Source organism: Panicum hallii, chromosome 4 (genome assembly GCF_002211085.1).
Source record: "Panicum hallii strain FIL2 chromosome 4, PHallii_v3.1, whole genome shotgun sequence".
In the NCBI taxonomy this organism is placed as follows: Eukaryota; Viridiplantae; Streptophyta; class Magnoliopsida; order Poales; family Poaceae; genus Panicum; species Panicum hallii.
In genome coordinates, this window is record NC_038045.1 from 3,063,532 (window position 1) to 3,178,362 (window position 114,831).

General features: G+C 46.8%; 9 protein-coding genes and 1 pseudogene across 16 annotated transcripts; 5 read left to right on the forward strand and 5 right to left on the reverse strand.

The window, feature by feature from the left end:
* Positions 1–16,239: 16,239 nt before the first annotated feature.
* Positions 16,240–18,342, reverse strand: LOC112889986. Its single transcript, XM_025956803.1, has 4 exons — positions 17,320–18,342; positions 17,081–17,186; positions 16,822–16,985; positions 16,240–16,709 (listed from the first exon to the last, which is right to left on the reverse strand). The coding sequence occupies exons 1-4, from the start codon at positions 17,956–17,958 to the stop codon at positions 16,455–16,457; spliced, it is 1,164 nt and encodes a 387-aa protein (XP_025812588.1). The 5' UTR covers positions 17,959–18,342; the 3' UTR covers positions 16,240–16,454.
* A 1,457-nt stretch (positions 18,343–19,799) lies between these two features.
* On the reverse strand, positions 19,800–20,981 carry LOC112888405. Its single transcript, XM_025954613.1, has 3 exons — positions 20,534–20,981; positions 20,297–20,451; positions 19,800–20,169 (listed from the first exon to the last, which is right to left on the reverse strand). The coding sequence occupies exons 1-3, from the start codon at positions 20,640–20,642 to the stop codon at positions 20,005–20,007; spliced, it is 429 nt and encodes a 142-aa protein (XP_025810398.1). The 5' UTR covers positions 20,643–20,981; the 3' UTR covers positions 19,800–20,004.
* Positions 20,982–40,589: 19,608 nt separating this feature from the next.
* LOC112889197 lies at positions 40,590–47,556 on the forward strand. Of its 4 annotated transcripts, none has more exons than XR_003228040.1 (6): positions 40,591–40,897; positions 43,615–43,798; positions 44,274–45,380; positions 45,750–45,823; positions 45,931–46,029; positions 47,073–47,556. XR_003228040.1 is itself a non-coding variant. In XM_025955701.1 (3 exons), the coding sequence occupies exons 2-3, from the start codon at positions 45,940–45,942 to the stop codon at positions 47,292–47,294; spliced, it is 312 nt and encodes a 103-aa protein (XP_025811486.1). In that variant the 5' UTR covers positions 45,447–45,823; positions 45,931–45,939; the 3' UTR covers positions 47,295–47,556. The 4 variants fall into 4 exon arrangements, 1 of the variants encoding a protein (XP_025811486.1); XR_003228039.1 differs by having other exon boundaries at positions 40,592–40,897; positions 43,615–43,813; XR_003228041.1 differs by having other exon boundaries at positions 40,590–40,897; positions 43,615–45,380; positions 47,079–47,556.
* On the forward strand, positions 40,908–42,418 carry LOC112889196. Its single transcript, XM_025955700.1, has one exon. The coding sequence runs from the start codon at positions 41,801–41,803 to the stop codon at positions 42,164–42,166; it is 366 nt and encodes a 121-aa protein (XP_025811485.1). The 5' UTR covers positions 40,908–41,800; the 3' UTR covers positions 42,167–42,418.
* Positions 47,557–50,013: 2,457 nt separating the features above from the next.
* LOC112889195 lies at positions 50,014–53,130 on the reverse strand. 4 transcript variants are annotated; one of them, XR_003228036.1, is made up of 4 exons: positions 53,041–53,127; positions 51,074–51,192; positions 50,866–50,988; positions 50,014–50,299 (listed from the first exon to the last, which is right to left on the reverse strand). XR_003228036.1 is itself a non-coding variant. In XM_025955698.1 (4 exons), the coding sequence occupies exons 1-4, from the start codon at positions 53,074–53,076 to the stop codon at positions 50,205–50,207; spliced, it is 369 nt and encodes a 122-aa protein (XP_025811483.1). In that variant the 5' UTR covers positions 53,077–53,130; the 3' UTR covers positions 50,014–50,204. The 4 variants fall into 4 exon arrangements, 1 of the variants encoding a protein (XP_025811483.1); XM_025955698.1 differs by having other exon boundaries at positions 53,045–53,130; XR_003228037.1 differs by lacking the exons at positions 50,866–50,988; positions 51,074–51,192 and having other exon boundaries at positions 53,041–53,129.
* A 160-nt stretch (positions 53,131–53,290) lies between these two features.
* On the forward strand, positions 53,291–73,778 carry LOC112889115 (annotated as a pseudogene).
* A 727-nt stretch (positions 73,779–74,505) lies between these two features.
* On the forward strand, positions 74,506–76,238 carry LOC112889711 (protein transport protein Sec61 subunit beta-like). Its single transcript, XM_025956466.1, has 2 exons — positions 74,506–74,661; positions 75,818–76,238. Exon 2 carries the CDS (start codon positions 75,833–75,835, stop codon positions 76,076–76,078), a length of 246 nt encoding a protein of 81 aa, XP_025812251.1. The 5' UTR covers positions 74,506–74,661; positions 75,818–75,832; the 3' UTR covers positions 76,079–76,238.
* Positions 76,239–81,735: 5,497 nt separating this feature from the next.
* LOC112889116 lies at positions 81,736–83,284 on the reverse strand. Its single transcript, XM_025955606.1, has 3 exons — positions 83,201–83,284; positions 82,614–83,098; positions 81,736–82,571 (listed from the first exon to the last, which is right to left on the reverse strand). Exons 1-3 carry the CDS (start codon positions 83,282–83,284, stop codon positions 81,944–81,946), a joined length of 1,197 nt encoding a protein of 398 aa, XP_025811391.1. The 3' UTR covers positions 81,736–81,943.
* A 6,262-nt stretch (positions 83,285–89,546) lies between these two features.
* LOC112889750 (transcription factor TFIIIB component B''-like) lies at positions 89,547–92,937 on the reverse strand. The gene is given in 10 exon segments (XM_025956522.1): positions 89,547–89,867; positions 89,978–90,061; positions 90,169–90,211; positions 90,214–90,313; positions 90,449–90,501; positions 90,504–90,622; positions 91,441–91,478; positions 91,558–91,658; positions 91,739–91,910; positions 92,750–92,937. Coding segments are annotated over 9 exon segments (657 nt in total). The 5' UTR covers positions 92,753–92,937; the 3' UTR covers positions 89,547–89,867; positions 89,978–90,033.
* A 3,797-nt stretch (positions 92,938–96,734) lies between these two features.
* On the forward strand, positions 96,735–98,874 carry LOC112889596 (protein G1-like1). Of its 2 annotated transcripts, none has more exons than XM_025956315.1 (2): positions 96,735–97,030; positions 97,530–98,874. In XM_025956315.1, the coding sequence occupies exon 2, from the start codon at positions 97,574–97,576 to the stop codon at positions 98,405–98,407; it is 834 nt and encodes a 277-aa protein (XP_025812100.1). In that variant the 5' UTR covers positions 96,735–97,030; positions 97,530–97,573; the 3' UTR covers positions 98,408–98,874. The 2 variants fall into 2 exon arrangements, with proteins under 2 accessions (XP_025812100.1, XP_025812101.1); XM_025956316.1 differs by lacking the exon at positions 96,735–97,030 and adding an exon at positions 97,040–97,426.
* Positions 98,875–114,831: the final 15,957 nt, after the last annotated feature.

The window sequence follows — 114,831 nt, forward strand, 5'->3', positions numbered from 1 at the left end:
CATCAATTGTGTTGATTCGGCTTGGATAGCCGATAAACCGCTCATGCTAATCAAGATGCTGAAAAGTGGCTTCATGGCCAATACACCATTATTGCTACTAGTGTTAGGATCACATCAGCGTGATCGGCTGATCGCCTCTTCAAAAGGATTATCTTCACCTTGTAAGTTGAATGGTCAAACTGACTGACACGCTCCGAACCTCAAGAAACTATTTGGAGCTTGTGCCGGAGCAAAGTAAATCTCCGAGGTCCTGGTGTGGGGTCACGTAGAAAACCAACTGCCAGTTTTTTGCATCATGTACATCGATTCCTATCATGTTTTGTAAGGCTGCATCGGTTGACTTCTTGCTAGATTTGATAGAGTCACAATTTTATCTTGCCTTGAATAAAATCTACCGGCTAGCTTATCTTAAAGAATTCAACAGAGTGTGGTTTATTAGCCGATATTTTCTTATTCTTGACCTTTGATGATATTTTATTGAACTCTTATCTCGTTGCATCTAGATTCATCGGCTAATGATTTTTAAGTCTACCGCCCGTTGCTAGCGCTGTCTCGGTTAGATCCGATCCGACTAGTGGCGACGCTAGATTAATTGTCATAAGTTTGATGATTTTTATTTATAATGATTTATTTGTTCGGCGATTGTTCAGTTTGTTGATTTTACTTACCAGCCAATACATGCTTGAATAATTATTTCTAGTATTGGTGGTCGGCTCTGTGTACTTTAATTCTATCATCTAGCCGATGGATCTTCATAGTCCAAGTTTTGATGTCAACACTGGTATATAGAATCTGTGTTGCCGTATGTCTCCGCATCTAGACAAAAAATTTACAATGACATACAGATGATCTACTCATATCTTTTCTTTTTGTTGCCCATGCAATTTTGCGAGTACAAAGGTGCATTGTGTGCGAAAGGGTTGTAGCCTAATAGTTAGGAGAGTCTCAATAGCACCTCAGGTTCCGAGTTCTTGTTGGAGCGAATTTTTTAGGATTTAACGGTGTTGTGCTTTCAGTGGTAGGCGATGTTCCCGTCGACAGCAAGGTGCCCATGGTAACTTAATCAATCTCGAGAATTTGATGGGTCAGTCTTCAAAGATACTCATAGAGGTATGGTTTGCGTATGTATGTTGATAGGGGGAGAATGTACGTACGTTGTGAGTGTCTGAGTTGTACTGTGTAATTAAAAAAGTGCACTACTATGTGCAAGTGGGCATAGATGGCAAGCGGAGAGCCGGCCGTGGCCCCTTGTGCAATCTCAGGGAAAAATGTATGGTTTATGTACATGTGTTCGAAGAACGAGAGTGTGCCGTGCGTCGTGAATATTTGAGTTGTATTGTGTAATTAAAAAGGATGCACTGCTGTGCGCAAGTGGGCATAGATGGCAAGCGGAGAGCCGGCCGTGGCCCTTTGTGCAATCTCAGGGAAAAAGGTATGGTTTATGTACATGTGTTCGAAGAACGAGAGTGTGCCGTGCGTCGTGAATATTTGAGTTGTATTGTGTAATTAAAAAGGATGCACTGCTGTGCGCAAGTGGGCATAGATGGCATGCGGAGAGCCGGCCGTGGCCCCTTGTGCAATCTCGGGGAAAAAAGGTGCTTGCATCCACGTAACTACTCGACCGATATTGGTTTTAGAAAGAGGTAACTAGAGGTTTTGACGTGGCAACCACCCAATTAGTGACAGGTTGCAGCTAGCTCTACAGAAATTCTGAAGCAAGAGCTCATGTGGTGCACGAGAGGCGGCAAAGCGAGGGTAGAACCTTAAAATTGTTTGACTGATCCGATCTCACATTGAGATGACGCCATCGCCGACTTCAAACGTGAAAAGTACAGTCTGAGAAACCGAAGCGATTGCAAGAGTGACAGAAACAAAGCTGATCGGCAGACCACTACAAGACAAGAGATCCTGTAAAAGTGGCCGAATCCTTCCCCCGAAACGCCACCCAGCCATCGATCCTTTCCAGTGTTCCACTGCTCCGGGCCGGGAGCAAAAGGAGCCTGTAAAAGTTTTTATTTCTCATAACCTTACATAATTAAAAACGTAAGTTTTTTTATCACAGATTTAAGAAGATCTCTCGAAACATATTACGCATAACATAAAAGTTGAGGTAACATAACAATACTGCAAAAGTGTCTTATCTAATAATCCAAACAAACATGCAAATATTGAAGTAATTACTGGTTTACCATAAAATTGTAACTGGTTCGCCACAAAACCAGCTAGTATGAACGGTTTGCATCTGCTCAATTGCACGACCAATCTTTAAGCTGAATCGCACCGATAAGATGGTTTTTTCTTGGTTCAATCGTCGAATCATAAAGAAGGGAACTTCTGGCAGATGGGGTGCACATCTTGTGCAAATGTACTAGATTCGAAAATAGTAAAAATTCATCTAAATACGTACTTTGAAGTTTATGAAAGAGCCAAGATTGACATATCCATGGTTCATGTTATGATATAATTTATTGCTGCTCAAAGTCACTAGAGTTTAATCAATAGAAAATGATGAATTTTAGATGAATATTCAGTGGAGGATAATTTTTGTCATCTAGTGCATATTTATCTCTAATCTGTCACTTTCGTGTAAAATAAATTAGAACGCGTTGGAACCTCAGCTTCCGCAAATGCCAAGTTTATTTTTTTAAAAAAGCTTCAAAGTATGCTTTTCGATATTTTTTCATTGTTTTTTGAAAACTGATGCATGTGCACGGCAGATAGGATATTCCGATCTGGCAATTCCCATCTCGACTTTCCAGAGTCATCGCAACACCGGAACCCACATCGCAATGGAAAAAAATTGGCTGGAACACGGTTCTAAACTTACAGCCATGGCACGTTCCTGCCAGCGGGTAGCGGCTGATAGGAACGTGTGATATCCCTGTGTGATGTCCCTGGTAGGGACACGTCCCACGTCCCACGGGCTGATAGGGACTGACAGAGAATGTCCGTGAAATCCCTCCCTGCTGATAGGCCGAGCCCGCTGATAGGGGTGCCATTAGGAACGTGCCCGCTGATAGGGACGTGCCATCGTTGTAAGTTTAGAACTATGCACCAACGATGGAACCCGATAGGGACTGTACCAACGATGGAACCCGATAGGGACGTGCCATTGCTGTAAGTTTAGAACCTGTCCCAGCTAATCTTTTTCCCATCGCAATCGCCTGTCAGCAAAGTTGCGCGCACCAAAGTTGCTTTCACCGCACCAAAGTTCAAACAATAGCTTTTCCAGGACCATTTCGCTTCGCCTTTCAGCAAAACACTCATCGGCATACCGGCTCCACACGAGCTTCTATAAGTAGCGCGCCTTCAGGATTGTTGATCACACCGCTAAACCCCCAAGCACTTTGCTGATTGCATAGCTGCAACCCTCAGCTCTCAGCTCCACAACTCCAATGGCAATGATGGCATCTTTCGCCATCTTCTGCCGGGCTCTGCTCGCTCTGAACGCGGCAGCTCTTCCCCACCGCCGCCTCGCCCTCCCCCTCCGCCGCCGGCTCCTCCGCGACTCTGCGATCCTCATCGTCCTAGGGGCCTCCGCTCTCTTCCACGCCGTCGCCGTTCCCAACACCGATGCCAGTCACGCCCTCGCTGCCGCCGCCGGCCTCCTGATGTGGGTGGCCGGAGTGGCGCTGCTGCCGCTCGCTCTCACGGCCGGCCGCTTCCCAGCGGCGGCACGTCTGGCGGCTCAGCTCGTGGAAGCAGCGGTTCAGGCCTTGTTCTAGCCGTGGAAGCAGCGGTGCCGATAAATCACTTGAACTTGTCACCGTGTATGCTTGCTCAGGACCTGTGGACGTACGCTTTTACATGCTTTTCCTAGTCAACTAAGGATTTTTAGTCTCTTCTTTCTCTGTTGCTCTGTCACACGCAGCCTTTCCGTTCTTGCTCTGTTCCTGCCGATGTACTGCTGCCGTGTACTTGTGCAGTGAATTGAACTTGTAAACTCGTCTCGCACTTCAATTTGTTGTCAGCATCTCAGAGGACAGTGGTAACTCGTTAGAACACATGCACTCGCAGCTTTAGATGCCCTGTTCCGAAAAAGTAGATCCATGGACAGATATTAAACTACAAAATGACTCAAAGGGGTGGAATTAATCCTAGTAACAGGTTTGACGAGAAACAGCTAAGCTCTCACTGAATTTACGGGAATACGTCTTGGAGAAGAAATCAAGAGATTGATATACAATGCGTGCGTGGTGCAAAAGAAACTTCAGCCGCTAGTCTTGTATCGTCGGCAACTCGTTTTGCCCGGATGTGGACGGAGGCGCTTATTGACCTTGGACCTCCTCCTCCTCTGTGTACCACTTTAGTGTGCTGCTTGACGCCCATCAATCGGACACGTACGTCAAATCACCACTTTAACAAACGCATAATCGTCTAATTAACAAGCATTTGACAGGTTTTTGTTGTCGACTACTGCCAGAACCTGGGCCCGAAACCTCCGTCTTGCTTGTCTTTGGCAGAGGCTCTGATGAGCTAGGCTGTTGGGATAACCTCAGGCTAGGGGTCCCAGCGGTCATGCCTAGCGCTTGGCGACACATGTCCATTGGTACTCTCCATCTCCACCAAAACCATCTCCATGACCGCATTTCCTTTTCGTAGGGATGCAATGGAGCTCCCAGAGCAGAGGGGGCGCCGGGGGGCCCGCCGGAGCAGGGGCCCGCCGGAGTGGGGGGGCGCCAGGCGCGGGGCGGCGGGGGCCGCCGGGCAGGGGGGGGGGCGGCCTGGCGGGTGGCGGCTGGGCGGTGGGCAAGAGGGCAGCTGCGAGTGCGAAGGGGTCAGGGGGCAGGGGTAGGGAGCAGGGAGTTAGAGTTTGTGAAGGTTTGTTGGGCTGGGCCAAAACATGTAATGAGCTGAATTTCGGGCGCCCGATGGGCATCCATGGGTCTCATTTAAAATCCAAATCCACGTCCGAAATTAAACGGGTCGGATTCGTCGGATTCGGGCAGACCCATGGGTGTAAAACAGCACCCAAACCCACCCCCAACCCGACGGGCACCCCAACACGTGGACCCGATTGCCATCCCCACCTTTCCGATGTGTCCAGTCCAGTCTCCCTCGCGCCTTCCTTCCCACTTTCTCCGCCTTCATGACAGTAGGCAGGTTGGTGGAGCGTTATCTGAATCTGATCTGATACAACGAAAGCAGCCAAGACAAGAAGGAAAAGTAGAAGATCTGCGGTTCCTGACATATAAAAATTGCTGCCAGGGGGCATTTGCGTCAGATTTGGAGTGTGTAGCAGATGGAAACGACCGCCACGATTCGATTCGGAACGGATCAGACGTACCGAGTGTCCCTGTAGCAACTGCTGTGCCAGAAGACTCCTTTTATGTTTGCCTCGACGCATGAGCACTACGACTCCATAACACCTCGTGTTTCTGAAACAGTGTAAAATAAAACTAAAAAACAAAACGCAATCTGCTTCATCTGCCATGGTTTTGTTATACGCTCCTCGTTCTCGTTTAGGGAAACCAGAAAAACAAGCAGCCAAGCCTACGACGAAGCCACCTGCTCATTTCCCATTTGACCGGGCAGGCGGGTACTACTTAAATCTGCGGTTTTGCTCGTCTTCTCGAACGCAGCGCAGCGCAAGCGCAGGCAGAGCAGCCAACCTGCCATGGCTTACGTGCCCCAGGCCGACGAGCCGGAGGAGGTGATCGGGGCAGGAGCCCGCGCGGCCCCCGTTGGAGCTGGAGCCGCCCTGAACCACCCCCAGCGCCGCCGCTTCCTCCGCGCCGGCGGCATCCTCGCGGCCGCTGGCTGGCTCGTCCTCACCTACACCACCACTGGCAGCGACCGCGACGCGAACGCCGAGCACGTGCTCGCCGGCCTCGCGCTCCTCCTCCTCGGCGCCTTTCTGATCATGCTGTCGCCGGTGGCCAGCCGGTTCCCAGGAGCTGCACGGGCCGGCGCCGCCGTGGCCGACGCCGTCCTCTCCTACCTCTTCGCGCCGGCAGGGAACTAGCATATGGCAGCACATACAGGTTCCATGATCTGTCGTCGGGGTGTGGCAACAAAAACAATTCAGCGCCATTGGTAAGGTCTGAGCTCTGTTATTAGAATGGGTTGCTCTGCTTTCTTGCTGCTTTGGTGCCTGCCTGCGAGCGTCGTGTGGTTTTGGCTCTATCGTGCTGTACCGTACCTTTCCCTTAATCTTAGCTCTATTATTATAGGGTTGATATTTGTGAGAATATTGTCATCTTGTCTTGGCCATCGAATTTCTTCATTTTTTTCCAGTTTCAAGCTACGGTTCCATTTCATCACGCTGCTACAGTCTCTGCTCATTCAGTCATCCGTCTTGCCCTGCTCTGAAACTGGCTCCGGTGTGAGGAAAGCCACGTGGAAGGCAGAAACCTTTTTGGAGTTTGACATAGCGTCCGTTCGTTCCCTATCTAACGGGGCCAAACATCTAAATTTTAAATAACTGGCAACGAACGGGTCTCTATTAGGACGGGTATCGATCGTTTAGAGGGCTCCAATCTTTAGAGGCAGGGAGCACTCTAATGGGACTCGCGACTCGCGATTCCCAGCGCCGCCCCCTCTCTCCCCACCACCCCGCGCGCCGCCTGCCCCCGGTCCTCCCCGCCCCGCGCCGCCGCCCCCGGTCCTCCCCTCCCCGCGCCGCCGCCCCGCCGTCCTCTCTCTCCCCCCCACCGCGCCGCGCCGCCGGCCCCTGCTCCTCCCCGCGCCGCGCCGCCGCCCCCTCTCTCCCCCCCAGCCCCCGCGCCGCCGCCCCCTCTCTCCCCCCCAGCCCCCGCGCGCCGCCGCCCCCTGCTCCTCCCCGCGCCGCGCCGCCGCCCCCTCTCTCCCCCCCAGCCCCCCGCGCCGCCGGCCCCTGCTCCTCCCCGTGCCGCGCCGCTGCCCCCTGGTCCTCCCGTGCGCCGCGGCGGAGGCCGCCGAGGCCGCGGCCGCCGCCCCCTGTCGAGCGCCACCGAGAAGCAGAGGAGTCAGTTGAGGGCAGAGAGAGAAGTTGAGAAGGAGTCGGATCAAAGCTTTATTAGAGGGCTGTAACGAACAGCTCTCTAAATATTAGAGCTCTTAAATGTTTAGACCTCTAATCTATGGGGCTGTTTTTTAGACCCCTCTAAGGGGAAACGAACACACCTATAGTAAAGTTGAGCTAATTATATCGAACCCCGCACTAAAATTCTTGTCCAGAGTGCCGTTTCCGAATATAGGGCGGGTACGGCAGCAGGGGTCGTGTGGAAGTGGGCGGCGGAGACCCGCAACCCGTTGTACGATTCGTGATGACGTTGTTCGTCGCTGGTGTGTCGCATTTGAGCTTTGTGCAGCTGTTTGGTTTCAAGATTTGATAACTCTGTTACTTTCTTCGTTATTTTCTATTTGCAAACCAATTGTTGAATAGAGATCGTTGACGTCACAAGCAGCTAATTTCCGGTCTAGAGATCTCTAATCGGATTATCCAGATTTCTGTTGGGGCAGAGAGGCCTCAATGTTGATGCCATTATACAACTAGGTCAAGGACAAGAGTTTGCGGGTCTGTTTGGAGGAGCTAAAATTAAGTGCTAAACTTTAGCATATATTAGCACTCATACTCATGCTAAAAGTTTTAAATTTTAACTAAATTTTAACATATTTTATTAGCACCTCTGTTTGAATGGACCAGTGCTGAAGTTTAGCACTTTCACCTACTACTACTTGGATCCGAACAGAGTCTCAAACCGCATGCATGGCATGGCATGGGTAATACTATAAAAATATAAGATAACCAGTTTGCAGAAATAGCCAAGGTCGTACTTCATAATAATACCGAGAACTGCCCTGGTCTCGTCCAGTCCGAAGCTACCAAGCAGCGTTTAGCAGACAGTGTGCTTTCATGAAGGGTCAGATTTAACCACTTGTGAGCGCTTCGAACGCCTAATGAAATTTCAAAATTAGCGGGGAAATTAGGTTGTGATTTGCTAGATTCGATTGGAACGTGAGAGTGAGACATGGAGCTACGCTGCCCCCGCGCTCCCCGCCACGCGCGGATCGCCCAGCCTCGCCTCGCTCGACGCCACGCGGAGGCATTCCCGCTGCGCGCGGATCGACAGATTGACAGACCGCCGCGCATCGACGCCGCACGGATCGATGACAGCCCTGCTGCTCGGTGGAGCCTCAGTCGGCCCTGCGTCCCGTTCCCCAACTTCCCCTCCCAACGGCTCCCCTCCTCCACCGCGCCTCCCTCCCCCTGTGGAAGTGACTGCGGCTCCGCGACGGACATGGCGGGGTAGGATCTCGTGCCTCTCGTTGAAGACGCTGGCGGCGCCAGGATTCGGGTGGCCAGTCGCGAAGCGCGAGTGCGTTGGCCACGTCGCTGCCACAGGTGATCTGGATCACCTGGGGCCGCATCGCGGCGACCGCCTCCGCCCTCCAGCTTCCGCGTGATCAGCAGGGGACGGCTTCAGCTTGTTCTTGGAACCTGAGGGGCGGTCCCTCCACTTCTCGGACACCTCGATGCTTGCCGCGTCGACGCAGCGGACACCACCAGTACCCCACCACTTGCGGGCTCCTTCAGCTCGGCGCTCCCGCGGCTGTCCGCCTCATCTGAGAAGCAGTCCAGGTGGTGGTGCTCACCACGGCAGCCATGGGGATGTGGCTACGGCAGCGTGGTGAAGTGGAGGGTATCGTACTCTCTCCCTACCACCGTCGCGAGTTATCGCGGTGGCTCTCTCCCTACATGCTACCGTCCAGTGGCGGAGCAGGACTTTAATCTAACCTATAGCGAGTGTGGAGAGCGTTGGACGGCAGAGCAGCCGAGGGAGCGTTGGGCGGCGGCGCATACCTACTGTGAGTCACCAGCGGCAGGTACAGCGGCCGCCGTACCTTACCAGCCTGGTGGCTCCGCCACTGCTGTCATCTCATATTGTCGCGGTCCAATTGAAAAATGTTTCAAATGAAGTTATCACAGCAACGGAGCAAGAAAAAGAAAACAGTAATTAAATTTCTCTTTTACTTTTCGCAATATACGAAGTGAGGAAAAAGCTGTGGCAATAGGATTCGATAGCATGGTCCGCTAGCTCATGCCCCCAAGGAAAATGGGCCCGATATGATCACAGCTCGTTACTGCTCCGCTCTCCAACTAGAGTGGTTACCATCGTACTTTATTTCACGAATCTATCCAAAGTAACACTTTATATAATTTTTCATGAAGTATTAATTTGATTTAGCGTCGACTGTGAATTGTTATTGTCATTTGTAAATGTGCCATTCACAAATATCTTTCATTTTGCTAAACCGCATAAATTGGTAACACAATACTCACTATACATGCATGACCTACACGGTGGCAAACATCATGCACGTATACTTTGGGGTTTTTCCATATATTTATAACTACAATGGCGGATTATTTTAGATAAACATCTAGAAGAATATTTATAATTCTAATAATAATCATAAATGTTAGTAATTTAGATACTTTACATGATTATATACAGGATGGTTTGTTTAGTGTTTTAGATGCATATTTAATGGTTAGTTTCATAAATACATATGTGGGTAAACGTGTCTGCAAATTAAATCTAATGGATGCTATTGCAAACAATAATTAATTCTACAAATTTAATTTGGTGGTCGGTCGGATGTTTTCCTTTAAAAAAATTTGCAAGATTTCTCTCATTTCGCGAAGTGAGCGTAGCTCAACTGGTAAAATTTCTTATGGTGGAGCCTGTCCATCCGGGTTTGAGTCCTCGACTCGGCATGGGTGCTCGCATTTTTTTCAAAATTTATTCATGGATTTAACCAATGCTATTCTTTCAGTGGTATGCGACGTGCCTTGTCGAGACATGTGTTGTGACTTCTGTCAATCTTGAGGATCAGCTGACTCAGTCTCTCGGAGGTACTCATATGGGTAGGATTGTATACGTATAGTTATAGGCGTGAGTGTATATGCATGTTTGTAAGTGTCTACGTCTATACCGTGTTTTTCCGAAAAAAGAAATCTCTCATTTCCAGTAATCACAATGCGGATCCACTGAGCAGATCGAGAAACCTACCTGAGTTCAAAAAGGTAATATTTCCTATTTTAGTAGAAACACAAAAACCAAGAACCGGAGCTAGGCCACTTCATCATTTTTTAATTTTTAGTTTTTTAAAAGTTATTTTAAGTCTAACTTGGTACAAAACTTATTTACACGTGGTAGCCTGTCGGCCGCACCGGTCTAGACAGCGTGACAGGCAACCTCTATCACATCCCTGCATGTGGCGCAACAAGGCTGCCACGCTGGCCCTTCGAGCCGGTGCGGGGCCAGCACGAAGCATACGGGGCGAGGCCTGTCACACCAAATGCAATGGCGCGATAGGCCTATCGCGCCATGCAGTTTGGCGCGACAAGGGCCATATTCAGCCTTGCTCAGTTCCTTCCTCCTTAATTCTCCTCACTCTTCTTTTTCACCTCCGCGTAAGAACTTGATGCCCTTGCCGCTGCCAGCCCCCAATCCTTCTCAAGTTGGTCGCCTTGGTGCAGGATAAGTAGGTGAAATTGATCCCCGCCTTTCAAGGAAAGCATTGTCCATGAAAACCCCCTCATTAACCGCTGGATTCATAGGTTTTTAGCATGAGTTGGTGATTTAGGATTTGAGGAGAAAATATAAAAATGTTGAAGTAGATATTACTTTACTTGGATTTACATGGATTAGATGGTAGATTGTGACGTACTCCCTCCATCCCATAAATAAAATGCAATTTTAGTTTTGTTCTAGATCAAACTAACTACTATAAATTTGACCAAATAAGCTGCACCCGCACGTCCACACCATTAATAAGCCGCACGGCAGTAAGTCCCAATTCCAAAACGTCCACGAGGAAACTTCAGCTCCTGCTTCTCGGCTCCCTTTTCACCATGCAACAGGCGTCCCACGGTTATATCCACCGCCAGCTCAGATTCCGAGCGGCGCCTCCTCCTTCTATACTCCAATACGCGCCGCGCCCGTGGGCAAACAAAACAAGCAAGACGATGCCTTACATGCATCAGCTCGACGAGCCGGCGGAGGTGATCGGCGCCCCTGCGGGGCCTCCTGGAGGCGCCCTCAACTACCTCCAGCGCCGCTTCCTCCGTGCAGGCCGCATGCTCGTCGCCGGTGGCTTCGTCGTCGTCACCCACGCCACCGTCGGCGGTCAAGCCGCCGCCAACGCCGCGCACGCCCTCGTCGGCTTCGCGCTGCTGCTTCTTGGGGTGTCCCTGATCATGCTGTCGCCCGTGGCCACCAAGTTCCGGCCGGGAGCAGCACAGGTCGGCGCCGCCATTGCCGACTCCGCGCTCCTCTATCTCTTCCCGCCGGCGGGGAACTAGCTAGGCTTCTCATGGGAGAACAGAGCAGTCGGTATGCATCGTTATCGCACACCTTGTGAGTTGTGATTGATCGTTGTATGATTGTATCAAGAAAAGTACTTAATTAGGGACCATTAGAATGCCTGTGGGTAATAATCGAGTGTCTGTGGGATTTGGGAACGTAACGTCGCCTGCTCATGCCTTGTATCCTGTTGGTTACCGTATTACATGTTTCGTAGTATTTGTAAAACAATTTGCAATGATCTTGTGACATGTTATGTTGTTATCGCCCCTTGTGTATTGAATTTCTGGGATTCATCAAGGAGGAGGTGGCCCTCAATCCCTCCGGTTTTCGCATAATAATCACTGTATTGTAGTAAAGCCTCCTCCAGAAAGCGATGTGTTTTGATCCTAGTCAGATGTATTTTTTGATTAGTCACTTTGTGAGGAATGTTGAGTACTCTATCCTGCCTGTGATGAGTGAATTGTCAACCGTGCGGTGTGATCGTGCGCTTGGTCTTTGGATTGTAGGTACACGGGCGTCGAGTGTCGACGTAGAGTTGCCGTGGAGGGGCTCGGGCTGGGCGGCAGCTGTGGCGTCCACTCCTGGATCGAGGACGTAAGCGGCGATGGAAGGCGGGTTTCTTGGTTTGCGCCACAAAACCAAGGAGGTGGACGGCGGTTAAAGACGCCAAGTCGTGGAGGCACGGGCGTCGGTCTTGGGACTGACGGAGGCGACGGGCGTCGACGGTGTCTAGGGCCTCGCTGCGGGCGAGGAAGTGACGGGCGTCGGGCGGTGTCTAGGGCCGTCAGAAGGTCGAGGCAGGAACGGCGTCTAGGGCCACGGCGTGGAGGCGGGAATCTTCCCGCGCGTGAAGTTTTGGCGGTTTTCTCAAAACCGGCCACCTACCCGGGTTTTGCGGACCCTCCAAAACTGCGGACCGGATCTTCGTCCACACGGCGGCATCGCGGAGAAGACTTCGACTCGAAGAAAGAACCACGGCCGTCGGATGAGTCCAATGTATCTTTTCCAGTTTTGCCCCTACGGGCTTTCTGGTGTCTAGTTAAGTCTGAGGGTATTTTAGTCTTTAGTCTAGAGAGTTAGTGGGGTTAAAAGAAAGAGGAGGACAACCAGCTCAGTGAGTCCAGGTGTTCCCGTCGCCCCTCTTCTGTTTTTCTTTTGTTCTTCTGGTTCCTTCTCCCCTCCTGTTTTCCTTCCTCTAGGGTTAGGATTTGGTGATGAAATTTTAAGAGTTTGGACCACAGATTCATGGGAAAGGAGGCCCTTCCCTCCTAGTGCCCTCCGGGTTTTTGGATTGATTCAATTCGTGTTGTTTTTCTCGCTGTAGTTTGGATTCCCGTTCTTGTTTTGCATCTGCGCAGGCACCAGGGGGAGCGCTTGGTGCGCTGGGGAGCTTGCAGCAGTGGCTGCTATGCAGTGTGCCAGGAGAACAGGCAGCCTGCAGCGCTAGTTCTTTGGCCTTGTGCGCAGAGACAGCAAGCAGCAGGGAGGTGAGCAGCGGTGGGGGGTGTTTCCGCAGAAGTAGCTTGCACGGCAGCAGCAGCAATTTAATTGTTTTAGTTGATATGCAAATTCCTGTGACTCCAGGCGACAGTAGAGGTAGCAGTTCAGGATGCATGTTTGACGCACAGCAGCTGTTTGATGAATTGCCTAATTAGTTTTTCTTTCTTCACTAATTTTGCTAGATTTGTTTTAGGTTGCAGATAAGGAGTTAATTCTTGTTCTAGGGTTGTTTTCTAGCTGTAGTTTGTTTGTCCCCTCACTAGATTTATTTGCTCGCTCTAAGTTATTTAATTTCCTGCTTAGTTATATCCTGAAAAAGCAAAATACAAACTAGTTGTTTAGTGCTCTTGCTAATTAGTTTTAATTCTATTTCTACTAGTGTTTGTTTTATCAGTGCACTAACTGTGTCTTGTTAAGTTCTTGACGAGTTGAGCTTCCGATATTTTCTCTCTGATCAGCTTCCGTTCGGTTGCGCGTGTGTGCGTGTTTGAGAGATTTTTCACCGCTTTGCTTCTGAGAGTGTGTTTTGGCTCCATTTGGGTGCTTTAGGTATCGGATCATCTGCGTGGTTGAACTTGTGAGATTTTGTTTGGACTTTTCTCGATCGAGCTTCCGATTGTAAGTCAAGAGTATTCCTAGTGCTGATAGTCGTTCTGAGCTGTGCGGTACTGATACTCTTCGTCCGAGGTGTGTTGGGTGTAATCGGAACTTTTCTCTTCAATTTTTCAAATCGAATTTTAGGCTACCATTCATCCCCCCTCCGGTCGTCTATCTGGTCCTTCACTTTGGGTTCCTGCAGCCGCTCCCGAAAGCGATGTGTTTTGAGATTGTTCGGTAAGGTAAGCGATGTGTGCTTGTATATCGATGCGTTCGTCAGGCCGTGTCATGGAAAGCGATGTGTTGTTCGGCCACCTCATGTCGCGGCCGGAGAGCGATGTGTACGTCCAGTTGATCTATCTGCGGACATTCAACGGGAAATTAAAAAAAAATGGCTCGGTTGCTAGCTCTCAACAGAATGAAATGCGTCGGTAAGCCATGCGTTCAGTTGCCTTGCACACATGCGAGGGGAAAGCGACGCGTTCAGTTACTAGGGCATCTCTAACAGCCTACTAGGTATTATGTTTGCTAAATTTGGAGATTATACCTCTTTGTAAAAATAGAAAACCACCTAATTCTATGGGGTAATCCAAGAGACTAGATATATCTTAACTTTCCATATTCAAAACCTCCCAACCTTCGTATCTTTTCTCTCCTCCGAGAAAACACCGATTGGTCTCCTCCGCCGATCCATCGCCGCCCCCTCCATCCATTGCTGCACCCATCCATCGCAGCCCCAAAGCTGGATCAGAATCATTCGCTGCCTGCTGCAGTCCTCGAGTGTGGGCTGTATGGTCCTGCCGTGCTCAAGCCTGCCCGTGCAGTCGATCAGAATTATCCATAGCACCACCTAACATAGTGAATTAAACAAAACATTTTATTCCACATTATGAGTACATAATTTAATGAAAAGGTAACAGGCAAACAGCATTAAGCAAGGAAAATAAAATCAGGATTACTTCCATCTGGATCAGGCAGCAGCTAGCAAAACATATACACCTGAACCTTGACTGGCAGTAATGCTCTTGTTATCAAACATGCTAATAGGGCTCTAGTGGATCAGGCAACCAAACTTGCTAATAGGAATCTAAAAACAAAATGTTACAGTAATCAAGTGTTACTTCTAGTGGATCAAGTGTTACACATCATAGAACAAAATATTGCAGTAATGCTCTTGTTATCAAACATGCTAACAAACTTGACTGGATCAGGCAGCAGCAAAACAAAGGTAACATCTGAACCTTAGCTGAAAGACTTAAAAAACATTCATACTTAAGTATAAAACAAAAACCATTCATACTTGCAATGGAGGTCTCCAAGTTAGTGAGCCACAATATGCTGTTATCTATTTTCAATCATTTAACCTAGAAGATAGTAAGTAATAGCAAAACCTCTCTTAATTACGAAATGAAAACAGACTCTGAAAGACAGTAACTGAATGAGCAGCAGGGACTCTAAAAACTGAAAGAGACTCTGAAAGTAACACCTGATCCACTAACTGAAATACTGTACAAACTAAATCAGACTGAATGAGCAGCGGGACTCTGAAAGACACTAACTGAATAAGCAGCAGGGACAGGGATTACTTCAATCATGTCAAAATAGCACACATCCTCTTGCTCATGTTCGATTCTATCAAATTGGTCTCAACTAATTTGGACAACTCTTGAAATATCTCACCAGTGCATGCCTCCTCCACGCCCTCTTGCTCATATTCGAACAAATCATCTGCCAACCAGCCATGGCTGCTTGTCAGAGGAAGCACTCGACACCGCATCAATCCGACACCGGACTGATCAACTTATCCATTCGAGCAATGGGCCTCCGGATCGAAACATCCTTGCGCGTACTGAGGAAAGAAAGAGTGGCGGCGGAAGGATTCCACATCTTATTATTGTCATACTCGACTAGTCTTCTTATTTACTAGTCTGCCATTGCTTTTTTTTTCTTTTCTTACTTATTGTCTTGTCCTCGTCGAGTATGACTCGGTTTCTATGTCTGAGCCTGTTGTGTATATAGGCTATGATGTATAATTTAGATTGGATTTTTGTTTTTCTTCAAAATTTACTCAATTTGGCCCACGTTTATTGTCCACTCATCTAGGTTCTTATTTTACTATTTTATTTTTCACTCAACCTTAATTCCTATTTCTTATTTATTCTTACACTAAGATTGTGCTATGTTGACAGCATTCATATGACTATAATTTTAATGATTATTATGTGTTATTTATATTTATTTATCCTATCATTGTATTATTATTTGAATATGTTATTTAAATTTATAATCCGAATTTCAATATAAATGTTATAGTAATATTTAGTTATCATGACATCAATCAGATGACTGTCATTGTTTACTTACATTTTGAACTTGTAGTAAAATTTACAGTTCAAATATGTTAAATTTCAAGTCCAGACTGTCCTGTAAAATCCACAAGTAAATTTCTATGTTTTCTAATCCATAATATTTTTTGCGTTTTTTGAAATTCTGTTTAGTCTGCTTTTTGGGCTTTGCATTATGCATTTGTGGGATTTCAAATGCATAACCTATTTTCTGTGTGCATTTGTGGGATTTCAAATGCATAACCTACTTTCTGTGTTTTGTAATCCATAAAAATATTTTGTTTTTTAAACTCTGTTAAGTTTGCGTTTGGACCTAAAGGATTCTCAAAGGTTCCAGCGTCATTCTTTGTATTTTTCAGTTTTCTTCCTACTTTAATTGTGGTTCGTTTGGTTTTGATCGGATGGTTAAACAAATCGGGTGTTGGTTGCCTCTGTTTCACTTTTTTTTTCTTATTGTATTTTTGAGTGATTTGATTGCCCGAATCACTTGAGTGAGTTGATACTTCAAATCACTCGAATGAGCGATAGACGGATCCTTCACCTGTCTTGTTGATGTGACACTGCCAGCTCGAGCAAACCTGGCGGATTATCCCTTAGTACACAGTAACACAGGTGTTGTTCATCAGTACCCAGCCCTACTAGCTAGGATATTTCGGGGCTACAGCTAGAATTGTTTGGTTCATGACAGCGCATTCGGTCGGTACATGAAGCACAGCTAGCCTGTGCGGCCGAACGGGCCGTAGAACCCCGGTGGCGGCGGGCACTTGGTGCCACGGGGTCTCGGTGTCGAGGACGACGACTTCCCGCGGGCGTCTCCGGCACCAGCTGCCTGGGCGCCGGCGGCACTAGTTCCCGCGGCGGAGCGAGACGGCGGCGTCCATCTCCCTGGCGCCCGAGGCTGGTCGCCGCAGCACTTCTTGATCTCCTCGTCCATCATGGCCAGCATCTCGTCCATGGTGAGGTTGGGCTCCTGCATATACGTGGATCACATCAAAGATGCCCGGCCGGCGTCAAAAAAAGGGGCACCGCTCGCTCCACGAGATGGGCAAGGACGACGAGGAAGCAGGCAACGAATATGTCACCTGTTTAATCCTGCTCAGAAACTGTTTCATGCTTTCCACCAGCCCGTCCATCTCGTCGAGCAGGTCGTCCATGGCCTGGAAAGTTTTCGCTAGATCGGACTCGGACGGGAAGACGACGACGACGTCCCTGTCGTACGCCGCCTTCTTGGAGGCGTCCGACAGCACTGCCACGAATCAAACTCTCTCCATCAGCAAATGCACATCCATCGAATTCAGTTCACGCAGACACATATATAGGAAATCAAAAGGCACCAGCTACCTTCGTACGCCTCCTGCAGCTGCTGGAACCTGGCCTTGGCTTCCTCCCTCGCCCAACGACGGTCGTCGTCGTCCCCCTGCAGCTGCAGCTTGTCCGGGTGCCACTTCTGCAAGCAGTTCCCACATGTAAAGCACACCGGCCGACGTAAAGGCGCGCTCCGCCGTGCGTCGCGTGCGTTCGGAAGCCGAACAGAAGGGAGAAGGCGGCGTGGGGGTGGGGGTACGCAGTTACGAACTCACCAGGGCCTGCCGGCGGTAGGCGGCGCGGATGTCGGCGGCGGACGTGTCCCGGGACACGCCCAGCACCGCGTAGTAGCACGGCCTCCCGGAGCCTCCGCCCATCGCCGCTCTCCGTCTGCCCTGCTCTCGCTGAAGGCCACTCGCCGGAGATTGGAATGCCTGGACCGGCCCCCCAACCCGCCTGTCTTGTAGCACGCCGAACACGAGGGACGCGAGGGCACCAGCGCGACCCGTTCGAAAAAGTCTTGTGGGCACCACGCCGCGCGCGCGGAACCTCGGGGCGTGCGACAGTCGTCGAGGAGCGCGAGGCTCCGGGCTGCAACGGCCGCGCGCGGGGGAGCGGCCCCGCCCCGGAAAGGCGGAAACGGCCGGCGTGCCAGCGCCAGCCTGTGGCCGGCCGCGACACCTGTACGCCGCAGCGAGATGAGCATCGCATGCCGGGCGCGGCGAGCACTGCCGACCGCGACGCTTGTACGCCGCGGACCGCGCGGTGAGCGGAGCCACTCCTATGCAAGCCGAGTCGACCGGCGGTGAACGCAGGCTGGCTAAATGACATCCATATCCAATAGTACCCAGAATCACGAATCGAGGACCCTCGCCTCTCCTATTTTTCTTTCTCTTTTTCTGACAAGAAGTCATATTCTATCTAGGTATTTCTCCAATAGCTCATACCTTTCTCTCTTTTGCCCATCTTCGCGCTAGCTGCGAAGAGATCTTTCATCGTCTTCTCCATCGCCGATGACATCGGATTTGAAAACTACGTTAAGGTCATCCATATAAAACTAGAATTGAGGTTTGAGATTCATGATTCTGGGTACTTTTGGATGTAGAGATCAGGCCAAGCAAGGAAGGTTGGTGCGCACCAAGATTGGATACCTCCGACTAGGGTGATAGACTGGCGGTAGGTTGAGAGGATCAGGGTAGGGGTCAGGTTAATATGATGGATAGAGGTAGCAGATCTGATGGCTAAAGCTATTGTAAACAAGAGGCGACCTATGCAAGAGGAGATTTAGAGAAGGAAGAAGACTGATGAAAGAAGAAAGCTAGTGGAAGAATATATAGCGTTGGAGAGGCTCTGATGTGGGGTCGGATGGGGTAGGTGCTGCGAACAACTGGCGTGCCTCTTCCTCTCTTAGAATGGGCGGTTGTGCGCCGCACCGCGTGCCACATGTTGTGGCCGTTACCACGCTAGTGCGCCGTATTGCACGCAATGTGTCGCAGTTATCGATACACTAGTGTATCTCTTTATGTAACCCATCTCGCACTAGTGCGCTCGCGCACGGCATCCGCTGGACAAAAGGCAAAGAAAAATCCGTAGCAACTAGCGTGCCGCCTCTTCTCTCATAGCATGGACGGTTTTGTGCCGCATCGCGTGCCACATGTTGCATCGCCACGCTAGGGCACCGCAACACGCCATGTGATGCAGCTGTCGACACACTAGTGCGTCTCTTTGCGTGACCCATCTTGCACCAGTGCGCACATCCATTGCACACAAGGTAAAGAAAAATTCGTGAGCAACTAGCGTGCGGCCTCTTCTCTCTTAGCATGGATGATTGTGCGTCGCACCGCGTGCCACATGTTGTGGCCACGCTAGCACGCCGCATAGCACGCCATGTGTCGCAGTTGTCGACATTCTAGTACGTCTCTTTGCGTGACTATTTATCTTGCAAAACCACTTTCACATATTCGCTAGCTCCTTTTTTTCATCCTTAAATAATATCTATTTATCTTTTTTCTGTTGGGTCCCATCAAATTGCAATACTATTTTTTATTTGGAATTTTGGTAGATTGTCATTTATCATTTATTGAGTGAATGTGAACTAGATTGCAAAATTGCCTTATATAAGTGGGTAAGATATTTCTGCAAAGTTGTAGTGCTTTGCTCCTGCATTATTTTTTTAGAATGTTGCCACTCGAGTTGGGAACATGTCAAAAACATGTTATCTACATTTCAGGTTTTAAGAGAGTGAAAGAGGGTTTCTTATTATCCTCCATCCATGACAATAAGAAAATTATTCTATATCGGGACGGTGTAAGAGTTATTGCATTTCTCAGGTGAAGAAAGTGGTGGAGGAGTCGCTTTCAAGGATGAGTTGGGATATGTCGAAGAAGATAGTAAAGTTCATAGATCATTTGACAAAATTGCCATTTGCTATGGCGATTGCCGAAACATCATCCAAAGTTGGACCTCGCAAAAAAATGCTATGGTCACAATTTCTATCTTAGATATGTTATATATTGTTGTTATATTTATAATATGTTTTGCCCTCCTGAATAATTTCGCACGAATATTAGAGAAAAAATTGGATGTGAGAAAAATAAACTTGCATTCCAAACAAGGGCGGGAGAGGATGCAAAACTTGCAGGTACTATTTTTTTTTACAAGAAACTTTCTAGTACCATTGTGTTTTCTTCTTCTTTCCATTGGTTACAATCTTTTCTTGTCTTTAAACTAGGTAGTTCATAAAAAGACAGCCTGATGAGAAAATTGTTGCGTTTCTTGGCGATGTAACACTGCCAGCTCGAGCAACCTAGCGCGTCCACGTTAGTACACAACTCTCATTTTTTATCTTACAATAGGTAGCTAGGTAACCTGCCCTATGCTATATAGGAGGATGCAATTATTTGGGTTGTTCATCAGTCTTAAGCTCAGCACCGTTGGTTGGTGAATGACACTAGAAGAAGTTAGTGTTTATTTGCGGCTGAATGGGCTATAGCGACGTTCCTCACAGCTTTATGGGGGCCGGCGCCACCGGTTCTTGCATCAGAGCGAGACGACCACGACAAGGGTGAGCAGGCCTTGATCTCCATAATAATGGAGTCCATCTCCTCCATGGTGGGCTTGGTATCCTGCATGTCGGTCGATCAGAGGTGCACACCATGTTACAAAATGCATGGGAGTCTCGCTTTAGTTTCGGTGGTTTATACTATCCGGTGGAGACATGTAAGAAAGAAAAAGGCAACGACGCAATGCCACCTGTTTCATCATGATCACGTATTGTTGCATCTTGGTCACCCTCCTCGCCATCTGACAACAAATATTGGCCCTCGACCGGAAAGAATCCACCGGATGAGGATGAGACGGGGACACCTCCACGTCGTACATGGCCCTCTTGGAGGCGTCCAACAGGACTACCACATGTATACTCACTCAATCAGCATACACAAACATCGAATTATGCATGAACACATCTTGGAAAACACACATACATACCCTTGTAAGCCTCCTGAATTTGATGGAACCTCTCCTGGTCTTCCTGCCGCTGCAGCTTGTCGAGTCGATGCGCGCAGCGATTGGTGGATGCAGATTGGTTGAACAACATCCAAACCCAAAAATCCAAAAGTACCCAGAATCACGAACCAAGGACCCTCCTATTTTCATCTTGTGGCAAGTTTTTTTTTCTTTTTTTCCATGGGAAACCATTTTATCTATGTATTTCTCCACTGGCTCATATCTTTCTATCTCCCCTTAATAGTTTTCACTAGCTCCAAAGGTGGGTTAGAATCAGGGATCTAGAGCTAGGTTGAGGCTTCGAGGTTCATGATTTATGGGTACTTCTGATAAAGGTCTGGCCAAGAGAGAAAAGTTGGAGGACACTATGGTAGGCTTCTGCCGGTTGGGGTGATGGTCCGGCGATGTACGGTAGGTGCAGAGGATCAGGGTATGTGCTGCTCACTCTGCCAGATCAATATAACAGATAGAGGTGGTAGATTGATGACTACAGCTATTGTAAATAGGAGGAGGCCTGCACAAGAGTAGGACTCGAGAAGGAAGAAGACTGATGAATGAAGAAGGCTAGCAGAAGGATAATATATAGCGTTGGAAAGGTATTGCTGTGGGATCGAATGGGGTAGGTGCCGCAAACAGCTAGGGTCCAGAGCATTCTACCGCGCATAAGGCAAAGCAAAGTTCAACTAACTTGTTGCCTTCAGATGGGCATCATAGCTAGCCACCCCTCTCGCCATCCGCATACAAATTCCGGAACTCGACGGGAAATAGTTCACCGGATCAGGATGCGGCGGGGACAGCTCCGCGTCGTACGCGGCCCTCCTGGAGGCGTCCGACAGGACTGCCGCATGTATACTCACTCTATCAGCATACGCATCCATCGAACTTCGTACGCACAAACGTAGGGAAACGCGCGTGCCCTCGTAAGCCTCCTGGATCCGATGGAACCTCTCCCGGGCTTCCTCCGTGGCCCGAGGGTCGTCGTCCCTCTGCAGCTGCAGCTCGTCGGGATGCCTGAAACTGCCCGGCGGGGAGCGGCTCCGCTCCGGAAAGGCGGAAACGGCAGCCAGACAGCGGCCGGCCGGGACAGCCGTCGTACTCGCCGCGGTGAGTTGGAGCTTTGCCTAGTGCCGGGCGCGGCCACCCCCGCCGGCCGCGACACTTGTACGGCGTGGTGGCAGAGAAGAGATGCCTTTGCATGCGCGCGGCGCGGACGTTAGCTCGGGTGCGCGCTGGGCGTCGTGGACCGGCGTGGCGGGATCCGACGAGTTTGTTTGCTTGGGGCCTGGGAGAATCATGCGCTGTGAGCTTTTTGCCTTGCCTGCTAGGATGTGGATGGAGGCGTGGAGCGACGGATGACGTGCGCATGCAAGATTGGAGGCTTCTCCTGGGAAGGAATGTCATTCTTACGGTCTTACCCCTTCTTGAACATGTGAGGCTCGTTGGCCAAATAAGGTCCTGAGGGAGATATGGTTGGCCATGGTTCATGGCGATTCGGGCATCCTCCTCTTGTAGTGGAAGAAGATAGTTGTGGCGGCGGCGCTCTTGAGGTCGGAGATTGGGTGAGGAAAGGAGGTGTTTGGGACGGCGAGGAGTCGGGTGCTACGGGCTTGCAAGAGCGAAGAGGCGATAAGAACGGTATGCGGAACCTATAATCCCGTGTAGTCTGAACTCTGAACAACAGAAGAATAAGAAGAATTAAAGGTTTGCAGCTGAATAAGAAGAATGGATTGGCCAGCAGTCTGAACTCTGAAGAACAGAAGAAAGATGCGTTTCATGTGGCGCTCCTGAGAATCCTAATCACGTTCGCTTTCAATGTTCTGTGACGATCTTTCAGTCTTCACATGGTGTCGAGTCAAAGAGGTGATGGGCTTTGGATTACTAAAACTGGCAATTGCCCCGCGCAAATAGAGCGGGTACCTAGTTTTTCCCTAAACTTTTAGACTTTTTTATTTAATTTCTATTTATTTAATTGTATTCTTGTAATTATTTTGTCCTAATGGTTGTGGTCCAGACACAGGTGTAATCTTTTTTTTCTTTGTTATATTTTATTGTGTATTGGATAATAATTTAGAAAAAATATTTTATATAAAAATAAATTTTTGGGGTATTTACTGAAAGTAATTAAACATTTACATATTTACTTTGACATCCATATTACTTTTTTAAAAATACTTGCGATGTATAACTTTTTCTTGAGTGTTCTAGTTACTGTGCATGATAAATAAATTATTCCTAGATTTGTAGAAGAAAATTTAGGTAAGTGGTTCAATATAGATACCACCAGAAGTATAATATATTTTCTTTTTATTATCTTCCAATCACCTCTTGATATAGACCTGCTCTCGTATTATCTTAGGTATATCTATCTTCACTATGCTCCTGAGAATCTTTGTCCGCTATACCATGGTAACTGAAGATGCATCACTAATAGTGCACGCTATTACTTTTGAACACTACCCGTAGCTTGCTATGGGCAGGCGTGCATATCAAATATTGATTTTCAAGTTGCGTTGTTCTAGATCTCACAATCATCACTCCACACAGTGGTTGAACCATCTATCATTCCTTCTCTTCTAAAATTTTGTGGCTCTTGACCATAAACAAATGGCAATGCTACATAGCAAAATATTACCGTCTCGGTTCTTCTTGTTGTCACTAGTGTCTTTAGTAACAGAGACAATGCAATTCATGTTAGAGTAATCATCAACTCGGTGACAGGACTAAGATTATGTCATGTGTATGACATGATTGCACCACTGTGCACTTATTGCTATGCCTCTAATTTAATTTTGTTAGGCTAGTTATCTATATGTGTCTGGCCCGGGGCCACGGGGCTGTGTACATCAAGGAGTCCATATTGGGCTAGGGGATAGGACGTGTCATGTACCTTATTTATGTTGTATTCTACCCGCATGCGGAGTAGAACTAGTCGATACAGAAGCAAACTACTCGAGTTGTACTTGAGTACAATTCCTAAGCTAGTATCAGGCTAAGATTCATATAACCCTGTCCTCCCGGATATATAAGGGCGGGTAGGGACCCGCTCAAAACCAAGATCACCAGATCAACATCAAGGCAATACAAACCATCATACAGGACGTAGGGCATTACGCATATTACGGCCTGAACCTGTCTAAATCTTGTGTGGTCTGCACCTTCGAGTTCCTGATCTCGGCGCATCCCAACCCAAAACCTACCACCTTGGGTATACCCCTCAGTGGGCAGCCGGATAAAACCCGACAATATGTTTTCCATATTTAGAGACTCTCATCTTCTCATTATTTTCCGGATCAAAATCACTTATTAACAATATTTCTATTTTGTAATTATGCAGAGTATGCTACTATTTGGCTAAGCTTTTTTTGGCTAACTTGCTAATTTTCTTTTTATTTTAATATGGTAATTTTTAAACCCTCTCGATGAACGTGATCGCTTGTTTTAACACTTTGTTCAAAATTCATATATAAATTAATGACTAATTTTATTAATTATTATTCTAAATTTAGCTATTTATTAACTATATTTGACATTAAATATTTGTGAACTTGTTGTCCCGTTTATAACTCGAATTTAGGATTTTATTATTTGCATTTGACCTATACTATCTATTTAATGCTTCTTAATACTATACAAATTAATACTATTTTTTCTATATTTAATTTTTGCATTCATCTATTTATTAGTTATATTCGATATGGACTCTTTGATCAACGTCTAATTTTCTTATATTTTTAATTTCGAATTTAGCTATTTAGCTAATATTAACTCTTTTTTATCAAGTGCTATTGGTAATTTTTTTATTTTTATAATTTTGAATTTAGCTATTTACTAATTGTATTCGACATGGACTTTTAGGTAAGTTCTAGTTTTCTTTTTTTCTAATTTAAATAGCTATTTACTAATCGTATTCGGCATGGACTCTTTGTTCTTCTCGGCGAACGTGGCAATTTAGCTATTTTGCTAATAGTAACTCTTTTTTATCAAGTGCTAATGCTAATGATAGTTTTCTTATTTTTATAATTTCCAATTTAGCTATTTACTAATTGTATTTGACATGAACTCTTTAGTTAAGTCCTAATTTTATTTTTTTCCTAATTTGGATAGATATTTACTAATCGTATTCGGCATGGACTCTTTGTTACTATCCTAATTTTTCTTAATTTTTAAATTTGAAAATAGCTATTTATTAATCGTATTGGACATGGACTCCTCTAATTTTTCTTAATTTTTAAATTTGAAAATAGCTATTTATTAATCGTATTGGATATGGACTCTCCTAATTGTCATTAATTTTTAAATCCAAAAATAGCTATATTAATCGTATTGGATATGGACTCTCGAGTTAATCTGGACCGTTAGATCTTCATAAGATCTAATGGTGCAAATTTTTCTCTTTTTTTGATTAATATGGGAATTTCTAAACCCTCCTAGTGAACGTGCTGACAAACTTTAATCCCCCTTATTTAATCTCTGCATGATTTGACAGGTCAGTAGGGGTCAGTATTAGCGCGAGTAGGGAGTAAAAAGAAGTTCGAATTGTTTACTGCTTGCTACCCGCAAGAAAACGGCAACAGAGAATACTTTTAATAGGCAATAGCACCGTGCACCAGTTTTCTGCAATCTGCAGCATTAGATGGTTTTACTGTCGGAGGAGGCCACGCTGTGACACTTCAAGTCTCAGAATCAGTCTCCTTTCTGCTTACGTAAGCATGGAGGTTGTTGGTCTCTCTTACACTTTCAGTAACTGTCTGGTCCCTGTCGGTTCTTGTTTTGTTAGGACTGTGAGAGCTGTGTTTGTTGTTTTAATCTCTCTCTCTCTCTCTCTCTCTCTCTCTCTCTCTCTCTTCATTTCTGCTTAATCATGTAAGATTTTGCTTTCAATAGAAAGTTGTGGTTTCAGTGTTCTATACTGTTGTTCCATTGACTGCTCTGACTGAGAGCAGCAGAACTGATATGTGTCTGTCAGTTTAAGACGACCTCGGGCCCAACTCCAACTGCACATAAAAGAATCAACTGAACTGTGAGAGGGCAGCGACACCCGACAACTCTGTCTGGAGCTTTATGCACAACACCACTCGCTGAAATTATAAAAAGAAGCATTTATCCCCCAAATTATCAACTGAATTGTGCTTGCTAGTCTGGCAGCATCAGAGATCAAGTCCACAGAGGATTTGCATGAGCAGGCAGAGAAAATCTAGAGTATGAAGGCCAGACCAAACACAAGTAAACTCCTGGTCTCCTGCTCCGTTTGTAGGGCACCCCACGCCCCGCGTGACTGCGGCAAGGGGCGAGCGCGATTGGAAGCTCAAAATAATGGTGCTGGTTGCCCACGGGGGAGACAACGCCGGACCCATCCGATCCCCTGGCTCCCTAATCCCCCGACCCGACCCTCCATCTCCAACATGCTCCTATATATAGGCGCCTTCAATCACTCCCGCCACCGGCAGCACGCAGTCACGCCACCAGCAAAGCCCGGCCAGAGCTGAGTTGGCCGCTCGAAATTGAAGCGAAGGGTGCAGTCACCAATGGCCCAGCTTAGAGAGGCCGCCGTCGTCGCAGCAGGCGAGCGCGAGCGTCTGGAGCATCTCCTCCTCGACGCCGCGCGCGCGGTGCTGCCGCTGGGCGCGGCGGGCGCCATCTCGACAGTGGGGAACCACGGCGCGAACGTCGCGTTGGCCTTCCTCGGCCTCCTCCTCTGGCTGCTCGGCGTGTGCTTCCTGTCACTAGTGCCAGCAGCAGACCGGTTCCCGCGGGCCGTATTGGTCGGCGTCACCATGGCCAACGCCTTCCTCAAGCATTGCTTCGCCCTGATCTGGAACTAGCTCGGCAGCCGTGGTATGCGCTGCGGTGTGCTGTGCCGGCCAGAGTCTTTTCCAGCTTGCTCTGTTGGTCTGTCTGTCTGTCTTTGAGTTCTCTGACGATGATTGCTCTCGTATCTACTTGTGTACGGCATGGAATTGCCAGGTGTTCATCCAGCTGTAGGCCCTTATACTGTGTGCGTTAAACTAAAAGCAGTTATACTACTGTGTGTTGGTGCGAATTATCGTCAGGTTTGTCTCTTGTTTAGTTGAACTCGTGCACATGTTCAGCTGTAAGCACGCATGCATGCAAGATGCGAACGTCACAGTAAACAATATGTCAGTAGCTGCTCAATATCAAGTCTTTTTCTTCGTCCAAAAAAACGTCATCTTCTCCTCCTCCTCCTCCTCCTCAAGATTTTCCTCTTTTAGTTTTTTAAAAAAAAGATTTTCCTCTTTCAGCTGTTCTCATTTATTTCAAGAAGTACCGCGTGTTTGCGAATTGAAGATCCACATCACTTTGAGATACTGGGCCTCTACCTCCGTTTTCCAGGCCCCCAAATACATTCGTGTCAGCTTCACTGGCCCAACCAGTCCTGGCATGGCGAGAGCGCGAGACCCAGCCCAATTACTGGGTGTAGGCCAGTTCAATCGGAGATTTTTACAATTGTTGCTGTTTCTAAGAGTGCCAGTCATATGTGCAAGATGTAGTTAATTAATGATTAAAACTACCATTACACTATACTATTTTGTTTTTTCAAGTGAGAGTATTATATGCAACAAAAAGGCTTCTTTTACTACTCCCACTAATTCCATGTGTCCAACCGATGACCCCGACCATTGGGCTCGCGAGCCAAACAAACCCTACAATGGTGCGCGTTCTTTTGGATTTGGATAGTTCAGGGATGAAAAAGTTAATAACTACTTTCTCTATTTTAAATTATTAATTATTTTACCTTTTCTAAATATATAGATTTTACTATACATCTAGATATAACATATATCTGTAGCCAAACGAGTGATAATTTGAGGCAAAGGGAGGAGACAACTTTCCATGTGAGACGTTATCTACCTTCTAACATTCTAACCGAGTCCAATTTCAGGCGGGAGTTCTAGTGCAAGAGGTCACTTGTTAGGCCTCATACGTGATCCTTGGAGCACCTGTCCGCTTGCCTAGTTTGACTTAACAGCGATGGACGGACTGTTGGGATAAGTCGCCGTTGTGATGTGTGGTGCGTAATATCCTCGTGTTTACTTAAAAAGAGCATCCTAATAATTAAGGTTTGGCTCGTTTGATTGGACTGCAAGCTTGGTCCGCCCAGGACTCCGGGTGCAGACTGCAGAATGCTACGACGCAGCTCAAGTCAAGGAATGCACCAGCAGCAACAGACCAACAGTAAGTAGTAGTCTAGTAGACGACCAGGTAAAACTAAAAGTGCAGAGGGCTAAGGAGTTCCACTTTCCCACGAGCGTAAATAGAGAGGGGCACAACGGACATTACACGGTTGGGCGGCGTCCACGACTGCGACACGCCCGGTCCCGCCACCCACTCCCAAGCCACGGCGGCGGACGCGCAGCCAAAGCCATCCCACTCACTCCCAAGCGGCTAAGCCATGACGGTGATGACGCCGGCAGCCATGACCATGATGACGCCCGGCCTGTCGCCCTCCGATCCCCGGTACAAATAAAATGGTGGCATGCTCTTCTCCTTTTGCGGGAGGCGGGAGCTGCCACGGCCAGCAGTTCAACTCACGCATCTGTCCTTGGTTGGGAGAGCCAGCCGCCCCACCGGCGGAGGCGTCCGCCGCACCGACGATGGCCAACCAAGGTGGAGAGCCGCTGCCTGATCATCACCGCCCGGTGCAGCACATCATCGGGCACGCTGAGGACCCAGGCCACCACTGGCATCACCTCCTCGACGCCGCGCGTGCGCTCATGCTATTAGGAGCCGCCGCCGCCGTCTCAACCTTGGGGAGCCCCCGCGGTGCTGACGCCGGGAAGGTCTTCCTCGCCCTCGTCACCTGGCTGCTCGGCGTGTGCCTCCTCTCGTTCGTGCCACTGGCGGGCCGGTTCCCGCGAGCTGGTCGGCTGGCCGGCGCCGCCATGGCTAGCGCCGGCGCCGTCCTCAGGCACCTGTTCACCCCATGGAACTAGCTAGGTTCATCTCGCGTGGGATGTTAGCAGACGGGGTTACTGCCTGGCCTTTTCGTGTGCTTTTGTTTACTCAATAAGGAAACTCTGGAAAGGATCCCCGTCCACCATACTCTTTCTCTGTTACGCTGCCAAGTTGCTCTGTTTTGAAGCATGTAATCATGTTCGCCATGAAGCCATGAAGGGAAGTGTTATTTGATGAAGCTTGTAGGCTTTGTAGCGTACGGAGTAAGTGATCAACAGTAGGCCCTAAGTGATCAACTGTGTATACTGGGCCGGTGGCGACGCAAGACAGGTCCCCGATACGTACGGCCCAACAAGTCCAGGCTTGGTGAGACCCAACCCAACCACGGCAAATCTGCTGCCGGCCATGGCGAAGCAGCCTAGCTGCTGGCCTCCCCTACCTTCCTTCAGCACGCGAGCCCACGCAGGCCGCTGCCCCTGCGCGCACCAGGAAACCTATACATCTTCCGAAAGCAAATTTATTATCCAACTTCCGATATTTGAGATTCGTACACAAGTCCTCCACCGTTGGATCCAGCGGCTTCCTCCTCCGCCTCGCTGTTTCTTCTTCCTCCACCGTCGTTCGCCACGCGCCGCCGCTCGCTCCTCCGGCGTCCTCCGCTCATGCCAGCCAGCGAGGGGTGGTAGGGGAGGAGCGACCACCGGTGAGGTCGTTGGCGGCCGAGGTGGTGTGGTCGAGGCGGCGAAGGTTAGAGTTTCCAGATTGTTAGGGCTTTCAATGACGGCGGCTCTAGAGGAGAGGTTGGCGGCGGCGGCCCGACGGTGGTGGTGGTGGTTCGGCCACCGGTCAGCCAGGGGTAGGATCTCGTGGGCGGTGGCCGGCGGTCGAGGCGAGGAGAAGGTGGCCGGTGGTGGGTGGTGGGCGGATGTCATGGCGGCGAGAGCCGGCGGCGCGACGAAGGACGAGGGGGCGGGCGGAGGAAGGCCAGAGGAAGAAGATGAAGCTGGATTTTGATGGGCTTTAAAGATGCATCTCTTAACCATCTTCCGAAAGGGATATCGAAGCCTCTTGCGCGCACGGCCCTGTTGCCCACCCCGTCAGGGGAAGATCCCATTTTGCACATAAATTAGAGCTACCGAGAGTGCCTGGAATCTCTTAGAAATATTGTCTTTGCAGTATAAGTGGTGTCAGAACCCTTCATTCTTCATTGACTAAGTCATTAAGACAACGTAATTTTGAGGCCAAAACGTGAAAATGGCGAGAATTTTTTTAGATGAACAGGCAAAACACCCTGCCCCATCTTTGATTAGAGATGAAGCAAGAGTTTACAGTAACAGGCACCCAAGTGCAAGTTTTCGAACATTTAGCACCAACAGTGGTTCAAACACAGCTAACGGCAACCTACTGGACGACAAGGAAAAAACACAGCTAGGGAAAAAAGGAACTGGAGGGAGGAGCCTTTTGCCGCCGAGATCTTTAGGTAGCCCAGGACGTTGCACCCTTCCAATCATATTTCTTCAGCTTTTTGGCTAGAAGCTGATTGCCAGAGGAATCTTGAGGGCCGCCTCCAAGTGCGAACGCCACTTTGCCATACCTTGCTCCAGATCTCCACGGTACATCGGTTTCCAGTCCACCATAGAGAGATAAATTCTCCTGATGACTGTTTTCACATCTCTCCAGACCTGATTATTGAACACAAAGTCATTACGCGTTAGCCATAAGCCCCACAGCACTCCAGCAGAGATATTATTGTTCAAAGCAAAGCTTTTCTCACACGGCCATTTACTAGCCAAATCAATATAGCTATTGATATAAGTACCAGAGAATTTGCTGTAAAGGCCCCAAACATATTTTGCTACGACACAGTCGAAAAAAAGGTGGTGAATAGATTCATGTTCCAAGCCGAACTGACATTCAAGATGTTTAGAAATGCCTCTACGCTCCAGGTTATCAACTGTCATCAGGTTGTTGGTAGAGAGGAGCCAAAAAAACACCTGAATTTTAGGGGGAATTTTGATCTTCCAAACAGAAGGAAGAAAGGATCATAGGCACCATTTCACTTTTATCATAATTGATCCTCATAGGCACCATTTCACTTTTATCATAATTGATCCTCATACCAGACATCAATTCAAAGCAAGAAAGGATTCTTTTCGGATTAGTGACCCTCTCTATACTCTTGTCCAGCAGGAGGACAGTGTCATATGCATACTGCAGACTTAGGGCTTGTTCGGATCCAATGGAAAGAGAAAGAGAAAGTGCAAAATTTTTGCTCTTTTGCACTTTTTTTGCACTTTTGGATCCAAACACCCCAAAGTGCAAAAGGGCAAATGCTACCGTAATTTTGCTAATTATAGATTAATTAGGCTTAATAGATTCGTCTCGTCATTTAGTCCTCATCTATGTAATTAGTTTTTTAATTAAACTATATTTAATACTTCTAATTAGCGTCCAAACATCTGATGTGACAGGAGCAAAAATTTTACCATTTGCCCTTTTGCCATTTGCCCTTGGATCCAAACAGCACCTTACCACCCCCCTGGCACAATGTCACACCCTAATCCTATAATAAGGTTTTGGGCTCCAGCTTTCTGCAGCATCCTAGTGAGCATATCTACCAAAATGACGAGAATTCAAGGATCCTGTTTCTGACATGGAAAATTGCCTGAATATTAACCAAATATGTACTGTGATCGCCCCAGCCCAGGAAACTGCCCAGATTCATGACTTCCGAAGCTGTGTATCACCGTCTCAAGTCGTAAAGCCAATCTGTATATATGCTTCTTACACCAAACAAAGACATGACAAGTTAGATTTAATCCTTGTCCCTTAGTTTCAGCTCATTCTCTGCTTTCAGCTCCTGATGCGTCTGCAAAATCATGTACAACTTGGACATGGTGTTCAGCAGGCGACGAGCTGAACAGCTTGGTGCATCAAGTGGCCGGCCTCTAATCTTTGGCATGCCCTTCTTACGTGGTGTCATTCCAACTTTTGCAACAGTGCCCAAAAGTGAGTGCAATGAGCACCCTTGAATATAAGATAATTTGGACTTTAGCAGATGCTACACTGTTTCGACTTAAGTCATATTTTATCCAACATGTAACGCACTGGTGCCAGAAATAATCTGCTATTTTAAGTGTCTTGTTTACCCATTTAAATGGCCTGACAAGTTTTATATATTGTTCTCTGCACAAAACTAGAAAATTGACGATCAAAGAAAACTGATTAATGTGTACGTGTTGCAAACGCTGCGACCCTATTTCTGACAAGTTACTGTTTTGTATTCAAGTTTGTTTAGTATTAATTTTGTATCTGTCATTTGTTAATTGCCGTCAGTAGCTGCTGATTACCTACTCCATAGATCCGCCCGCCCTCCAAATAACTTAAAAATACGTGTCACCTCTCGAAACAGGTGTAGTTAGGGCATGTACAGCCCATTGTTATAGCCGTCTCTTAAGGGGTCTTAAGCGGGTAAATGAATAAAATTTTAAGAGACAGGCTCTTTGTTAAGAGACGGTCTCTTGCACATCTTTTTAAGAGTAAGAGACAACACCCAATCTCTAATGTGTACAACCCTATAAATGCTTGTCTCTTTGGGAGTCTCTACTCTTAATCATTTATTAAGAGATAGCTTGTAGAGACCTTGAGCTGTACTTAAGTGTCTTTTAGTATCTCTTGTGCCTTGAAAACTGTACAAAGAGTCTCAAGGCTGTACATACCCTTAAAGAGAGTGATTTAGGGATAAGAACAAAGGGCGAATAGTTTAAGGACGGGCTCGTTTTGAGAATCCAAAGAGGTGGAGACTGGGAGAGGGGTGAGTAGTAATGGACGACAACATGGAGGCGTTCCATGAGGTGGTCTCCGTCACCGAAATAAGGCCGCCATTCCCCCCGCAAGCAGCCCGGCCGCTGCACTTAGGCAGTCTGGCAGTTCTAACTAAAAAACTATGCTAAAAAACTGTAGTTTCCAATACATAATTTATAATTATGATTATAAAATAAATTCATCCAATGATCTTTTCTCTCTCTCCACCAATCCTCTTCCTTCCCACTTTCTAATTCTATCTTGGTATCTATGATATTCATCCAACTATTGGTATCGTGTAGTTTCTTAAACTTTGATTTTTTTTCAAGAAACCATTTTTTATATGAGACGACCTAGTTTTTTAATTTTTCATCGACCCTCTCTGTAGTTGGTAACCGCACTTGAGACTCACCTTACCCTCCGCTGGCCGTCTGGAATCGGTTCCTTGCAGCGTCTGGAATCGGTTCCCTAGTACTCAATTGCCACTTGTTGTCCGCTATCGCGGCTACGAGCGATATTGCTGCGATTAGCGGCGCTATTCTCGGGCCGAGATAAAAGTCCTCTCGTGCCCGAGGAAATGCGTCCGGCGGCACCTTCGTGCTGTGGCTGCGTGCGGCAAGCCGGCAGCTGGGTGCGCCGTGCAGGAGCTTCTTGGCTTGAAGGCTACCAGCGACGCCGACGAGGGACTCCGGCAGTCCGGCCTACCAGCGAGCGACTCCGACTGCTGGCCCTCTGCTGTGGCCGGGGACCGATGCTTTTGCACTCATGTATTGTGGAAACTGGAAAGCGATGAGCTTTTAGCCCGTGAGTCCAATTCCTATCCCGGCCGAGAAACTGGAAAAACCGAGAAACTGCGGCTATAAAGGAAACATCCACCCCGGCCAAGAAACAGACCCGAGACTCTTCAACCGATGGCCGAGCAAGGAGAGCCGCTTCAACCCCGTCCACCTGCCGTCGTCCCTGTCATGCATGGCCGCCGTCTCCACCAGCATCCCCTCGCCGACGCCGCGCGCGCGCTGATGCTGGTCGGCGCGGGCACCTCCGTTTTGTCAACCGTGGGGAGGAGCCCCGGCGGCGGCGCCAACGCCGGCCAGGCCTTCACCGGCCTCCTCCTCTGGCTCCTGCTGGCTCTCGCGCCCGTGGCTCGCAGGTTCCCGCGGGCCGCATTGGTCGCCGCCGCCACGGCCGACGCCGTCCTCAACCTCTGCTTCATGCCATGGAACTAGCTCGGTCGAGCTTGCAGCCTGCAGGGTGCAGGAGGCCGGGGCATCGGTGGGAGCTTGAACATGGAACCGTATCCTTATATTGTACGAGCGGCACGGGTGTATCGTTGTGTTCAACATGGAATTGCAAGATGTGCTAGTAGCCTAGTATGCTAATTAGACGGTAAAATCCAGTCATGACCGTAAAATCCAGTAGTGGTAGGCCCTATTGCTGTGTGTGCTAAAGTTTAAAAAAAAGAGAGAGTCGTACGTCAGGTCAGAGCGACATGCTCTCAGGTTTGTTTGTCCCAGTCAATAAACCTCGATGCTTTGCGGATGAAGGGAAACTTATTTCTGGTGCATCATGGCCCCAGCTTTCGGGCCTGTTTGGTTCCGATTAAAATCGGATTCTCGATGCAGAAACGCGAGAATCCCGCCAAACGCTTTCAACAAAAGCTTGATTTTTTCCACCGTCGCTTCTCCGGCAATCCAAAATACAACGAGCGCCCGATTTTTCTCATCCGCGTCCTTCCCCTCGCTTCGCAGGAAAGCGACTGCATTTTCTTCACGGTCCTTCCGCCGCCGCCGCCCCCGCTCCCCGCTGCCGTCCCCGCGCGTCGCTGCGGCCCCGCCCCCGCTCGCTGCCGCCGGCCCCGCGCCCCCACGCGCCGCCGCCGGCTCCGCGCCCCGGGCCCCCGCGCCCCGCTGCCGCCCCGCGCGTCGCTGCGGCCCCGCACCCGCTCGCTGCCGCCGGCCCCGCGCCCCCACGCGCCGCCGCCGGCTCCGCGCCCCGGGCCCCCGCGCCCCGCTGCCGCCCCGCGCGTCGCTGCGGCCCCGCACCCGCTCGCTGCCGCCGGCCCCGCGCCCCCACGCGCCCCCACGTCCGCGTTCTTCTCGTAGGCGTGCGCGATTTCGACCTGCCAAGAGTTTGCAGAACTGGTCAGATGGCAGTCCATCTTCAGAGGTAGTAGATGTGCCAAGAATCTCTACAAGAAAAAAAATCAGAAAGGTCTTCGATACTGACCGGATTGAAGTGCTCCCTGAGCAGGCGAGCAGAGGCTGCAGAGCACTCCATCCGAGACAACAGGAGAAAGGAGAAAGAGGCAAGCAGGACACCACGGCGGCGCGGCAGCGTGCGGCGCGCGCTGCGGGGCTTGGCCCGGCGACGTCGGTGCGGAGGACGACGGGCCTAGAGGACGGAAAGAGCGGCGATAAGACAGTTATAGGAACAGAGGCCCTGGCGACCGAGGCGGCGGCGAGGATGGAGGACTCCATCGGCGACGTGAAGAGGACGGGGCAGTCGGTGGTGAGAAGAGGCGAGTCGGTGGTGGAGAGGCAACAAGAGTGCCGCGGTGATCGATTGGGCTATAATCATCATGACTATTATTTATTATTTTATTTTATTATTATTGTGTGTTTTATGACTATAATTATACTATAACAAAGTTCTGGTAGTAATAATATACTTAGATTTGAAAATGGTAGAGAAATCCGATCAAAATGAGCTATTACAGGACTCAGGGGCAAAACGGTCATTTTACAGTCATAACAGACAATCCAGTACAAATAATGAGGATTGCCAAACACCCCAGATTCTTCAGACAGCGGATTCTTCAGACAGCGGATTATCAGAAAATCTTGATTCTCAGATAAGCGATTCTCAGGTAAGCGAAACCAAACAGGGCCTTCGTCTTGCTTAGCCATCCTCTCGTGTTGAACTCTGCTCTCTCTTGTCAGTCTGTCAGCAAACATGGCATCCACCAGCTGCGCAGGCTGTGCTGCGGAGGGGAGAATCTTCTCGCTGCTGAGAGAACTCAGATATCACGATTTTTTAAAAAAATAAACACTCTGATATAACTCTTTGTATGTATAGACACGTGTGTTTTTTTTTCTAAATGCATCACACTCTGCCTCTCTCTACCCGGGGGGCAACTACATCCGTGTGCGCTTGCTGGGCCAACTAGTCAAAGTTTGGTGAGCCTGGGCCGATACTTATTAAGCGCGCGACAGGCAGGCTGTCCTGCAACTGGGCCGGCCCATATTGAAAGTACGAAGCCCAGGCTCGCGTAACGCCTTGCCTTACGACCGAAGGGATATACGGCGGATACGGGACACGTACACTAGAAAAAGGGCTCAAGGACAGAGGCAGTGTCCGTGAGAGCGAGTGAGAGTGAGAAACCCTAAAGGGCGATCCCACTGTCCCCGAAGGCGAACCCAGCGCAGCCAACGCGCCGCCGCACAGTTAGGTCGTCGAGCGATGGAGGCGCCTCGCCCGATGAACGCCGCCGCCGGAGACCACCGCCTCCGGACTGCGGTACTCTTTCTGCTCTGGAGTGTCGGCATTCTCATTAGCGTCACGGCGCCCAACTACCCCGCGTACCCGGACCGCGGCTTCTGGCTGGGGTTCCTCGGGTTCATCCTCGGCGCGGCCGTCGTGCTCGCCGTCGCCGTCGCCTCGGCCGGGCGCGCCCCCGATGTTCGCGAGGAGTATCGCGACTAGCGTGTCGAGTTCCTGGGGGAAGCCAGATGCTGGGGATCGGAGGCTGTCAGGCTTTAGCTGGTGTGTAGGGATCGGAGTATGTCGTTTGATCTGTGTGTACATGTAATTCACTAATAATTTGCCAATATCATTCCAATACAATCACAGTTTTCGTGGCAATATAACGTCGTGTGTACATGTTTTCCCTTCCATCTTCGTGTGCTGATCTCCACCATTTTGGTTCCATCTCATGGTAGTAGCTGCAAGATCTTGATCTCCTCCATTGTGATTCCTGGTATCGGATGGCTGAATTGATTCATTAAACAGCGACCAAGCATGTCCTAAGTTCTAGCAGAGGATTGGGATGATGAGCAATAGCTGTAATTGTCATAGGACAATCTTCCAATTCTTCCATTACTGTCTTTATACATGTATGGCTGTATGTAATCATTTCTTCTTCTTCTTCTTCTAACAAAGAAGTGAATTTGCATGTATGTGTCGCACTAAAATAAGTACTTGTCGCGCAGATGGTTGGATCATGCATCAAGGAGACATGCTGCAATACAAAACTTAGTTTGCCTGTTTAGGGCATCGATCCACATGAGTCTAGTAAAACCAGTAACCCGTGTTCCTCCAGAGACCCACCACAGGATGTATTGTACGGTGCAGGTTAGTAACTGATGATACCTGCCAATGCTGTATTGCTAATGTAGAGTCTAATTGATCGAATTTCATTATATTGTGCCATATAATATAATAACTACTATGACTCTGTGTGTGTGTGTATATATGTGTATATATATATATATATATATATATATATATATATAGTTTTCTTATCAGCTGGTTCATTGTTACATAGGATAGAAAGCAGCCATTTTGTCGCATGCAGTTAAAACTGTATATTTTGGTGGAATGGTGGTGGTGGTGGTAGTGGTAGTGGTAGTAGTACTATAGCACAAACCAACTATTATCAAATTAAACTAAATTGCAAGAGGTAATGCCCATCAAATTTTCCTGTAGAAGGTTAAACCGGAGTAAAACAAGGAGGTGATGCACCATCAAGTTTTCCTGTGAATATCATGTTGTGCATGAATTTTCCCTTTCATCTTCACCCACTGATGCCGACCATTTTGACTCGATCGATCTGATGTAGTAACAGCTAGATCATGATGCCCCTCATTTAGACTTGATCTGATCAGCTGGGGAAACAGTAGTTATATGATCTGTGCGTGAGAACAAATAATCTCGCGATACGAAAATTTAAGGCTTATGGTTAATTCTCAATCTTCAAATGATGTATGTTTATATGGCCCTAAGTAAAGCTCTTGCTATGCAGATGGTGGCATTAGTTGACAGTTTCGTTTCAGGCCAGATGCAGACTGGCTTCAAGGAGACAGGATGTGTGCAACGGCAGCACAAGCTAGGTACCAAACCCTGACTCTTGATAATAACAAACATATGAATCGGGAAATTATAAAATCATGTGTACTATTGGTGAGTTGCTGTGCCAATCAATGTGTTTTTCATGTAGTTGCTTGAATCAATAAAATATAAGTGGATTATTACATCGTGTCAACTAATTAACAAGATCAAGCTCTGCACTCATGAAATGCATGGCAACATATGGTCATGGATATCGTAAAATTATTTTGTGCATGCAGCAAGACTTAGCTTACAACCACATCCCTATATAGCCTGCAAATTCCTGCAAAATGGATTTTATACTGATCTCTCCGTTGATTTTAAAAGGCCAAACTAACGGGGTTTTAAATAATTTCCCATTGGTACGTCTCTCTATGTATGCGTGTATATGTGCCTTAAAACAATTAACCGCTTCTTGTGCAGAACTGCAGGTGCGTGGAAGCATCACATCATAGATAGGGCGCAGGGCTTCAAAAATTGAGAGCTGCAGCTCGATGGTGATTGGTTGTAACATGGATTTTGCCTGATGATGATTGCCTGACAAAGCTGCTTCCACAATATGCCACAGGGAACATAGGCTAATTAAGTGGGTTTTCACATGGAATTTATTAGTAACCAGTAACCATATCTCCCATGCATGCATGGATCCACCAGGAGTATATATGTATAAATCGGTGCAGGTGAGTAACAGGCCCAGTGCTGTATTTGGTAGTGTAGTTTAATTTAATTATTTTAATTATTTGAAACTAAATATAGTTTAGTTCATTGAGCATGCAACGCATTATTTGATCCTATCTAGCTAACATGTTGGACTGCTCATCAATAGCACCTTGTTATTGTTAGTTGTCAAGTAGCACTGCTATTAGAGCTCAGTAATCTCTACCCATTTGTGAAGTAGCTAGTACTGTCGTCAGTAGTTTAACCTCGGCTATTTAGGATCTTGAACTTAATGCAGCTTTGACTCGATGAACGACGATAGAACACGGAACCCTATTATTACTAAAACACATGCTAGGTCATGCTAAATTTCATGTATTTTGATCTTAGCTCTTATTAATAGATATGCAATATATATACAAAACATCTAGAAACATACTTTTTTAATTTATTATCATTGTTGATGTTGATAATGTCCAGGTTACATTTTTGTGGTGGTGTATATTTGTTTTCATAAAACCCCTCATATTTTTACAAATAGGTTCCTTGTTCTGACTGCGTTGCAATATGTGAGGCTTTGGAATGGACCAATTAAATTTTACCAATAGAGTATTTTTTTGCTGTTCCTTACCCTTGAGACGATTTCTCCACACAATTCAATCTATCAAGCTTGCATATTGTGCTGCTAATTATTTTGATGATGACATTGTTGGACAAACCTGGATAGGTTAATGTGTGGAATTTCTGGCGTATCACATCATATGATAATCGTATAGTCTCTCTTAATTTATTATCATATCATCATATCGTATAATAAGCTGATCATATGTACTCCATACGTCAAAAATACATGTCGTTTTTGCAATGGCCTAATTTTCTAAAATACAACTTTCACCACTACTCCCTCTGTTCCAAAATGTAAGATCTTTAAGTTTTGTCCCCTGTCAAACTTTGACCAAAAAATATGTTAACCTCTCCAATATCAATTAATAAATGCACTAGCAAGATATATTTTATGATAAATTTAGTGAACGTAATATGATGTTGTAGATGTTGGTTTATTTTTCTAAACTTGGTCAAAGGAAGAGATGAAATTTGACTTAGGGAAACTGTTTCATTTCGGATTGAATGGAGTACTTTTTATATAATTTTCAACATTACAATGCTATATTTTATCTATTTGTATGTAGGTGTTTCATGCAAAGTTCAATCTAACTTCTGCTTTTCTGTCTTTAGAACTACTAGCTAGCTCAAACAATTCCCAGTATCATGTATTCTGAAGATGATTTGTCTATGCAAATATAATCTTTCTCTGAAGATATAACCAATATGTTTTTTGCAGCATGCTTATTACAAGGACAAACTGAAGTAAACATGATACAGTTGAAGAAGTCGGCCAGAAGAAGACACCTGCTGTGCTCTATGTGGTGCTCCTGACTCCTGCTGACCATTCTAATAATCGTTGTCCCGCGACGGTCTCTTCACATGCATGCATGGTACTGTAGGGATATAATACCATTCTTTTCTCTGCAGGATTTGAGCTCAACTAGTTATTTTATGTTTACCTAAGCCGTTAAGCGTGTGATGGTAGTTTTTTTCTGAATTGTAATAATGTTTCCTGTAAAACCCCGCAGGTGCTCCTGCAGAACTGCCTCCGCGCCTGGTATCACGTGGTAAAATTGATGAATGGTTTGACTAATAATAAGGTGCTCATGAGGTCATTTTGGTATTTTTTGGCTATGGCATGCTTGGACTACTTGGAACTACTACTAGTCGTGAGCCACACACGTTGCAGCATATGTACATGCCATGGAGTTCGCTGAACTTTCTCTGGTCGTCAACCCTGACGGCGACGCCGCCCACGCAGCTGGTGGTCTTCCTCGCCCTCCTCACCTGGCTGCTTGGCGTGTGCCTCCTGTCGTTCGTGCCGGTGGCCGGCCGGTTCCCGCAGGCTGCTGCGCTCGCCGGCGCCGTAATCGCCAACGCCAACGCCGTCGTCCTCAGTCACCTGTTTGGCTCCCGTGGAACTATAGCTCCATTATTCTGACCATCTCGCGCGATCGCTCGCGCGCATGGCCGGGCAGCGAGCAGCCGGCGCACGCGCGCGCTTTGGTGTGCGCTTTCGCTGGTCAATTACGATCTCCACATACTCTCTGCGTTGCGTTTCCCGGAGAGTTATTATTATTGTAAGATTTGCCGGAGAGTATCGTCGAAGCTGGGCCTGCTGCAGTCCGTATTCCACCAGCCGCAGGCCCTCGATTGCAGACATTCGGCCTCTCTGTTGTTCCTCCGGCCCAACCAGCCCAGGTTTGCTTGGGGAGACCCGGCCCGGTACGACGAGCAAAAGACAGGCCGTGGAAATGAAAGGCCCTGCCGAATTGCCGACAGCGACGACGCATCGCAATCGCTCTGTAGCTCTACAGTAGGAGCGAGCGAGCGAGCGATTCCGTGCGATGCGACGCGTGCGAACGCTACTGGCTGGCCGGTCGCTGTTCTTGGCGTCGGACTGCCTGCTTTGTTCAATCTGTGCCCTAGCTATTGGATGGAGCACACAAATCAAACAAAGGTCCCACTTGTTGCTTGATGACTAGATCCGCGAAGATGAGTGGCGCGTGAGAAATTGTTTTTCTTTCCCAGCAGCCAGCCTGAGCCAGACCCACCGATCGACGGCGACTAATTCAACCGGTCCATACGTATCTAGTAACCTCCTAAGCGCGCTAGCTACCATTACAGTCATCGTCGTCCATGGCCGCCGCGCTTCGCCTGCTGCCTGGCTCCGACGACCTCGCTCCGATCCTCTCAGTCTCCGGTGAGCACGACATGCTGCTTGCCCATGTCGTGCGCTCCCTCTCGGCAGCCCCGCATGTACGTCCCTTCTCCAGCTCGATCGATCTCTTTGATTCGTTTTTGCGTGGTTTCAAAACTCTCTCTTTTTTCATCCCCTGAAATGGAGAAATTCGCTGTATTGATTATTACACCTTGCTTGCGTTTGCATACGGTGTTTTCCCATGCATGACTACATGGTAATTGAGTACTCGATATATGCTGCATGCATGAGAGGTCCTTATTCAGCAGCTGCGTCTGTCCGCTTCTGCTGTGGTAGCTACCATGGTTTAGCAAACTTTTTCTGTTTTTCTTGGGGCTCAATAGATGTATGTAGAGTAGAGACCATGGATGTTGCATAGGATAGTTATTGTGATCCCTCTCCTTGTCTCTCTCATGGCATGAGCAGTTAGTCAGAAACTTGTCTTTCGATCTCATAATGGAAGGGAAACAAAAAGAAGAAGAACAGATGAAGGCGGTAAAATCATCAGAAATAGCAGCGGACAAAAATTGCTGGATCCTTACCCGGCGGCCATGCTAGCACAACACAAGGTGCAGATCTAAATCTTGTATTCTTGTTGGTCAACGGTGGGTGGGTGGGGTGGCTGGGTGGTGGCCGCGCGGTCGTGCTGAGCCAACAATACAAATCAACTGGAGCCGAAAGCGCCGAGCGGCCCATTTTCTGTATGCACGTCGGTCAGGTCAGCCCAATAGGCCCAATATTCAGCGCAACTCCCTCCCCCCAAAAAGGTCGTGTAGCATCTCCTAGGCCCATGTTACGCTCCGCTTGTGGGAAAAGGCCAGGCCCACATAACATCTTCCTTGCAGTCCAAGGCACCCAAGGCCCCCCAGCGTCCAGCTCGAGGTCCGCACGGTCCGCACCACACTTCCACACACTCTCTCCCCCTCTCTCTCCCCCTACAAGAAGGCAAGAGGCTGCGTCCAATGACAGCACGAGGCGAGACGCCAACCCTAGCCCGCCACCTCCGATCCGATCCAATGGAGGCGCCGAAGCGTGGGAACCGCGACGAACCCGCCGCCGCCGCCGAGGGCCGAGGGGGAGGCCGCCTCGCCGCCCTGAGGCAGCTGGTCGAGCTCGACGACCGGCGCCTCCAGGCTTCGGTCTTCTTCCTCGCCTGGGGGTGCTGCGTGATGCTCCATGATACCGTGCTGAACCGCGCGGCCAATCCGGAGCACGTCCTGGCCGGGTACGGCCTGTTCACCATCGGCGCCGCGCTCGCGTTCCTCACGCTCAGCGGCGCCGGCCGCGCTGCGGCTCGCGTGGAGGAAGCCCTCAGGGGGTACTTCTAGCTAGCTAGTTGCTAGATCCGCAGCCAGTAATCGGCGATGCGAGTAAATTGAATTCCTCCTCGTAGCATTTCTAGTTCTTTTGGCCCCTTGGCCTAGTCGATCTGTACATCTCTAGTGTGAGAAAATCGAATGTCCTGGTGTTGTGTATGTATAATTGTATATTTGTATACCCAGTGACCAGCTTGTAATTTCTCCCTGGGCTTGTAATTCCGATTTTCCTCTGAATATGCCGTTCGGTGTCTGCAAATTTCCCTTTTGGCCTTCGTGGATGGACCGAGTGTTCCTCCATTTTGATCTGGTCTGACCAAGAGAAATTGGGGGAGACGAGTAACCAAGCTGTGATTGTCACATTGAATGGTGTCGTAATTCTGTGTTCTTGTGTTATTAATCAAACTTGTCTTTGATGTCTTTTGCATGCATGAATCAATTCCGGGCACTTTACTCTGAGCAAAAAGAAACTGTTTTTACGGCCGTAAAACCAGAGACAGCACGGTCCTTATATTGGACTCAATGAAACGTACAGGCAGCAACAATTTTTGGCCAGATCACAGCTTCAGAAACTGCCTCTGCTTTATCACGCAGGGTAATATGACACGTCTTGGATCCACATATGAGTGGAGTCTAGACGTCTACTCCTCTAGTTCATAATATAATAACTTTGTGCGAGTAACAGTGTTCCATTGCTGTGTTGGTAGTGTATATACTCACAGGATGGTACTTATAACCATTTCCAAGTTAATTGTCAAGTTGAACTACTATCAGAGCCTAGACATCTAGCTATAGCTACACCTATCAAGCAGTATTACCAATTTAGCCCCAGTAATCTAGGAGTTTCAACTTGATGCATTGTACTATATGTGATAGTGTGTGTCTTAAATAGTGAGCGACAGCATTTCACAACACATGACATGATCATAACAAGTAGTGGCGCCACTGCTTAATTTTAAGTTTTTTTTCTTTGAGATGTCAAATGATATTCATCAACATGTGCATAAAGATATCATTCTTTAGCATGCTCATGGAGTTAAAATGTAAAACTAGAGTAAGTATGATCTAGTTTGCAGCTCATAGAAACAATTTAGGTGGTACAATGGCTCTACTGCAATAACTAATGCTAATTTTCCTGTCAATAAACTGTATCCCTTTGGTTTTCATGCATGTACTTCTGTGGCCTTCCCTATTTTAGTTCGGTTGGACTTGGACGTAGCAGAAGCTTCTTCTTTTGCTAATTGATGAGTCTGTAACCCATCATGTTCGTTCTAAGAGAGGATTGCGAGCGAGAAATTTAGCTGTAATTTCATAATAATGTCCTAATTGTTTTCTTGGTTCATAATATACTCCGGTCCAGACATTATGTGCAAGTAAATTTTAGCTGTTTGACCATTTTCTTCTCATGAGAAAGGTGGTTTTATGTATCGATGGTACTAACAAGCACACATCTTGTGCAGATGGTGCCATGGTGGCAGCATGGACAGTGCAGGCCAGCTTCAAGGAGACATGCTACGTACAAGTGTTGTGTTACCTGATCACATCCTCATAAACCGGCATATGCATAATCACACAGGGTTTATTAGGGCGATCAGTTATGATCATAGATGGAGCTTTTAGCAAACAGAAATCGCATACGTACCAGTAAGTATTTTGCAGGTGAGCAACAGTGGCATCTGTAGCAGTAGTGCCCTTGCTGTGTATTGTTAATGTAACCTAATTGGCTATAATCAACTGAGCTATGAGTTTTTTTTCTTATCTCGTTCTTTTCATTTAGTCCCAGTTTCACAGATTGCTAAGTAGTGACCATTTTTCAGCATGGAAACTATGACTATATACTCCATATGTATGGTACTAGTAATTGAACCTATACCTAGTTGTCAGGTTGCACTAATATCTGAACCCGCTGTGCTTCTGCTAGCTATCTGCCACGTACTATAAACAAGTTAATATCAGTAATATAGGATCTTGCACTGAACCTGATGATGATTTTTACTAGGATAGGGTACATTCAATTCTTTATTCATGAATAACCGCATATATCATCATGAAAGCTGCATTCAGATGGTGCTGCTTGTGAACCATTGATTGTAATTTTGGTATCTTTTTGGGACTTCAGGGATGAGACTGGAGGGGGAGGAGGGGGAGCCCTTGTCCCCTGGGTCCTTGGACTGGCCATAAGCCCACCGCTGCTTTCAGCTGAGAGACTGGCCATAAGCCCATCACTGGCCATAAGTACAAGAAAGACTTGAAAGTGGTACTGGCTTATATTTGTAAACCGTTTGCTAGAAGGCGCTAGATGGATGATGTCCTGTAACTAGCTGGTTTTCGAGGCAGCATTGTAGTGACTTATTGCTCGTGATTTGGTGGTGGTGGTGTAAGGACTCGATCTTATTATTGGATAAAAATGTTGAAAAGTACATATATACTCCCTTCTTAAATTCACTTTGCTTCCTTGCCGACAGTGTTGTCATTCATGGTCTTTGCTCATCTGCATGCTCCTACTCAGCTCCTTGTTTGTGCAGTTGTGCATGTGACTATGAGAGTGTGGTTATGTTAATTTGGCTAGCACTAGTAGCTTTGGATCCATTATAATCCCGTGTACTCTCTCCGTCCTGTAATATAGGGTATTTTAGCATTTTCATGATAAATTAAGGAGATGAGAGAATGATGCATGTACCCCTATTTAATACTTTATTTGGTTATTATTTTGCTGATTTCATAGCTGGCTGGAAATAATTAGTTTCTAAAATATATTAGAATATTTTATAATTGGGTATAAATTTTGAGGCTATCAGTATCTTATATTTAAGACAGAAGGAGTACATTCATAACAATGACCTGGAGCAGGCCACTAATTAATGGTCCATCAGCTAAAAATTGTACTTCTAGGCAAGATGTCCAACCACTAGTTATGAGAGTTTATATTATTAAGCTAGACATCTCATTCCGCATTTCCTAAACCGATTGATCTTCTTTTCTTGTGCCTCTTACTTCCCATTTTTGACGGATTGATGGAGCTAATCATATCTATGATGATGTGTGCTGCGTTTCAAAGCTGCCCGTTGCATACGGCGGCTCATTATACGAATGGGCCCGAATGGATATGCAAGCATGCGGACAAGAAAAGTACAATAAAATAGCACCCGCATTTTTCCCACTAGTCTTGCCGATGAAAACGACCGGCCGGTTCGCAGCTGGCCCTGCCTCATCACTCCACCTCCGCGTACGCTCTCTCTCTCTCTCTCTCTCTCTCTCTCTCTCTCTCTCTCTCTCTCTCTCTCTCTCTCTCCCCCCTTGCTCTTATTCCCCCTCCCGCCCCTCCTCCTTGAGCAACACCGTACCGTCCAAGCCACCTCGATTTGCTTCGGTCTTCTCTTCTTCTGTTGCTGCTCGCCTGCTCCCCCAAGGCTCCAAAGGCTCCACCTTCTCTCTTCGTCCTCCTCCTCCTTCGATCTTTGCTGCTGCTAATACTCCTCCTCCTCCTTCGATCTTCTTCTTCTTCGATCTGCTGGTGCTCCTCCTCCTCCGATCCATTTCCTCTCACCCCCTTCCGTCTCCCCCACCCTTTTTTACCTAATCAGTCAATTCTCAGACATCGTGAAGGAACGAAGACTACGAGATTGAGAGGGCACGACTTCACCAGCAAGCTCAACAATCAGTAGACGGGTATGCGTTTCCACTCATTTAGACGGAAACTTTACGTATTTTCTTTTCCATTATTCTTCTTTCTTGTTTCTTCTTCAATTCTGTGTTTCATGGGTGATGTGGCGCAGGCGAAGCACATGCCGGACTTGGAAGAGGGGATTGAGGTGGAGGTGGATACTCCTGCAGTTCAAGCTCCAGCGGTGGCTGAAGATTTGCGAGTTCACCAGGTAATTTTTTCCTCTTTAGTTCATGCGTCCACTAGGCCTCCCCCTCCTTCCGATCCGTTCCTGCTAGCCCCTGTGCGATTTCACATGTTGATGGACGATCCTGCGTCTTCCTAAATCGCAGATTTAAACAGGGATAGATGGATTTACCCGACATGCCAAACCACCCTATTTTCCATGGAACTTTTTTTTTTCAGAGGATTAATTCTCTCAGATCAGTTTAATCTTACCAGTCCTTCCAGCAAACATAAGTTGTAGTAGTTGGAAATGGTGGGAGAAAGATTGGATCTTAGCTTCGTTCTTTTGCGATTCTACTAGATCATCTTCCCATTTCTTTTGATTGGCAATCCAGTCTAAGCAAGTGTCACTCGGTCCAAGTCGTCTGCTAACAATTATAACTTTTTTCTAAATGTTTTCCAAAGCAACAATGTTGGAATTTTAAAAATCCCCTTTTACAGGAGTGGCAAATTATTTAATCAATAATGTCCACAATATACTAGTTTTTTTAGGAAAAATTAAAGAACAAACTAAGTCCAAGATTAAATACTACGATGGAGTTTGAGCACAAGTTTTAATGTTCCGTACGTTTTGTCTGTGCATGAACTCAATCACTGGCGTGGGGTTATACTCCTAAAATTTAGTTGTTTCTATCAGTATCATCAGGCTACACTATTCTTACATGACTGCACATCATCCCAATCAAGTTAAATTAAGCATGCATGTAATTTGATTAATTTTTTTGTCATTTCCTTGGCTGGACTCACGCCCATATATATGAGTAGTTAACATCATCAACCTTTAATAATGTGCATCCGTCAAAGTCAAGCATATCATTTAGGCAGCTCGATGGACCTGATTAACTAGAGTTGATCGTGCTTAAATAACACATATACATACTACTCCATTTTTACTACGTTTAATTTGGAACAATCTTGATTAACAATTTTCAGAATAAATGGGCGCCTTTTAATTTCGTGTGCACATTATGAGAATAGTATATAAATGTATATATGACATGTTCGTGCTTTCAACATCCATATCTGTAGGAGCAGCAGGTTGAAGGGGGCGCAGCAGCTGGCAAGATGAACCCTGTCCAGAAGTGGCTCGCGTACTGGACCCTCGTCGCTGCTGCTTCTGTGATCTTTCTGGACAACCATATCGACGACGCTGCCCCAAAGGACCAACTGTTCCCTCCAGACGTTCCCATGTTCGTCGTGTTCCTGTGTGCAATCTGCCTCATTCTTCGCGCCATGATGATGCAGAGATGACGTGAGAGTACATCGATTGCGTCCATGCCTTACCGTCCGGAGACCCAATTCCTAATAGCCCCCTGCTCTACATCGATGACCTGCTCTCGCACATGTTGCTCTGCACCATGCTCGAATGGTTTCAGCTTACACGTAAGAATATAGAACTTGGTATTTATATTTTTATTTCCTCTAATAATTTTAGTGAACAAATGAACTTCTTGCTCATCATGTATTTTTTACACTATAAACTTAATGTTTATTATATTAAACTTATTGATTATGATAAAAACTAGTACAATAAGGTGTATAGACCTATGGGTGACCCGTGGGTACCCGTTAACCCGATGGGCAAGGGTTTGGGCAAAATTTTAAATCGTCGCGGTATGGAATTTTTAATAGGTTTAAATATTTTTCATGGGTTTGGGTTTGGAACAGCAAAATCCAGTGGGCTTTTTCTATCTTTTTTTTCCCTGCCTGCCTCCCGCACTCGCCGCCTGCCTCCATGCCCGTCGCCGGGCTCCTCGGCTCCCGCCGGCGGCCGCGCTCCTCTGCGCTTGCCGCAAGCCGCCTCCGCGCCGGCCGCCGACAATGCCTGCCTCCGCCTTGGGCTCGCGCAGGCGACCCCCGCGCAGTTCGCCGTGCCACCACGGGCTCGCGCAGCCGACGGGCGCCCCGCCTCAGGCTTATGCCGACGGCCAACGGTAAGCGAGGAGGAGAAACCGCAGGGAGCTAGTTTTATGGGCTCCTCCCTCACCAAATGACTGACTCCAGAGAGCGGGATTTCGGGGCTTCATCATCGGAGCCTTTTTGCTCCGCCCCGTTTGGTAGGGCTCCAGCAGGAGCCTCCTGCTGGTGAAAGAGCTGAAGCTGGAGCCCTCCCGAAGGGACCCTTAGTATTTGGCAAGATCAGATTGCTAGTAACTATGTTTGACCTATGTTCTCGTGTGATTTTGCTCAACGGGGTTGCCATGATTTTTGACAATTTATTTGCAGGTTTACAAACAGCGCATCGATCTGGGTAGTATAGTTGTGGCTATTTATAGTCTCTCATCACCACCCATATTTGGGATATTCCAAGAATTGACGCCGTAGTGTAATTTACTTTACTGTTAACCATCACACCAATGCCGGTGCAACTATATGCATTGCACTACTGAAGTACAAAGTCGCTACCAATCTGCAAGCTCTTGTCATAACTAAGGAATGCGCGCGACGGGTCAAACAAATAATTGCGAGAATGGATATTCTGCTTAAAAGCGACAGCCTTGAAATCCGGTACTGATCCCCATTAGGATCCGGTACAAATAATTAGCTTTGAAACGTACGTCTTGCTGTAGCCTACTAGTCCGGCCCAAGCAACTCGTAGTGTGTGGCGGCTAGGCCATGGCCGCCGCGGTACTGTACTTTTTGCTGCACTTGGACTGTCAGTCAGTCAGTCAGCCCTTCTCGATGTTTTTGTTTTGCGGCACAAGATGGTAGGAGGAGCGAGAGGTGAAGTTCAGCTGACTGGTCAACGCAAGCAGGAGACCAGAGGACGTGTCATCTTTCTCATATATTGGTAGAATTATCATGCTCCTATCCAGAACCCGGACATAATGTCATCTTTGTTGTGGGTAAAAGTGAAAAACGTAACCCCACCGAGCCAAAGACGACGCAAGGGGATGGCATGGTGGTGAGTGAAAGTTTTGACCTAACAGGCGCAGCATGCATGCTGATGATGACTAGCTAGGGTACTAGTCTCGATGTACTGTATTATCCTAAGCTAATAAAGAAGCTTCCACGCGCTTTCCCGGCTTTGATGAATAACAGGCCATTGATTCAAAAGGCAGGCATCAGCAGGATCCTGCCATGCGAAAGCACTGCGAGCGACCATCTGGCGTTATTCCTCTCCCGTCACCGGTACGTGCATATTGAAGTGTTCCAAGAGTTTGGAAGCTCAATATATATGTCCATGATTGAAGGGGAAAAGAAAACAAGAACTTAACGACCCCTCGGCCTCTACCATGGCCGGGGCCTGGCTATGTATCCCCGGGCGACTACCATGCTAAGCTATCCTACGTAGGTGATCGATCTTATGAAGCTTCCGGGAAGCTAGGCTAGCTAGCGCCAGACACCGTCTTCCAGGAACCTTCCCCCCCGGCCTCGCTCAAGGCCGCCCCATTTTTTCTTCCCCTTGCAAAATTAAAAAGCTACTACGCCAGGCATAAAAAGGGCCGGGGCATCACTGCTGCTCTGCTGAACGGTAGAGCACGCAGTACACACCCTTCAGAGTTCAGACAAAGCGAGCGAGAGGACGGGGAGCACGCACCTCACGACCGCCGGCCCGGATCGGCGGATGATGGAGGCCGGAACCGGCAGCCTGACGGCCCGCGGCAAGGGGAAGGCGCCCGGCCCCCCGCCGCCGCCGCCGAGTCGCGACGAGGCCAACGGTGGGCACCGCCGTGGGCAGAGGAGGAGCATCTGGCCGCGTGGCCGCGGCGTGGTCGTGGCTCCTGTCGCGATGATCGCCGCCGCCGCGTACCTTCTCTTCGCTGACGCCCTCGCCGTGGCGCCCCCTTCGGCCGAGTGGCTGCTGGCAGCCTACGTTCTCTGGATCATCGGGCTGAACATGCTGGTCTGGCTGATGAACTGACGGGCCGGCGCGCCGGCGTTAATTAGCGGCCGCGCGTATGGCAGGTGATAGAGGTCTCTCAGTCTCTGGCGCGGCGGCGCCTCTGCACAGGAGGGGTCCGGCCGTTCGGGCACGTGTAGTACGTGCGCTAGATTTTTTTTTACTCTTTCTTTTTATTTGCTTCTCCGGTGTAATATAAGTGTATATTCCCTGCCTATGTACATACCGATTTAGTTTGCCTGCTGGTCTTGTACATCCTTCATCTGATCCTTTGGCATAAGAGACTTACTTGATCGTCGAGCAAATTTTCAGTTTTTTCATCTGAATGGACACATGTATGTTGGAACACCAGCTGGAACAGATAGATCTCCAACTCTCCACTTCGTGACTCGTGCGAGGTGTGCATATGCTCCTGTAAAAACGAAAGGAAACAAAGAAGACTTCATCTGATCATCTTTTTGCTCCGAGTTTTATACCAGCATGCTCATCTCTTTCGGTTTAAGATTCCGCTCGTCCCACGTGGATTATTGCTGGTTGCAAGATAAGTCTCCATCGCTGCTATTAGATTTTTCTTTTCGGAGTTCAGACTGCGTAAGCACTAAGCTAAGCTACAACAGTGGTAGCCAACATGCAATTAGTACGTAGCTTCCTCGAGGAAGATCGGTAATTTCCATGAAACCCTAGCTCCGCCTTATTCCTGCTCACTCCCCGGCCGGCCCTACCACTTCAAAACTTCGGCACGAAGGACAGCGTCGTGGCCGCGGGTGGTTTGTTCCACGACGCCTACAACGACAACCGCCGCGTGTTTTCTCTGCCACGTGGATCGCCGGCCGGAGATATCGACGAGCCCGCGGCGTCGATGACAGACACGGCGGCAGGGGGTTGCATGCACTTCCAGGCAAGTGCATGCATCCCGCTCGCACGCGATAAATAGCTCGAAAGCACGTATTAAGATTTAAGAAGCGACAGTTTCCGCACCTCTGATCTCATCGGCGATAGCAGGGCATGCGCAGCCTCGACGACATGCATGCGGCATGCCGATGACCGCCGGGTCGGCATCGCTCGCCGCGGGCGGCAGGATCTTCTGCCGAGATGACCAAGCTGCAGAACTAAGTCGCTACATTCAAATCTAAACACATGTAGAATCTCTAAGCGAGAAACAGCAGAACCGGCCGGCGTTACTGACCTGGGAGTGGGATCGAGCTAATAGCCGCGATTGCGTCGATCGGCAGGCCAAGCTTTGCTTGCACGAATGCCGGATTTTTAAAACTTTGGTTCGCATTCTTGGGTTCATTATTCATTCCTCTGCGTAAAGAGGAAGGGATGGACATGGTTAGTTATTACCCTTTTCTTTGCTTCTTCTTCGTAAATCATGCGAAGCACGATTGGTCAAGACTAGGGCTGGATAACGACGAGCCGGCTCGGCTCGCTCTAGTTCGCTAAGATTCCGAGCTGGCTCGGGTCGGCTCGTTAAGCTAACGAGCAAAAATTCTAGCTCGGTTCGTGAAAAGCTCGAGCTGGCTCGTTTTAGCTCGCGAGCTCAACTTGCGAAGAGCCGAACAGGATTGCCTTGCCTGTTGCCTCCCACGACGGGCTGCTACGATGTGGTTGCAGGCGTGTTGCTGCCTTGCCTTGGTTGGAAAAGGAAAAGCAGAGAAGGAAGATAAAAGGAGCTGGTGCTGCCGTGCTGATCTGTGGTGGGAAGCCTGCATTTTGATTGGATAGATAAGAACTGTAGGGAGAGCTTGCCTGTGCTGCTGAGCGAGGAAGAGCCGGAGAGGGGGCGCATCAAGGGACTGAGGGAGGCCGGAGGGGAGGGTGCTGGGGGCGGACGACCAAACATGCGCTGCTGGGGCGGGCGGCCACTCCCGTGGGCGTCGGCCATAGCGAGGGAGGGTGCTCGGGGCGGGCGGGCGGGCGGCGACTGCGTCACGGGAGCGAAGAGGCTATGGGGAATTGAGGATCGGGGATCGGGAAGAGCAACTGCCGAACTGGGATTTTGAGGGCTCAAATGGCTCTAGGTTCGGTGGTAGGATGGGCCGACGGAACTACTGGGCCGTAATTTGAACTGGTGGCCAGCTGGTGCGCGCAGCTCGTTATGTTTCGTTATATTAACGAGCAAAAGGAGGATCCGTTTGGCTCCATTAAATTGTACTGAGCCGAGCCAACTGCAATCCGAGCGAGCTAAAGAGGTATTTAATTTTCAAAAGTTTATTTTAAATCCAGTTACATGTTTCAATACCAATTAGAAAAACTAAATATAAACTAATTATAAAACTAGCTGCATAAGCCTAGGACTTATTCACTAGACGAATCTATTAAGCCTAATTAATCCATAATTAACACATGTTTACTGTAGTATCATATGAGCTAATCACGGACTAATTAGGTTTAACAAATTCATTATGAAATTTATTTTATCATTAATCTACATAAGAATTATGAAATTTAGTTTATCATTAATAATTCTATAGTATCAAACATCAGATATGATGGGATTTAAAATAAACCTTTAGCAAACACCCCCTAAATAAGGCTAGGATCGATCCGCTGCAGCGACACGGGACTTCTGCGTTCAAGTACTGCCGTTGGTCTCTCCCTAGGCCCAGTATAGCTAAGTGGGCTGAAAGAACAATAGTACGCAGGCTGAATTCTAAACTGGACCGCATATTGAAGCCCGAGCCCGATGCGTTTTGCATGTTCACCGAAAGCAAGCAAGAAAGAAGCAGCATTTGCGTCATTGCGTTGCGTGGACTCGATTTTGCACTTGATTTATGTGTTACATACAAGCGTGTTTGCACTTGATTCTGCATGACTGCAAGTATATGGGCTGATTAATAACCTATTTCTTTGATGGCCTCTGCTGACTTATACCCTATCTATGTGCTGGTTCTAGTCAGTTGGGCACCCACTGGTTCAGCAACAGTGCTGATGCTGTTCCTCGAGATCCTTCAGAGAATACTTATAAGAAGCTAGAAAAAAGTATCATCACTTCACGAATTTTTCTGGCAATGTGATTATTAACGTAGTAAGACATACTACAGGCTAGCTAATTACGCGTGCTGTACGCATCGCAACCATCAGAACTTGACCGAAGGGAAAACCAATTATTAACAGCAGCCAGCAGATACATGGAGTAGGATGATGACGTACCTACCCGCTAATCCGAAGCCCAAGAACTAGTTCCATCCATGGGGAAGCTGGAGAGCTCGCAGCTGATCAGCTTCGCTGCTCTGCTTGGATGGAGAGCGTTGCAGAGTTGTCGGCTCGATCTAGACTTTGTATAGAGACCAGGCCAGTCGTCGTCGTCGCAAGTCAAGTCAACTAATAATAATGGAACAGAAAAATTGACCGACTCGGGGGCACCCACCCTGTCTCTGTGTCTTGACTCTGTTGGTCGGCCATGCAAGAGGCCGGAAATAGGCGTCCCCTGATGTCAGTCTCTGTTTGGCACAAGGTCTGTCTTCCTGGCAGTAAGCGAACGCGAGCTGCAAGTCAAGGTCAATGGCCAGCTGCGTAGCGGGGGCTTTAAAACGGCCCACTTGTCTAAGAAGCTGGCACGGGCCGAATTGAGAGCAGCGTCTTGGGCTGCACTAGGTACAAGGAAGATCGTCATTATATATCATCATCCTTCACAACAACAAAGAATTTTGTCATTTTGATACGTTTGGTTTCGGTTTTGACAAAAATAAATGCCCACTTAAAAAATTTTACAAATAAAACCACGCGCGCCTTCATCGGCTTAAGCCCAACACGCCGTTTTTCTGGTCGGCCCCTGACAACTCCTCATACAAGCAGGCCTTAAAAGGCCCATCACGCAACTGGCCTGCAACTGGAGGAGAGCGCGTCGGATTCTCGTTCGCAACCGACTTGGTTGCCGTGGGCCGTGACGTAAACCAAACAGGACGCACACCGACGCATTCTGCCAAGATAGAGGCCCAGCCCATGTAGCCATTGCCCGCGAAAAAGATAGAACTACGCGGGAAAATCCAGTCCGCCTAGCGGCGGCGGCAGCCAGCTCCGGATCCGAGGACGAGGAAGAGGAGGCAGGGTTCTCCAGGAGCTACTTCCTGGCCAAGGAGAAGGAACCCTCCTCCGGCAAGAAGCGCGCCCGCGCCGCCGCGGGCAAGCTCTCCGACGTCAACCTCGTCGATGAGCAGGTCTGGTGCCGTCCCACCCCGCATCCCCCGACAATATCTTGGCACGAATCCGTGGGTACGATTGGCTAATTTGGGGTCCCTCCAGGCTCCACTCTCTGCAGGTGTTGCGTGCTGTTATAAATTTAGGATCCACTAACCGTGTATTAGCTCGGTAATTGACTAAACAGGATAGTACTTAGGGCAAAACGAGAAAGAAACAGAGAGATAGGGAAAAGCGGATTAGATCCATACCACCGGTTGAAGCCCCGGCTTCGCTGTTGTTGGCCATGACGTCGAGGAGGAAGCCGAACGTAGTCGTGGACGAGGGTGAGCGGGCGGCGGTGTAGTCGAACAGTGCCGGCAATGATGATGCAGAGGAGCCGGCGTGGGTGCAGAGGCGGCGGCGATGGTGCTTCCCGTCGCTTCAGCGCCCACCCTTCGGGATCGGATCAATTAGGGTTTTTAGGTGGGTTTTTAGGCACACGGTGAACTTCGTCGTCCGTGCCCCCGGCCCCCACCCTTCTTTTATTGTGGCGCTGCGCGACGGGGGCCCACCCGCCATTGGGTTGGCGGTGCGCCCTCGATCGGGGCGCGTAACCAAATCCGGATCGGTCGTTGGACCGATCCGGGTTGAAATCAAACTAACATTCTCCCCTTTGATTTCAACTTACTTACTTACTTACTTCTTACGTTCGATTTCATTCAGATTAATATATTGAGCATGCCTCGTCGCAACAGTTATTACTATTGGATTAACAGCCACAACATACTTTTCCGTTTGAAACAGAACCGTACTTTTGGGCCCTTACTTGTCCAGGAATCATAGGCTTTCCCGTAAACCCATGCCGGCTAAGTGTTCTCTGAACACATTGGGCGGTAAGCCTTTTGTGAGCGGATCCGCTAACATTTTCTTTGTGCTCAAATACTCAAGACTGATTATATGATCCTGGATTTGCTCTTTAACAACATAAAACTTTATGTCGATGTGTTTGGCAGCTCCACTCGACTTGTTGTTGTGAGCGTAAAATACTGCAGGCTCATTATCGCAGTACATCTTTAGTGGTCTTTCTATGCTGTCAACCACTTTTAATCCGGGTATAAATTTCTTTAGCCATTTAACCTGCCCCGATGCCTCATAACAAGCTATAAATTCTGCATACATCGTAGATGATGCAGTTACTGTCTGTTTGGAGCTTTTCCACGATATAGCTCCACCTGCGAGAGTAAACACATAACCTGACGTGGATTTTCTATCATCCTTATCTCCCGCAAAGTCTGAGTCTGAATAACCCTCTATTACTAGAGATTCAGATCTCCTGTACGTTAGCATGAGGTCTTTCGTTCCTTGCACATAACGCAAGGCTTTCTTAACCATTTTCCAGTGTTCTATCCCTGGATTGCTTTGGAATCTGCCAAGTATTCCGGTGACAAAAGCTAAGTCAGGGCGTGTACATACTTGAGCATACTGTAGGCTTCCGACAGCTGAAGCATATGGTACCGCTTTCATCTGATCGATTTCGTACTGATTTCTTTAGTACCTTTTCTAGGTATGCTTTCTGCGATAATCCTAAAACCCCCTTGTTTCTGTCTCGGTGAATCTCAATTCCTAAAACGAATGAGGCTTCACCTAAATCTTTCATATCAAACTTTGAGGACAAGAATTTCTTTGTCTCTAATAGCAGATCAATATCGCTGCTAGCAAGCAGGATATCATCCACATATAAGATAAGGAAAACAAATTTTCCATTCTTAAATTTCGCATAAATGCAGTTGTCCTCCTCATTTTCTTTGAAACCAAATTTTCTTACGGTTTCATCGAATTTTAAATACCACTGTCTGGAGGCTTGCTTTAATCCATAAATGGATTTCTTTAGACGACATCCCATCTTTTCTTTTCCTTCCACGACAAAACCTTTCGGCTGTGCCATGTAAACGTTCTCATAAAGATCCCCATTGAGGAACGCCGTCTTTACATCCATCTGATGTAATTCTAAATTATAATGTGCCACTAACGCCATTATAATTCTGAAGGAATCCTTGCATGAAACAGGAGAAAATATTTCATTATAATCTATCGCTTCTCTTTGCGTGAAACCTTTCGCCACAAGTCGCGCTTTATATCTTTCTATATTCCCTTTGGAGTCACATTTTGTCTTGTAGACCCATTTACAGCCTACTGTTTTGGCTCCTTTAGGAATTTCTTCTAAATCCCAAACATCGTTGGTACTCATCGATTTCATTTCGTCTTTCATGGCTTCCAACCACTCAGACGAATGAACGCTTCTCATGGCTTCTTCAAACGAAGTGGGGTCACCTTCCATCTGAATTTCCTCGCTATTATAGATTTGATAATCACTCGAAATAGCGGGCTTTCTTATTCTTTGAGATCTTCTCGGTGCCTCAGCTATCGGCACTTCTTCCACTTGGGGCTGCTGTTGCTCCCCCTGATGCGCGGCTATCAGTTCTGTCGGATCCTGAAGGACAGGTTCCTCGTTCTGACTCGTCGCCGCAGCTGGAGAACTAACAGCAGGTGCTGGCACCGTAGGTGACGCAGCAACTGGTGAAAAACTAGCAACAGGTGCTGACACCGCAGGTGAAGCAGCAACAGGCAACACGAAAAATGGATCTTGGATCATCGGAGTAGGTACGAAAACCCGCTTCTCTTCAAGATCAATCTTCCGAGCTACCGTGCTCCCCCTCATCATCTGATCCTCCAAAAAGACAGCGTGTCTCGTTTCTACGAACTTTGTATATCCGTTAGGACAGTAGAAACGATAACCCTTCGACTTTTCTGGATAGCCAATAAAATGGCAACTTACCGTCTTAGGGTCTAACTTTCCGATATTTGGATTAAAAACTTTCGCCTCAGCTGGACAGCCCCACACATGTAAATAATTTAGTGTGGGTTTTCTCCCTGTCCACAACTCATACGGTGTTTTAGGCACCGACTTACTCGGTACGCGATTAAGAATATGAATAGCGGTTTTTAACGCCTCCATCCACAAATTAATCGGTAACGTAGAGTAGCTTAGCATACTTCTCACCATATCCATTAAGGTACGGTTACGTCTTTCAGCGACTCCATTTTGCTGAGGCTCGCCCGGTGTAGAGTACTGGGCTACTATTCCATTTTCCTGTAGAAACCTTGCAAAAGGTCCAGGAACTTGGCCATACGGGGTGTGACGACCGTAGTACTCACCTCCACGGTCAGATCTTACTATTTTTATTTTAAGATTTTGCTGATTCTCTACTTCAGCCTTAAAAATCTTAAATTTATCTAACGCTTCCGATCTTTCTTTGATTGGATAAATATATCCATAACGCGAATAGTCATCCGTAAACGTTATGAACGAATCATAACCGTCCACGGACTTTATGGGAAATGGACCACAGATATCTGTGTGCACTATCTCCAAAACCCCTGAACTGTGTTTAGCTCCTTTCTTTATTTTCTTAACGTACTTTCCTTTAACGCAATCGATGCAATATTCTTCATTTGAAAAATCTAACGGATGGAGAATATTTTCTTTAATTAATCTCTCAATTCTCCCCCTCGAAATATGGCCTAAACGACAGTGCCATAATTTCGCTGAATTTTCGTTGTCGCATCGTTTGCGCTTATGACTTGCGTCGTTAGACGTGCGTTCAATACTCGTGGTATTGCTAACAGAATTTACAGTCTCATGCATAGGCAACATATATAGTTTGTCTTGTCGGATGGCAAGACCAACACACTGACTTTCAAATAAAATCTCACATTGTTCTTTGCCAAAATGGCACTTATAACCATCATCTGCCAAACATGATACTGAAATTAAATTTCTAGACAAAGAGGGTACATAAAGAACATTATGTAACTGGAGTTTAAAGCCGTTCTCTAATTCTAACGTGAGTTGACAAACTGCTTCAACGTCGGCTCTAACTCCATTGGCGACTTTCAGCCATCTATCCCCTCTTTGTAGCATCGTCTTTGTACTTATACCCTGCAAAGAATTAGCAACATGAACAGTTGCACCTGAGTCAATCCACCAAGTAGATTTAGAATAACTTACGTACAGGGTCTCATCGATAAATGTGATAACATCCTCACCTTTCTTAATTAAATGCCGTAGAAAATCTGGGCAATCTTTCTTGTAGTGTCCCGTCTTGTGACACCACATACATTGATCCTTTTCAATGTGTGGTTGATCTTTCTTTGCACCCTTGCCCGGGTGAGTCGCAGAAGAAGAAGAAGTGAAACCTCGTTTGAACTGAGGTTTCCCTTGTGGCCTCGTGTTTTTATCTGAAGAGTTGTTTCTTTTGTTGTGCCTAACATAGTTGAGCGTGTCACCATGCGAGGCTTTGAGTCTTTCCTCTTCTTGCACACACATCGCAATGAGCTTCTCTAAGTCCCACGTCTCTGGGCTGATGTTGTAGTTAACAACAAACGTCTCAAACTCTTTCGGCAGAGAAGCCAGAACCAAATGGACAACAAAAGCATGAGGAAGCTCCATGTCCATAGGTTTTAGCTTAGATGCCATATTGCTCATTTTCAGTATGTGCTCTCTCACACCACCGCCAGTGTACTTATCATTGACTAACCTCTGAATCAGAGTCTGAGCATAAGCTTTTGAAGAGCCAACAAATTGACTCTCCACTTTCTTTAAGTACTCAACTGCGGTGGGGCAATCTGGGATTGCTCCCCTGATACTGTCTATGATGGAACTTTTGATGACCATCAAACACTTTCTGTTGGAAGAGATCCATTTTGCTTTCTCAAGATCAAATTTCATTTGAACACTTGCATGTTCTCTCTGACGAGCCTGCCAAGCAGCAGTGGTCTCTTCCGGGTCCCTCACCAGTTCCTCAGGACAAACGGGAAACGGTGAGGTGATGGCGAAATCGATATCTGACAATGCGAGAGCCACTTCTAACTTCTGTGCCCACATCCCGTAGTTGGAACCATCCAACGGCGGTATAGCATTAATGAAGGTCATGGCATTAGATCCTGAAATTTAAATCAAGAAGGGTGAGAACTGCTTTTATAAAATAATAATTGCATATCTCAATTTAACGTTGGTCAATATTAAGATATACAATTAACTAACTGCATTAATTCTAAAACACCGTTGGGCAGAATTAGAGCAAATGCATGGAAAACTTACTTAAAAGATTATAATACTGCTATTATCAACGTTGGTCAGAAAATAATAATATTATAACTATAGAAAACTGAAAACTGACTCGAAATTGTAATATTGCTATTATCAACGTTGGTCAGAAAATAACAATATTATAACTGAAGAAAAAACTGAAAAAACTGACTCCTTTAATTATAATATCTCGTTGGGTCTAAAATAATTAAAGGATATAACTTAATTAAAATTGGCAGCGGAAATAAATAGTTCTAACTTTCAGAAATATTCTTACTTCTTTCTCTCTATAGAAATTATCACGTTGGTGAAATTAAAATAGAGATTAAATCATGCATTAAGTGATTAAAAGCGTTTCTGAGAAAATAACAAAAAGCCTTACTGTGCAACTGACCCAATACGCCAAAATTGGGCCCAAAACGGCCCAACGCGCGCTCGCGGGCGCTTCCCCGCGCTCCAGGCCGCAACCTGGGCCTGGGCCGGGAAAGCTGCTTCCCGCCTGGGCCTAAAGAGGCCCGCGCCCCTCGGATCGACCTGCAGCCGTCGGATCGCATCGGACGGCTGTCCGCGCGTTGCGGCCCGAACAAAACCCCCGCGCGGCGTCCTCCCCCGAAAACCCTAGTCATTTCTCCTCCCCTTCGCCCGCGCCTCCCCGGCCACTCCCCTTTCCTCTTCCTCGCGACGGCGACCGAAGGCGACGGCGCCGCCGCGGGCTGTAGGATCGAGATGGTGGACTAGAGGGGGGGTGAATAGTCCTTTCTAAAACTAATTGCGCCGGCTAACCGAAACTTATGCGGAATTGAAACTATTCGCTTAGCCAAGACTTCACCCCTCTAACTATGACACTGAGGCACTTCCAAAAAGATCCTACACAAAGCAAATGGAGTGCCAAGCTAATAAGAGCTCTCCTAACAATTCTAATGCCAAGCCACACAAGTCTAAGCACTAGTACTTCACAAACAAGGGGAGCTCCTACACAATTCTAATGGGCAATAGCACTAAGCCAAACCTAAGCTCACTAGATGCTCAAGGACAAAGATACACAATACAAACTCAAGAGCTCAACTTGCTTAGCTACACAATCTAAGCAAGAGCAACTAATTAAACTACACAAGCTAACTAGTTACACTATGATCTCTACTTCTAGCTACACAAGCAAGAAGATGATTAGCAAGCTACACAAACTAACTAAACACTAGAGAGCAACTACACAAGCACAAGATATATATAAATGTAAATACAAGGCTTGTGATTTGGAGAATGCAAACCACCGAGAAGAGTAGACAAGATTGACACGGTGATTTTTATCCCGAGGTTCACTTGGTTGCCACCAAGCTAATCCCCGTTGAGACAAGCTCCAAGGTTGCCGCCGATCCTCTTGCTAGTGGTGACTCTCAAGTCACACTCTCCCACGTGGAGTGCTCACACCGAGCTCTAGCACATGATCCGGACGAACCACTTGTTGCTCTTCACGTCTCCCTCAACTAGATTTGCTCTTCGCGGCTCCCGCGGGGTGAGCACAATACCCCTCACAATCTCTTCTCCGGAGCACCACACAATCTTCTTGTGGGCTTCAACGGAGCCTCTTCCCACCAAGCCGTCTAGGAGGTGGCAACCTCCAAGAGTAACAAGCACACCGGCTTGCAACACGATCACCTAGTGCCACTCGATGCAATCTCTCAAAGCAATCGCACTAGAATCGCTCTCTCACTCAATCGGATGATCACTATCAAGTTAGAGTGAGTAGAGGGCTCTCAAGCACTCTCACACATGGACACCAAGTCCCCAAGGTGCTCAGCACCCTCAAATGGCCGGCCACACCCTCTATTTATAGAGGGAGGCCCCAAACTAGCCGTTACACTCAAATCCCGAGAAAACAGAGATTTCGCGGACTGTCCGCCTCACAGAAACCGGACCGTCCGCCATTCAAAACCAACGGCTAGAACAGCAATTATTATGTGTCAGAGTCGACCGTTAGAGCCCCGGGCGGACTGTCCGCGCCCCTGGGGCGGACTGTCCGCGGTTCAAAACTTCGAACCAACCGATTTGCAAACATCTCTGACTAAATCTGGAAGTGACCGGCGGACTGTCCGCACCCCATGGGCGGACTGTCCGCAGTTCAAAAGGTGAGCACACACAGAAACCGTAGTGTTTCTGTCCCAGAATTTTCAGTAGGAGGCGGACCGTCCGCCCCCAAGGACCGGACGGTCCGCAGTTCATTTTGGACACCCAAGATAGAACTACCAAGAATCTGCGCCCGTTTCAGCTTTTAATGGCGGACCGTCCGCCCCCATGGACCGGACGGTCCGCAGTTCATTTTGGACCACCAACAGAGCCAAAAATGGCTCTGTTAGAGCTCATCCGGGATAACGGCGGACCGTCCGCCCCCCATGGGCGGACCGTCCGCAGGTCTATTTCCAGCAGAAATGTACCTCGGTAAAACGGCCATAACTCTTAGCTCCGATGTCCAAATTAGGTGATCTTGGACTCTATGGAAAGCTAATTCAGAGGGCAACATAACCCAACTGAATACTTGGTCCAAAACATAATGGATCAAAGCAGTATTCCACTCCAAGAGACAACCTAATTTCCGGAGAAAACCGAAAAACCTTTCTTGCTTCCCAAAGTTGATCAACATCAACTCCAACTCTTTCTCCTTTGCAAAAGTGCCAACACCACCACGTGAACAACACCATATGCATGTGTGTTAGCATTTCACAATCATTTTCAAAGGATTTTCACTTGATCTCACAACGCCACTCGATCCTAGCAACATCGCAATGTTAGATCGCTCAAGTGGCACTAGATGACCGATATGCAAACAAGTTTGCCCCTCTTGATAGTACGGCCATCTATCCTAAATCCGGTCATGCACTTCTCTACACAACCTTTGACCGGTGAAATGAAATGCCCTACAAGTCATACCTTTGCCTTGCGCATTTCATTTCATTTTCCCAAATATTTATGCCACACAAGCACCAGATTCCATCAAACCTTTTGATCATCTTCATAAGTCAACACTTGGCTTGATCTTCCTTGAATGATATGATCCACTCCATATTATCAGATGACCTCTTTGGTCCATCGATCTTGACCTTGCTCGCTCTTCACCGTTGCCTCGGTCCATCGGCGCCAAATCTTGCTCAAGCTTCACCACCTCGCGGTCCCTCGCTTCAAAGCCTTGACTTGCCCTTCTCCATTGCAACCGGTCCATCAAGCCAAGCCTTGTCTTGATCTTCTCCATTTTGGTCACATAACTCCATGTTATGTCTCATATGCAATGAGCTCCTCGATCACACTATATGAGCATAGCATCAACCCTTAGCCATTTCTTCTCCATGGCACATGTTGCTCATACTAGTGTCTTTGTGTGGACTAATCTCCTGTGTATCTCAACATAAACACTTATTAGTCCACCTAAGTTGTCCATCAATTACCAAAACCAAACAAGGGCCTTTCAATCTCCCCCTTTTTGGTAATTGATGACAACTCTACAAAGATATGGAAATTAAGCATATTCCAAGCTAGCACTTTACACACGTGTAAATAGCTAACTTGGTTTGGATTTTATGTTTCTTATCCATCATTAAGACCACTTGTGGAAGATTGGATAAGCACCATAAAGATCCGACTTGGTAGTGATAACTCCCCCTACATGTGTGCTCAAGAGATTTAATTTTTAGACTCACACACATGCATAATTATGAAATTTGTGGGATTTTTATCACTACTAAGTGATGCTAAGGTATATAGGATAAACCTTTGAAGCGTGATAACAATTTGAGTTGCATCCTTGAAATTCATTCCTTAGCATCAATGAGTAACTAGACATTTATCAAAAACTCAAGATACCTCATGAGATCAACAATATTAGAAAGGCTCTTGATTTATTTGTAAAAAAAATATCTAGCTACAATCTATGCATGCTAGTTATCAAATCATCAATCAAGTTTTATGACTAGCATACATCACACACACGCAATGCATATATATATTTTAAAACTTATGCAAATGCAAGCAAGCACATGAATATGCACATATCAAATGCAAACAACTAAGTTCATGAGCTTGCTCCCCCTACTTGTGTGCTCCTCTTGTCCAAGAATATTGATCCTCCTCAATATTGCTCCTCTTGATCCATGTCCATGATCGCACTCTCATCTCATCTCCCCCTTTGTCATCCAAGGATAATTCATATCTTTGTTCATTTCTCTCCCCCTTTGTCATCAATGACCATAAAAAGGGCCGAAACTACATGAAATTTGCCATGTGAAGATCAATGGCTACCACTTGAAGTTGTACCTCTTGTACTTGTAGGGTTTTCACTTGAATACCCCTTGTAGGCAATCATATGAAGCGCTTGTGGTTTGATACAAAGAGTTGGACTTGGGTAGATGGCTGAGTCTTGAATCTTCATTTTTGATGGACACTTTAAATTTGATTAAAATTGACACCACTTGTAACAACAACATGTGAAAGCATGAAGACCACATTTAAATGCCACATGTAGGATACTAGTAGGATTCTTGACCTTGATACCTTGTAGTGGGGCTCCTCCCCCTATGTCAAAGTGTTTATCAATCTACTTGAATGTTGAGCTTTTCTTGATGAGGGTTGTTTTCTTGATTTGAATTGATCACTTAAAGTAGAGGATCACTTGTGGAACCACCATTGTTGCACTAGATCTACTTGAATGAATACTATTTGTATAACCATGTATATCACTTGTAGAGATATAGTGATATACCTTTTCTTGAATCTAGTATCACTTGTAAAATCATGATGGACCACTTTGTTGAATTTGACATTGATAATCAATTCTTGAACTAGATTGTTTCCATGAGCTTCTTTCTCTTTGACTTGATCTAGACTACTTGCCCAAATAATTCAACTCGGTTTGAACCAATGACAAGCGTCTTCACACCTTATTCTAAGGGTTATCTTGACAATGTTGAGTTAAACACTTGAAAGCTCATTTTCTAGATCAACTACTTGGGTTTACTAGCTCATAAACATGTCATATGTTACCACTAGATCATATCAAGTATAGAAGCAATAGTGGCATCATAAAATATTTAAAATTATTTTATTTTTCATGAATGATCACTATATATGACTATATGCACTAATCATGTCCTTAGCATAGTATGAATGCATATGTCAATCAGTTTCACCTTGCTATGTTGGAGTAGAGGATAGTCATTAGATTCCAATTTAGCTCTCCAAATAGCATCATGAAGTCCAATTATAATAGCTTGGTGAAGACAATGAATACCAATATGAAAACCATTCTTCACCCATATGAAATGAATACCACTTATCAAGAAATGCACTATCTTATTGTGGTTGGCTTGCTTCATCTCTTTGATCCTTGCTTGCATGAGAGAATACCATTTGAATATCACTTGAATTATCATGAATCTCTCTATGTTCGGTGTTACTTGTTTTTCTTGATCTTCCAATTTAAGTACCAAAAATATGATAAGTACACACTACAATCAAATGGCCTTGTACCTAATACTTGTCATGCTTCTAGCTCCTCTCAAAACCAAACCTAGGTTCCTCAACCACTTGTAAGATGATTCCAACTTGAGGACCTTTCAATTTAAGTGACTCAAGATCAATCCAACATTTGTCACTTTTCTGGCAGATTTTGTACTTCTCAAAGAATACATCAAATCTCTGAAATTACAAGTTGAATTGCCACGAAAATTTGTGGAGATGTGTGGAACTAAGTCATCTAGTAGCCATAAAAATTTGAGCTTCAATGCACTTCTAGATTGCTACCAGGTTTCACATCTTCACTCATGGGTGCATGCTGAAAACTGCTGCACATGCATTGACAAGATCCACTCCAAAACCAAAGTATTTCTCATCATATTCTCATGAAATTTGTACAGAAACTAGTACCATAAGTGTAGGGCATGCATACCAAATTTCAAGCCAATCCAAATAGATTTGTTCATCCAACTATGGCTATCTTCTCAGCTTACTCAGATTTTCAATAAAGGACAGATTTTGAGCAATTGAGCTATACTTCATCAAATTGAATCAAACTTGGTGTCAACTTGTTTGAATACTCTCACAAGACATATATCCAATTATATCACTTACTAAATATCATCTCATGATCATATCCATTCAAATTGATTCAATTTTGATTACAAGCATTTAATCCATTCAAACATCTTATAGCAAGCAATAAGAGCATATATATCCAATTCAAGCATCTCATATGCACCCAAATAAATGTGATCAACTAGGAATATACCTTTGTAGCTCATGATAAGTTTAGCTGCTTGGATCCACCTGAAAACCGTATGAGCGGACTGTCCGCGTTCCTTGGCGGACCGTCCGCGCTTGCTTAGTGCACACACCATCAGTGTAACCGAAGCTTGCCGGTGCATCTGGCGGACCGTCCGCGGATAATGGCGGACTGTCCGCGCTACCAAAATTCAGACAGCCCAGAATTTTGCCAACTTTCATAATTTCAACTTTGAATTGGTATCATTGCTCATATAAAAATCTAAAAATCTAAAATCTTGCATGAAAACCTTCCAAAGACTCATATGAACAAGTTACAACAAGAATTTAAAAATAAAACGAGTAAAATCATAAAAACTCATAAATAGCTCAAAATTGCTTCAAAAATTCAGAAAAATGAAACAAAGAGTATACATAAGAACCAAATGTCATATGTACTAGTTTTCAAATCATTTTTGAGAAGTCAATGTCATTTAAATCATTTTCCAATATGCAAAATGATTTTTCATCCAAAACAAGATTCAACTCAAATAAATTTGCAAGCCATCAAATATTTCCAATAAATCATCACAACTAGAATAAGACATTAGAATAAGACATTTATATGTTGTAGTACTTGGACTTCATTGTTTTGACTTGACATTGGGATGAGAATAGCACTAGGCTTCAATTACTCGACCCAATCATATAATGAACAAGATAAAACCAATTGAATCAAGCCTCCAATGTCATTGGTACCTACACACATTTATCCACGTTTTGATGGTACCCAAACTAGGTTGGGTCCTCTCAAGTTAGGAGCAACATACTTTGGCAAAGCCTTAGTATGAATAGCGGAATGTTTTGTAATAGCAACAAATGAGGTACCATTTCCATCCTTTCTAAGCATAATATGTGCATTAATTGAAATAGGCTTAGAATTATTACCTAAGGGACATGAATAAGCCATGTGTCCCTTTTCCCGGCATAAGTAGCATCTTCTCTTTTGTTGAGCCTTTCCTTCCTTACTCATTTGATGCTTCTCATTGCCTTGCTTCTCATTATTTGCTTGAGCCTTCTTCTCAAGCTTGTTTGGGCAACCCGAAGCTAGGTGACCCAATATTGCACAACTATAGCACTTGATGTGAGCATGTGGATTCTTATCTTGAATCTTGTTCTTTCTCAACATCTTGGCATCTTGAATATGAGTTGGAAGTCTTGCTCTTGCCTTGCCACCCCTTCTTGTTCTCTTTTTCATCATCTTCAAGTCATCAACTTGATCATCATGGTTGATCTTGACTTGAGGTTGGGGTGCCTTCTCCTGCTCAACTTGTGGCTTTGGTTGAGCTTCTTGTTGCTTCATCAATTGCTTGGTTGGACACATTGAGGTGAGGTGACCCCAAGTGCGGCAATTGAAGCATTTGACATGTTTAATCTTTTCTTCTTCCTTCTTCAACTTGAGGTTTTCTTTGTTGGGGCAACCATTTGCAAAGTGTCCCATCTCATGGCATTGAAAGCACATGAAATGAGATAGCTTCATTTCTTCTTGCTTCTTCATTTTCCTATCATATTTATTCTTGCCCCATCTCTTGCCTTTGGCTTTGCTCTTGTTCGAACCAATGCCGCTCATGTCACCAAAGTTTCTTTGATTTTTGATTATGCTTTCAAGGGTGACTTTTGATTTTGTCCATCTCTCTATCTTGTTGCTCAAATACTTCACTTGACTTTGGAGCTCTTTGTTTTCTTCTACAAGGTTAGTCTCATATTGCATAGTAGAAGAAGAACAAGCATCTATATGTGAAGTACATGGCATAGACAATAAATCATCACATGAGGTGGATACATGTTTCTTGCCTACATCACAAGGGTTAGCAATATTTTGCAATTGATCCTTTGACCCATGTGATGAGCTCTCACTAGTTTTAATTTCTTTATTAGAAAATTTGCTAGTGAGTAAAGCATGGTCTAGTACCAAGTTCTCATGAGCACCACTAAGCTCCCCATGAGTCAATTTCAGCTCCTCATGTGAACAACTCATGACATAAAGTAGATGTTTTTGTTGTTCACATGTGTCTTTGAGAAATGAGTTTTCTTCTTCCAATTTGATTGTTTTGGCTAACACTTTCTCAAATAATTTGTTCATACTAGCATATCTACTCAAGAGCTCATTATATGAATTAGGATTAATCACATTGCAATTTGATACCTTTGTGTCACCTTGTGACCTGAAGCAATATGATGATGGAGATGAGCTTGAAGTAGAAATATCATCCATGTATGAACCAACTTGATCATCAAGTGTGCTTGGAGTAGGATCATCATTTGCAGCACTTGAATCATCACCATCAATCATATCAAGTGAGCTAGTTGTATATTGATCATCATCATCATCATTTGACCATGAGGTGGAGCAATCTTCCACAACTACAATATCGTGGATATGCTCACCATCCTCATGTATTTCCTGTATGGCCTTAAAATCATCATGATCATCGGAGGCCGCCCCATATTTCTCATTTAGATAACTCCAAATCTCATGGGCGGTTTCCTTGTCCATGACCTCACAAAGAATGCAATCATGCAAAGATCTAAATAATATGTTAGTAGCTTGGATGTCTAGATCTAGGCATTTCTCTTGTGTTTGAGTTAGGTTTTTTTCATCCAACACATGAGAAAAACCTACATCTACCATCCACCACATTGAGGGCAAATAAACTTAAAATTGCATGTCATCCAATTTTTCCACCGTGCAAAGTGTGTGCCATCAAAAATGTGTGGACACTCAACATCAAGCCCATAAGACGCCATCCTCTCGGGTCGGTAAGGACCACAAATGAGAGACCTTGGCTCTGATACCACTTGTAGGATCGAGATGGTGGACTAGAGGGGGGTGAATAGTCCTTTCTAAAACTAATTGCGCCGGCTAACCGAAACTTATGCGGAATTGAAACTATTCGCTTAGCCAAGACTTCACCCCTCTAACTATGACACTGAGGCACTTCCAAAAAGATCCTACACAAAGCAAATGGAGTGCCAAGCTAATAAGAGCTCTCCTAACAATTCTAATGCCAAGCCACACAAGTCTAAGCACTAGTACTTCACAAACAAGGGGAGCTCCTACACAATTCTAATGGGCAATAGCACTAAGCCAAACCTAAGCTCACTAGATGCTCAAGGACAAAGATACACAATACAAACTCAAGAGCTCAACTTGCTTAGCTACACAATCTAAGCAAGAGCAACTAATTAAACTACACAAGCTAACTAGTTACACTATGATCTCTACTTCTAGCTACACAAGCAAGAAGATGATTAGCAAGCTACACAAACTAACTAAACACTAGAGAGCAACTACACAAGCACAAGATATATATAAATGTAAATACAAGGCTTGTGATTTGGAGAATGCAAACCACCGAGAAGAGTAGACAAGATTGACACGGTGATTTTTATCCCGAGGTTCACTTGGTTGCCACCAAGCTAATCCCCGTTGAGACAAGCTCCAAGGTTGCCGCCGATCCTCTTGCTAGTGGTGACTCTCAAGTCACACTCTCCCACGTGGAGTGCTCACACCGAGCTCTAGCACATGATCCGGACGAACCACTTGTTGCTCTTCACGTCTCCCTCAACTAGATTTGCTCTTCGCGGCTCCCGCGGGGTGAGCACAATACCCCTCACAATCTCTTCTCCGGAGCACCACACAATCTTCTTGTGGGCTTCAACGGAGCCTCTTCCCACCAAGCCGTCTAGGAGGTGGCAACCTCCAAGAGTAACAAGCACACCGGCTTGCAACACGATCACCTAGTGCCACTCGATGCAATCTCTCAAAGCAATCGCACTAGAATCGCTCTCTCACTCAATCGGATGATCACTATCAAGTTAGAGTGAGTAGAGGGCTCTCAAGCACTCTCACACATGGACACCAAGTCCCCAAGGTGCTCAGCACCCTCAAATGGCCGGCCACACCCTCTATTTATAGAGGGAGGCCCCAAACTAGCCGTTACACTCAAATCCCGAGAAAACAGAGATTTCGCGGACTGTCCGCCTCACAGAAACCGGACCGTCCGCCATTCAAAACCAACGGCTAGAACAGCAATTATTATGTGTCAGAGTCGACCGTTAGAGCCCCGGGCGGGACTGTCCGCGCCCCTGGGGCGGACTGTCCGCGGTTCAAAACTTCGAACCAACCGATTTGCAAACATCTCTGACTAAATCTGGAAGTGACCGGCGGACTGTCCGCACCCCATGGGCGGACTGTCCGCAGTTCAAAAGGTGAGCACACACAGAAACCGTAGTGTTTCTGTCCCAGAATTTTCAGTAGGAGGCGGACCGTCCGCCCCCAAGGACCGGACGGTCCGCAGTTCATTTTGGACACCCAAGATAGAACTACCAAGAATCTGCGCCCGTTTCAGCTTTTAATGGCGGACCGTCCGCCCCCATGGACCGGACGGTCCGCAGTTCATTTTGGACCACCAACAGAGCCAAAAATGGCTCTGTTAGAGCTCATCCGGGATAACGGCGGACCGTCCGCCCCCCATGGGCGGACCGTCCGCAGGTCTATTTCCAGCAGAAATGTACCTCGGTAAAACGGCCATAACTCTTAGCTCCGATGTCCAAATTAGGTGATCTTGGACTCTATGGAAAGCTAATTCAGAGGGCTAACATAACCCAACTGAATACTTGGTCCAAAACATAATGGATCAAAGCAGTATTCCACTCCAAGAGACAACCTAATTTCCGGAGAAAACCGAAAAACCTTTCTTGCTTCCCAAAGTTGATCAACATCAACTCCAACTCTTTCTCCTTTGCAAAAGTGCCAACACCACCACGTGAACAACACCATGTGCATGTGTGTTAGCATTTCACAATCATTTTCAAAGGATTTTCACTTGATCTCACCACGCCACTCGATCCTAGCAACATCGCAATGTTAGATCGCTCAAGTGGCACTAGATGACCGATATGCAAACAAGTTTGCCCCTCTTGATAGTACGGCCATCTATCCTAAATCCGGTCATGCACTTCTCTACACAACCTTTGACCGGTGAAATGAAATGCCCTACAAGTCATACCTTTGCCTTGCGCATTTCATTTCATTTTCCCAAATGTTGATGCCACACAAGCACCAAATTCCATCAAGCCTTTTTGATCATCTTCATAAGTCAACACTTGGCTTGATCTTCCTTGAATGATATGATCCACTCCATATCATCACATGACCTCTTTGGTCCATCGATCTTGACCTTGCTCGCTCTTCACCGTTGCCTCGGTCCATCGGCGCCAAATCTTGCTCAAGCTTCACCGCCTCGCGGTCCCTCGCTTCAAAGCCTTGACTTGCCCTTCTCCATTGCAACCGGTCCATCAAAGCCAAGCCTTGTCTTGATCTTCTCCATTTTGGTCACATAACTCCATGTTATGTCTCATATGCAATGAGCTCCTCGATCACACTATATGAGCATAGCATCAACCCTTAGCCATTTCTCCTCCATGGCACATGTTGCTCATACTAGTGTCTTTGTGTGGACTAATCTCCTGTGTATCTCAACATAAACACTTATTAGTCCACCTAAGTTGTCCATCAATTACCAAAACCAAACAAGGGCCTTTCACGGGCCTCCTTGCCGGCGAGCGCGCTCGCCTGTGTGTGAGCGCGCCGCCGTCGAGTGGGCCCTCGGTGGTCAGCTCGCCCGTGCTCTAGGCACGGTGAAGGACAGGGGCTCGAGAGGCTCGGGATGATGCGGCTCGGGTTGGATCCCGGAGCTGCAGTGGAGGCGGCGACTCTTGCCCGTGGAGTAGGAGCTCCCGGTGACTATGATCAGGTAGGAATCGTCCTCCCTCTTCTTTCTTGCTTGATTGGGGATGGATCTAGGCTTAGGGTTAGGGTTAGCAGCTGGGGTTTGAATCGGGCTGCAAGGTGGCTTTCACCCGAGGGGTTTGAGTCTTGCTTTTGCTCCTTCCCTTGCAATTTCTTTCGGATTAATTGGTAATCCCCTCCTTCTAATTGCTTTCCTTCTTCTTACCCGAGACTAACCAAGATTAGATAGGCTAAACTGATACCATTGTTATAAATTTAGGATCCACTAACCGTGTATTAGCTCGGTAATTGACTAAACAGGATAGTACTTAGGGCAAAACGAGAAAGAAACAGAGAGATAGGGAAAAGCGGATTAGATCCATACCACCGGTTGAAGCCCCGGCTTCGCTGTTGTTGGCCATGACGTCGAGGAGGAAGCCGAACGTAGTCGTGGACGAGGGTGAGCGGGCGGCGGTGTAGTCGAACAGTGCCGGCGATGATGATGCAGAGGAGCCGGCGTGGGTGCAGAGGCGGCGGCGATGGTGCTTCCCGTCGCTTCAGCGCCCACCCTTCGGGATCGGATCAATTAGGGTTTTTAGGTGGGTTTTTAGGCACACGGTGAACTTCGTCGTCCGTGCCCCCGGCCCCCACCCTTCTTTTATTGTGGCGCTGCGCGACGGGGGCCCACCCGCCATTGGGTTGGCGGTGCGCCCCCGATCGGGGCGCGTAACCAAATCCGGATCGGTCGTTGGACCGATCCGGGTTGAAATCAAACTAACACGTGCATCTCTCACCGAGATACCCCCGAAGCACGAGGAAGAGGCGGAGGCTCTCACCAGAAGCTACAAGGATCAGTACCGCAACTGGCTGTTCGAGCTAAGGTTTCTTCCGAAATTCGCAGCACTAGTGCAATTTCGGTTTCGGTAAGGTGCTTGTGGATTGGAGCGAGTAATCGAGGCATTTTTATGATGTAGGTGCGGTTTTGGTCTCTTGATGTATGGGTTTGGATCTAAGAAGCAGCTGCTCGAGGATTTTGCCTCCACTACCTTGACTGATTTTACTGTCATTGTAATCAATGGCTATCTTCCGTCCATCAACTTGAAGCAGGTATAACCTTGTCTGGCCAATATTTTTTAAAAAAGGGAAAACGGTGGGGGAGTTCTCCACGGAACTTTGTCTGGCCAATATTAGTCTCTAAGTATTGCTTGCCCTATCCTGCTAGTGTTCAAATGCTTCAAATCTATTAAGCATGTTCATGAATTGCTCTGAAGTCCAATCCATGTGGAGATGGTAAATTAAACAGTGAGGTGTCAAGGCATGAATTTGTTATTGAAAGTTTATTATGTGGGTTTACCTTCTGTCTTTTGATGCTCAAATCAGCTTTAACTTTTGTTGGAATATAAGTTTGGAAAAATGGAAGAAGAGAAAAAAAATAAAGTAGGCCTGATTAGTTTTGCACAGGAAGCCCCTGTGTGCCCCGCATTTTCATTTCCTTGACTTCAATTGCCATTTAAAAGCTGGGCTTTATTTACATGTCCAGGGCTGGAACATTTACTGGGTTATATTGTTTGATTTTTCAAATTTGACACCTTGAACATGCACCTGATTTGGGTTGCTTATCAATTTTGAGTCAGGAATTGCTTCCGTAGTTCCACTTCATGTACTATTTTAAACAATTTATAGATTTCTACATGTATGCTTTTAAAAGGACCCATTAGTTCTGCTTAAACTATTGCATTTCCAGGTTATAGCAACAATAGCTGAAATGTTATGGGATCAAGCAAAATCTAAACGCAAATGTCAACCTGGAACGAGGTCTCAGTTATCACAGCCTTTTCCTTCACAATCATTCGATGACATCATCTCATTTCTAAAGAGACAGACATCATCTCATTTCACAGCCTTGCGTGATGCTGAATCACAGCAATGTCTAGCACAAGTTTCTTGCTGCCCACAAGTCCGTGTAGTTGCATCAACAGACCATGTCAATGCACCTTTATGTAAGTTTGTTGCACATTTTTAGTTTCATCCTTCACTAATCCCTTCCTTGTAAAATTTACCCTAAACTGGAAACTATTGCAGTATGGGACAAGAAAACGGTGCACACTCAGTACAGGTGGAGCTGGTACCACGTCCCAACATTTGCACCTTACAAAGTTGAATGTGTTTTCTACCCATTGATCCTTGCTAGTGGTGATCACGCCCAAACCACAAAAACGGCTCTAGTCGTTCTGCAGAGTCTGACACCTAATGCACAAAGTGTTTTCAGAGTTCTTGCTGAATATCAGTTGGCAAATGAAAAGGAGGAAGGTGAGTTCATTGTAGACTTAGATTCCTGGAAGAGTTCAGATGGTTGTACACTGATACTTCACTGGTTTTGTTTCTCAGGTATGCCTGTCAGTAGCTTGTATACAAAATGCCGTGAGCGCTTTCTGGTAAGCAGTCAAGTGACATTGAACTCCCACCTAACGGAGTTTAAAGATCATGATCTGTTTAAGATTAGAAAGCACTCTGATGGCCAAGATTGCCTCCGGATTCCTCGTTTCTGATGCACTGGAGAAATTGCTGCAAGAATTGGGTTGACATCCTGCTCTTGGACATTGTTCCATTAGTCAGTTAGCTCCAAAGTTTATGGGTTTTCTGCTGCATGTAACTGAAGAATGTGCTCCCGATCAAAGAAAAACATATCACTTTGTATAGAGCTCAGATGAGCATTACAGTCTGTAATTGTACATGGATTATCTATTACCTCTCTTTTAATTGGCAGCATGTTGCATGAATTGCTCTGCTATGCTTGGCTTTTTTTGTTTCTTTGTCTTGAAAATTTTGCCATGAACTGTGATTTGGCCATTGGCAGTTGGCCACTGCCCAATTAATTGGTATATCTATTTGCCCATTGGCTCGCTGGCCCTTTTTTAAGAAGTAAAGAGGTAATGAAGGTAGAAAGTAGTTTCCATTGGAAATTCTTTTGCCGCGCCATGTGAGCTGAACGGCGCTTGCTGCTAACAATGCTTCCATTCCACTGCTGCACAGAAAGCATCATGGGCAAAAATGCATGTTATCTGCACCAGCCAAAACTGCATCTCCACTCCTGTCTCTTGCCACAAACCCCCAGCTTCCTGCTTTTCTCTTCTCTATCAAAGCCTCCATGTGTATCACTGTATTTCCTTTTCTGCTAGTATATCTATCTTTGGCGGTTAAAAAAAAAGGACCCCAGCTGGATAAAAACTGTGGAATTAAAAATCGGGCCTCCTTAAATTTGGCCCGTGCCAGCTTTATTAGACAAGCGGGCCTCCTTAAAGCCCACTCACAGTTGCTCACTCCTCAGTCCTCCCTCGGTCCCTCTCCCTCCCTCCCCACTCTCCACCCCCGGTCTCCGATTTCCCCAGTTCCAGTTTCCACAGGACCCCAATCGCGAAATCTCCTCACCCGCCGGCAAGCGGACCGTCACGGTCGTCTCGTCAAGGTGCGCGCCCTCTCGATCCGTACCCTTATCTCTCGATTTGGCGGGACCTGGTCGGGTCTCGGACGGCGACCCGGGTGGATTTTCGCATGTTTTGTTTGTTTCTAGGCTGATCCATTTCTCTTGACCCACCCGATCCGATCGAGGCTCCGTGTTATTTCAGTTTAGTAGTATTCCGTAAATTTCCTCATCTAGGAGGGTTCGCCAGATTGTTTATCGCAAGTTCACCTAGCCTCTTTGATTGTTGCCGTCCTGGCGTCGAACGAAATCCTGTAGATAGTTTCTGTTCTACTGATTGATCAGTGTATTGTCAAAACTAAGAAGGCTGAATCATGCCTAGCATGTTGCCTGCCTATTTTACGCTGGATTGATTCGTTTGTGATCACCTTGGCCAGAGGGATATGTATAGATTTGGGGAAATGCTGCTAACTGATTCATGTTGATACGCTGATCTGTTTCAGGTTATACTGTTGGGTCCTGTCTATATTTGCCGCTTCTGTATGTTGAACTGTTATCATGCTGAACTAGCGATTTAATTATAAATTATTGGCACCTAGAAACTGGCATGCATCTATCTAATCAGGATATATGTGGTGTTGGTGTTGTTTGAATTCATGGTTCACCTTCAGTTCTCTGTTTCAGTGATAATCTAGTTGTGCTAGAATGTAGATAGATCACATAAATTCCGATTGATCCATCTGATGATCTTTTGTTGCACAATGAGTAGTAGAAAACTGATTCATTGATCTAGTCTTTGTTTGCATGTCTAGACTACTCATCCCTTCTGTTTAGGTCCAGTGTGTCGTGCATAGTTGATCTTGGAATGCTCCTTGAAGTTAACATACTCTGTATCTACCTGCGGTTCAGCAGTTATCTGTTGGAGTCAATTGTCATGAGAGGTTGCACAATCTGATACTACGTCATGCCATTACCTTTCTGATATATTGTCATCCCTGTTTATATGAGGTCAATGAATGGTTGGCCAAAGTATAGTAGTGTAATGTTACAAGATAGATGTCTTGCCTATCAAATGCAAACTATGTTTTTTCAGGTTTATATTTACACTTCAGGGTTCCCTGCTATTTGACCAATATATGTATGATCTTCTACAGTTGCATTGCCGCAAAGTCTTATGTCTGAATCTTGTGTTACCATGCAGAGAGGACTTAAAAAGATGGTGGCCAATGGTGATGCACCCGCCAGAGGGAGTGCAGCAGCGGCTGCAAGCCTGCGCAGGCGTAGAACCACGAGCGGCGCTGCTGGTGGTGGCGGTGGTGCCAGCTCAATGCTCCAGTTCTACACCGATGAGGCTGCCGGGCGCAAGATGTCCCCGAACACCGTTCTGATTATGAGCATCGGGTTCGTCGCCGTGGTTGCGATGCTGCATGTTTTCGGGAAGCTCTACCGCACCTCCAACTAGTTTTGCTGTTACCATGCCCAAGAAAGCAGAATCTGTCAAGAGAGGAACCCTGTAGGCTGTAGAGCGAATGTAATGGATAGCAAGTGACTATCAGATTCTGAAGAGATTTTGCTGTTTTAGAAGTTTATACAACTTGCAACTCCGAGCTGCTATAGTTAAATCCTTGCATGCAGTCATGTTGTCCGATTGGAAGTGGGAACCGATCGCCGCCATGGCGTGCGAGTCCGATTGGCGCGCGATTCTGCAACAGGCTAGGCCAGATATATTCTTCCGTGTAACGGAAGGAGAAAACAGTAATCCTCAAACCCAATCTCTACCTTGGACGCCGCAGCAAGACAAGACAGGATCCTCCCGCCGCCGTCGCCTGCCTGTTCCGGCGAACCCCATGCCGGACCGCGTGATCGCCTCCTCCCGACTCTCTAGCCCTGCTTCTTCATGGGTCCTCCTAGATGAATTCGCGTCCATCGGCCACCGCCAGAACGCGATCACCGCCACGGGCGTGACAAGCGTCGGGGGCGCCGTCGAGGTGTCCTTCGAGCTCGTCGACCCCCCGGGAGCCGGATTCAGTGACTTGTCACAACGTAACTTGCCTCTTTACATCAAATATCCATACTCAATACAGCAGCAGGCCATTCAGAGTTTCAGACATTCAGTAAATAACAGCACAGCAACAGGCCATTCAGAGTTTAAATAACAGCAGAAACTTCAGATTCAAATAGGAGTACTTGACACTGAATTTAAACCAATACATGGCATCTTTAATCATTCATATAAAGGGACTTAATTCTGAAATTCTGTAGCAACTACCAGTGAACAACCATTGGAAGTACAGGCCATTTTCACTTCTATAGTTAGCCCACAAAAGACTATAGTTAGCCCACAAAAGACTATAGTTAGCCCCATCCAAAATATTACCACAAACTTATAGGTACTAGAACAGATTTTGATCAAGAAGGCTATCAGCAGCATAAGTTGGAGCTGTCAAAATCTGTGTAAAACTTGCAATGGCATTGTACTCTTGATGCTCCACGATTGGTCCTTTGCTGCTGCCATAATTATCCACTTCTTCTTGGGGCTGTACATTGTCATTTTTCTTTTGTTTCTGTAGCAAATACAATTAATTAGTTTAGGGATATATGGCAGCATGTGGAGACGTTCAGATTGCATTTGACATACCTTTGCTCCTTTTTTTGTTGGTACAGCAGATTTAGCAGCCTTGCGCTCCCCCCCCCCCCCCCCCCCTGCGTAACTTATCAAGCCAAGTTCTATGCCTCCTTGAATTTTTTGACCGAACCTATTTTTTCTTCAGCTGTGCAGCGCTGAACAAGGCATGTTTTTGTTGCACATTTGGGTCAATATTTTCTTGGTCCTTCCATGGTTCATTCATAGAACTAGTTGATACATTGAGTTTCTCCTCCAGCTGTGCACTAAGGCAATCAAGAGCATTTTCTAACAGGACACAACATTCTGGATAGTTGCTTGCTTTATCAGCTAAATTGTGAAATTTATGAGACAGAAACTTGTATCGAAGTTGAGTTTCCCGTTTTGGATTTTCTATCACATGCCTTCCTTGGCAATCTTGTATACTTCCATTGCGTGCCTCTCTAGTCCATCTCTTTAAGATATAATGTGCTGGCAATATCTTTATATTCATCAAATCAAGAACTTTCAAACCATGTGCACACAATATTCCTGTCCTATTCAACATTCCACAACTACATGCAGCTTTTTGGTTCAAAGAATCACCAAACACTATGCGCTCCTCCTCAAAACTTAAATCACCATGTAGCTTCCCAATAGCAACAGCGTATTTGTTATCTTCATCCAAACTCTAACGCATGCAGCCATGGATCTTTCATATTCACTTTGGAAAGCTTCAAAAATTACAGGAGTGTACACTTGGCTTGCTTGAACCAACATTGGTGTGCACATTTGTCTTCTTGGTATCTTCTTCCTTGATTCAAATTCAGAATCCACTTCTTTACCTCTTTTCTCTTGCACTGTCCTCTCAAAATGCTTCAAAAATCGAATAATATCAAAATCTGATTTCAAATGATTTTTCAATGAATTATTGAAACTCTCTTTATTGTGTACTTCTAACTCCCAAACTGAAGACATATCTCATGTAACATTCAGCCCATTTTTCTTTCACCTTATAGATACTATCTAACCAAGTTTGCTTATACACTTTAGATCTCATATTGTCAAATGCTTCTTGAAATGCTGCCTTGTCCTCATAGCCATACATACAAGCACTAAAATCAAAGAGAATGTGAGATTCTTCATCTTCCTCTTCACCTTCCTCTTCACCTTCAATTTCACCTATCTTTTCACCTTCACCTTTCTCTCCACCTTCATCTTCCTCGTTACCCTTCAGGGGGGATAAATGCTTGACAACATTTTGCATTATGTGAAAGGTGTACAATCCATGATATGATTCTGTGAACACTATATGTACAGCTAAAGCAAATGAATTGGGGAACAAAATTATCTAAATTGGGCGCATCTCTACTAAAGTAATTGGGGAACAACATTATCTAAATTGCGGCCACACAAAATGAACAAGCAAAGCAAAGCACGGATGATACTCACCTGGGTTCACAAGATGCGAGGGGGTCGATGGAGATCAGCGAAATCAGGCTTCTGAAGACACCGGATACGGAAATCGGCCAGGCTCCCCTCCCGGTGGATCCCAGCGGAGGTGGCAGCAACAACCTCACGGCGGCGACCTGCCTCCTCACCTCCGCTGTATCTTGGCAGCCGCCTGCCTCCTTCGATGCACCCTGGTGGCCGCGTGCCTCCCTCTGCAACGTTCGAGCAGGCAGCGGCGGCCTGGCCTGGCTTCCTCTCTCCTCTCCGGGGCACACGGCGTGGAAGTCGAGCGGGAAATGGAGGGGGCAACGAGCGCGCGGCGCGCGGGAGGGAGGAGTCTGCTGCGCGCCGTGTTTTGTTCTCGTGAAAGGATGAGGCTTGGGCAGCAAAAGTCTTGCAGCCGTTGGATGGATTTGAACGTCGGATATACCCACGCCGGTTACGTTGTGACTGAATCTGGCTCCGAATCTCCTGCTGCTGGTTCGTCGCCTTCTCCGGTTCCTCCTTGTACCCTCGTCCGGTCTTCTTCCCGCTCAGAAAGTTTGAGTTCAAACTCCTATGGCCGCCGGAGGATGAAACATTGAAGACCTACGGGAACTTGTCGAAAAATCAAGGTATGCTGGCTGCCATACCCTGCCATGCCGGGTCCTCCGCTCGTGACTCTAGCTAGTATACTTATGATACATCCATGCGTGAAGCTGTAGAAATTATGAGAAATGCTAGTATCGAACCTGACGGGCAGCTTGATCACTAGCAGCGCTACCAACCGACCAACAGCTCGTTCTCAGCTCCAACTCCAATTCTGTTTGACGTTGCAGCACCGCCGGAAAAGGGAGGAATGACGGCGGTGGCGGCCTCGGCCTTCTTCTCGCTCGCGCACTGGCTGTGAGCCCACGGTACTTCTGCCCATGCCGCGGCGGCTTCTCGACCTCGACCGACCTTCCATGGTCTTACTCGTTTTTTGTGTAACTCGGGAGGCCCATTTCGCTTTTCCTGGCATTAATTTGCGTTCTAGACGTGCCATGGGTCTGAGTGTTAAATTAGGCCCATTTAACCGTCATCAACTGGCCAAGACAAACATCACGCCGCGATCACTACTGATCTCGTGTCCTAGTATGAATGAACGGGACAACTAGATAGGCATGCCACGAGTAGAGACGAAGGCCGGTGTCAGTGCATAATGTTATGGTATAGTTATTAAGACTGTGAACTAGATAACCGTGCTAAAATAACTGTGTGCTAGATAAAGTTTATGGTGATGAAACTCTTTTCACGTTCCATAAAATTCTCTCATTCTCTCTTCTCACCGTATCAGCAAAATTGATGATGTGGCATAAAATTTGATACCACAAAATTCTTCATCAAACTCAGATTTGCCTAACAGATTCCCGGAGGTGCAGGCTTTGGGATCGGAGGTGAAGGCAGGAAAGACTGGATGCCCCAGTCTGACTTTGAATGGAGGTGGCCGTGGGCCAACGCCCACCGCCCTGCCCCCACAAGCGAGTGCGTGAACTGTAAGCTACCCGGACCCTGGACCCAGCGCTCAGTGTCACATAGAAACTGGAACCGGGGTTTAAAGGCGGGGAAACGAGGGGTTATCCCGTTCCCCACCCAACTTTCCCCTTTCCCCTGATCATCATCCCGGCGGTGTTCGTCGCGCCCTCGCGCCCGCGATTTGGATTTTCGACGCCCCTCGCATCGATCCATCCTATCAGCGGCGCGATTCCGACTGCCCCCGCGTCGACCCATCTGTTCCGCTCCTCTCCTCCCCCACTCCGCAGCCGATGGAGCCTGTGCATGCGGCGAACCGCGCCGTGGGGAGCGGCGGCGGCCGCGACGTCCGCCACGAGGCCGTCGCCGTCCTTCACGCGAGGCGCCCGCCCTGGCTGCTGCGGCTCGGCTACCTCTTCGTAGCCGCGCCGGTGATGGCCCTCTGCGCCGGCCTCCTCGACGGGCCCTGGGCGGCCGGCTCCGCCTACGCGGTCCTGCTGCTCGGCGTCGCCTCCACCTGGCGCGCGGCGCTCCTGCCCCGGCCTCTGGAGCGTGTGCGGGCGGACGAGTGCCGCGCCGAGGTCAGCGTCGGCTGCGGCAACCAGCACGAGGTCGCCACCTTCCCCAATGCGGTGATGGCCTGGCGCGGGTACCTCATCGTAGCCGTAGCGGCGACGGGCAGCTGCTACGGCCTCGCCGGCACCCCGGGTGCGGCCCTCGTCGCCTACGCGCTCCTGCTGCTCGGCGTCACCACCATCTGGCGCGCGATGCTTCCGCCCCGTCCGCGGGAGGAGGGCAACCGTGGCGTGGGCAAGGGCAACCGCCAAGGGCACGAGGTCGCCGTCTCGGGCGCGTGGACCATGGCCTGGTGCGGGTGCCTCCTCGTGGCCGTGCCGGTGTTGGCCAGCTCGGCCGGCTTCATCGACGGGCTGGGGACAACCTTCTTCGCCTACACGCTTCAGCTGCTTGGCGTCGCCATCATCATCGCTGCCATGCTTCTGCTGGCCCTGGCCAAGCTCAAGATTGCCTGATTGAAACCGGAGCAGGTCCACAGCCAGCAACTACCTAGCTTAATTTAGCATGTTTGAAGCTCTGTCTCGAGTCTTAGGTTGAGTTCATGACAGTAGTGAGTGAACCTTTTGTTTTGGAAAATGCATCAGTTCTATTACGCGATTCAGAAGATGTGTCTGCTATTGAACTACTGTTACAGAAAGATGCATAACTCCAATTCTGTTCGTGGGAAGAATTGGGTCGAATTTGCGTGGTTGCATAAAATGGGGATAGGATCATTGGAAAATGAGGTTAAATTTGAGTCTTACTCTGATGGAGATCTCAATCCTGATGGGTTATCTTTAGTGATCTACCATCATTTCTAGGACAATGTACATGGATATCTGCTTTCTCTGTTTGATGCTTTTCATAAGGGGATCAGGACATTTACAGAATTAATTTTGCTCTCATAATTTTATTCCCTAATGAGAAGGGTCAAAGGTTCTTGTACCATGAGCAATCTTAGAGCAATTAGCTTACTTGGATGTACCTACAACAACTTTACCAAGGTGTTGACTAATATATTAGGGTTATTTGTAGATTGGTTTATTAGCAGCAGTCAAGCAGCTTTCATTATAGGTATATTGTGCAACCTGTTGGTCTTCTTGCTGTCTGGAAGATTTGTGTGCTTTCATTATAGGTAGATTGGTTGATTAGCAGCAATCAAACAGTTTATGTAGTATTCAATCGGTCCTACAAACAGTTCATGTAGTAATGGTAAGTTGGTAACTACTATAAACCAAGTATGACGCCTAGGAATGTCAGCACGCTGAGGACGAGCAGCGAGTACGTGGAGAACGCCAGTACCGTCGCCGCCGCCTGAGCCTCCGGGTATCTTGTTAGCATCGGCGGCTGCGTGAGCAGCCTCCACCCCAGCGCTGCCAAGGCGGCGGCGGCGGTGACGAGAACGAACGCCTCGTCGTACAGGGTGGACAGCGCCCGCTCGATGTCCTTGGCGCGGTAGGTCAGCACCCCCAGCAGCAGCGGCAACGACACGCTCACGAAGCCGTGCCCGGGCGGCTCGCCGTGGACGCCGCTGTAGTTCAGAAGGTCCTGAACGCGTAGCGGGAGCAGCCTCAGCCGCCTGCCCGGCCTGCCGTCCAGCCGCCGCGCGCACCACGCGGCGAGCGCGACCGCCTCGGGGGCGAGCGCGAGCGCCGCGTAGCCGCGCACCTTGGACGCCGCGATGACGAGCGCCGTCGCCGCGACGCCGGCGACGAGCGCGTAGAGCAGCGCCACGAGCTCGGTCACCTGCTGCGGGCCCCGCGCCCTCTTCCGGACGGCCTTGAGGAGCATGAGCGACGCCGCGACGGAGGTGAAGAAGGTGAGGTACTCGGAGGGGACGAAGCGCGCGTCGCGGGCCTGCTCCGGGTAGTTCCGGAAGTAGAAGAAGGCCATGCCGAACCAGCCGCCGAACAGCGTGGACGTGACGCTGGTGGACAGGTCGAGCAGCTGCTGGAGCTGCTCCTCGCAGTTCCGGTACGCGTCCACGTCGTCCCTGAGCCCCGTCGCCGCGCACTGCCACAGCCGGTGCGCCACGAACGCCGCCGCCGCGGCGACGGTGGCGGACGTCGCGACGACGTTCATGCGCATCATGAGCGAGAGGGAGAAGGAGAGGGAGACGAGCAGGAGGGCGCAGGCGTGGACGAGCGACTTGATGGCGACGTACCGGCGGGGACCCGGTATGGGGCAGAAACACTCCCCGACGAGGCCGCGGAGCGAGAGCCCGCAGAAGAAGGTCAGGAACGTGCAGAGCAGCGTGGGAAGGTGCATTGTTTGCTGCCTCTTGTTGGAGTGCTCGATCGCCATCGGCATGAAGATGCCGGCGGCGAGAACCATGACGATCTGCGAGGAGGACTGGATCCGCATGTTCAGGTACCGACTTCCCTACAGGATTAGTAAGAGGGGAATGTGAATGAATCTGTAAATAAACTGACTACTACGCGATGGACAATTAGTACTTTGCTTCAACTTTTTATTGCCACGTACAACGAAACCAACACTCGCAGAGTAAGGATACCTGTTCAAGTCGCTCCTGCTCAGCAGGTCGTATTGCTGCTGCTTGTGCTCCATCCATGCTACCCAGCTCTCAGATGATCTTCCGTGTAGCCAGCACGCTAGGTTCAGAAGTTAGCTACAGCTAGGAATGGATAACCTAGCTGCAGGGCTTCCATGGCTTGTCTTCCTAAAGTCATAAAGAAGCAGGACATGGCCAGAGGAACAACTACCGAATTATGATCGGATCTGAAGGAGAGTTCAAATTATTCTTCGTCAACGCCTCAACCGCAGCAACTATCAAGTGATGATTGGATCAGAAGCATATTATAGCTGAGCAGCAGGTCATGACAGTGAATGATACTAGTTGTTTTCGCTTCCACAACAGTTTATTATGGACCTGCATTTCTTCGTCGTCGGCAGGGTCGTGATTGCTTTGTTAAATTCCCACAGGTCAGCGAGCGGAGAGCAGGGTGACATCAGTTGCCAAGTGGCCAAACATCAGTTGCTCAGCGGTGACGAGAAGAGCAATGCTTTGCCTGAACGAAGTACCACGTTTCACACCGTCTGATTTGCATCTCCTCATAATCAGCCCCTGGTACCAAAGTTGCCACGGAGTTATTTTAGTATCGGGGTAAAATACCACCAGATACTTAAATATCATCCTTTATAGCAACTCCAAGAGACTCTCCGTATCCTTCCTCATTGTTAGAGATTTTGATGGAAAAATACCCTCCAACAGTTTATCTAAGTGGTTATCCAAATGTAGTCATCCTCCATTCCGTATTTCTCGCTAGCCAAACTGTATTTCTCGCTAGCCAAAAGATAGATAACGAAAATAGCTTTCTAGAGTGTACACAAGATATAGAAAAGCTGTTGGAGAGTGAGAATATATAGAAAGCGATTTTTATGCAGAAGGCTCTCCAAATGATAATTTAGAGAGTGAAATTTAGAAAAACTCTTGGAGATGCTCTTAGTACCGGGTGGTATTTTAATCCGGTACTAAAATGGCTCCTAAGGCTTTCAAATTTGGACACTGTACTAAAATAGCTTCGTGACAACTTTAGTACCGGGACCGGGTAAAGAGTGACCGGTACTAATCTTGTGCGACGAAATGTCATTTTTCTAGCTGTATAGGATGGGGTCCCGTGGTCAGTGTCACAAACAGCTGGATAAAGGTTTTAAGAAGAGGAACCCTGAGGTTTGTCCAATCCCCATTCCATTCCCTGTTCTTTCATCTGCGATCGTTTCAGACAAGTAATCAAAAGAAGAAAATCGATCCAGTTGAGAGGGGAGGAGGAGACCCTCGATCCCAAACACGGTGCTCCCGCAGTCTGCACGCGCCTCACCTCCGTCTCCGCAGCCCCGCCGGCGAGTGTCTTGACCCCAACTGATCGATCATCATCACGTCTTGATGCCCGTGGCCGTGTCAGCACGCGACGACGTACGAGGAGGGCTCAAGGAGGACTGCGAGCAGGAGCTCCAAGAAGAGTAAATAAAAAGTATGAAACTGTACCGGAAGCGGCAAGAGAAACTGTACTGAACCAATGCAACACCGGTGTAACAAAACGGGAGCACCTGCACGGCTGCACGCGATGCATGCACCGGTTTCTACCTCCGTATTCTCCACGACGTGCGCAGCTACATTTGTCAATGAACATGATTATGTTCCATGGCCCCCGAACGCACCTCTAGCTAATTTGGTTAGCTGGCTCTAGCAGCACTCTTCAGATTCTGGATTCGACTCCCCGTAGAAGCGAATTTCATGCTGAGATTAAAAAAATTCCCTCGCTGACGCGGTAAGGGTTTGGAGGTTTTCTAAACCGGGAAGCTGGTTGCTTCCTCTTGACTAGCAGCACTCTTCAGATTCTGGATTCGACTCCCCGTAGAAGCGAATTTCATGCTGAGATTAAAAAAATTCCCTCGCTGACGCGGTAAGGGTTTGGAGGTTTTCTAAACCGGGAAGCCGGTTGCTTCCTCTTGATGAAAAACGGTGGGGACCGTCACCCCCTCAACATTGGCTTGATCTATAAAGCAAAAGCTGCAAATCACACCTTCAACACTGGCTTGACCTTTAGATTTCATCCTAACATTTAAAACCAGATAGTTCTTACCCTGACTTACAGTACCATTTAAGAAAAACACACCCAGCTGGTTTTGGAGGCAAAACCACCCTCTGTTCAATGTACCTACTGTATAGCTTAGAGAAAAATATTTGGTTCCGTAATGGTGACATTTGAAGGCACCAAGACAGAGTTGGAGGAGTTATTTGGAGATTTTTCCTTTATCTCACAAAATGACAAAAAGCAGCTGCTACTGCTGCTGTACCAATGTGATAGAGGATGTGACATCTATGCTCATTGTCTAGCGACGTGCTCAAGACGTGCATGGCCATGGTGCAAACAACCAGCTGACAAGCGATGGATGTGCAAAAGGTATGTACTTTCGTTGATTTCATGGCAGAACACACACGGTGTTTCTTTTGACGCGTGTGCCTTCGATATATCTTTTTGTCCTAGCTTGTAGGGAATTCGGGGCCTCAACAAACTTATCCAGTCTTGCTCACTAATCATCATGGTTCTTTCCGCCGTCGGCAACGTCGTGTCGTCGTGCCGCCGTCGGCAACATACGGTTACCAATCGGGTGTGACAATCTTCATTCGTGGCAGAACACCACAGTGTTTAAATGTTTGTGTCTTTGGTATATACTTTTTTCCCTTGTACGGAATTCGCGGCTCATCAAACGCATCCATTCGTGGTCGCTTTCATCATGGTTGTTGCTACCAGCATCATCGTCCCACTTACAGTCGAGCACTCCAACAAGAAGAGGTGTACCTGCCCACATTGATTTGTGCCCATCTCACCTTCCTCTTAGGCACGTCCCTCCGCAACCTCGTCTACAAGTTGATTTCGATGTGTTGTTGATAGTTTGCTGAGACCAATGTCAGCATCACGCCGTAAGAAAAATAATTCCCCTTTCGTTCTTCTAACCACTCAAAAGAAAAAAGAACTCCATTGGATGCAAAGGGAAGGAGGGGGAGAAGAGGGGAAAGAAGAAGAAGGAAACAAGAATGAGTGGAGATGGGGGAAAAAGGAATCACCCCAACACAAGGACCTGTCCATTAGTATTCAAGCCTAATGCGTCTTGCTAATGAAGGCAAACCTTCCATATTTCTATGACTGTGTTGTTATTGATATTATTAGATCTGACGTGGGCAGGATGGCACACTATCATATAGCCAGTAGAAATTTTCTAATAGTGTGAAAAGAGAATCCGGGCTTCTCACTACCGGATTCAGGGGCTTTGCCGACTCGGCAAAGAGAAGCACTCGGCAAAATGTAAATCGGAAAAAATCCAAAAGATGAAACAAGAAAAAAAATATTTGCACAACCAGCTAGTGAGCTAGTGACCCATCTAATGGGTTGCATATTTTTTTCAGCAATTTTCCATAAGTTGTTGATGATAGGATTCGAACTCACGACCTCCTGCACACAAACAACTCCCTCTACCACTGCACCATTGAACCACGTGTGTTAGCGTTACGTTTTTATTCTCCGCATATTATAATTAACCGAGTGTAAATTGTTTGTTTGAGATAGTAACTAAATTCAAATTAAAAAGTTGTTAACTATAAAGTGACATAACTTTTCGAGATCTACAACTTTTATTTTGGTAGTTTTTTCATCCGAGATCGTTTACAAAATTTGAATTTCAAATTTGAAAACTTCAAACGTATTTTAATATGACACAATGATTTCAAATCAAAAAGTTTTTAACTACAAAATTTTATAACTTTTTGAGATCTACAACTTTAATTTTGATAGTTTTTCCATTCAAGGTCATTTGCAAAATTCGAATTTTAAATTTTCTATATTCAGATGTAGTTTTTGTTGATAAGATGACTTCAAATTAAAATGTTGCCAACTGTAAAATCTTATAAATTCTCAAGATCTACAAAGTTTATTTTGGTTGTTTTGTCATTTATTCATCTAACATGATAATTCTAATATTGTTCACAAATCTTATATATCTCTCTTATAGTTTCATAAACTACGAGAGAGATATATATGTTTTGTGAACAAATTTACATTTATTTTATCAAATGAAGAAATATCCAAAACAAGAATTGTGCATCTTGATGAGTTATACAACTTTGTAGTTGAAAATATTTTTATTTGAATTAATTTACTACTTCAAAATATGATTTGAAAATTATCTTTGCCGAGTGCCTGAAAAAAACACTCGGCAAAATACTTAACACTCGGCAAAGATCTTTTTTCTGGTAGTGTCTACTTCCGCAGAAGTTTGGCACAATTGGTTATTACTGAGTTTTAGCACCACATAATGCAGATATTAAAACAAACTAAACACCACTTAAGTGTTTATGAAATATGATACTGTATTAAGACCAGATTGTATTGCTAAACCAAAAGCATGAGAAAATTCCTTCAATTCTAGTAACTATTGGGATAATTAGTGATTTAGGTTTACTTGAAAACATAGATGTATCATGGATGCAAATCGACAAACCAGTATGATCTAGACATATGTCTGACTACAAAAGCAGGAGATCACATCACATGGAAGGAATAATGGATTTGCACGTACCAAGCGATGTTGATGTCGTGCAACGGGAGAAGCGATGTTGATGACGACGACGGCCGATGGTGTCGAACCATGATGACTGCAAGCAGTCGCACGGAGAGGAAGAAACAAAACAGCATAGACTACTTGGTAGAGCTCGATCTCAAATCTAAGGGCTACCTTTCATCATCAATGAGTACGTAGTCGATATCTTGATTTTCTATGATGTGGTGCTATATATATGGAAAGAAAAACCTTTCACCTTTATACCTATTAGCAATACGGGATTAATAGTGCATCTCTTTTACTTAGGTGTCCTTTGAATGAGAGTATGAGACCTATTATATGGGCTTCCAGGTCAGCAAGACGTACACGAGGTGATGGTTTCTTCATCTTGTAGTCTAATGCATGGTAATGGAGATGTACGTCGCCCTGTGCTCACCACCCTTGCTTGGGTAATCAGATGATAAGAGAACTAAACGGACAGATTGAATTCTTGTCTGGTCGATGATTGACTAGCCCTTGGGTGAGGCCAGCTCAGCAAGGCATCTAACAACTAGAAGTAGGAAATACGTATACGGGCTGGCCCGAGCCTGTCGGGTCGAGCGACTAGTCCATTCTTTTTTTCCAAAAGTTTCTGTCCCAAATAGACACGTCGAGTTATCATCTTACAAGTACACCAGTGAAGAGACTTTCGTGTTCTTCACTCTCATGACACCCTCGTGGGCAAGAACACGGCCACGCAGGTACAGCAAGACGCCACGATTTCAGACAACAGCAAAATTGTGGAGAGTTGGAAACAACAGATTCTTCTTCTTTCATGGTGACCTGCCAAGTCATGTTAATTTTTTTTTCAGCAGTGCCACGTGAAGCTGAACTTGATCGCTATTATAATTTCTATGACATGCTCCCAGTTTTCTGGGAAACTATTTGGCAACTCTGTTATCTCACTATACTTCATTTATATGGGCGCGAACATTGGTAAGAAAGTAGATCCCAAACCAAAACAGCAAGCAGAAAAAAAAAATGCAGGATTGACATGTGGATGTCAATCCAATGACCATTACCAAGTTGGTCACTTCACAATTCACTTAAATATAAGACCAGCCATAAGAAGGCTGCAGAACCAAGAGCAATTTCCAAACACATTTAGAGGTTTTAAAAGACTGCGAAATTCCCAGGAAACTCAAAGTTAACAGCTCCCGTACATAGATGCTGCAACTGTTGCAAACAAAAACCAACTACAGCTTGAAATACCTTCTCGCTGATCATTTTGGATATAGTACAAGTTAGAAGAAAATGAAATAGTAAGCAGATCGATCATGCTTCCTATTGCATACGGAGTAATCAACAAGGAAGAGTCCAAGTAAGCAACAAGGGAAGTACTTTTCCTTTCCAAAATACATATCATCGGAAGAAGCAGTTGTATATCAGGTCAAATATTAAGGGGTAGATTGGATGGCATGTTTCAGATAAGTAACAGAAAAAGAATTTTCTTTCTTCCAACGTAAGTAACATAGAATTTCAAGTAGTACAGTTTGGTGGAATTTGTAATGCATGCTTTAGTTTACCATATAGGAGATGGATAATACACCATAGTTATGACTCCTCGCATGAGGAGAAAGGAAAGAAAAATAACTCAAACTGACACAACAAACTTCTGCAATATATGGATAAACTATATGTGCTCTAATTAAAAAGATGTAACGAGGGCAATAAGAACACAACGAAGTTCCCTAAAGAAACAACAAAAAGATGAGGAAAATGAGTTTGCATTGATTGTTTTGCTGTGATAAAGAAACTGATAACACAACATGTCTACACAGCACAAAGTAAGCAGAATCATAATCATAATATCCCACGTGACGAATCCTAATTTCCATCGTGATTGTCATGCTAGTAATCTAGTACCAATCAAAAACATCGTGCTAGTAGTCTAGTACCAATCAAAAACATCCCTAAGATCATCATCGTTATCATTTCCAGAAACATGTTCTGGCGCATCAGACATTTGTACACCATGCTCGTCATCAAAGCAATGTGCACCCACCTCGTTGATTACACCATCCAATGCATCCTCAAAACAATGAAATGAGATACAAACATAATTAAATAAATTCAATATAAACATAGTTTGTTTTGTCCATGAAAGAACCTTGTTTCCAGGGCCCTCTTCATTTAAAGCACCTTCATGTTTATGTGTATTCTTAATCTTTGGCAGCATGTCTTCAATGTTGAGTTGCTCAATTACCTTTTTGAAATACAAATGATCTGCACACATAAATCAAATAGGTAAAAGACAAGCACTAAGTTAAGACAGATCAAAGATCAGATAAAAAAAAAGCATGGTTTGGCTCACTAGCTCAGCAATGGCTCACCTCCCTGAATGATGAATCATAGCATCATGAACTTGCAATGTTTTTTTTTCTCCTCGGTTTTAAATTTTGCCCGCACCTGATGGTGGGTCTTAGCAGGGACCAATTGTTGTATCATTGCAAAATCACTACCAAATTGCCAAAGAACCTAGACCAGAATTAATAAAAAAATACATATGGAACCAGCATTAATAGAAATAGGTGAGAAAAAGGAATCTTTGCAGAAGATTTGAGGTCACATGAAACAAAAAATAGCAGTCCAAAGTGATTGAAAAAAGAATACCTGGTAAAACAAGTCAGTATCAGATTTTGACCATTTGCTCGGGTTTGTATGTGCATGTAGGAATGGTAATTCAACTTTGATACATTTTGTACGTGGTTTTCTGTTCTGTCATTATCGAAGTTCCTTGCTTCCTCATGACTGTAGTACAAATCATCCAAATCTTCAAGTCGAGAGCTGTATGCATAAAAATGACAATATATTAACTGGAATGGGAGAAACACAGATCAAGAAGTTTGACGCTGAAGTACTCAACGTTTAAATCTTTTAATTTTAAATTTTGATCAATAAGGTTTTAGATATTTTAGCCTTCAACTTAAATTTAGCCAAACCTATCAGGCATTTTAGAAAGGATGAAACAGCCTGATAGGTTATCTTGGCTTTTAGCCGTGTTTTCAGGCAGCCAGTTAGAAACTGCTTTTGGAAAAAGGGCCTGAATATAATACAGAGATTGAGATATTATTGCAGGAAGAAGAAAGATTGAATTGTAAAGGAACTACAGTCAAAAGGGGAGGAACTGAAATACAGTGGAATTGTTTTGGATATTCAACACAAGCTATATAAAACAAAATGGTATTGTCATGAAAAAGATTTTCAGGAATGGAATACATAGCGCTAGCCACTAACAGTGTGACAGAAGCATTAAATTGGTACCAAAAAACTGAATAATGCAAAAAATGATTCTGTAAGTAACAGGAGCTGCATTAATGTCATCTTGAAATAACCTATATGAAATAGCCACGCCGCCATGAAAAAATAAATAGCTAAACCAAGTTAGCAAATCAATCTATAGTAACACTAGCAGGCTAGCATTGATGATGCAACAATGTGTCAAGGAGTCATTTTGCTATATTGAAAGTGTAACATATCTGGAAAGAAAGTAAGGAGTGGTAAACTGGTCAATCATGCTGGTTTATGCTCATCCAAATGCCTCAAATCTACTTTGCTTAGATGATTATGCATAACATTCAAAAATGAAGGAAAATGTAGTATACCTTGTATTAAAGGATGGTCCAGATGGAATCTCTTTTGCCTGGATAAGTCAAACAAAATCATGAGAAATAGCATGAATATTAAATAAATATTAGTGCTAAACTTGCCACAAAACTCACATGAACACGCTCTCTGGCCTCTTGTAACAATCTGTGATGTGCCGCACTTAGTTTCATTGGATCTATCTCCTCAAGAGGTGTTTCCAGCAAAGTCTTAACCTCTAAAACAGTAAAGGCCCAAGATACAAAAGTGAAAAACTCACATTAATTAAAATTGAAGCTTTGATGTTTAGAGACCAACCTTTCTTTCTCTTCTCGTGAATTCTATGGGTAAGCTTCTTCTTCTCAGGTTTTTCTTCCAATTCATCTTTCAAGGTCCTCTTGCGGCCCCCTGAAGACAACTGGCTTTTATCTTTTTGAACCTTCTGCTGTTGTGGCTCTTCTACACCACCCCTTGACTTTTTCCTAACCTTCTGCTCAGCACCAGCAATATAATCGTCATCATTATCATCTTCTTCAGCTAATGAAGGTTCAACACAGTCTTCATCGAAACAGTCAACAGAGGTATGCTTAGGTGTCTCAACTTTCTACAATTTTTTCCTGCACCGTAGTTTCATAGTTGTAAGATCTTCAACATCTGAGAATGAACTATCTTCAGCCTGAAAAACAGGTCGTAGTCTAGGTGAGAAGTGAATACTAAGGAAACGAACCACACTTCTTTATTTTTTAAAAGTTCAGTATAAGCTCACAAAGCACAAGTCTGACTTTAGATGTTTGAGTCTAACTGTTAGAGAGGCAGATCACTTTCTCATATTAGATTAGCATGCTTTATATAAAATGCTTTTATGAATAAAACAGCACTTTACTACTATTGTTATGAACTAACTTAAGAGGGCAAAAGGAACAGAATAAAAAATTCATGCAGCACAAATGCAGTCTATTTGCAATCAAGCAACGTCAGCCTGAATTCACCAAACAACTCCAGCCCCTATAGCCTAAATCCTCCTTGCATTACAGGAGTAAGATGCAGAAAACCAGAACTGGCTCCAATCAAGCAACGGCAGCCCGCACTCAACAAACAACAAACTAAGAAGATTCACTACTAAATATTGTAGACTTAAAGAATGGATGGAGTGCGCAGGTGCGCACATCTTTCATAATCCTTCTTGCTATTTCTACGGAATCAACACTGAATAGGCACAACCGCATACCGCAAACGGCCCAGAAATTACGGGGAAAAAAACTACTCCGCATTTAATTTTAACGAGTAGAGGAACCGTTAGGAACTACAGAGCTAGGGTTCGAATCATACCATTCATGGATCTCAAATCGACGCCTATTCCATCTATGCTCGCTGCTCACATGTCCACCCGGCGCACGGGCGGAGGTGGAGCAGGGTCAGCCGCGGGGGATTTGGCGGGGCAGGGGCGGCGGACGGGGTCCGGCAGGGGCACACAGCGGCTGAGGGCTGGTCGACGACGGGGACGCGCGGGGCGCAGCACGTGGCGGCGGTTGAGTAAATATCTAGATTCATATTCATAAATTTTCCTATTTATCTGGACAGAACTGTATATCTACACGTTACTGTAAAAGAAAGCGGACAGCGCTTGACATTTGGCCCAACCCAAGAGGAAGCCCAGTAACTTCAGGTGGATTATACGAGCCATAGGCTTTTATGGGCCACATATGGATGCGTTTCCGTTTCGAAGCCTGTATCATGATGCTATAGTTCAGCTTTTTCGCTTTTTTTTTGGCAAATTCTACATCAATTTTATTTCCCTCTCGTTTGCCCACCATATGCAACTATGCAAGCGCACTTTTTCTAGCAGGTTGGCATGTAAGCAAAGACTACTGCCAAGTAGGGTGCACCCATCGGGGCAGAAAAGGGGAAGAAAAAAAACATACCCAAGCTCCTCTGCTGATTCGGTGAAAAAGTTTGCTCGTATCTTTGTTAATTGTTATGCATCACAGTCCACCGGCTGAGCAGGCTTGCAGCCCCTGCTGTCAAAAACACATTCTTCTGACGCCTCCAGGTTCACTGCACATTGCTCGACGTGTCACACTTGCATGCAGGTTGCGTGGGAGAAGGCAGCGCTTAGGGTACAGTGCGCGCTAGCTAATCATCGGCACCATATGTTATTGTTTATTTGCAAGGTCACAGTGTCCGTTATCTACACATGCAGTGGGGGAAAAGAAGAAGAAGGCCACGAAACGAAATGGCTCGAGTTTCAGGGTTTGTCCGAAACGGAGAGACAAGGGCGAGCGAGCAGCGCGCGCAGGCCGCAGAGGGCCTTTGAACGGAGCAACCGACAAAATATGGGTCAGTCGCCTGCACGGCCTTCCAAGCAGACTCCCTCTTCCCTCTCCATGACCACAGGCAGAGCTCGAACCATCAGTTTGGACCAGGGAAAAGGCTGGCACGCACGGGCAGGCCGGGAAGGGAAGGGCGTGGCCGAAGCAGGCGCCGCTCTCTGATCCGATCTGACCGATCGATCGATCAGGCAGGCTCCCGAGCGTGCGTGCATGGGCGCGCTCGGTCGTCGCGCGCATTGATTCACACGTGTGCGTGCGCCCCACCTGGTGCACGGGGAGAGGGAGAGAGAGAGGCTGGCAGGTCAAAAATGGCCGGTAGCTGCGAAAGAGAACCGGGCAGGCAGGGAGACGTCTCAGGAGAGCGCTCCGCTGCTCGAGCAGGAAGCAGGGGGGCGAGCCCACGGAGAGAAATTGTTTGCACGCGGCAGGACACGTGATCGATGCGTATGGCTGTGTACGTGTACATGATGCACCGTACGTAATACATGTGTAGTCTACAAGTACGTGTTGTCCTGATGGATCATGGGACAGTGGACCAGTGGTGGTACCTTGCACCCTGCATGCCTGGGCCTTCTGGAACAGTGCAGGCCTCTGCGTGGCGCTGGCAGCCCTGCTGCTGTTGTTGAGCCCAAAGAAACTGAAGCACGCACAAATCCAAATCAACAGGACAACACACGCATGTCCAGGTAGGTGTAGCAAGCGACACGGCAAGATGAGCCTCACCCAAGCAGCGATACTACTAAGCGCATGATGCAACTGTGTCATCTTTATGTACACGCATCTTGCTCAGTCGCTCGATTAGATGGCCCGCTGGACACCTGGTCTTGTGTTTTTCGGCTGTTTGTCACTACTACTACTACATAGCTCGCGTACAGTCGTCCTTGGAGTTGCTGTTGCGCGGCGCAGGGTAGCTCGTTGCCTTTTCTTCAGTACGTGCACAGTCCTCCCTCCGTTGACAGCATTGCTGCCGTGTCGAGCCCGGTTGAGGGAGCACCCGGGCTCCGAGTTGCTGCCCTGCGTGCCCATTTCTATCCGCCTCTCAATGCGCCAATCAACAGGGGCGTCCTTGTGTTCCTGCTTGACCGTGATGAGCGACGATCAGCCCGCGGACCTGACCAACCGACGCGTCCCTCAGTACGCAAGAACTCCCCCGGTGCACTGCGATGTATCGCTCGATACATCGTCGAGACCACGGGTCTCAGCGCTGCACCGGCCTGCACCTGCGTAGCAGGCGGCCCGGCCGCTCGCCGACTCGCGTGCTGGCGCGCCGCCGGCGACGCGACGTCTCCGCCCGCCTCCGCCGCGGGGATCGATGCCAAGCCTGGCATGGCAGGCTGCACAGTACTAGATGTGCCGCCCAGAAATATCACGGTCGTCGGCTCACCGCCTCGCCGGGATCAATGAATGGCTGGCGGGGAGAGAGAGAGAGAGAGAGAGAGAGGTGGGAGGGTAGGGGGCAGCTAGTCGGAGGAGTAGCTGGGTGAAAAGACTGGTGAGGTGACGACCTTTCCCCGGCCGCAGAGTCAGTGCTGCGCAGCAGCCGGTAACGTGGAAAGAATCATCGCTCTGGCCGTGGCCCCATGGCTCGGCCGGCCCTACGACGGGCGGCCATCCATGTCCATGGATCGATCGGACGTGGACGATGGTCGTCGCTCTATGGATGATGCATCGCTCTGCCTGCCAATCCGCCATCACGCCCACGAGGTGGATGTCTACGTTCACAGGACCCACCCCTGTTCCCTACCCCATCCACGTCCACTAGCGGGGCCGCTCGTCCCGCCCGTGTGCGCGCGCTGCTGCACGCTAGCTACAAGGATGTGCAGTGCAGTAGTGTCCTCCTCCGTGATTCGCAATCGTCCCTGAGGTATTACGCCCCATGTAAGACACCTTAAGCTCGAAATGGGAAGGGGACAAATAACAGTAGATTTGGACATTCTTGTAGGAGTGCACGTATGGCGGTAGGATGTGCCGTGCCCTCCGTGCGTCGCAATCTCTACTGTAATGCAGGCTAGGTTGGGCAAATGACAGTACGTACATTCCTAAACGTCAAGTATTTCAATACGAGGAGAGTATCATTCTAAAAAGATGTTAGCCAAGTAGCATAGTTCTTTTTTCTCTTTAAAGTAGAAGGCTTTTCTCCGAAAGAAACTGCAAATAATTCACGTGAAGTAGAAATTCTTTGAAAAAAAATATATATTGGAAATTTCATGACAATGGAAAGAGCTTTCAAAATAAGGTGCATGGCTTGAAGTACGTTAAACCTCAAGCTTAATTCAAATAAAAACAAATGGGTAATAAGTACTATTGACTGCTCCGACTCAAAAAAAAATTTCCACCATTGTAAATTCTTAAAGCTGAAGATATTTTAAACAGGCCTGGAATTGCTATTGGATTCATATGATGTTTAACGTTCTAAGTCATGCCCAATCTTAGGCAGCCGCAGTTTTTGCTACACATAGTGTTTGGTTGCTATCGCATATTTAATCCGCCTAATTAACATCTTAGCCTGCTCGCCCACGCGTCATTGACACAACTCTTTTTCTCAAAAGTTGGTTGGTCAGTTTTTAGTACAAAAGTGAAAAAAAAATACTGGCCTTAAGGGCAAGAATGTGAGGCAGCTGAGAACAGGTGCGCACCGAGCGTACATACCCCCGGTCACAACACATTCACATTCCTATTGCCAAATTCATACCTAGACATTCATCTATGCTTGGGCAGTTTGGGTGCTACATCGAAGTCACAGACTGTACGTAGTGCAGATCTAGCTTAGCGAGTCATGTACACTACACACTACACTATTGGCGTCGCTGCAAGCATGGTATGGCGTCGGTAAAAACTAGTAAAAGCAGCAGCGTGCGCAAATACAGCAGAGACGGCAGCGGATGATAAACCGGGCGCATACGATACTGTTGCACCTGCCGTGGCCATAAATGATTGGGGTCACCGCCCGGTCGGCCGCGTCCGTCTCCCCCCTCTCCCCCTCCTCCCCTTTCCCCCTCCCCCGCTGCTAGGCGCTAGCTGCTGCAGCTTCGTCCTCTCCTCCACAGTCCAGCAGCCTCCCGCTTAGCTCCCAGTCCCAGCTATATACGCGCCCCCCACCCTACCGCCACCACAGCCACTGCTCGACCCGTCCTCCTCGCTAGCTCCTCGACCACCGCCGCCGCTCGCTTCCTGCAGGCTCTCGCCAGAAAGGGAAACCGCATCTGCTTCGGCGCGCTGCCCCTGATCGACGACCAGAGGCGGGGGGCTGACGGGAGGAGGTCCTCCAGCCGGCGCGTAGGTGAGGACGATGGCCGTTCGATCGACGCAGGGATTCCTGCTCCGCGCGGCGGGTTAATTTGGCGTGTCTCGGCTCTCTCCTGCTGACTCCTCTCTTCCAGCCAGTGCGCGCCAGGTTCTAGGCTGCCGCTGCAGCTGCTGACCTCAGATCAGGCAATTTTGGGGATGCGATGCCCTCTGAGGCGCCGTACCTGCTCTGGACCAGCTGATTTCCCCCCATTGCAAACCCTAGCCCTTTTACTTCTCTCTTTTTTCTCGAATTAAGTAGCGGCACGATCCAGGACCACGAAATCTCCAGCTTCTAGTTTACTAATTTGTTCTTCCTCCCCGCTTTCCGCCGCCTCGAAAAGCTTCTAACTTCTTCTCCAGAGGCTCAGGATACCAACTTTTCTAGCGTGTAATCGAGCTCGCCGCTGGCGGTGGAAAGCTCCGTTAGATTCTTGTCTCCTGCTTCCCGGCGTTGAGCTTGCACTAATCGTGGGCGCGCCTTATGTATGCAGATCTGAGGCGTGAGCAGCTAGCGCGGAAGAAGCTGATCGAGGTCATGCAGGGCGGAGGCGCGGCCGACAGCCCCGGCGCGGCGGCGGGCGGGGACGCGCCGCGGCCGAGCCGGTACGAGTCGCAGAAGCGCCGGGACTGGCACACGTTCGGGCAGTACCTGCGGAACCACCGGCCGCCGCTGGAGCTGGCGCGCTGCAGCGGCGCGCACGTCCTCGAGTTCCTGCGCTACCTCGACCAGTTCGGCAAGACCAAGGTCCACGCGCCGGGATGCCCCTTCTTCGGCCACCCGTCGCCGCCCGCGCCGTGCCCGTGCCCGCTCCGCCAGGCCTGGGGCAGCCTCGACGCGCTCGTCGGCCGCCTCCGCGCCGCCTTCGAGGAGCACGGGGGCCGCCCCGAGGCCAACCCCTTCGGCGCGCGCGCCGTGCGCCTCTACCTCCGCGAGGTCCGCGACAGCCAGGCCAAGGCGCGCGGCATCGCCTACGAGAAGAAGCGCCGGAAGCGCCCCTCCTCCTCGTCCCAGCAGTCGCAGCAGCAGCAGGCCGCCGCGACTCCCCCTCCCAAGGCTGCACCAGCCTCCTCGCCGGCCCTGTCGGACGCGGCGACCGACAGGGCCGCCGACGCGCGGGCGCACATCCCGGAGGCCGCCGTGCACCAGCACCACCACTTCTTCATCCCGCACCCGCACCCGCAGTTCCTGCACGGCTTCAGCCTGCTGCCGGGCAGCCACCCCGAAGCGGTCGCTGCTGGCAATGGCAGCAGCAGCGGCAGCAGCGCAGGCGTCGGCGCCGGCAGCGGGGACGAGATAGCGCTGGCGATGGCGGCGGCGGCGGAGGCGCACGCGGCGGGGTGCATGCTGCCGCTCTCGGTGTTCAACTAGCCGTGTAGCCGAATCGAGGTAGGGCTTGAACCATGGATGGATCAATCATCCGGAGGTTTAATCTAGTGTTAAGGTCGATCTCGTCGTAATGGATCGATCAACACGCGTACGTGCTGCAGCTGTTCTTAAGGATTTTCTACCCTATCTCTTTTGGTTGGTTACATGCATTTCCTGCTGTGCCAGCTGCTGGGAAAATAGTAGTAGTGGTACTTGGTACTGTAGGGTTTGCAGGATCCTGCTTGGTTTGTGTATGCAATGCAATGATGATGGGAGATAATATAATGGAAGGCTTAATTACCAGGCTAGTGATGATGATGAGAACACTTCTTGAAGCTCTCTCTCTCTCTCTCTCTCTCTCTGGACAAATTTTACTAGTAGCCTAGTAGGTCTCTTGCTGTTGTTGTTTGTGCTTCATTGGCTCATTGGTTCTCTCTTCTTTTGAGAGGGCATGCATCCTTTTTGTCCCATTATTGGCACACTGTTGATCGATCTGGTGGTTAATTTTTTTCATGTATATCATTTGCTCTAATTGACTGGTAAACATTGCCACTCTTGCATGCTCTGAGCAAACTCTGAGAAGTCGAATGCTAATCGTTCGCAATCTGTGTTCTTTTTTCTTGGTTATCTTTGATTTTTCATACTAATTTTGACAAGTTGTCAGCTTGTATACACTGTACATCATGTATGCATGGTTACGGTGGTGTACAAAAATTGAAGGATTAGCTAGCCACATAAACATCAACGGCATTCCAGCAGCCTTGGTGATCAAAGAGAACAGCGCAGAATTTGATGAGGCTTAGTTGACTCACACTTTCAAACAAAAATACGTACGTAATGCCGGACAAGTGCATATTTGACATGAATTCGAGAAATTTTGAGCAAATGTAATTGTTCCCCAATGCAAGTAGTAGCAAGCCTTTTGTTTGAGGTTAAACGACTAAAGGTGAGATGATTGTTTTCCCCAGAATCGTCCATAAGCAGGGTTTTTTTTGAGGAAATAAGCACGTTTTTTATTAAGAGGATATGATTAGCTGTTCAAATTATTAATTAAAGTAATCAGCTGAGCGATGGCTGGACCATCTCTCATTGTTCATGCACTGTACTCCTGGTGATTCAGCAAATAACAGGAACAACTCCGAAATAGGAAAAGACTGGAATGCTTAGTACTATGAAAAGAACTGTAGTGGGTTTTCACATTCCTGTGTTTCATTTCGTGATCGTTAAACACGCGACATGTGACGAAACTTTGTTCGGATCATCATCTCTCAGGTGCACCGTACCATTTGTTTCTTTTGCTGGCTGGTTGCTAGCTCCAAATGCCATCACTATTATTCATACATTTTTTCATCTATTTTCAGACCTAGGATTTCCATTGTCATCAACGAAAATTCCCCTCCGGCATACACGACATGGGATGGAGAAATTAAAAGGGAATGTGAATAGACTTCAAACTTTTAAGCCACAAAAATGCATTGTGATGATACAGTGTGTAGCCGTAGATCACTATTGCATGGCACTTTGTGCTAGTAGGCTACTAGCTAGCCATGTTCACGTCCATTTCAGTAGCCATTGACCTCCACTTCATCGTAGCACAGGACGTGGATCGATTACCATTTACCAGCTGCGGAAGCGACTTGACCTCGCCGGCGGCGGCGGCAGCACGGCCGGCCAACCAAACACTGACCCCAACCGCACACAAGCTCCCACACCCTCACACACGCAGGAATCAAGATCCGGCGGGTGCGTGGCGCCGACGCGACCGATTGACATGTGCGGCGGCCAGCAGCAGCCATTTTGGCCTCGCAAAAGAGGAAGCGTTTGGTCAATGATCGTGTTGAAACAAAGGGCCGGCCAAAGGGGTCGGGTTGGCGTGTGTTCTCTCACTTTTTAAAAAAGTTTTTTCCTGAACCTCGAGGTGATGGAACGGCCATGAGAATCCGTGCGGCTTTCTTGTGCTCGATGATTAGAGGCAGCCAAGCCATGGATGATGGATTGGATTCCCAAATCATTCGATTCCTGAAGGCCGGAGGAAAGGGCGCACTCATTGCCCGGGTCCTCAGACCCACCCGATCGATACATGCATGGCCGAGAAGTTTTCTTCTTCTGCGCACGGCTAATGGCTGCCTAATCTTGTGTCTTGTCTTTTACTTCTTCATGAGGAGTACTGCCAGTCCGACAGTGTTGGAGACTGGATGCGCACACTGAGTGCCGTGCATGGTTCAGTTCAATGCCAGGTTTCAAAGAGAAATGTCAAGTTTATTGCACATGCATCTTCATGTATGGTACGTGTGCTTTGCATTTAAAGAGGCACATGAGAATTTTATTTTGCTTAATACTAGCTCATACCGTGAGTAGAATATTTCTCAGGTCCTTGTCTTAGGCTTTGTTTGGCAGAGCTCCCGCACCAACTATCAAGTTGATTTCTCGGTATAATGATACTTTGCAGAGAAACGATTGTATGCTGATTTTTCTAAAGTGATTATATATTTGAAATGAACTAAGAGGCGGGGACTGAAAAAACACATTGTCGTTGAAGTTTTTAGAGAACCATTTCTGGTTACACGATTATTTTTCTCAGAGAATCACTCTCTACAGGAAATCAGAAACAGGATAGATGAGCGGCGCTACCAAACAGTGACTATGGATTCTTGTCCAGCAAGAGGATCATATCGCATCCAAAAAAATACATATATATAGCTGATCCCCTCTCCTTTTCAAACAGTTCCATGGCCAGGCCGCATCAGCATACAGCAAATCGTGCACACGTTCCCTTGGTCATTGCTCAAATGCATGCGCATAATTAAATATCAATAGATGCATATATACACACACAAAAAGATAGAATTAAATATGCACATACATACCCAATCGGGAAGCCTCTCTTACACTGCTCATCAGGCCGGACGCCTGGTGGTGGTAGCTAGCTCGTGTTGGTTTCTCCCAAGCACAAGGGTCAAGGCCGGGGAGCACCCTAGCAGCTACTGTTGACCAGCTACGCAGCATGCTGCATGCCACCGTGCACCGTGCACACAAAGTAGCTGTGGTCCAAGATTGCGAAGTGGTGCGTCGCGTAGGTAGCTACAAGGAAAGGTTCCTAGCGTAGAGGACGACAACGTATGGTGGCGGCGCATCGTCCATGCACAATTCCACACACACGCCGTGTGTGAATTACAAGGACAATGCAACGTGCAACGGCGAGCAGCTAGCTTTTCCTGCACCTGCAACGCCGCACCTTCCAGAATCCAGAGGATGATGGTAGGTCGATCGTGTTAAACTTTGATCCTTGTCGTCTCTCGTGACACGTCTGTACGGGTATGTAGAGCCCTGCTTAGCATGGAGCTTTATTATTATTGGTGTAGTACATGACATGTCCTGCAAGGAACAGAGACCTGGTTTGGATTATCCATCTGCCTGCAGCTGGTTAACTTAACCGGCGAGAAAAAACTGTCCGGAATGGCCGCGCGGCGGGTCCGGCCAATCAATTTGACACATGGTAGGACACGCATGCTCGCTCTCTCGCGTTCGTCCAAAACCACATGTTCTTCGGTCCGTAGCTAGCTTGTCTGCCCGTACCGAAATATCTAATTTTTCCCCTGCCAAATTCATGTGAATTTGTAGCTAGATACCTGATGGGTACCAAACTGAACAGTGCATGGTTCGTTCAGGCCACGACCTATTGGTACGTCTGTTACATGTCATTTCGACCGATCACAGGATTCACTCGAAAAGGCAAGGTTTCGGGCGCCCTAATAAAGGATCCAAAGCTGGATGGATGCATGTGTTCATCAGATCCATCCATCCATCCATCGATCACTACTGAAGACGCAGACCGGACCGGACGGGACGAGGTGCTGCCGCTGCCTGACGCGCTGTCGCGCCCAGGACGACGACGACGCAATGCGAGACGCGACGTGAGGAGACGCATGGGCGCCTGCCTGCCTGCCTGCCTGCCTGATGAATCCATGGCAGATCCGAGACCGGCGCGGCGTTCAATTCACCTGGCGCGAGGCGGTTGGGGGCGACAATAACTTTGGCGCGAGGTAGGCGACGAGCGAGCGGCAGCGGTGACGACGAGCTCTCTCTGCTCATCCACCACCACCACCCGGTCGCCATTGGGCCGCCGGACGGAGCCGAATAAATTCGGAACAGTACTGCCCGTCCGGCCGGCGGGAACAGTACTATCGCTCGAGCGAGGACGACGCGAATTAAACCTGGCGTCATCAAGCAAGAGAGGTGGATTACGGTAAAAAGACTGGTGATTAAAATCGACGGCAGAATCGGCAGATGGAGGAAGCTACAAGAAGCTAGGGTAGTACTACTAGTATGCAAACAAAGGTTTTGCAGCAAACTCAGGGCAACGGCAGAAATGTTAAGCACAGCTTTTACGGATGTGCACAGTAAAAGTGTGCTCCCAGTGGTTCATCCGCGAGGTTCAGTGTATTGGCTACGGGGCTAGGGTAGGCATAGCTCGTATGGTGGCGGGCCCATCGCCAGTTTGATTATTATTTAGTAGTACTACAGTAATATTTTATGACACAAATTATGCAGGCAAAGATGAATGGGGTGGTAGAAGGTAATAACTCATGATAATGTGATATACTCCCTTTGTTCCATAAAAAGTGCAATTCTAAATTTGAGAAAAAAATCTCACAAAAAGTACAATCCTAAAATTGGATCTCAACTATCTGCTTAATTAAGTATTCAGATTTGATTTGCATGTCAAAACTGACTGTACGTGGCCAACAAACGAGGGTACGAGAGTCTTTTCATGCCACCACTAATATATCTTTAAAAAACCTAGAATTGGACTCTTCATGGGACGGAGGGACGAGTACGTGGTATTTCCTGAGAGGATGAAGATGGATTAATTATTAGTACTTCTATCAAATACTGGTGCACAATTTCTTCCTATATGTGTACTTTAGCTTTTTTATATAGCACTACACTTTACTCTTTACTCAAACAAGTTGCACACTAGATTTTTGGTCATGCAATCTGCAAAAGCGAACTTGATGAGGTTTCATTCTAAACAAAGAAAAAACATAGGAATTTTGAAGGATTCTAATCCTATTGTCACTTTTTGGAACAAAGGATTCCACCGTATGAAAGTCACCAGGATTCCTATAAGATGTATGAACCCATAGAAAATTTTGAGGATGAACCTCATGAAAACTTCCATGGTGTCCCTCTCTCTTTCTCGCTTAAAATTCCTATGTTTTTCCTGTGCTTCATTCAAAGGCTACTTTAGAAGTTTTATTGCCTTTGAAATCCATGCAACTTCCAATGCTGTATTTTTCCTATTCCTAGATTTTGAGAATCTTATGCTCCGAATATGTCCCGTGGATCGAATTGTGAAAATGCAGCGCGATGACTAATTGTGCAATATAAAAGGTAGAATAATACATGCTCACCACGAGCTCACGACGACATATCGTCTCAAGGTGCAATGCGATGCCTCACCTCCTCTGCTGCTGGCAACACCGGAAGTGGGCGTGTGTCCGGCGATCCCCTCTGCCACAAAGAAACAGATGTGGAGGTCCCTGCACGCGCACAATAATGCATGCACTGCTGAAATCCTCTACTAGCTAGCAGCCTCAACACAGTGCAGCGCCTAACCTCCAGCTTCAAGAGCGCTTAATTCTTTCGTTATTTGTCTGCACCTCCCTGCAATCATCAGGTCCATAGTTGCATATCAATGCATTGCCACACTGCATGATCACGCGGTGCACTGTTTCTTCAGGACTTGCCCACAAGTTAATCCGACTAATTATAGTACGGCCAAGGAGAAAGAAAACTAGGCCAGATTCGTTCTGCGAAAGAACAGCATGGTCTTGGTGTTTTATTTTCCAATTAACTTTATGGTTGCATTGTTCGCTGGAGGAATAGGGCGGGCAAGATTCAAGTGTGTAGTGATTAGTGCCCGAAAAAGACTTAACACGTCGCTAACAGACGGCTCGAGACGTTTCTATCAGGAGTAGCTGTTTTCACGGGGAAGAATGGCGATGTGGACGTGTGAAGAAAATTCACGCGACCTACACGTCTCGACATCCATCCACCCCCGGCCCAACTCTCTTCTCGCCTCGTCCAGGTCCAGGACGCAGCGTCGTCCCAGTCGAAATCTGGTTCCGAAAGCTACCATCCCAGTTCCCACAAGCACTCAATCCGCCACACACGGCGCTAATCCGATGCGCACACGGTGCACGGCGCATAAGATCCAGAACGGCGTGATTTGATGGCAAAAACGAGCACGAAAGAAAGAAAAGACGTGTTCGTGCGAGAATGTCCATTCAGGTACGCGCCTGCCTGTGTCAGCCTGCGGTGGCGTCGTCAGATCGGGAGGTCGATGACGAGACCGCATCGATCAGGATCAGCGCGCTGCTCCCCCGACCCGTCCAGCTCCAGCCACAGGTTGCTGCTGCCCCTGCACGACATGGGTGGATCTGATCTGATCGGCCCTGCATGCTGAGCTCAGAAGATCTCGGTCGCGTCAAAGCCTTTTCTCCCCCTCCTCTCTCGGTGGCGGTGCCGGCGGGTGGACGGTGGCGCAGGTCGTCAGATTGATGGGCTGTTTGTGTATCTAACCTGTAGCGAAAAAAGTACGGCGCGCCGCGGCGGTGACGGAACGAGCCAGCGACCACCGCCGGGGCGACGGCACGGGCGCGCTCGCGCTCCGGCCCGGTCCGGTCAGATAAAGAACTAGGTCCGGCGTCGGCATGCGCGCTCGGCGGACGCCGGGGTCTTGTCAAGCTTTCATGACGATGTGACCGGGCGTGGCAGCGGGGCTGGACGAGTCGCCGGGCGCCGCGTGGCCGCGGGGCCCGGGGGTGTCGCACGCCGCCCCGACATGCGTCCAGAGGGAGCTCGCCGGACGGCACCAAGTGACCGTCCTGCCCCGGAATCCTGCTCGAATTCACGGCTACTGCCCCCGGAACCGCCGGTGCGTGAACGTCTTCCGATGGCGATGCGTCTTGGGACGGAGACGAAATCCGACCAGGCAGGCGAGAGCGGGGTGGGGTAGTAATCGTGCACACGAGGGGTGTCTGCTGGCCGCGGCCGGGGACGGGGCGTGACATGGCGCCCGCGACGTGCCACGTCCCCGTCATGGGCTCCACCTGGCGTTTTCCAGCGTCACGCGCCCGCGTTTCCCGGATCTTGAATGCCACATTAGCTTGTTGCAATGGACCCCATGGTTTTGACCCACCGGAGCGGAGAGTGATCGTCGCCCACTTTAGTTATTAGCGACGTAACGAAGAAGGCCGGTTTGCTGCTTGCTTCAGAGGCAAACACCGATCGAGAAGATGCTAAAGGTAGTGTCAGCTTATGTTTGGCCGTGACGTCTGTCAGTACGTGCAGCTTGGACCAATCTTCAAAGTAGAAATAGTACAGCAGGGCACAATCTTCAGAGCGACTGCAAAGAAAGTATATGATTTTTTAGAGGGAGGAGATGGATGTGGTGGTGCTATAAGCTAGAACTATTGAGCTTGTGAAGAGCTAGTTTCTCTCTCTCCTTCACGAGAAAAATACTATCTCCTTCGTATGAGAAAAACACTATCTCCTTCACATGAGAAAACACATTGAGATGGATACACTAGAGCTCAACTAACTACGGAATATTTTAAGCAAAAAACTAACGCACTAAATTCGTGGCCATTTATAATTATATCGTGCTAGCATAATTTGCCCTCCCTCTCACAATTTCCTTTTTCGGAGGAGAGCAAATGTGCGTTTCTCATTTGACAGGAGGAAAATAGTGTTCAATTCAGTGAATTACTGGAAGAGCGTATCTTTATATCATCAATACTTAGCATGTTTCTCCAATCATCTAGCTATAGCACGTTTTCACAAAACTACTATAGCCCACATGTAAAATACAGTTGTTTTCTTAACTAGTGGAGATGCACGTGCCGCAGGCATGTTATTAAAAGAATCCACTAAATAATAGTTTTATTTTTATATTATAAAAAATAAGTAAATGATAATTTTGTATTTATAGTAAAGATGTAGATGCAGTAGGGATATATTTGAAAAAAACCCTAATAAACATGAATTTTATGTTAAATAAACAATAATTTGATAGTTAAGCTCCCATAGTTGTTGATCCACTTTGATAGACACCGGTCTCTTCGTTAAAAATCTAGTGGAGACGCACATGCCGCACGAAGGTGTTTTAGCAAATCTTTATATTTATAAAAATCTAGTCAACAAAGTCAAGCAAAATAAAAAATCATTCAATAATACCATACGCATATATGAGAATCACAAATAAAAATGGAATAGAGGAGAATAAATATTTTTCCTCTCACAATAGTTATTGTGGTTTAATATGATATCATGTAAATAGACACTGTTAGGAAATTCTTAACAAAAGACCAGGAAAATCAACTACTGTAGAATTTCTTGAAACAAGAAAATAGCGATGGAAAGGGATATTAAGGAATTTTACAAAGATTGTAGCTCAAACTTTTAGAATCTAGACCTTGGAGTCAACCACTCAACCTCTATCGTGAGCAACATGAAGCAGGTACGGTAGTCCATTTTTTTTCAAATATCTTTACATTTTGCTTTATTCAACCCATTCTGCAACATTCAAAAGAGGGAAAAGAGTATCCTAATGCTATTTATTTTAATAAATAACATTACAAGTTCATTCTTATAGACTCTAGATTGCTGTAATATATCTAAATAGGATGTTGATGGAGAAACCGTACCCATATATCCGTCCAAGTACAAGCGTAATTCTTATTCATTGCAAATCGAATTCTACTCTATGGAACGCACCAACCCTACCCTACTGAATACCACTGCAAATCAAAACACAAGAATTGGCTAGACCAGGTAATTCACCTAATCTCTCCACTTCCACTTTGTACCTGAAACTTCACTGTTCTTTTGTGTATGATCTAGTTCAATGATGGTACAGAGTAGTTGGCAGAGAACTAAAGAAAAAGAGTCCATCATTTTGCACTGGTAACTCAGTGCCATATACCATAATCTATGAATAGTCCAAAGTTACTACCCGCTTGTAGGAAAAAAATATCATCCAATGTCAGCATAGTCCAAAAATACAATTAGAAATTTTAGTATATTTCTCAAATCTCCTACTTCTACCGCGTTCCTATAACATATTTATTTTCATATTAGAATTTTTATGTTGAAAGTGACGCAAATGCAACAAAAAAGAGTGATACACCTGATACGGCAAGGAAAATCTAGTATATAAATCAACTACAGATTTATTATCCTACTTTTACTTTTAATCAACATCAGCATTTTGTAAACCAAATAAATTAAAGCTAGGCAACAAAAAATGCCTCATTCATCCATGATCCATGGTAGCATGGAACCAGAAGCACCCATAACCCTCCAAGGCGCGTACTGTTTTTCAATATCATATTTAGAACTAAAAGAAATTGATATCTATACAAACCAAATAGTAAAATATTTACCACTCATCACTTGTATGATGGACTGTGTATGCCAATCATCCAAAGAACTTGAGCATAGCTTTGCATATACCAGTTTTCTCTAGATATTTCAGATTGTAACATACCTATGAGATGAGATGTAGAAACGCTTGGCACTAGCACGGATGCACTTCTATGAAAATGGATGTGAGCACCGTCGTACTTGTGCTTCACACCTTAGATGATTACCTGGATAAAGAGAAAAAGAATAATGAATACGACACTGATATGATTTGCAGGTGACACTAGTTGATGTAGTGAAAAACTCCTTGTACATTGCACATAATTGTAAAAAACATTAACTATGGAAGACGACCAAACAGGAGTCCCTTATATCTCCTACCTTTTGAAAGTAGTGAAACTAACAGATATGAAGATGAAGCATACAAGATTACAAACAATAATGGTTCAAAATTGACCACCTAGAAACTAATATTCCCGAATCACTCCAGATTAACCAACAAATAGCTAGAGCTGGCATCATCCTGAAAGATTCTGGCATCCAATTGAATACAAATCATCGTATCGCTTGGTGATCTCAAAGCAGCAATTGATTTGAATCTCAAACATGCAAATGTTATGATACTAATCAATAAGCTTTTCATGTGCATAGACAACATTCTAGAGAGCGACAAAACATAGTGTCTAAATTTAGCAGTAATTATACACAGAAAGTGATTGTCAAACGTATGTTGGAATGCTGGAAGCTGAATGAATATGTGATTTGCATCAATGAATGGTGTTGTTTGTATAATTTTAAAAAGGGCTCTCGAAGTAGTACTCTGTTGGCAAGATGCAAAACAATAGGAAGAGACTTACTTTCTTTAGGATGCAGTGATTGAATCCATGTCAACTCTCCATTATTGCAATACAAATCCCCACGTCATGAAAAGGTCCAATGGTGCTGCTACCTTCCAGAGAGCCATCCCGTCATGTTCCGCCTCAACCTATACAATTTGACAAAGTGACATATTAGTGTAATACAATTTTTTAAGAGCACACATTATAGATAAACATATTAGTTGCACAATGTATAACTGATTTCATAAAATAGAAGGTAACACGCATTTCATTTGTCAGCTTTTACTCTATATATTTAGATCGACTACACCATTTATCTCCATTAGCTGGCCCATTCTATATCGTGGCAAGATTAGTTGCAAATTCCTGAAAAGTAGCGTTTCATCAAGCAAGTGAGCAGATGCCGCAAGGCATGCATGGCAAGTTATTCCAATGTAACAGCAAGCATCTCAATTAGTATTATTCTCATTTAATTCAACAATTCAATTAACAGAATGGTATATCATGGCCAACCGAGTTTATAAATCATTAATAGAGTAGTAGAGGTAGATAGCTACAAACTAACAGATTAGTATGTTTATTTCTCTTTCGAGGCTTTCAAGCGTAACATGGCAGATTGGACTCTTCTACAATTAGTGCTCTCAGGTACTACGGTCAGACATCTAATTCTGCAATATACTAAGGATCATCAAGTTGGTCACTTGACTCACATGCATGTAAATAAACAACGACAGAAGATGCAATTGATTACATGTTTAGGCAAGACGTTTCATCAAACAGCTGGTGAATAAGGGCACCTGAGGCTAAAGCATCCCTGCACAGCGACTGCCGACTGTCTTTGAAAACGTACGCTTCATCTTGTCCTGGCTTGTGGCCAGCACTCCAGTCACAGCGTCGCTGGCTTGCACGACACACGCAGGAAGGCGGCGGTGGCGTACTGACCGCCGTTTGCAAGACTGCAAGGTACCTGGCAGTGGTGAAGCTCATCCTGCAGGGTCGTGCAAGCAAATGCACCCGCACACCGAGCAGTCTTGCACACCCACCCACGAACCAGAGATGTTGATGGCACTTGGAGTAGGATCAGCGGCGCATGCCGACGAGGGGATGAAGCAACCGCCATCGCCGCACCACGCGTCATGCCGGTCACCGCGCGCGTGCAAGCAGCGACAACTGTGGACGAGAGCAAGTGGGAGGTGGCCGAGCTCCTGGCCTCCTCCCAATCTCCCATCCATGGCGGGAATATGGTTGGGAACAAAGAGGGCGAATCTAGCACCACATCGAGGACAACGATGGCACGGTGCACCCAAGAGCGATGGCAACTCGGCAGTATCCAGTATCCCTTCCATGCACCAAGCGGTGGGGGCTGCCCCGGCCCCATTAACGCGATGGCAAACCCTGTCCTTCCATTCCCCTCTTCCGAGCACTTGTCACCGGAGCTACTCGATCTCACCGGAAAAGCACAACAGCGCCTCTGTCTGAGCGTCATTCCGCCCGCTGCCCACTGAACCCGAGCACTGATCGAGCTTCACGCAGATGGCAAGGGGAAGGCACAGCATGGCGGCACGGATCTAGACTCGGAAGGGGGATGAAAGCGGTGGATGAATTGATGTTGTGCTTCCAAATTGAATTGATTGATTGTATTAGTTGATTGGCTGATTTCGCGGAGTAACTCAGGCTGGGAACCGGGTACGCGTGGGCACGCGGGTATGCGGGGGCGCGCGGTGACAAAATATTCCGTGTTTTGGCGGAATCATTTTCCTTCTGCTGGTTTTTTCGGTCCACCGTGCTGCTGTCAAACTTTCAACCTGATATGTGGGTCTATCTGTGAGAGGGTGGACCTAATGTTGGTGTTTTTTAAGAAATGTTCTTAATTCTTTCATCCTTTACAGTATACACCCGAATAATAGAGAAGTTAAATATTGCATGTCTTCAAGTGCGTCATAGAGTGCTGCTAATAAGAAGTACTCGTAGATTTTTCTACTCTACTTAATACAAAAGATACGCATCTCTTCTGTGTATTGGAGAGAAAAAAAAGTAGGTTTCTCTCTCTTGCCCCTTCTCTGTTATACTAGCTGATCGCTGAGGTGCAGGACTGTTGCAGGGAGCCAGATATGTTTGCACGCAGGCGGAGCCGGCTCAGACATGCATGGCCATGGCCGCACGAGAGGCGCAGAGCAGAGAAGGCCTGACTGAGACAATGCATGGTCTCCAGTGTTTTTATCCGTCAACTACTATTAGACCTCGTTCGCCCATCGGTCCCGATCGAGCTGATCAGCTGAGTTGGACAGTGTCAGCTGGATGATCACTGCCGATACGGTCAGTACAGTACTCCTGGTGGATCTGGTCCTACACAGCGTGCTAAGACATCCGGCAGGTTAGCTCCAGTACTTTCCTGCTAATTTTCTCTGGATCTCTGCAGGGCTGTAAGCCGGCAATACCTCTAGCTGTCCAGTTACTTCTCCATCCACGAAAGAATGCAACTCTCGCTTCCTGATGAGTCAAGCAATTTCAAATTTGATCAAATTTATATAAAATATAAAATAGTAGTAATATTTATGCTACAAAATAAGTATAATAAGATTAATTGCGTAATATATTTTTATAGTAAATCTATTTGGAGACATAAATGTTAGAATTTTTTGTTTAAATTTGGTTAAATTTAAAATTGTTGGACTCCTTAGGATGCGAGAGCTGCATTTTTTGTGGGGGAAGGAGTACTCATCATATCAGTTCTTTCTCTGGACCGTTCTTTTTTTTCAGCCCTCCCTGTTTTGCGTGCAGGAAAACAAGGCTGTTTGTTTTCAGTAGCTTGTGTACCATCAACAGTCGCTATAGTCATCACAAAGCTAAGCTCTGCTCATTTGGAACACGGAATATGTTTGTTTTTATTGTGGAAGTCAAATCGTTTAATTTCCTTGTGCTCCACCATGTCTAATCCTTGTCTACATCGACGAGCCTGTAATCGGAAAATAATTAGTGGCCCTATGTATCTTTACATATACGCAAAGTAAGCCAAACGTGGCACTTACTTGGCCTTTGGAGCTTACACACGTCGTCCCGCCCCCGCGTATAATGCGCACATATACAGCTTGTTTTGTTGTATTTTATTGTTGTAGGGTCAGCCTCTCAGATTCCAATTGCTTTGCCACCTTCGGCCATCACACTCAACATCTTATCTCCAGATACACTCACCAGTCATCATTATCATAGCCTGCAAAAAGATATCTCCTGCTAGTTTCACATGCAAAACCAAAAAATAGAAAATAAAAAACTCAGGGCCACAAACTTGGTTCTTTTGGGAGAAAAGCAAGTTCGCCAGAGGCCAGCAAGTTGGGCGTCCATGAATGCAGCAAGTGTTCTTCGTTCCAATAGTACCAGCAGCAGCAAGTTGCCCGGCGGCCAAGCTGCCGCCGCATCCTCTGGAAGCTCGTGTGGGAGGCGGCCGGACAGCGACGGCTCGGGCTCGGCACGGGCGCTCGGTATCATGGCGACGGCGACCCGGATCGATGGGTTCCGTGGGGCTCTGCCTGCCCACGCGAGCGCGACGGCTGACGGCCGGTAACCTTCATCATTCGCGACCGATCTGGATACGTGCGCTGTGAGGAAGCCATTTTCGTGGTCGGCAATCAGTCTGGTTGTCTGAACTCTGAACGGTGAGCGATCCGCTACGCAATGTTTGCGACTGTTGGCAGGCAGCCTCTCCGGGTCCTCTACCTTTGCGACGAAAGGCACGTGCGATTTGTCTTTCTTTTGCAACCACGCGAGCCGTTGGATCAGGAAAGCGAAGGATCGATCGATCAAACACCTTGTTCTGTGATCGATCGACTGTTCTTCGATCGGCTCCAATGATTGGTGCCTGCGATGGTCATCACTCGTATGACTCAGCCTAATCCGCCTCAGCAATCGGAGAGAGCCAGCTTGACGAACCCTAGAATTAAACAAGATACCCTACGGCCAGACTTTCAGGTACAGGTGCAGATACGCGCGCACACATGCGCCTTTGCCACCGGCCGCTGCGTTTGCTTACGCGACCGGCCGATCCGCGTCAGACGAGCGGCGACGCAGATCACCGTGGTGGAGGGGTTGGGTTGGCCGGGGAAGATATAACTAGCAGGGGTCTTGTCTCGAATCATGGAGGCAGATCTCCGCGGGGTCTCATCGCCGCCTAAAAAAGAAACCGGGGAGCCGGGTGGCCGTCGTGCGGCCACATCGCCGGCGGCCGGCGCGGGCATAAACAATTGCGGCCGATGGGACGGGAGCGGTGGCTGGTCCGGCGGCCGGTACGCGTATCTTTTGGTTGGATTTTGTTTTGCTGGGCTGGAGGACCTTGGAGGGGAGCGCCAGGAAGGCATGCTGCCGGTTTCCTAGTTCTGCTGCAAACCATGAGACAGGGATGCCTGATGAGTCTTCTAGCTAGCTTGGGCGCTCAAGTTACGAGATGGCTTGGATTTTTTCCAACTGTGGCAATGGGATAGATAAGGTATACAATCATGCACATGAGAAAGGGCAGAAAGTTTCCGTAGCCGGTGCATTTGTTTATGCCCAACTGGAACATTAGAAAACACGAAAAACAGACTAACCAGACACGTTCACCTCTAAGTGCATGTAACAAATTTACTTTGAGATATAGGTCTCGTACTCGTTATCCTATGCATGTGTATTTAGGGGAATACTAATGTCAATCAATTCAAGTCTACACTTGGAAGTACGACATAGACTGGCTATGCATTGGAAGTGTTAACCATATGGCTACATACTAGCTTCTGGTTCAACTTTTTTAAATTTCTCCTTCAAAAAAAACCTTTTTAAATTCCTACTAGCTGGCTCGTGTGAAGGACATGTTTCTTGGTGTCCCACAGGTAACGGTGGCCCAGACATTTTTATTCAATTTACCACGGCCTCCAGAAAACTTTCTTCCGGCCCATATTCAGTTGGCCTCTTTCTCTGTGCAGGTATTGGGCCACATCCATCTCATCTCAGCCCACCGACAAAATGCCGTTCAAGAACTGTAAAGATGACTCCTTTTCAATCCTCCTCCAGCAAAGTCACTAACCATGCCAACGTGAATGCCACAATGACGGCGCACATGAAAGTGTACACCACCGCCAGGACAAGCGCTCACTAACCATTCGCCTTTGTTTACACCCACTTGCAAGTTGGAACGCAGTAAAAAAAAAAACACTCAAACATACACCACACGCGCACGTATGTACGCACTTCTCGTTTGCATGTTCGAAATTTAACCAAGACCGAGAAAACCTGATGTAACACAGACTGATAGACACGAACTATTCCATGTGAACTTTGCTATACATGGACATAATTAACCATCCGGTTAGCAACTTTCAATTTAAGCTTTATTCAAAAAAGAAAACTCGGATATAATTAGAGCGTGATTGGTTTGGTTCCAAAATTTATCTTGCTAAAGTTTTGGCAACCATAAATTTTAGCACTTATTTGGTTGGAATCCAAAAAAGTAGCCCGCCTCACAAAGTACTTGCCAAGATTTTGACAAAAGAAAATTATCAATATTTTGGCCTGCCCTAGTTTCAGCAAAGCAAATTTTTGAATCAAACCAATCAGACTCTTAGAGCTCTCTAACAGCTACATTTTGGTGCCTCAAAGTTATACTCTGCAATTCTGCTTTTTAGGACGGTGATTATACGAGGTAAGAAAAATCCAAGAGTTCAATGGCACGCAATCCTTGAATTTTGTTCTGTGAAGCAACCGCTTCATGACCTAAAAGTTGTGGATTGATACCATTGTACGTGTTATTGTTTGTAGATAACTTGTAATGTTTCTTATTTTCCTATCCACAAATGAAGAGATGTGTCCTAACTACGTGGCAACAAAATTTACGGTCTATTATGGATTGTTAAGTTGTCAAAATATGTTAATTGGTTTTCAAAAATAAAATACCTAGCAATTCATGAGACCGTCTATAAGATGGCACCAATTTATTTGCCCTAGTAGATAATCAAATTATAAACCGATGAAAGAGGAAGAGAATCCTTTTTTTAGTTCCATGTTGGTTGGTGCCAAATACTGCATTTTTTTTTAAAAAAAACTCCATCTTACTTTGTGCCAACACAGCGTTGGGCCAGGCTTATTATTGTTCAGTGTACCACGGCCTAACTTTCTTTCGGCCCGCGTAGTCAG

Coding starts and splice junctions, on each gene's coding strand:
- LOC112889195 (XM_025955698.1), bottom strand. CDS start 53,076: ATGGAACTAGTTCTTGGGCTTCGGATTAGCGG. Junction 51,193..53,044: donor CTTGGGCTTCGGATTAGCGG/GTAGGTACGTCA, acceptor CTCTTTACGCAG/AGGAATGAATAATGAACCCA. Junction 50,989..51,073: donor TAGCTCGATCCCACTCCCAG/GTCAGTAACGCC, acceptor TTAGTTCTGCAG/CTTGGTCATCTCGGCAGAAG.
- LOC112889711 (XM_025956466.1), top strand. CDS start 75,833: ATGGTGGCCAATGGTGATGCACCCGCCAGAGGGAGTGCAGCAGCGGCT.
- LOC112889986 (XM_025956803.1), bottom strand. CDS start 17,958: ATGACTTCTTGTCAGAAAAAGAGAAAGAAAAATAGGAGAGGCGAGGGT. Junction 17,187..17,319: donor CCTACCGCCGGCAGGCCCTG/GTGAGTTCGTAA, acceptor AACTGCTTGCAG/AAGTGGCACCCGGACAAGCT. Junction 16,986..17,080: donor GCTGCAGGAGGCGTACGAAG/GTAGCTGGTGCC, acceptor GATTCGTGGCAG/TGCTGTCGGACGCCTCCAAG.
- LOC112889196 (XM_025955700.1), top strand. CDS start 41,801: ATGACAGCACGAGGCGAGACGCCAACCCTAGCCCGCCACCTCCGATCC.
- LOC112889596 (XM_025956315.1), top strand. CDS start 97,574: ATGCAGGGCGGAGGCGCGGCCGACAGCCCCGGCGCGGCGGCGGGCGGG.
- LOC112888405 (XM_025954613.1), bottom strand. CDS start 20,642: ATGTTGTTCAACCAATCTGCATCCACCAATCGCTGCGCGCATCGACTC. Junction 20,452..20,533: donor AATTCAGGAGGCTTACAAGG/GTATGTATGTGT, acceptor TACATGTGGTAG/TCCTGTTGGACGCCTCCAAG. Junction 20,170..20,296: donor ACGTGATCATGATGAAACAG/GTGGCATTGCGT, acceptor ACCGACATGCAG/GATACCAAGCCCACCATGGA.
- LOC112889116 (XM_025955606.1), bottom strand. CDS start 83,284: ATGGAGCACAAGCAGCAGCAATACGACCTGCTGAGCAGGAGCGACTTG. Junction 83,099..83,200: donor CTGCGAGTGTTGGTTTCGTT/GTACGTGGCAAT, acceptor CTAATCCTGTAG/GGAAGTCGGTACCTGAACAT. Junction 82,572..82,613: donor ACGCTGTTCGGCGGCTGGTT/CGGCATGGCCTT, acceptor CCCGGAGCAGGC/CCGCGACGCGCGCTTCGTCC.
- LOC112889197 (XM_025955701.1), top strand. CDS start 45,940: ATGCCGGACTTGGAAGAGGGGATTGAGGTGGAGGTGGATACTCCTGCA. Junction 46,030..47,072: donor AAGATTTGCGAGTTCACCAG/GTAATTTTTTCC, acceptor CCATATCTGTAG/GAGCAGCAGGTTGAAGGGGG.